Source organism: Salvelinus namaycush, chromosome 25 (assembly GCF_016432855.1).
Source record: "Salvelinus namaycush isolate Seneca chromosome 25, SaNama_1.0, whole genome shotgun sequence".
NCBI lineage: Eukaryota > Metazoa > Chordata > Actinopteri > Salmoniformes > Salmonidae > Salvelinus > Salvelinus namaycush.
Genome location: NC_052331.1, coordinates 2,706,047 through 2,850,225, shown reverse-complemented (window position 1 = coordinate 2,850,225; position 144,179 = coordinate 2,706,047). Strand labels below are relative to the sequence as shown.

The following is a 144,179-nucleotide window of genomic DNA, read 5'->3' as shown; positions in this document are numbered from 1 at the left end:
CGAAGAAATAAATGTGTATTTCCAATACAGGGGCAGGCAAACGACAAGTCAAAGGCAGGCAGTGGTCAATAATCAAGACAGGGTACAAAGGGTCCAGAACGGCAGGCAGCCTCAGGGTCAGGGCAGGCAGGGGTCAATAATCCAGTAAGGTGGGGTAAGGTACAGAACGGCAGGCAGGCTCAGGGTCAGGGCAGGCAGAACGGTCAAAACCGGGAAGGACTAGAAACCAGGAGCAAGAAACAGGCAGGAGCAGGGGAACAAACGCTGGTAGGTTTCACAAACAAAACGAACTGGCAACAGACAAACAGAGAACACAGGTATAAATACACAGGGGATAATGGGGAAGATGGGCTACACCTGGAAGGGGGTGGCGACAAGTACAAAGACAGGTGAAACAGTACAGGGTGTGACAATAAGGTGTATTATTATCAGTTTTTTTATCTGATTATACTGCTTGCATCACTTACCCGATGTGGAATAGAATTCCATGTAGTCATGGCTCTGTGTACAGTAGTACTGTGCGCCTCCCATAGACTGTTCTGGACTTTGGGATTGTGAAGAGACCTCTGGTGGCATGTTTTGTGGGGTACGAATGGGTGTCTGAGCTGTGTGCTAGTTGTTTAAACAGACAGCTCTGTGCATTCAACACGTCAATACATCTCACAAATACGAGTAGTGATGAAGTCAATCTCTCCTCCACTTTGAGCCAGGAGAGATTGACATGCATATTATTCATTTTTTCTCTCTGTGTACATCCAAGGGTCAGCCGTGCTGCCCTGTTCTGAGCAAATTGCAATTTTACTAAGTCCCTCTTTATGGCACTTGACCACACGACTGAACAGTAGTTCAGGTGCGACAAAACTAGAGCCTGTAGGACCTGCCTTGTTGATAGTGCTGTTAAGAAGGTAGAGAAGCCCTTTATTATGGACAGACTTCTCCCCTTAGCTACTGTTGTATCTGTAATGATGTACGTTGAGAGTCGGGAAGCAAGTTCAGGGAGTGAATACATTTAATAAATAAACAAACATGAACAAAACAAGAAACACGAACAGCGCACCGACATGAAACAGAAACAATAACGCCTGGGGGAGGGAACCAAAGGGTGTGACATAAATAGGGCAGGTAATCAAGGAGGTGATGGAGTCCAGGTGAGCATCAATAAGCGCTGGTGACAGTTGTGCGTAATAATCAGCAGTCTGGTGACCTAGAGGCCAGAGGGGGAGTATACGTGACAGTATCATTATGTTTTGACCATGACAGTTTAGAATCCAGGCTTACTCCAAGCACTTTAGTCACCTCAACTTGCTCAATTCCCACATGATTTATTACAAGATTTAGTTGAGGTTTAGGGTTTAGTGAATGATTTGTCCAAAATACAATGCTTTGACTTTTAGAAATATTTAGAACTAACTTATTCCTTGCCACACATTCTGAAACTAATTGCTGCTCTTTGTTAAGTGCAGTCATTGACGTGCATTGTGTTGAGTCAAGAGTATAACATTTCTACACCCTAATTGTATAATTGTAGTCTAACCAATACCCAAATACCTGGAGATTCAGTGAAAATAAAAATCTTATTGATTTATCAAGACCAGTCCCCATGCTTGTCTCAGAGCAGCGTGAAACGGTGCTAAAATAGTTGTAGGCTACTGCTTCAAATCCCATTGCTTCTAACATCAATATGCTCTTTAAATAAATAAGATCTACACCACATTTAACAGCACATTACTCAACACTAGTGAGACTCATGTCGCCTACGGTAGGCCTACAGTATATCGAAAAATATGACGTGACTCTCCGCCAATAATTACATATAGAGGACTGGAGGATTCTAAATTAAAACCAAAAGTGCGCCACTTAGGAGCCATAACCAATATGACCAATATATATTATCCTGCTAATAACAGGGTTAATAATATATCTGTGAGAATGTCCAAGGGGCTTTTATATAATTCCAAATTAATAATAATAATATTTGCTTTGTTTAAAAAATAACAATATTTTGGAGATGATTTTGGTAAAAAGTACAAAAATAAATCAAATGAAATAAAAAATAATGGCAACAGTTGCCTACCTGGCATGCAGGGCAGCTGAATCTGGTGCACATACCAGATTCAATTTTTTTTTTATCGTAACACAAGGCTTTATCGTTGTTGTTTTTTTACAGAAATGTTTGGCGATCGACTAGGAATGCCTTGGAGATCGACCAGTCGATCGCGATCAACCGGTTGGTGACCACTCCTCTAGAAAGTTGAGTTAAGTTCAATGCCGTGCTTCTCTCTGTGGGCTAATATTTACTTTACGTGGCAGTCCTGGGGGAGCTGCGCGGCAGTCTCGGGCTACTGCGCGCCCGCGCAAGCGTGCAGCTTAGAGGGAAAATTGTAGCTAACCCACCAGGTGATTTTTAGTAAGCAAGTTAACATTAGCTCACCATGTCGTGTTGTCAGACTTTTCAAAGTTGTGACATGCTAGCTAACCAACAATCCTTGCCATGGTGCCAGCCTAACGTTAGCTAGTAAGTCTGACTACACATGAACTATCTAATGTCAGCTAAATATTCCTTGCCTGTGGTTTGGTTGTTTTTCTATTACAAAATGTGTGATTTTGAGAGTGAAAACATTTTAAAAAATCGACCAAAAATCTGAAACCTGGAAAAACTAATTTGGGAAAAATTATGTTATATTTTTTACAGAATAAAACTGATTTATATGGGGCCCTAGGGAGAGGTGTGAGGAGGACAACTGTATGAGAGGCAGGAGGGAAAGGGAAGAAAGGGTGGAAGGGAGGAAAAAATAGGGAAGAAGAAGAGAGGGGAAGAAGATGAAGGGAAGGGAGAGAAGAAAAGAAGAGAGGGGTGTAGGGAAAGAAAGAGAGTAAAATAAGAGGCTATAAAGAAGGAGGTAGAAGAGAGGAGGAGAGAAGAGGAGGGAGAGTACAAAGTAGCTAACATGCAGCCACAGTAGCTGTGTCTCGAGGCATTGATGTTGTCGTTTTGGGGGAACTTCATAAAAAGCTTGTAATGACTTTGCTGGAACATGGTTGACGTCGGCAGACTGGTAATAGATGAGGTGATTCAATTAACTGATTGAACGGGTTACACAACCCCGACTGGCCAATCACATGCCAGCGTGACGTCGGCTTCAACTCCAGTGGGTTAGAGAGTCAGAAACTTCAAGGAAAGGGACACGCTGTATTTCCCCACAGGACACAAAGTCCTACGCAGTAATTTAAAATCCTGAAATGGCATTGATCCATTATGCTAACTTGTATTGCAGCCAAGTTGACAAAGTTATTAGTGTTTTATGTAACATGGATGAGGCAGTGTAAGTAATCTAATAGGTATACAGCGAAACCCTGGGATATTCAATACTGTAATCATATGCAATGTGAATCATAGGCCAGTGGTAAACCATAGCAATCTGCATTGGCACCCTTTATGGACAAACACAAGTATTACTCATTCATTGTGTGTGTGTGTGTGTGTGTGTGTTGCTTACTGTATGCTGTCATCCGCCAGCATCATACTGTATGGTTGCATTGTCCATCAGTCAGTGTCAGAGCGTTGCAGTATAGTCAGCCAGGCTGGGACAGGACAGTTAAATAAATGCATCATGGAGCTGTGTTGTCGGGAAGGCGTTTATCACACTGCCTGACTCAAAGAGAACAGCTACTAACAGGCTGCCTGACAGGCAGCAAGCCCCCCTTACCTATCTGTCTATCCTCATCTATCCTATTTCTCCCCCTCCATCATCCCTCTCTCCTCATCTTTCCCCCTCATCTCTCCCCTCATCTCTCTCCTCCATCTCCCTCTCTAAGACCCTTTTCTCCTTCCTCATCCTCTCATCATTTTCTCCCCATTCCTTCACCTGTCCATCATCCCTAACCCTCGCCCCTCCCCTCATCCATCCTGCAGTAGCATGTTGGGAGGCAGTCAGAATGAACAGCTGCTACAATACTGCTGGAGCTCATCTCTAGTCAGGTCACTGAGTAGAGAGAAACACAACACCCTGGTCATGGCTTCTGTGTGTGTTTGGGGAGAGAGAGAGAGAGGGGACGAGAGATAAAGAGAGAGAGAGGGGGGCATTACGTAGGCAGGTGTGTGTGTGTGTGTGTGTGTGTGTGTGTGTGTGTGTGTGTGTGTGTGTGTGTGTGTGTGTGTGTGTGTGTGTGTGTGTGTGTGTGTGTGTGTGTGTGTGTGTGTGTGTGTGTGTGTGTGTGTGGCTGCCAGTTGTAGTGGCCAGCTGTTCGGCCTTAGAATCTCTGCACATCTGCCAGATTGGTTTGCCCCGAAGTGAAGGGCATCCACCATGCTGTTTTGGGGTGGGAAATGAGGAGAAAGGGATGGGGAGAGTGGTGTATACAAGGAGGGAGGGAGGGAGGGAGGGAGGGAGGGAGGGGGAGAGGAGAGCAGAAAAGAGGGAGGGGAGAAAAGGAGAGAGGGAGGGAGGCTTAGTTACTCAGCAAAAACCCAGAGAATGGCTGCAACTTGTACTGAAAAAAACAAAAAAAGAGTAAAGAGAGAAAAAGTTAAAAGAAAAAGTTGATGAGGAGAGGTCAGAAAGAGATGGAGAAGGTCAAACGTATAAATAGGGATGAGAGAAAAAGGATTGACAGTTAAAAAAAGAGGTGGACTTGGCTGCACCTAGGCTTTTAAAGAGGTCAGAGAACATAAAGCAGGTCAACAGGATAAGAGCTTGTAGGGAGAGGTCAGGACAACAAACACTGGGTTCCACAGATAAAGGCTTTAACACGAACGCTTCAAACCATTAACAGCTTTCCCGTCTGACCTACAAAAAAGAAAAGGTGAAAATGTATTGAAGACATTTCTTCTATTCTTTCTGTTGGCTCTTCCTTCTGATCTTCATTTTTGGACTATGGAAAGCTAAATACACCTAACCTCACCTTAAAGGGAGAGTTCACCCCAAAATCGAAGTTTATCAGATGGTTACAGTACATTTATCCAAAGTAGCCATATGAGGACTGATGGTTATGAATGGTTATACGTGCTTATGAATGCTATTAGAGACACATGACAGAATGCCACCCGGTAATCACTATGAATCACAGAATATTGCAGTTGTGGGCAAATACTCACTAACTATAGCCCTCTCTTCATGGGCTCGATGGAAGCCATTTTTAAGCCATTTTCAATTTCCTTCGGAATTAAATTGTGTCTGTCTGCATGTCTGTCTGTCTGTGTGTCTGTCTGTGTGTCTGTCTTTGTTCTTGTCTGTGTTTCTGTCTAACTGGCTGCAGTGATAGATTATTGCCAACAATTTCTGTCTGCCAAACAGCCTCTGCGAAGTGTAAAGTTTCCCAAAATACTTGTAAGTTTAAGATGAAATAACGTGCAACACATTTTGAAGCTGCTTAAACACTTAAACTGTCAGGCCTTGCTACCCCCCTTAATACGCTATGAGCAGCTATTGTGACTGCAACATTCGAACAGCGTAAAAAAAACAACTAATACATATACGCTATGGGAGAAATGACCCTTTAGTTGTTTATGAAGGTATTGGGTAACATTAGAGTACGGTATTTCAAAGAAACACAAGAGCATTTTCATTTTGTTTATGTTACTGTAGGCGATCTGCTGCCACGTGCTCATGTTTGGAGCGCAAACGATGATGTACAGAGCCTCCAGAAAGTATTCACACCCCTTGACTTGTTCCACCTTTTGTTGTGTTACAGCCTGGATTTAAAATGGATTCAATTGAGATTTTGTGTCACTGGCCTACACACAATACCCCATAATGTCAAAGTGTAATTATGATTTTAGAAATGTGTACATATTAATGAAAAAATGAAAAGCTGAAATGTCTTAAGTCAATAAGTATTCAAACCCTTTGTTATGGCGAGCCTAAATAAGTTCAGGAGTAAACATTGGCTTAAAAAGCCACGTAATAAGTTGCATGGGTTCATTCTGTGTGCAGTACTAGTGTTTAACATGATTTTTTTAATGACCACCTCTTCTCTGTGCCCCACAGATACAATTATCTGTAAGGTCCCTCAGTCCAGCAGTGAATTTCAAATGACGATTCAACCACAAAGACCAGGGAGGGGGGGGTGGGGGGGGGGGGGGGAAGAAGCAGACATGAAATATCCCTTTGAGAAAGTTCGTAAGGAAACCTTTCAGGGACTTCACCATGAGGCCAATGGTGACTTTAAAACAGTTAAAGAGTTTAATGGCTGTGATAAGAGAAAACTGAGGATGGATCAACAACGTTATAGCTACTCCACAATACATACCTAAAATGACAGAGTGAAAAGAAGGAAGTCTGTACAGAATAACAAATATTTCAAAACATGCTCTAAAGTAAAACTGCAAAAAAATGTGGCAAAGAAATGAACTGTATGTCCTGAATGCAAAGCGCTCACATCACTGAGTACCACTCTTCATATTTTCAAACATGGTGGTGGCTGCATCATGTTATGGGTATGCTTGTCATCGGCAAGGACTAGCAAGTTTTTTTTGGAATGGAGCTACTGTAAGCACAGGCAAAATTCTAGAGGAAAACCTGGTTCAATCTGCTGTCCAACAGACACTGGGATACAAATGCACTTAACCTCTTGACGCTAGGGGTCAGATTCTTTTTGTTTTTTAAATAACGTTCCCAAGGTAAACGGACTATTTCTCAGGTCCAGATCGTAGAATATGCATATAATTTACAGATTAGGATAGAAAACACTCCAAAGTTTCCAAAACGGTCAAAATATTGTCTGTGAGTATAACAAAACTGATTCTGCAGGCGAAAACCTGAGAAAATATATCCCGGAAGTGATTTAAAAAAAAAAGAAATCTGTGTTTCCTGGCCCGTCTTTCTTCCATTTAAAGGTGTATCAACCAGATTCCTTTTCCAATGGCTTCCTCAGGCTGTGACCAGGCTTTAGACATAGTTTCAGGCTTTTATTTTGAAAAATGAGCAAGATTTTTCAAAAGTAGTCAGGTGTCCTCTGATTAGTTCCTGCGCGCGAGAGGGGTAGCTCTCCATTTTCTTTCTCTCTTTTATTGAATAGGTTACGGTACGGTTGAAATATTATCGATTATGTTTGTTAAAAACAACCTGAGGATTGATTATAAAAAACATTTGACATGTTTCTACGACCATTACGGATACTTTTTGGAATTTTCGTCGAACGGAACGAGGCTTTGGTTTTCTGAACATAACGCGCAACCCAAATGGCATTTTTTTTGTTATAAAGTAATATTTATCGAACAAAAATAACATTTGTTGTGTAACTGGGAGTCTCGTGAGTGCAAACATCTGAAGATTATCAAAGGTAAGCGATTAATTTTATTGCTTTTCTGACTTTCGTGACCATGCTAATTTGGGGCTAGCTGTTGTAGCATTGATTGATACACTCACAAAAGCTTGGATTGCTTTCGCTGCAAAGCATATTTTCAAAATCTGACACGATAGGTGGATTAAAGACTTTTTAGTGCCAAAAATAAGAGGTTTTAAATGCATAAAAAAAATTATAATAACAAATGTTTCCTGATCTTTCTTATCTCTCTCAGATAATACAGACACTTCAGACTAACTGTTGTTTCATGTAGTGAATCTGTCATTCAATCCGTTTGTATGGGTTAATAGCAGTAAGGCCAAATAAAATGTTTAATAAAAATATATTTATATATAAATATATATTTATTGTTTATACTTCAAGGGGTCTTAAAATTCCAAATCAAATAGCAAAATGATCCTTGGTATGACCTTCTTACAACAATACCCATCTACCCTTCTTTGCGAGACACTGGAAAACCTACTTTGTCTTTGTGGCTGAATATGTGTTTCAAATACACTACTCAACTGAGGGACAGATAATTGTATGTGTGGTGTACAGAGATGAAGTAGTCATAAAAAATGAGGTTAAACACTATTATTGCGAGCACATACAACATTTTTACTACTGAACTTATTTAGACTTGCCATAACAAAGGAGTTGAATACTTATTGACTCAAGGCATTTTAGTTTTTCATTTTTGTTTAATTTGTCAAATACATTTTGGAGAAGAAAAAAAATCTATTTCGACATTATGGGGTATTGTGTGTTGGGTAGTGACAAAAACAATCTATTTTAAATTCAGGCTGTACCACAACAGAATGTGTAAAAAGTCAATCGGTGTGAATACTTTCTGAAGGCATATTGCTAAGAATGTGAGAGTAGGGAGACTCCCCTACCAGGTCTCAAACCCTGGCCACCAGCACCAATGAGATTTGAAACAACTTGACAGGTGTAGGCAGTGCAGATCTGAAACAACTTGATAAGTGTAAACAATAGGGTGAATGCACTTTGAAGTAAATCTCAGCTCTGTTAAAACTTCTTATGGCTGGGGGGCAGTATTGAGCAGCTTGGATGAATAAGGTGCCCGGAGTAAACTGCCTGCTACTCAGACTCAGAAGGTAAGATATGCATATTATTAAAACTGTTTGAATGATGTCTGTGAGTATAACAGAACTCATATGGCAGGCAAAAACCTGAGAAAAAATCCAACCAGGAAGTGGGAAATCTGAGGTTTGTAGGTTTTCAAGTCTTTGCCTAAATGATGTACTTAATCGAACAAAACATACATTTATTGTGGAACTGGGATTCCTGGGAGTGCATTCCGATGAAGATCATCAAAGGTAAGTGAATATTTATAATGCTATTTCTGACTTCTGTTGACTCCACAACATGGCGGGTATCTGTATGGCTTGTTTTGGTGCCTGAGCGCTGTACTCAGATTATTACATGGTGTGCTTTTTCCGTAAAGCTTTTTTGAAATCTGACACAGCGGTTGCATTAAGGAGAAGTATATCTTTAATTCCATGTATAACACTTGTATTTTCATTAACATTTATGATGAGTATTTCTGTAAATTGATGTGGCTCTCTGCAAAATCAAACAAAACATTACTGAATATAACGCGCCAATGTAAATTGAGATTTCTGGATATAAATATGAACTTTATCGAACAAAACATACATGTATTGTGTAACATGAAGTCCTATGAGTGCCATCTGATGAAGATCATCAAAGGTTAGTGATTAATTTTATCTCTATTTCTGCTTTTTGTGACTCCTCTCTTTGGCTGGAAAAATGGCTGTGTTTTTCTGTGACTTGGCTCATACCTAACATAATCACATGGTATGCTTTCGTCATAAAGCCTTTTTGAAATCGGACACTGTGGTGGGATTAACAACAAGTTCATCTTTAAAATGGTGTAGAATACTTGTATGTTTGAGGAATTTTAATTATGAGATTTCTGTTGTTTGAATTTGGCGCCCTGCACCTTCACTGGCTGTTGTCAAATCGATCCCGTTAACGGGATTTCATCCATAAGAAGGTTTAAAAGTACATTCAATAATTTTTTGTTGTTGATCATAGTGATTCAGCAGTATCATAAAAACAGCTTAATATGCCCACCAACATTAGACAACTATACCGAAAGCCCTTGCTGAAATACGTACACTACTGTTCAAAAGTTTGGGATCACTTAGAAATGTGTTTTTTATCCATTAAAATAACATCAAATTGATCAGAAATACAGTGTAGACTTAATGTTATAACTGACTATTGTAGCTGGAAATGGCAGATTTTTTACGTATTATCTACATAGGTGTAAAGAGGCCCATTGTCAGTACTCATTTTGCTCTTTTGCACCCCAGTATCTCTACTTGCACATCATCATCTGCACATCTATCACTCCAGTGTTAATGCTAAATTGTAATTATTTTGCCACTATGGCCTATTTATTGCCTTACCTCCCTAATCTTACTACATTTGCACACACTGTATATAGACTGCTTTGCTTTATCTTGGCCAGGTCGTAGTTGTAAATGAGAACTTGTTCTCAACTGGCCTACCTGGTTAAATAAAGGTTTAATAAATGAACAAATCAGCAACCATCACTCCTGTGTTCCAACAGCACGTTGTGTTAGCTAATCCAAGTTTATCATTTTAAAAGGCTAAATGATCATTAGAAAACCCTGTTGCAATTATGTTAGGACAGCTGAAAACTGCACAGCTGAAAACTGTTCCTGATTAAAGAAGCAATAAAACTGGCCTTCTTTAGACTAGTTGTGTATCTGGAGCATCAGCATTTGTGGGTTCAACTACAGGCTCAAAATGGCCAGAAACAAATCACTTTTTCTGAAACTCGTCAGTCTATTCTTGTTCTGAGAAATGAAGGCTATTCCATGCGAGAAATTGCCAAGAAACTGCAGATCTCGTACAACACTGTGTACTACTCCCTTCATAGAACAGCGCAAACTGGCTCTAACCAGAATAGAAAGAGGAGTGTGAGGCCCCGTTGTACAACTGATCAAGAGGACAAGTACATTAGTGTCTAGTTTGAGAAACAGACGCCTCACAAGTCCTTAACTGGCAGCTTCATTAAATAGTACCCGCAAAACACCAATCTCAACATCAACAGTGAAGAGGCGACTGCGGGATGCTGGCCTTCTAGGCAAATATGTCAAATATGTCAAATATGTAAGTTGAAAACACTATGTTAAAAGCACTATGTGTGAGTATCCCTAACCTTTACAAGAGACAGCGAGCTATGAATGGATCAGTGGTTCACCAATCAGGGCTTTGATTGGCTTGGCAGCAGTAACAAGACGTGATGTGTGCTGAATATTTATTTTGGACGCATAAATGTTCTTGCAACGTCCCCATGAAACATGTCTAAAACGTTAATAACTTATGTTCTGAGAACATGGCAACCACGTTCTGGGTAAGTTCTACTTGATAAATTCCTTGAACATCACAGGAACATTCCTATGAAAACTTTAGATAATCACCTAATCAAACTATGAAGGTAACGTTCTCTGAAGTTGTGGGAACGCTTGTTGTTAGCTGGGCATCAACCTCTGAACACACATGCAGACACAATAATTCCAGGTCTTTGACCCTGATCTGCTTCATCAGCCTGAAAACCTTTCCCCGGTCATCGTTATCGTTATCGTTCTCTCTCTCTCTCTCTCTCTCTCTCTCTCTCTCTCTCTCTCTCTCTCTCTCTCTCTCTCTCTCTCTCTCACCTCTTCAGCTTCCCATGCCTTGCCACCATGCAGAATAACAAACATCAACTCATATGAACCCCATTAGACTTGTAAAACCTCCATAAACAACTGCAGAATACCATCCATGTGGGCTCGCAGACATAACTTTACAGTTTACTGAACTCACATGAACGCTGTGCGTACCTGCCTGTCAATACATGCAGATGAACGCAAAATAGAAACACTCACTGACAATGGTGTGCGTTTTGCATTTCATGAGCAGAGTTTCAAGGCATTGCGTAAATAGAGTGGAAGGGAAAATGTAATGGCAATTACCTCCCACACTGCCAACATTGTCAATAGATAGAGGCGTATGTTGTTTTGGGGAAAGAGATAGAGATAGATGGAGAGAAATAGAGCTGGAGAGAGTATTGAGTCCAGGCACAGGACAGACATTTCCCTCCTCCTCTCTCCCCCTTCCCCCAGCTCTGACATTGAAGGGACTTAATGAGAGAAAAGTGTCTTTGTCGATTCGCCTGTATTCTACTGCTCTGAGATCGAAGAACAAAAGAGAAAAAAAAGAGAGGGAGGGAAAGAGAGAGAGAGAGAGAAAAAGAGTTTGGGTGCAGCATTGTGTGTGTGTGTCAGCTGCCCTCTCACTGCTGTCAACATTCTAAACTTCAGAATCCTTTCAAGACACAGCGAACAAGGCAAAAGGCTAAACAAACAAAAACTAACTGACACACCCAGTGTTTCCCCTACACCCAGTGTTTCCCCTAGGAGTTTTTTCAGCAGCGGTGGCAAACTTAGCAAACTTAGCAAGCAAATTTGTGCACAAAATTTGAGAGAAATAAGCTTTTTGTTTTTATGGTACATTTTTGGGATCTTTTATTTCAGCTCAGGAAAAATGGGACCAACACTTTACATGTTGCGTTTATATTTTTGTTCAGTATATATACACACATTAAAATGTAAAAAGACAGTCATGGTATGCACAAATCACCCAGAAAAACTGTTACATTTCTCCACAAATAAATCCCCAATAAACACTTTAAATTGCCTGAACGGCACCAGAACATAATTAAAAATAAAATGTTGTTCCAGCAATATGGTGCATTAAAACTAAAAGCAGACTTGCCTAGCCCTAGGAACCTCAAGAGTTAATTCAGGTGCCCACACTTCGACAGAAAAGTTATACAAGATGGAAATGTATGAAAAAGGGTCTTATAAACAAAAAGAGAGTAATGTAGAGCTCTACGGGTCTTTAGCGAAGTCCAGCCAACCTTTCGATACTAGATGCAGTGATGAGTATTAAAACTGTCGCCTGTAACAAAGCGAGGGGCACTATGGTAGATGGCATCCAAAGAAGTAGCAGCTGCACTTTGATAAATAATATCAACATAATCAAGAACAGATAAAAAGGTTGACTGAATAATCTGCTTCCTACTGCTTAGAGAAAGACACTATATGTTTCTGTAGAGAAAGTCAACTTTAAATCTTAGCTTCTTAACCAGCTCATCTATATGTTTTTTTAAACATCAAATCCATATCAATCCAAATGCCTAAGTATTTATATTGGGTAACATCTTCGATTGGAGAACCATCGAATTAGTGAACATGTAGTTAATCTGAAACCCAACCAGAAGCCATGGATTACAGGCAACATCTGCACTGGGCTAAAGGCAAACAACACTGAAGCATGCATGAGAGCACTAGCTGTTCCAGACGACTGTGTTATCACGCTCTCAGTAGCCGATGTGAGTAGGACCTTTAAACATGTCAACATTCACAAGTCCTTATGGCCATACGGAATAATCCAGACGGATTCTTCAATGAGTCGGACGCGAGGGATATACTACAGACACCCGACCAGGCCCAGATCCCAGTGATTCACTGGAAAAGGAAATGTAGGTTTCACGGAAAGAGATCAGGATGCCTTGTGAGGATCAGGCGACGAGTGGCTAATCAGCCCTTGCCTTCCGTTCTGCTAGCTAACGTTCAATCGCTGGAAAAGAAACGAGACGAACTGAAAGCACGTATATCCTACCAACGGGACGTTAAAAACTATAATATCTTAAGATTCACCGAGTCGTGGCTGAACGACGAAATTAAGAACATACAGCTGGCGGTTATACACTTAATAGGCAGGACAGAACAGCAGCCTCTGGTAAGACACGCGGCAGGGGCCTATGCATATTTGTAAAAAATAGCTGGTGCACGATATCTATGGAAGTCTCAAGGTTTTACTCTAGACCACCCGTACTCCACACACAGAGACGCGTACAAAGCTCTCCCTCACCCTCCATTTGGCAAAGCTGACTATAACTATATCATCCTGATTCCTGCTTACAAGCTAAAATTAAAGTAGGAAGCACCAGTGACTCGGTCTATAAAAAAGTGGTCAGATCAAGTAGATGCTAATCTACAGGACTGTTTTGCTAGCACAGACTGGAATATGTTCCGGAAATCTTCCGAGGGCATTGAGGAGTACACCACATCAGTCCCTGGCTTTATCAATAAGTGCATCGAGGACGTCGTCCCCACAGTGACTGTACGTACATACCTCAACCAGAAGCCATGGATTACAGGCAACATTCGCAATGAGCCAAAGGGTAGAGCTTCCGCTTTCAAGGAGTGAGACTCTAACCCGGAAGCTTATAAGAATCCCGCTATGCCCTCTGATGAACCATCAAACAGGCAAAGCGTCAATACAGGACTAAGATCGAATCGTGCTACACCAGCTCCGACACTCGTTGGATGTGGCAGGGCTTGCAAACTATTACAGACTACAAAAGGAAGCACACCCGAGAGATGCCCAGTGACACGATCCTACCAGACGAGCTAAATAACTTCTATGCTCGTCTTCGAGGCAAGTAACACGGAAACATGCATGAGAGCATCAGCTGTTCCGGACGACTGTGTGATCACGCTTTCCGCAGCCGATGTGAGTAAGACCTTTAAACAGGTCAACATTCACAAGGCCACAGGGCCAGACGGACTACCAGGAAGTGTACTCTGAGCATGCACTGTCCTACTGGCAAGTGTCTTCACTGACATTTTCAACCTCTCCCTGTCTGAGTCTGTAATACCAACATGTTTCAAGCAGACCACCATAGTCCCTGTGCCCGAGAACACTAAGGTAACCTGCCTAAATGACTACCGACCCGTAGCACTCACGTCTGTAGCCATGAAATGCTTTGAAAGGCTGGCCATGGCTCACATCAACACCATTATCCCAGAAACCCTAGACCCACTCCAATTTGCATACCGCACCAACAGATCCACAGATGATGCAATCCCTATTGCACTCCACACTGCCCTTTCCCACCTGGACAAAAGGAACACTTTCGTGACTACAGCTCAGTGTTCAAAACCATAGTGCCCTCAAAGCTCATCACTAAGCTAAGAACCCTGGGACTAAACACTTCCCTCTGCAACTGGATCCTGGACTTCCTGACGGACCGCCCCCAGGTGGTAAGGGTAAGCAACAACACATCTGCCACGCTGATCCTCAACACGGGGGCCCCTCAAGGGTGAATGCTCAGTCCCCTCCTGTACTCCCTGTTCACTCATGACTGCACTGCCAGGCACAACTCCAACACCATCATTAAGTTTGCTGATGACACAACAGTGGTAGGCCTGATCACCGACAACAACGAGACAGCCTATAAGGAGGAGGTCAGAGACCTGACCGTGTGGTGCCAGGACAACAACCTCTCCCTCAACGTGATCAAGAGGAGATTATTGTGGACTACAGGAAAAGGAGGACGGAGCACACCGCCATTCTTATCGACGGGGCTGTAGTGGAGCAGGTTGAGAGTTTCAAGTTCCTTGGGATCCACATCACCAACAAACTAACATGGTCCAAGCACACCAAGACAGTCGTAAAGAGGGCACGGCAAAACCAAGAGGCTTCTAAACAGCTTCTACCCCCAAGCCATAAGTCACCTGAACAGCTAATCAAATGGCTACCCAGACTATTTGCATTGCTCCCCCCCTACGCTGCTGCTACTCTCTGTTATTATCTATGCATAGCCAATTTAATAACTCTACCTACATGTACATAATTACCTCAATTACCTTGACTCCGGTGCCCCCGCACATTGACACATTGACTCTGTACCGGTACCCCCTGTATATAGGCCCGCTATTGTTATTTACTGCTGCTTTTTAATTCTTATTTCTTACTTTTTGGGGGTGATTTTCTTAAAACTGCATTGTTGGTTAAGGGCTTGAAAGTAAGTATTTCACTGTTGTATTCGGAGCATGTGACAAATACAATTTGATTTGATTACCTGGATAGTACTCTGAGCATGTGCTGACCAACTGGCAAGTGTCCTCACTAACATTTTAAACTTGTCCCTGACAGAGTCTGTAATTACTACATGTTTCAAGCAGACCACCATAGTCCCTGTGCCCTAGAACACCAAAGTTGTACATTTACCAAGGATTAGAGAACCTTAGCTAGACAAGGAAGCCTTGAAATGGGGCGATCACTACTATCCCCGCCCTTATGGAGTGGCAGCACAAGAGCTGATTTCCATACTTTTGGAATATTTTCTGGTAACAATGTTAAATAAAACATGTGGGTTATTGAGCTAACAATGATGGGCGCTGGATATCTTGTTGTCTATTGCTAGCAAAGCATCCAGGAATATTTTTTTTTGTAAATAGCCTGAAAGAAAAGCTTTTACTATTATTTATTTGATTATTAAGCAAGTTTCCACTATCAGCGTCCAGCCCAATATCATTGTGTATAGGCTTAGAAGTTATTTAAAAGATATACAATTGTGAGTAAATGCATCAATGGTGGCATTTATTTATGTAATGAGGCCAATGTCTGAATTACTCTGTGGCAGAGAGGATGAAGTAGAACCCTTCAGGGATTTGACAGTTTTCCAGAATTTAGCTGGGTTCCCATTACAATCCAAAAGACCGGTTACATAATATTCAGATTTAGCCTTTCTGATATGTCGTACAAAATGATTCCTCAGTTGCTTAATAAAAGCTTGGATGGGAGGGGGGGTAGGATGTGAAGGGCAGGTAAGATGGGAGGGGAGAGGTGACTTCACTAGGGAGGGGTCTCTGCAGGGCAGTCCTGGCCAGTCAGTCAGAGAGTGAAGACACGGTGGCAAAGCAGTAGCACAACATTGAGGCTGAGGAATAGAAAAGGAAAAGGTTTTGGAATAGGATGTGAAGGATACTCTGCAATGTTTCCATTTGCTTCTGGACGTCCAGCTCAGAAATGTATTCCTCAATAAGCTGACACTTTCCACACTATATAAGTGTGTCAAAACCCACAAATCCTACCACACAAGGCAAACCATTTAATTCTACTTGTAAATAGTATGTTATTTAACATTTCCTAATATATATGTCACAACTGGACTAAACATGTGTGTCATGACAGTGTTATGACCATATTAGGACAAGTTATGACACGTTATCCCAACTGTTATGACATATTATGATATATTTGGATATGACTGTGTCATAATGTGTTATGACGGTAGGTGTCAAAAAAAGTTTTACCAACAGCAGTGCCCACTTTCTAAAATAGACTTTATAATGTACTGTACATACTACTACAATTGTCTAACATACATAAATGCAAAACCTGCATTGTGGATTCTCCATTTTGTCTCAAATCATTGTTCTGCGATAATCTACCCACTACTCTTAGGCTATCTGATAAATGGCATAGATCAGAAATAAATGGTTGTTATTTTCAGATCTCTTAAAATGTCAGCACCATGTGGAACAGACAGCTAAGAAGTAGATTAGGAGGGAGGGTGGGAGTGGGGCAAGTGAGAGGGAGGGAGGGAGCATTTCACGGGAGGCCTGTGATTTTCTCTCCTGCAGTGAGAGTGTGCTTAGTCTGAATATACCAGACTCTACTGCAGGAAAAGGAGGAAAAGCTACAATATTTAAAGTGGGACCTTTTGCTTTCGCAAGTCCAATTAATTAACTCTCTCTTGAGAGAGGTAGGTAGACTACTTTAAATATTGTAAAGAAAATAAAAATAATAATCAGACTTTTTATTATTATTTGGAACGCTACTCGTCTTACACCGTTAAAGCTAGAAAAGCCATGGATTAAGTTGCTATTATACAACTTTTTGATAACATTTATACTTTTTATACAACTTTTTGATAACATTTATACTTTTTCAACATTTATACTTTTTAAACTTTTTTCTTCAACATTCTAAAGATCCCATAGGTAAAAACTCCCAGACTTCCAGCATTCTATTCACAGTAAACAATGTCACTTTCGACACAAGTCAGCTACTTTGACCACTTTCCCAACAAGTTAGACAATAACTTGGAGCGTATGAAATCTTAGTCTACTTATATTTGACATCTTAGTCATTTAGCAGATGCCATGCTGTTCAAATCTGTAATCAGGTCAGAAATATCTTCTACCGATCAAATGATACAGCTGTTTTAGTAACCGCCTCAACTTCATTCTCTGTAAACTTTGATAAACAATGGACATTTTGACCATTTTCCCAGCACTTTAGACAAAAACTCAGAGGATATGACATATTGGTGTACTTACAGTTGAAGTCGGAAGTTTAAATACACTTAGGTTTTTATTTATTTTATTTTATTTAACCTTTATTTAACCAGGTAGGCTAGTTGAGAACAAGTTCTCATTTGCAACTGCGAACTGGCCAAGATAAAGCAAAGCAGTTCAACACATACAACAACACAGAGTTACACATGGAATTAACAAACATACAATCAATAATAGAGTAGAAAAATCTATATACAGCATGTGCAAATGAGGTAGGATAAGAGAGGTAAGGCAGTAAATAGGCCATGGTGGCAAAGTAATTACAATATAGCAATTAAACACTGGAATGGTAGGATGTGCAGAAGATGAATGTGCAAGTTGAGATACTGGGGTACAAAGGAGCAAGATAAATAATTAAATACAGTATGGGGATGAGGTAGATTGGATGGGCTATTTACAGATGAGCTATGTACAGGTGCAGTGATCTGTGAGCTGCTCTGACAGCTGGTGCTTAAAGCTAGTGAGGGAGGTAAGAGTCTCCAGCTTCAGAGACTTTTGCAGTTCGTTCCAGTCATTGGCAGCTGAGAACTGGAAGGAGAGGCGGCCATAGGAAGAATTGGCTTTGGGGGCGAGGGATACCTGCTGGAGTGCGTGCTACGGTTGGGTGCTGCTATGATAACCAGTGAGCTGAGATAAGGTGAGCTGAGTATGAGTATGAAGTGAGGGCCAGCCAACGAGATCATACAGGTCGCAGTGGTGGGTAGTATATGGGGCTTTGGTGACAAAACAGATGGCACTGTGATAGACTGCATCTAATTTGTTGAGTAGAGTGTTATTATTTTGTAAATGACATTGCTGAAGTTTTATGAGGGTATGTTTGGCAGCATGAGTGAAGGATGCTTTGTTGCGAAATAGGAAGCCGATTCTAGATTTAATTTTGGATTGGAGATGTTTAATGTGAGTCTAGAAGGAGAGTTTACAGTCTAATCAGACACCTAGGTATTTGTAGTTGTCCACATATTCTAAGTCAGAACCGCCCAGAGTAGTGATGCTGGACAGGCGGGCAGGTGCGGGCAGCGATCGGTTAAAGAGCATGCATTTAATTTTACTTGCATTTAAGAGCAGTTGGAGGCCACGGAAGGAGAGTTGTATGGCATTGAAGCTCATCTGGAAGTTAGTTAACACAGTGTCCAATGAAGAGCCAGAGGTATACAGAATGGTGTCATCTGCGTAGAGGTGGATCAAAGAATCACCAGCAGCGAGACCGACATCATTGATGTATACAGAGAAGAGAGTTGGCCCGACAATTGAACCTTGTGGCACCCCCATAGAGACTGCCAGAGGTCCGGACAACAGGCCCTCCAATTTGACATACTGAACTCTATCGAAGAAGTAGTTGGTGAACCAAGCGAGGCAATCATTTGAGAAACCAAGGCTGTTGAGTCTGCCAATAAGAATGTTGTGATTGACAGAGTCGAATGCCTTAGCCAGGTCGATGAATACGGCTGCACAGTAATGTCTCTTATCGATGGCGGTTATGATATCGTTTCGGACCTTGAGCATGGCTGAGGTGCACCCATGACCAGCTCTGAAACCAGATTGCATAGCAGAGAAGGTATGGTGAGATTCGAAATGGTCGATAATCTGTTTGTTAACTTTGCTTTCAAAGACCTTAGAAAGGCTGGGTAGAATAGATTTAGGTCTGTATCAGTTTGGGTATAGAGTGTCTCCCCCTTTGAAGAGGGGGATGACCGAAGCAGCTTTCCAATCTATGGGAATCTCAGACGATTCCCATAGGGGTTGAACAGAGGTTGAACAGGTTAGTAATAGGGGTTGCAATCATTTCAGCAGATAATTTTAGAAAGAGAGGGTCCAGATTGTCTAGCCCGGCTGATTTGTGGGGGTCCAGATTTTTCAGCTCTTTCAGAACATCAGCTATCTGGATTTGGGTGAAGGAGAAGTGGGGGAGGTTTGGGCGAGTTGCTGTGGGGGGTGCAGGGCTGTTGTCCGGGGTAGGGGTAGCCAGGTGGAAAGCATGGCCAGCCGTAGAAAAATGCTTATTGAAATTCTCTAATTTATCGGTAGTGACAGTGTTTCCTAGCCTCAGTGCAGTGGGCAGCTGGGAGGAGGTGCTCTTATTCTCCATGGATTTTACAGTGTCCCAGAACTTTTTTGAGTTTGTACTACAGGATGCAAATATCTGTTTGAAAACTAACTGCCTGTGTATATTGGTTCCTAACTTCCCTAAAAAGTTGCATATCACGGGGGCTATTCGATGCTAATGCAGACATTTTTTGAATGGAGCATGCTTATTTAAGGTGGTGAGGAAGGCACTTTTAAAGAATAACCAAGCATCTTCTACTGATGGGATGAGGTCAATGTCATTCCAGGATACCCCGACCAGGTCAATTAGAAAGGCCTGTTAGCAGAAGTGTTTTAGGGAGCGTGTGCAGTGATGAAGGGTGGTTGTTTGACCGCAGACCCATTACAGATGCAGGCAATGAGGCAGTGATCGCTGAGATCTTGGTTGAAAACAGCAGAGGTGTATTTGGAGGGCGAGTTAGTTAGGATGATATCTATGAGGGTGCCCGTGTTTACGGATTTAGGGTTGTACCTGGTAGGTTCATTGATAATTTGTGTGAGATTGAGGGAATCAAGCTTAGATTGTAGGATGGCCGGGGTGTTAAGCATGTCCCAGTTTAGGTCACCTAGCAGCACGAGCTCAGAAGATAGATGGGGGGCAATCAATTCACATATGGTGTCCAGGGCACAGCTGGGGGCAGAGGGTGGTCTGTAGAAAGCAGCAACAGTGAGAGGCTTGTTTCTGGAAAGGTGAATTTTTAGAAGTAGAAGCTCAAATTGTTTTGGTACAGACCTGGATAGTAAGATAGAACTCTGCAGGCTATCTCTGCAGTAGATTGCAACACCGCCCCCTTTGGCAGTTCTATCTTGGCGGAAAATGTTATAGTTAGGGATGGACATTTCAGGGTTTTTGGTGGTTTTCCTAAGCCAGGATTCAGACACGGCTAAGACATCCGGGTTGGCAGAATGTGCTAAAGCAGTGAATAAAGCAAACTTAGGGAGTAGGCTTCTAATGTTAACATGCATGAAACCAAGGCTTTTACGGTTACAGAAGTCAACACATGAGAGCACCTGGGGAGTAGGAGTGGAGCTAGGCACTGCAGGTCCTGGATTAACCTCTGCATCACCAGAGGAACAGAGGAGAAGTAGGATAAGGGTACGGCTAAAGGCTATAAGATCTGGCCGTCTAGCACGTTCGGAACAGAGAGTAAAAGGAGCAGGTTTCTGGGCACGATAGCATAGATTCAAGGCATAATGTATAGACAAAGGTATGGTAGGAAGAGAGTACATTGGAGGTAAACCTAGGAATTAAGTAATGAAGAGAGAGATATAGGTTGTAGTCATTAAAACTCGTTTTTCAACCACTCCAACTAACTGTAGTTTTGGAAAGTCGGTTAGGACATCTACTTTGTGCATGACACAAGACATTTTTCCAACAATTGTTTACACACAGATTATTTCACTTATCACTGTATCACAATTCCAGTGGGTCAGAAGTTTACATACACTAAGTTGACTGTGCCTTTAAACAGCTTGAAAAATTCCAGAAAATTATGTCATGGCTTTAGAAGCTTCTGATAGGCTAATTGACATCATTTGAGTCAACACAAATCAAATCAAATCAAATCAAATTTTATTTGTCACATACACATGGTTAGCAGATGTTAATGCGAGTGTAGTGAAATGCTTGTGCTTCTAGTTCTGACAATGCAGTAATAACCAACAAGTAATCTAACCTAACAATTCCACAACTACTACCTTATACACACAAGTGTAAAGGGATAAAGAATATGTACATAAAGATATATGAATGAGTGATGGTACAGAACGGCATAGGCAAGATGCAGTAGATGGTATAGAGTACAGTATATACATATGAGATGAGTAATGTAGGGTATGTAAACATAAAGTGGCATAGTTTAAAGTGGCTAGTGATACATGTATTACATAAAGATGGCAAGATGCAGTAGATGATATAGAGTACAGTATATACATATACATATGAGATGAGTAATGTAGGGTATGTAAACATTATATTAAGTGGCATTGTTTAAAGTGGCTAGTGGTACATTTTTACATAATTTACATCAATTCCCATTATTAAAGTGGCTGGAGTTGAGTCAGTATGTTGGCAGCGGCCGCTAAATGTTAGTGGTGGCTGTTTAACAGTCTGATGGCCTTGAGATAGAAGCTGTTTTTCAGTCTCTCGGTCCCTGCTTTGATGCACCTGTACTGACCTCGCCTTCTGGATGATAGCGGGGTGAACAGGCAGTGGCTTGGGTGGTTGTTGTCCTTGATGATCTTTATGGCCTTCCTGTGACATTGGGTGGTGTAGGTGTCCTGGAGGGCAGGTAGTTTGCCCCCGGTGATGCGTTGTGCAGACCTCACTACCCTCTGGAGAGCCTTACGGTTGTGGGCGGAGCAGTTGCCGTACCAGGCGGTGATACAGCCCGACAGGATGCTCTCGATTGTGCATCTGTAGAAGTTTGTGAGTGCTTTTGGTGACAAGCCGAATTTCTTCAGCCTCCTGAGGTTGAAGAGGCGCTGCTGCGCCTTCTTCACAACGCTGTCTGTGTGGGTGGACCAATTCAGTTTGTCTGTGATGTGTACACCGAGGAACTTAAAACTTTCCACCTTCTCCACTACTGACCCGTCGATGTGGATAGGGGGGTGCTCCCTCTGCTGTTTCCTGAAGTCCACAATCATCTCCTTTGTTTTGTTGACGTTGAGTGTGAGGTTATTTTCCTGACACCACACTCCGAGGGCCCTCACCTCCTCCCTGTAGGCCGTCTCGTCGTTGTTGGTAATCAAGCCTACCACTGTAGTGTCATCCGCAAACTTGATGATTGAGTTGGAGGCGTGCATGGCCACGCAGTCGTGGGTGAACAGGGAGTACAGGAGAGGGCTCAGAACGCACCCTTGTGGGGCCCCAGTGTTGAGGATCAGCGGGGTGGAGATGTTGTTACCTACCCTCACCACCTGGGGGCGGCCCGTCAGGAAGTCCAGGACCCAGTTGCACAGGGCGGGGTCGAGACCCAGGGTCTCGAGCTTGATGACGAGTTTGGAGGGTACTATGGTGTTAAATGCTGAGCTGTAGTCGATGAACAGCATTCTCACATAGGTATTCCTCTTGTCCAGATGGGTTAGGGCAGTGTGCAGTGTGGTTGCGATTGCGTCGTCTGTGGACCTATTGGGTCGGTAAGCAAATTGGAGTGGGTCTAGGGTGTCCGGTAGGGTGGAGGTGATATGGTCCTTGACTAGTCTCTCAAAGCACTTCATGATGACGGAAGTGAGTGCTACGGGGCGGTAGTCGTTTAGCTCAGTTACTTTAGCTTTCTTGGGAACAGGAACAATGGTGGCCCTCTTGAAGCATGTGGGAACAGCAGACTGGGATAAGGATTGATTGAATATGTCCGTAAACACACCAGCCAGCTGGTCTGCGCATGCTCTGAGGACGCGGCTGGGAATACCGTCTGGGCCTGCAGCCTTGCGAGGGTTAACACGTTTAAATGTTTTACTCACCTCGGCTGCAGTGAAGGAGAGCCCGCAGGTTTTGGTAGCGGGCCGTGTCAGTGGCACTGTATTGTCCTCAAAGCGAGCAAAAAAGTTATTTAGCCTTTCACAGGAGTCATACCGCTCAGGAAGGAGATGCGTTATGTCTCCTATAGATGAACGTACTTTGGTGCGAAAAGTGCAAATCAATCCCAGAACAACAGCAACGGACCTTGTGAAGATGCTGGAGGAAACAGTTACAAAAGTATCTATATCCACAGTAAAACAAGTCCTATATCGACATAACCTGAAAGGCCGCTCAGCAAGGAAGAAGCCACTGCTCCAAAATCGGCATAAAAAATCCAGACTACGGTTTGCAACTGCACATGGGGACAAAGATCGTACTTTTTGGAAAAATGTCCTCTGGTCTGATGAAACATAAATAGAACTGTTTGGCCATAATGACCATTGTTATGTTTGGAGGAAAAAGGGGGAGGCTTGCAAGCAGAAGACCACCATCCCAACCGTGAAGCACGGGGATGGCAGCATCATGTTGTGGGGGTGCTTTGCTGCAGGAGGGACTGGTGGCACTTCACAAAATAGATGGCATAATGAGAAAGGAAAATTATGTAGATTTATTGAAGCAACATCTCAAGACATCAGTCAGGAAGTTAAAGCTTGGTCACAAATGTGTCTTCCAAATGAGCAATGACCCCAAGTATTCTTCCAAAGTTGTGGCAAAATGGCTTAAGGACATGAAAGTCAAGGTATTGGAGTGGCCATCACAAAGTCTTGACCTCAATCCTATAGAACATTTGTGGGCAGAACTGAAAAAGTGTGTGCGTGCCAGGAGGCCTACAAACCTGACTCAGTTACACCACTGAAAAGTGTGTAAGTGCAAGGAGGCCTACAAACCTGACTCAGTTACACCAGAGTCAGGTTTGTAGGCCTCCTTGCACGCACACACTTTTTCAGTGATGTAACTGAGTCAGCATGGCATCAGGTGGAATGGGCCAAAATTCCCCAAACTTAATGTGGGAAGCTTGTGGAAGGCTACTCGAAACGTTTGACCGTTAAACAATTTATAGGCAATACTACCAAATACTAATTGAGTGTATGTAAACTTCTGACCCACTGGGAATGTGATGAAAGAAATAAAAGCTGAAATAAATCATTCTCTCTACTATTATTCTGACATGTCACATTCTTTAAATAAAGTTGTGATCCTAACTGGCCTAAGACAGGGAATTGTTACGAGGATTAAATGTCAGGAATTGTGGAAAACTGAGTTTAAATGTATTTGGCTAAGGTGCATGTAAACTTCTCAACTTCAACTGTATCTGCTAATCAAATCTGAAATCAGAACATAAATATCTTCTGCCATTAAAATGTTTGCATTTGGGGAGCACATAGACTGATTATGCCACACAGCTCACCCCAACCAACTTAACTAACCCACTATAACAACCCCCACAACCCTAAGACAACTACAAGAGCAACCCCACTTATTATAACTAACCCATGTCCTACCTACAATATCTAAAACATTCACTATTACTATGTAATGTACTGCTACTAGTACTTCTGGGCTACGTACTACTAATGCCTAGTCTCCCACTGAAGGTTACTATCATTTTCAGACACTAACAAACTTCTAAACTTCTTCCACAAAACGCATCATCATATTTCTCTCTCCAAATCATTGCCTAAAACACTTATCATTTCTTATGAGTCAAATGTACTAGTCTGAGTGTAGTTATTAGTGATGGTAATAAGGTTGATATAGTAGTCTATCAAAGTAATCAGACCAGATATATATTTAACTTTTACTATTTTTCACTTCTACACATAGGTAAAACGTTTTGAACTTCTTCAACTACCACAAACATACTTTTAAAGAGATGAAGCAAGTCACACAACTTAACGTCATGTAAAATCTCCTTTCTAGTTGCCATCGCAGTTGATATAACGGGCTCAAATATGGATTGTGTTTGTGTGTGTTTGTGTGTGTACATGCACGCACACACGTGTGTAGTCCCATCGAGTCCAGAGGGGTTAGTGTGTTACAGTAACCCATTAAGGAAGGGTACTGGAGGGTACCCTCCATCACTGTGGCCTACATTGGTCTGCCACACAAACTCTGTTAAGATATGGAACTCCCTCCATTACACCAGAGAGCTGAGAAAGCAACCCATCCTGACACAGGGCTTCTTCTGGCTTCACAAGGCTCAGGCAAGGGAGGAAGGTATACAGGTGGCAGATAGACTATGTTGAAGTGCCTGCTTTCCTGTCTTTATGTCTCTCTTTCGGTGTGTGTGTGTGTGTGTGTCCATCTGTATTTCTGCCTCATAAAAACCCGGCAGTAAGTTGTTTCTGACTGTCTGTTCGGTTCTATACACCACGGGCAAGAGCTCACTAAGATAAATAAATCACAACTTTTTTTCTCCCGCTGTCCATCTCTCATTTCTCTCCCTCTGTCTCACTCGTCTCTCTTTTCTCTCCCTCTGTCCATCTCTCATTTCCCTCCCTCTGTCTCACTCGTCTCTCTTTTCTCTCCCTCTGTCCTTCTCTCCATCTCTCTTTTCTCTCCCTCGGTCCATCTCTCCATCTCTCTTTACATCTCTATCTGATGTCTCTCCTTCCTTCACTTTAGTCTGTCCCTCTCTCTCTCTCTCTCGCTCTCTCTTCTCTCTCTTCCCTCCATCTCTCATTCCAATTAATGATTCTCCCCCCTTTAGGCATCCGGTGTTTCCATAGTAACTTCGCTCTGCAGTCGATAAAGGGATGCTGGTCGTCTAGGCAACGGCGAGCCGGGCTGGATGTTCTGTATGTGTTTGATTTGGGATTGCACGTGCACTAGCAGCAATGTTTTGTCTGAGTGAGAGTGAGAGAGAGTGTGTGTGTGTGTGTGTGTGTGTGTGTGTGTGTGTGTGTGTGTGTGTGTGTGTGTGTGTTTGTGTGTGTGAGCTAGTGAGTTTGCTTTGCACCTGCACTGGCACATGTTTTGTGAATAGACTGCGTACTAATTGTACGAGTGTGTGTACAACGTTCTGTCAGTGTTTCGATTGGGCACTGAACGGGATGCTTATCTCTCTGTTTCAGTAAAGTACGTGTTTGTGTGTGTGTTTGTACGTGTGTGTCGGATTTGGACCCTCGGGCTGCATTGAAGCTTAGCCATTCTTAATCAAAGATTGTGAGGCTCGTTAAGAGAGAGAGCGACTGTAACGAACCTAACAGCCTGGACACTGATTAAAGCACAGTTGCCTACAGTCAACCTGACACACACACACGCGCACTTGCACAAATACACACACATCAGAAACCTCCTCGTGTCTCTCTCTTTTCCTTCCCTCTTTTTTTGTCCTCTCTCTCTTTCGCTCTCTCCGTCTCTCTCAGCGACCCTCTCATGTGAACTTTTAATCTCTTTAGTATAAAACTTCATCACATAATCAGGACAGGCAGTTTGATGATAAGGCTCACAAAATGTCCTCTTCCATACCAAATGGAAGGGTACACAGAGGAAGTACATTTTCATTACAAATATTTTAACCTTGACTATTTAAATGTGGGTATTACTATACTACCACCTATAAATCGGACACGAAAATCTAATTCAAAAATGCCAATAATGTTTTCAATTCGACTTTTGCTTTCAAAAGCAGCTCAAACATAGAACATGTAAGAATGAACTTAATAGCCATTGAATTATATCATGCATTATAGGGAAATAATGCACACTTGTAGCCGATCAGAATCTAGTATTCAATGACATGGTATAAATATACAGTCGTGGCCAAAAGTTTTGAAAATGACACAAATATTAATTTTCACAAAGTCTGCTGCCTCAGTTGTATGATGGCAATTTGCATAAACTCCAGAATGTTATGAAGAGTGATCAGATGAATTGCAATTAATTGCAAAGTCCCTATTTGCCATGCAAATGAACTGAATCCCAAGAAAACATTTCCACTGCATTTCAGCCCTGCCACAAAAGGACCAGCTGACATCATGTCAGTGATTCTCTCGTTAACACAGGTGTGAGTGTTGACGAGGACAAGGCTGGAGATCACTCTGTCATGCTGATTGAGTTCGAATAACAGACTGGAAGCTTCAAAAGGAGGTGTCACGTTCCTGACCTTATTTCCTTTATTTTGTCTTTGTTTAGTATGGTCAGGACGTGAGCTGGGTGGGCATTCTATGTTATGTGTTTCTATGTTGGGTTCTCTTCAATTAGCCTGATATGGTTCTCAATCAGGGGCAGGTGTTTTACGTTTCCTCTGATTGAGAACCATATTAAGGTAGGCTGTTCACACCGTTTGTTTGTGGGTGATTGTCTTCCGTGTCAGTGTTGTTACCACACGGGACTGTTTCGTTTGTTTTGTCGGTTCCTGTTCGTGCGTTCTTTGTGTTCTATAAGTTCTCATGTTCAGGTCTCGCTACGTCGTTTTGTTGTTTTGTAGTTATTCAAGTGTGCTTCGTGTTCGTCTTGTTTAATAAATCAACATGTATTCATCACCAGCTGCGTTTTGGTCCGATCCATGCTCCTCCTCAGACGAGGAGGAGAACAATCGTTACAGAATCACCCACCAACCAAGGACCAAGCAGCGGTGGAGAAAGCAGCAGCAGCACACGAAGGAGGAATGGACATGGGAGGACGTTTTGGACGGCAAGGGTTGCTACACATGGGAGGAGATCCTGGCTGGAAAAGATTGCCTCCCATGGGAACAGCTGGAGGCAGTTAGGAGAGCAGAGGCAACCGGAGAGAGGGACCGGCGTTATGAAGGTACGTGGCTATCACGGAAGCCTGTGAGTCAAGCCCAAACATTTCTTGGGGGGGGGGGGGGGGGGGGGGGGCTAAAGGGTAGTGTGGCGAAGTCAGGTAGGAGACCTGCGCCAACTTCCCGATCTTACCGTGGAGAGCGAGAGTACGGGCAGACACCGTGTTATGCGGTAAAGCGCACGGTGTCTCCTGTACGTGTGCATAGCCCGGTGCGGGTTATTCCACCTCCCCGCACTGGTAGGGCTAGATTGGGCATTGAGCCAGGTGCCATGAAGCCGGCTCAACGCGTCTGGTCTCCAGTGCGTCTCCTCGGGCCGGCATACATGGCACCAGCCTTACGCATGGTGTCCCCGGTTCGCCAACACAGCCCAGTGCGGGTTATTCCACCTCCCCGCACTGGTCGGGCTACGGGGAGCATACAACCAGGTAAGGTTGGGCAGGCTCGGTGCTCAAGGGAGCCAGTACGCTTGCACGGTCCGGTATATCCGGCACCACCTCCCCGCCCCAGCCCAGTACCACCAGTGCCAACACCACGCACCAGGCTTCCTGTGCATCTCCAGAGCCCTGTTCCTCCTCCACGCACTAGCCCTATGGTGCGTGTCTCCAGCCCGGTACCACCAGTTCCGGCACCACGCACCAAGCTTCCTGTGCGTCTCCAGAGTCCTGTGCGTCCTGTTCCTGCTCCCCGCACTAGCCTTAAGGTGCGTGTCCTTAGCCCGGTACCTCCAGTTCCGGCACCACGCACCAGGCCTACTGTGCGCCTCAGCCGGCCAGAGTCTGCCGTCTGCCCAGTGCCGCCTGCACTGCCCGTCTGCCCAGAGCCGCCTGCACTGCCCGTCTGCCCAGAGCCGCCTGCACTGCCCGTATGCCCAGAGCCGCCTGAACTGCCCGTCTGTCCTGAGCCTTCAAAGCCGCCCGTCTGTCCTGAGCCTTCAAAGCCGCCCGTCTGTCCTGAGCCTTCAAAGCCGCCCGTCTGTCAGGCGCCACTAGAGCCGTCCGCCAGACAGGAGCCGCTAGAGCCGTCCGCCAGACAGGAGCCGCTAGAGCCGCCCGCCAGACAGGAGCAGCCAGAGCCGCCCGCCAGACAGGAGCAGCCAGAGCCGCCCGCCAGACAGGAGCAGCCAGAGCCGTCAGCCAGCCATGACCAGCCAGAGCCGTCAGCCAGTCATGACCTGCCAGAGCCGTCAGCCAGTCCGGAGCTGCCCCTCAGTCCGGAGCTGCCCCTCAGTCCGGAGCTGCCCCTCAGTCCGGAGCTGCCCCTCAGTCCGGTACTGCCCCTCAGTCCGGTGTTGCCCCTTAGTCCAGTGCTGCCCCTTAATCCAGTGGGGTTAATATGGAGGGTGGTCGTTAGGAGGAGGCCACGGAAGCGGGGATTGACTATGGTGGGGTGGGGACAACGTCCAGAGCCAGAGCCGCCACCGTGGACAGATGCCCACCCAGACCCTCCCCTATAGGTTCAGTTTTGCGGCCGGAGTCCACATCTTGGGGGGGGGGGGGGGGGGGGGGGTACTGTCACGTTCCTGACCTTATTTCCTTTATTTTGTCTTTGTTTAGTATGGTCAGGACGTGAGCTGGGTGGGCATTCTATGTTATGTGTTTCTATGTTGGGTTCTCTTCAATTAGCCTGATATGGTTCTCAATCAGGGGCAGGTGTTTTACGTTTCCTCTGATTGAGAACCATATTAAGGTAGGCAGACGAGGAGGAGAACAATCGTTACAGGAGGGTGGTGCTTGGAATCATTGTTCTTCTTCTGTCAATCATGGTTACCTGCAAGGAAACACGTGCCATCATCATTGCTTTGCACAAAAAGGGCTTCACAGGGAAAGATATTGCTGCCAGTAAGATTGCACCTAAATCAACCATTTATCGGATCATCAAGAACTTCAATTGTTCAATTGTTGTGAAGAAGGCTTCAGGGCGCCCAAGAAAGTCCAGCAAGCGCCAGGACCGTCTCCTAAAGTTGATTCAGCTGCGGGATCGGGGCACCACCAGTACAGAGCGTGCTCAGAAATGGCAGCAGGCAGGTGTGAGTGCATCTGCATGCACAGTGAGGCGAAGACTTTTGGAGGATGGCCTGGTGTCAAGAAGGGCAGCAAAGAAGCCTGGCACCTACTACCATACCCCGTTCAAAGGCACTTCAATATTTTGTCTTGCCCATTCACCCTCTAAATGGTACACATACAAAATCGATGTCTCAATTGTCTCAAGGCTTAAAAATCCTTCTTGAACCTGTCTCCTCCCCGTCATCTACACTGATTGAAGTGGATTTAACAAGTGACATCAATAAGGGATAATAGCTTTCACCTTGATTCACCTGGTCAGAGCAGGTAAATAATTGTGTTCACAATAGTTCCCCTCACAAACAGTAAACTAAACGCCCATGTATCGTTATATACAGGTGTAACCGATGTGAAAATGGCTAGCTAGTTAGCGGTGGTGTGCGCTAATAGCGTTTCAATCGGTGACGTCACTCACTCTGAGACCTTGAAGTAGTTGTTCCACTTGCTCTGCTTTTGTGGCGCGATGGGTAACGATGCTTCGTGGGTGTCAGTTGTTGATGCAGAGGGTCCCTGGGTCGGAGCGAGGGGGACGGACGAAAGTTATACTGTTACACTGGGAATGTCATTTTATATGTTCTCATATTTTAGGTCAGGATTGAAAGAAACAAAAAACATTTAAAAAAGGATCTAACAAAGTAACAGACCTTGCACCATGGCTAAGCATATGGGGCATAAACAGTTTTTCACTAGAGTTGGTCCCTGTAGATTATAATCCCAATCCTGGCCCCAGATTGAAGGGTTATGCCGTGAGACGAGGAGGAAAATCTGGCAGCAGTATAATTTCAGACGCCCCCCCCCCCACACACACACACAGTAATCAGGTACACAGATGAGATGACAGGGAGCTAAGGGATTGACTTGGTGTGTGTCGCAGTACAGTACATGCCCGCATGAAATGTGTGTGTTCCCTTAAATTTGTGCGAGTGCGCATGCGTACATGTCTATGTGTGTCGGTGTGCATGTGACCACGTCAGCCTGTATGTCCATGTACTCATGTCTCTTTGTGTGTGTGCTTGTGTTTGTTTGAGATGGGGAAAATAAGGATTTTGTCTGGAAACAGGGAATATTTATGCACTGTGCTCTCCAACTAGGACAAACACTAATGCTAGATTAAACAATAAGAACAGAGTGAGCGAGTGAGAGAGAGACAGAGAGAGAGGGAGAGAGAGAGAGAGAGAGAGATGGAGAGAGGGGGAGCGAGAGAGAGAGAGAGAGATGGAGAGAGGGGGAGCGAGAGAGAGAGAGAGAGAGAGAGAGGCGGAGAGAGGGGGAGCGAGAGAGAGAGAGAGAGACAGAGAGAGGGGGAGCAAGAGAGAGAGACAGAGAGAGAGAGAGAGAGAGACGGAGAGCTAGGGGGAGTGAGAGAGAGTGTGAGAGAGAGAGAGGGTAGAGGGAGGGGAGAAAGGCAGTGTGTGTGTGTGTGTGTGTGTGTGTGTGTGTGTGTGTGTGTGTGTGTGTGTGTGTGTGTGTGTGTGTGTGTGTGTGTGTGTGTGTGTGTGTGTGTGTGTGTGTGTGTGTATATTAGAGGATGTAGGAAGCTCTGCAAAACTTGATGGCAGGCTGTAGATATTCAGACACACACACACACACACACACACACACACACACACACACACACACACACACACACACACACACACATATGGAGAGATGCATACAGACGCTAGTGAAAATCTACACACCCCTTGCGCTGTCTTGTTTGAAGCACCTTCGGCAGCCATTACAGCTGTGAATCATCTTGTATAAGATTCTACCAACTTTGCACAATTCTTAGGGCAACATGTATCCATTGTTGTTGTCCAAATTGCTCAAGCTCAGTAAAATGGCTTGGGAGTCATTGATACAAACCATTGTTACAACCTTGTCTCTGATTTTCAAGCAGATTTAAGTCAGGACTGAGGCTGGATCACTCAGGAACACTCGACACCTTTTGGAAAAGCCCTTCTATGTCTTTGGCATTGAAAAGTGTGTAAATGTCCAGATGAAAAATCAAACTCTATGCCAGGGTTCGGTGTTCAGAAGACTGAGCAGGGTTTTCCTCTACTTTGTACCTGGGCTTTGCTCTTTTAATTTTTCTTTTGATCCTGACAAACTCCCCAGTCCCTGCCGACAGCAAGCAAACCCATAGCATGATTCTGCCACCACAATACTCAATTAGCCCTTGTCAGCAAACATTTTGATTGGTAAGTTAGTCTAGCAGCCAGCTATCTCAATGTGTAGTAAGCATGGTCGAATTACCGAGCAGGGTTGGACCAGTGGAGGCTGCTGAGGGGAGAACAGCTCATAATAATGGTCGGAACGGAGCAAACGGAATGGCATCAAACGCCTGGAAACCATGTTTGATGTATTTGATACCAATCCACTGATTCCGCTCCAGTCATTACCGTGAGCCCCTTATCCCCAATTAAGGTGTCACCAACCTCCTGTGGGTGGGACCCGTTGATCATCAGTTATCATATTAAAAACTGCAAACATTTGCCTCCACCCACCCTATGGCAAAATGTGTAGAATTGCAGTAAATTAGCTGTAAAACCGAAAACATTTCTCTCTGCCCCATGGCAAAATGAGTAGAATTGCATGAAATGAGTCTTGAATGTGGGCTATGGTTACGGGCGCGCAGTCCCACGAGCCACTGCGGTCCATCATGATGAGTTCTGTTTTTTTTGTGGCCCCCACCCCCATCAAAGTTGCCCATCCCTGATTTAGGGTATGGAGGGATCTATTATCTCCCTCTCCCTCACACACACATTCATTATCCCCAGGCAGCCCACTTGACCTTGGGCTATACGAGTGCCCCTGATCACCTAGCGATGCCTGTTGCCTTGGCAACCCTCAGGCCAGATGAGCTGAGTGCAGACAGTGGCTCTGAGTAGCAACAGGGGGGGGTTGTGTGTGTGTGTGTGTAGTTGCATGTGTGTGTAGTCTTACTGTTGTTTACAAATATCTTCTCTGATCTGTATGAAATGCATACAGCACGCTAGGGACCCGTACAAGAAAAAACAAGGATGGCCTCAAAAACTCCTGGACTCTGTCCCGTGGTAATGTCAAAACGTATTGCAATAGGAGCTTCTTTACTTGTCAGAACATGACATAAAACAGCTAATACACTAATACAGAACATGGTACAACACAGCTATTACACTAATACAGCTATAGTTACCATCCCACAAGCTATGTCAAAATGACATATGCTTGTTATGACTGCTTATAGCATCTATCATGTGATAACATCATAACGGGGGCAGGACTCCAAGATAGAAACTGTATTGCCTCAAAACGATATACAATAATACACAATTATATTTTATTGACTACACAAACTATTGTAGCTTATACAGCATAGTTCAGGTGTTCAGGTGAAGTAATGTACATCCCATTAGTGGTAGAGTCTCCCTCAGAATGGTGAATATTTGATGAAGGTCTGTACTCTCATATGAAGTGTGCGTGTGTGTGTGAGTGTGAGTGTGTGTGTGTGTGTGTGTGTATACAACATACATGTTACGTAATACATAGGGCGAGAGAGGATATATCCTGTTCTTTCTCTAAGTGATTCCTACTGTGAGTCCAGATCTCTATGGTCCATTACCTGGAAGGCAGAGCTCCTACTGTGATGATGGGAGACTCGCCATTCACACAGAAAACACATGCACACAGGCGGAGGAACATACTGTAGAGAGAACAACACAGAGGCAGAGGAACATACTGTAGAGAGAACAACACAGAGGCAGAGGAACATACTGTAGAGAGGACAACACAGAGGCAGAGGAACATACTGTAGAGACACACACACAGAAGCAGAGGAACATACTGTAGAGAGAACAACACAGAGGCAGAGGACATTACTGTAGAGAGAACAACACAGAGGCAGAGGAACATACTGTAGAGAGAACAACACAGAGGCAGAGGAACATACTGTAGAGAGGACAACACAGAGGCAGAGGAACATACTGTAGAGACACACACACAGAAGCAGAGGAACATACTGTAGAGAGAACAACAGAGGCAGAGGAACATACTGTAGAGAGAACAACACAGAGGCAGAGGAACATACTGTAGAGAGAACAACAGAGAGGCAGAGGAACATACTGTAGAGACACACACACAGAAGCAGAGGAACATACTGTAGAGACACACACACGGAGGCAGAGGAACATACTGTAGAGACACACACACAGAAGCAGAGGAACATACTGTAGAGATACACACACAGAAGCAGAGGAACATACTGTAGAGACACACACACGGAGGCAGAGGAACATACTGTAGAGACACACACACAGAAGCAGAGGTACATACTGTAGAGAGAACAACACAGAGGCAGAGGAACATACTGTAGAGAGAACAACACAGAGGCAGAGGAACATACTGTAGAGAGAACAACACAGAGGCAGAGGAACATACTGTAGAGACACACACACAGAAGCAGAGGAACATACTGTAGAGAGAACAACAGAGGCAGAGGAACATACTGTAGAGAGAACAACAGAGAGGCAGAGGAACATACTGTAGAGACACACACACAGAAGCAGAGGAACATACTGTAGAGACACACACACGGAGGCAGAGGAACATACTGTAGAGACACACACACAGAAGCAGAGGAACATACTGTAGAGAGAACAACACAGAGGCAGAGGAACATACTGTAGAGAGAACAACACAGAGGCAGAGGAACATACTGTAGAGAGAACAACACAGAGGCAGAGGAACATACTGTAGAGACACACACACGGAGGCAGAGGAACATACTGTAGAGACACACACACAGAAGCAGAGGAACATACTGTAGAGAGAACAACACAGAGGCAGAGGAACATACTGTAGAGAGAACAACACAGAGGCAGAGGAACATACTGTAGAGAGAACAACACAGAGGCAGAGGAACATACTGTAGAGACACACACACGGAGGCAGAGGAACATACTGTAGAGAGAACAACACAGAGGCAGAGGAACATATTGTAGAGAGAACAACACAGAGGCAGAGGAACATACTGTAGAGAGAACAACACAGAGGCAGAGGAACATACTGTAGAGACACACACACGGAGGCAGAGGAACATACTGTAGAGACACACACACGGAGGCAGAGGAACATACTGTAGAGAGAACGACACAGAGGCAGAGGAACATACTGTAGAGAGAACAACACAGAGGCAGAGGAACATACTGTAGAGACACACACACGGAGGCAGAGGAACATACTGTAGAGACACACACACGGAGGCAGAGGAACATACTGTAGAGAGAACAACACAGAGGCAGAGGAACATATTGTAGAGAGAACAACACAGAGGCAGAGGAACATACTGTAGAGAGAACAACACAGAGGCAGAGGAACATACTGTAGAGACACACACACGGAGGCAGAGGAACATACTGTAGAGACACACACACGGAGGCAGAGGAACATACTGTAGAGAGAACAACACAGAGGCAGAGGAACATACTGTAGAGAGAACAACACAGAGGCAGAGGAACATACTGTAGAGAGAACAACACAGAGGCAGAGGAACATACTGTAGAGACACACACACGGAGGCAGAGGAACATACTGTAGAGAGAACAACACAGAGGCAGAGGAACATACTGTAGAGAGAACAACACAGAGGCAGAGGAACATACTGTAGAGAGAACAACACAGAGGCAGAGGAACATACTGTAGAGACACACACACGGAGGCAGAGGAACATACTGTAGAGACACACACACGGAGGCAGAGGAACATACTGTAGAGAGAACGACACAGAGGCAGAGGAACATACTGTAGAGAGAACAACACAGAGGCAGAGGAACATACTGTAGAGACACACACACGGAGGCAGAGGAACATACTGTAGAGACACACACACGGAGGCAGAGGAACATACTGTAGAGAGAACAACACAGAGGCAGAGGAACATACTGTAGAGACACACACACAGAGGCAGAAGAACATACTGTAGAGAGAACAACACAGAGGCAGAGGAACATACTGTAGAGACACACACACGGAGGCAGAGGAACATACTGTAGAGAGAACAACACAGAGGCAGAGGAACATATTGTAGAGAGAACAACACAGAGGCAGAGGAACATACTGTAGAGAGAACAACACAGAGGCAGAGGAACATACTGTAGAGACACACACACGGAGGCAGAGGAACATACTGTAGAGACACACACACGGAGGCAGAGGAACATACTGTAGAGAGAACAACACAGAGGCAGAGGAACATACTGTAGAGAGAACAACACAGAGGCAGAGGAACATACTGTAGAGAGAACAACACAGAGGCAGAGGAACATACTGTAGAGACACACACACGGAGGCAGAGGAACATACTGTAGAGAGAACAACACAGAAGCAGAGGAACATACTGTAGAGAGAACAACACAGAGGCAGAGGAACATACTGTAGAGAGAACAACACAGAGGCAGAGGAACATACTGTAGAGAGAACAACACAGAAGTAGAGGGACATACTGTAGAGACACACACACGGAGGCAGAGGAACATACTGTAGAGACACACACACGGAGGCAGAGGAACATACTGTAGAGACATACACACAGAGGCAGAGGAACATACTGTAGAGAGAACAACACAGAGGCAGAGGAACATACTGTAGAGAGAACAACACAGAGGCAGAGGAACATACTGTAGAGAGAACAACACAGAGGCAGAGGAACATACTGTAGAGACACACACACAGAGGAAGAGGAACATAGAAACACACACACATGAAAGCAATACAAGCCCACATACCATATGTTTTATTATCATTGTGGGAAAATAACATTTATTTCCATTCAAAATCCGATTTTCCCTAACACTAACCCTAACCCTAAACCTAAACCTAACCTTAACCCTAACCTTAACCCTAACCCTAACCCCTAACCCTAAACCTAACCTTAACCCTAACCCCTAATCCTAAACCTAACCTTAACCCTAACCCCTAATCCTAAACCTAACCTTAACCCTAACCACTAACCCTAAACCTAATCTTAACCCTAACCCCTAACCCTAAACCTAACCTTAACCCTAACCCCTACCCTAACCTTAACCCTAACCCCTAACCCTAAACCTAACCTTAACCCCTAACCCTAAACCTAACCTTAACCCTAACCCCTAACCCTAACATAATTGTAACCCTAACCCTAACCCCTAACCCTAATTGTAACCCTAACCTAATTGTAACCCTAAGCCTAACCCCTAACCCTAATTGTAACCCTAACCTAATTGTAACCCTAAGCCTAACCCCTAACCCTAATTGTAACCCTAACCTAATTGTAACCCTAAGCCTAACCCCTAACCCTAATTGTAACCCTAACCTAATTGTACCCTAAGCCTAACCCCTAACCCTAAACCTAACCTTAACCTTAACCCTAACCCCTAACCCTAATTGTAACCCTAACCTAATTGTAACCCTAACCTAATTGTAACCCTAACCCTAATTGTAACCCTAACCTAATTGTAGCCCTAACCTAATTGTAACCCTACCCTAATTGTAACCCTAACCTAATTGTAACCCTAACCTAATTGTAACCCTAACCCTAATTGTAGCCCTAAGCCTAACCCCTAACCTAATTGTAACCCTAAGCCTAACCCCTAACCTAATTGTAACCCTAACCTAATTGTAACCCTAAGCCTAACCCCTAACCTAATTGTAACCCTAACCTAATTGTAACCCCAACCTAATTGTAACCCTAACCTAATTGTTACCCTAACCCTAATTGTAGTCCTAAGCCTAACCCCTAACCTAATTGTAGCCCTAAGCCTAACCCCTAACCTAATTGTAACCGTAACCTAATTGTAGCCCTAAGCCTAACCCCTAACCTAATTGTAACCCTAAGCCTAACCCCTAAGCTTAAAAAAGTATTTGTCCTTATGGGAAGCGGGAAATGCACAAACGCACACAGCATAGCCAGGTCACACTTGATACAAGTCAGTATTGGACGTCCATCCATGTCTGAGGATATCAGGAGATGATGTAGAAACCGGTCACTAGGGGCAACAGTGAGCGCTGTTTCCTTCAAGTAGGTTTCTGCTAGGCTTTTGTGGACAGGGATGGCGGATGTGCGTAAGCATCTGCCTCTGGTGCCAAAACAACTTTCTATCGCTGGATTCGAACATGCAAGCTTTGGCACTAGAGGCAGATGCTTACGCGCATCCAAGAGATGACATTGAAAACCGGCCGGCCACCAGGGGCAACAGTCAGAGCTGTTACCTTCATAAGCACCTGCCTCCGGTGCCAAAGGTTGCATGTTCAAATCCAGCAATAGAATGTTTTTTTGAGATTTTTTGTTTTAAAACTATCCCAAACCTTAACCCCCGAACATTAACTCAGAATGGTTAAGGTAAGGGTTAAGGTTTGAGATAGGCTTAAAACAAAAATATAAAAAACATCTTTCTATCACTGAATTTGAACAGGCTACCTTTGGCACCGGAACCAGATGCTTACAACTGTCCACCGTCCTCATCCACAACACCCTAGCAAAACGGAAACCTACTCGAAGGTGACAGCGCTGACTTTTTCCATTAGCGGCCGGTTCCCACGGCATCTCCTGACGTCCTTAGACGTGGATGGATGTCGGATACTGACTTGTATCACGGGTGACCTGCCTGGGTACTCTGTAAATCAGTCCCTTGATGGTTCACTGGTTCAGTATGACATCATCACACCAGACACTCCAAGCGGGGTAGGTCATGTAACACTATTGTGTAATAACGTCTATCTATAGAGTCAGTGTTCCTCATCTCCTTCTCTTCCTCCCAGCATCCAATTGCTCTGATTACCTATTCTCTCTTTCATACTGCCTATGACCTCCCTCTCCCCTTTCGTTGATCAACAGCGGCAGAGAGAGAGCCAGAGAGAGAGAGGGGGAGCGGGGAGGGAGGTGACAGTGTTAGTGGTAGTGAAGGTGCAGGTTGTTCTGTCTAGAGGTCGGAGTGTTGCATTAGTGACAGTGTTACGTAAGGGGTCCATCAGGACCCTGTAGCTCTGATCTGTTCATTAACTAGCACAATGCTTGGCTTAGGTACCAACACAAGACGTACACATAAGCCACATTAACACACACATACGTACACACACATACGTACACCCATAAGCCGCAGATACAGAGACATACTGTACATACGCACAGACAACATGAAAGCACATACACTCACACACACACACACACACACACACACACACACACACACACACACACACACACACACACACACACACACACACACACACACACACACACACACACACACACCACAAGCACAGAGCCAATGGCGTATGCAGTCAACCCAGACATACAGTATACAAAAAGACAGTGGATGGCTAGTCTGAATTTCACATCCTTCTTTTTGTCCGTTTTTCCTTCTGCTTGCCGAGGAGGATAAAGGTGATACATGTTTGAAATGGTCTGGTCTGCAGACATCATTCCCAAAAGAACAACTTCAGACTGTATGATACCAAGTTTCAGGTTGCAATACTGAGTTAAAACTAAAGACAGTCTGTCTTCCTTATTTTAGGGCACTTTCACGTGGACTTAAGACAACGTCCCTGCCGTGGAGCACTTCAAAGCGGACTAAAGGTTAGCGATTAAAAGTGTTACTCGGAGCCGATGTCCCATAAATGGTTGCTATAGCAACGGCGGGAGTGATTCATGGAGCGTGTCAGGCTGTGAAATACATTTCACACCTCAGCACGCCGTGGCCTCTCTCTGCTGTGTGTGTGTGTGTGTGTGTCTGTGTGTGTAAGAGAGAATGAGACAGAGAGAGAAAAAGAGTGAGTGAGAAGGATAAGAGAGTAAAATGTTTGAATGATACATCTGTGGGTAAGTGTATGTATACAGTATGTGTGAGTGTGTAACATTGAGTCTGTAGGCATTGTGTACTCAACCAACTTAACCAATGTTCAAGTTTAGATGAATTCCATGTCTTACTACCCCCAACCCTCTCTCTTTCTGTGCATTTAGTTCTGGCAGACGGTAAGCTGACTTACACAAAGACTGTAGAGGACTCAATACCATACCTATACACTGGGGCATGACTTTTGTTTTACAAGTTTGGGGGACATAACTTGGCGGGGGGTATGAAGGTCTTCCCATTTCTGGGGGCATCTTAAACTAATTTCCTGAAGTTCTACACAATCCAATATGACCCATGGCCCTTCTCTCCGCCTCTATTCAGAACAACAACAAGTAAGCAAGAATCCCCACAGTCATCAAGCTAGGCAAGAGACCCTTATTGAACATGTTTAAGTGATTGATAAGACTGAACGACAGTAGATCAATGATAATTCACTAATCAATATTGTGTTGCACCTTTAACCAATAGCCTAACAAATGAACAAATTCCTTTTTGATTGTCATTGAGATCTTCTATGTCCAATTTCACCCAGACCACCCAGCCAGTCCGAGTCTTATGCATGCCCGACCCCCACCAGTTGAGTCAATAACTCAACTCTCTCCCTGAACACAACTTATTTCCCTATGTCTCAAGGGAATAAAAAAACACATTCACCTCCTACACATTAACACGCAAGAACAGTACATCCTCCATATCATTCATATCATAGGCCGAATAGTACTGTAAAGCTCTTTTAACTTGCACAATATACAGTGCGTTCGGAAAGTATTCAGACCCCTTCCCTTTTCCCACATTTTGTTACTTTACAGCCTTATTCTGAAATGGATAAAACAAAAAAGTTTTCCTCATCAATCTACAAACAATACCCCATAATGACGAAGTGAAAAAAGGTTTTTATAATTTTTTGCAAATGTATATATAAAAAATAAAAATAAAACTGAAATACCTTATTTAGATAAGTATTCAGAGTCTTTGCTATGATACTCGAAATTGAGCTCAGGTGCATCCTGTTTCCATTGATCATCCTTGAGGTGTTTCTACAACTTGATCGGAGTCCACCTGTGGTAAAATCAATTGATTGCACATGATTTGGAAATGCGCACACCTGTCTATATAAGGTCCCACAGATAACAGTAGCCTAGTGGTTAGAGTGTTGGGTCAGTAACCGAAAGGTTGCTGGATCGAATCCTCTCGCTGACAAGGTAAAAATGTGTCGTTCTGCACATGAACAAGGCAGTTATCCCACTGTTTCCCGGTAGGACGTCACTGTAAATAAGACTTTGTTCTTAGCTGACTTGCCTAGTTAAATGAAGGTTACATTTTTCTTTTTAAGATATAAAAAAAACAGATCAAAAACCAAGCTATGAGGTTGAAGGAATTGTCCGTAGAGCACCAAGACAGGATTGTGTCAAGGCACAAATCTGTGGAAGGATTCCCAAAAAAATGTCTGCAGCATTGAAGGTCCCCAAGAAAACAGTGGCCTCCATCATTCTTAAATAGAAGAAGTTTGGAACCAGCGAGACTCAAAGCCAAATTGAGGAATCAGAGGAGAAGGTCCTTGGTCAAGGAGGTGACCAAGAACCTGATGGTCACTCTGACAGAGCTCCAGAGTTCCTCTGTGGAGATGGGAGAACCTTCCAGAAGGACAACTCTCTCTGCAGCACTCCACTATTCAGGCCTTTATGGTAGACTGGCCAGACAGAAGCCACTCCTCAGGAGAAAGGACATGACAGCCCCGTTGGAGTTTTCCAAAAGGCTCCTAAAGGACTCTTGGAACATGAGCAACAAGATTCTCTGGTCTGATAAAAACCAAGGTTGAACTCTTTGACCTGAATGCCAAGCGTCACATCTGGAGGAAACCTGGCACCATCCCTACGTTGTAGCATGGAGGTAGCACCATCATGCTGTGGGAATGTTTTTCAGCGGCAGGTACTGGGAGACTAGTCAGGATCAAGGGAAAGATGAACGGAGTAAAGTACGAAGAGGTCCTTGATGTTAACCTGCTCCAGAGCGCTCAGGTCCTCAGACTGGGGCAAAAGTTCACCTTCCAACAGGACAATAACCCTAAGCACACAGCCAAGACAGCGCAGGAGTGACTTTGGGACAAGTCTCTGAATGTCCTTGAGTGGCCCAGCCAGAGCCCGGACTTGAACCTGATCGAACATCTCTGGAGAGACCTAAAAATAGCTGTGCAGCGACGCTTCCCATCCAACATGACAGAGCTTGAGAGGATCTGCAGAGAAGAAACTTCCTAAATATAGGTGCGCCAAGTAATGTCATACACAAGAAGACTTGAGGTTGTAATCGCTGCCAAAGGTGCTTCAACAAAATACTGAGTAAAGGGTCTGAATACTAAAGTAAATGTGATATGTCTTTTCTAGTAACCTATTTCTGTGTTCATGCAAGTGACTGATTGAACCAATCCTTACTATCAGTATCTGCAATTTGGCAGTATGCCCAGAATGTTGTTTTGAGAACAAAGGGACATCTCCGTTTCAAGGTCTCGGCTTGGAGAGAAGTAGCCTTGTGAGGTATTGGTCGTCACATGCATGAATCAAAATGTTAATTATGAATTCATTCTGAATCATTAATAAGCTAAATCATGCAAACATAACTTGTCTGTGTAAGTATATAAGAGAACTAACGGGACTACCCCACGGGAGCTCCTGACAGACGTGCACTATGGTGCATCAAGTTTGTTGGAACCTCTCCATTGAACTGTTAATAAAACATTGATTCATTTAAGATTGACTTTGAGTGTCCCTGTGTAGAATTTCCACAACACTCTCATCGAGGCAAGCGCGTATAGAAGTAATTTAGCTCGTCTGGTAGGCTCGTGTCACTGGGCAGCTTGCGGCATGGCTTCCGTTTGTAGTCCATAGTTTGCGAGCGTCGGAGCCGGTGTAGTAGGATTCAATCTTTGTCCTGTATCAACGCTCTGCCTGTTTGATGGTTCGTTGGAGGGCATAGCGGGATTCATTATAAGAGTCCTTTAAAGTCGCAGCTCTACCCTTTATCTCAGCGCGGATCTTTCCTGTAATCCATGGCTTCTGGTTGGGGTACGGTCACTGTGGGAACGACGTCGTCAATGCACTTATTGATAAAGCCGGTGACTGAGGTGGTATACTCCTCAATGCCATTGGATGAATCCCAGAACATATTCCAGTCTGTGCTAGCAAAACAGTACTGTAGCATAGCATCTGCATCATCTGACCAATTCCGTATTGAGTGAGTCACTGGTACTTCCTGCTTTAGTTTTTGCTTGTAATCAAGAATCAGGAGGATAGAGTTATGGTCAGATTTGCCAAATGGTGGGCGAGGAAGAGCTTTGTACGCATCTCTGTGTGTGGAGTAAAGGTGGTCTGGAGTTGTTTTTCCCTCTGGTTGCACATGTAACATGCTGGAAGAAATGAGGGAAAACAGATTTAAGTTTCCTTGCGTTAAAGTCTCCGGCCACTAGGGCCGCCTCTAGATTTGCATTTTCTTGTTTGCTCATGACCTTATACAGCTCGTTGAATGTGGTCTTAGTACCAGCATCGGTTTGTGGTGGTAAATAGGCAGCTATGATAAATATAGATAAAAACTATTTTGGTAAATAGTGTGGTTTACAGCTTGTCATGAGATACTCTACCTCAGAGATTTCACGCACCCGTTGTTGTTGAGAAATAGACACAGACCGCCACCACTTGTCTTACCGGAGGCAGCTGTTCTGTCTTGCCGATGGACCGATGGACCCAGCCAGCTTTATGCTATCCATGTCGTCGTTTAGCCACGACTCGGTGAAACATAAGATAATACAGTTTTTAATGTCCCGTTAGTAGGATAGTCTTGAACGGAGCTCATCCAGTTTATTCACCAATGATTGCACATTGGCCAATAGGACAGATGGTAGAAGCGTGTTACCCACTCGCCAACGAATTCTCACAAGGCACCTTGACCTGCGTCCCCTGTATTCCTCATGCGAATGATGGGGATTTGGGCCTGGTCCGGTTGCTGCAGTAAATCCTTCGCGTCCTATGACGGTGCCACGTCGAAAGTCACTGAGCTTTTCAGTAAGGCCATTCTATTGCCAATGTTTGTCTATGGAGTTTGCATAGCTGTGTGCTCGATTGTATACACGTCTCAGCAACGGGTGTGGCTGAAATAGCCGAATCCATTCATTCGAAGGGGTGTCCACATACTTTTGTATATATAGTGTATATTTTAACCATGTTGTTCGACCAGTAGTCATGAAGAGAGGGAGATGAGGAGCTGAAGCTTGTTAAGACTATTGGGACAGCATAGCTTTTTCTATATGCCCATCTCTTTCTCCCATTTAATTTCTCTGGATCCCTCCGTCTTTTTTTCCTTTGCTGGTATAGTCTATTCTGTTTTGCCCGCTCTCTTGCTGACGCCATTTTGTGAATTTCCAAGAGAGTTTCCCCTTTTTTTCCTTTTAAGATTATTTTTGCTTTTATGATGAAACATTCTCAAAGCAGACTCTAGATGAAAGTGTGCTGTGCTCCCTCTCTCCCTCCCTCTCTCCCTTGCTACCTTCCTCCCCTCCATATCACACTGGCTCACTGCTCATTAGCTTTCTGTCAGTCTTGGTTTCTATCTCCCCCTCGCTCTCTCTCTCTTTCGTTCTCTCGTTCTCTCGTTCTCTCTCTCTCTCCGTCTCTCTCTTTTTCTCTGTCTGCAGCCTCCTCTTTGTCACACAGTATCACTCTTTGCCCTCCAACTCTCTCTCTCTCTCTCTCTCTCCCCTTCCATCTCTCTGTCTCTCCCTCCATCCATACTGAGTGAGTGTCAGTATGGCATGAGAGTCTTCTTTGAGGGTCTCTCACTGAGTCCCTGTGATGTGCATAATCACGTCTCTTTCAGGAATAAGTATTGCACATATACTCTTCCATCTATCCTTTCCATCTCTTCCCATCTCCATCTTAGGCTTTGCTCTTCTCTCTATCATCCTTTACATGTTCTCCTCAACCGCCCTTGACATCCCCCCTCTCCGTCTCTTGACATCTCTTCTCCCTTTCTCTCTTTACCAATTCTGGTGATTCTCTCCCCTCTTTGACAATGTCCACCTCTCTCCCTCCATCTTTCACTCCCTCGCTTTCTCTCTCACCCCCTCCGCTCTTAATGAGGGGTGTTTGCTTCACCATGATCAAAGCACATTCTATACACCCACACACACTCCCACCCCCATGTATACACACAATAACACACACAGCGTACACACACAGGAGTATACACACTCATTAGCCAGCTTTCACAAGTACACACACACTCACATTTGGGTTGAATTGTGACAGCTGTGGTGCTGCAGAGTGATGGTAGAGCTAGAGGCGAGAGAGAAAACAAAAAGAAAGAGACAGACAGGGAGGCATGATGTGGAGAGGAGCAGAGAAAGTGCATTGCACCTTCACTAACCCTGCTCAAATGACACACCACATACACAAGTACACCGATGAAGAAACACACACAGACACACACACGACTCAGAGGGATGTAAGAAGAGTAGGGGGGGGGGGGGTGAGAGAGGAAATAAGTAAATGTGAAGAAGGAGAGAAGCTGAGAGAGGAGGTGAGGGAAGGAAATGAAAAAGTGGAACGTGGGAATGTGAGCGAGTAGGGAGAGCTGAGGCAGGTCAGAGGGAGCGAGAGAGAGGAGGTGAGTGAGTGAGGAAGCGAGAGAGGAAGCGATCAAATACAGGTTTATTATTCTGACTGGACCATTCTAATCTGGGCAGGTGGAAACAGGCCCTGTGAGTGACTGAGTTCAGAGGAAGGTTGTCCGAAAGAGGAGAGAGTGACAATCCTCCCATCTGTCCTTCCAGTCCTCCGTTTCATACTCCCTTAATTTGCATGCTGTCTGAATAGACAGGCCAATGTGTGTGTGTGTATGTGTGTCTGTGTGTGTACGTATGCATGCATGTTCTAGATTTCTCTGGAAACAGCCCCCTGCTGTCAACTCAGGCAGGACGGACGTCCATCAGCTGATAAGTGATGAACCTGATCCTGTGTTTCATATTCAACTATATAATACAATAGATGTCAGCTTCCTGTACACCATGAGGGTATCATTTACTCAGGACGGCCCAAGACAATGATATGCCAATAAACGTTCCACACGGTCAGGTGGTGGTGGTGGAGTGGTGCGTGTGTGTTTAGGGGGGTGGGGGGAACGGAGAAGGGGGAGGATGTGGTATCACTTGCTGTTAGACTCTGTTGTGAGATGCTGTAATGTGCGTAATCCTACACCCCTCTGGGCTGTGGACTGAGTGTACTGACGTGTGGATACTGGCATGCCCAAATTGTGGAACAAACTTCCCCCTAAAGTCACAACAACAAAAAAGAACACTCGCTCTTGTCTTTTCCTACTAGGAATGTACTGAGTGAGTTTCATCACTCTAGTTTTTTAAATTTTATTAGGGGAGGGGCATCCCTCTTCTTTTACAGCGTTTTCTTTTGTTGTTACATCTATATTCCACAAGCATTTTACAAACTGTACATGTCACTATTATTATATATATTATTTTACAGTAGTTACGTAACAAGGATAAAGTAATTGCATATTTTGATATACATTACATCTAGATAGATAGATGTTACTTATACATTATAAATCGTGTTTTCAGTCATTACTCTTATAGAACCTGAACTTGTATACCCGCCCCTCAGCTACTCTCAGTCCATCCTACCTTGTCTAGCTTTTCCCTGTTTGGAGAAATTCAGGGTTTTAACACTGGATACAATTCCCCCGATCTCCCCTATCTGTATTCAACATGAACAATAATACTTTTTGTTATTGTTGTGACAGTTGTGACATTCAATGTCATGCTACTGTTGTCCACACGCTACGGACCCATGATGTGAATTGTGACCCGGTCCAACGACGGTATCGCGTTAGCGTTATACTTGGCACATTACAGTTTTTTACGATTGCTTACACACTAAAATGTAACTTTTCCCACAATTAGCAAAACCTTACACTCAAGGAGCAAAACACAAGGCTAGATTTGCACAACTGTAAGTACATTGTCAGCTTCACACTATTTGCAAAACATTACACACAGTGATTTGCAAAACACTAAACACACTTGTATACATCAGACACAGAAGTATATCATGATGTCACTTCCTTGCAATTCCAAAGCACTGACTGTCAAATTACCACACCTATGAGCCAATCTGTTAAACACAGCCATCAGGTGCACAAACACATGATTGCTAAATTGTAGACACACCAATCAGGTTTAAGCACTATAAAAATGCAGCAGGTAGGTTCACCTGCCTTCAACCACAATGGAAGGAGTCAGAAGAAGAGTGAGGGTGAGAGGAGGAGTACACAGAGGAGGAGGAGAAGGAGGTAGAGGTAGAGGCAGAGGCCGAGCCAGAGGTCAAGGAAGACCTGAAGCAGGAGGAGAACGTGCACAAAGAAGAAGAGGACCAAACTTATCAAATGACATTCGTGCAACACTAGTGGACCATGTTGTGAACCACGGATTGACGCTGAGGGAGGCTGGACTGAGAGTTCAGCCAAATCTTAGCAGATATACAGTGGCATCTGTCATAAGGACTTTTCGACAGGAAAAGAAGGTAAAAGAAGATCTGTCTACAGTTTCAGTTGTCGGCCGCTTATTGTATGCACCATATCAGCATTTGTGATACCCCTTCCTGTGACATTGTACAGTAAGTTACATGTATTATTCTCTACATAGGATTGAGGGTCGGGAACGACAAGGAGGAAGGGGGCCCATATTCACGCAAGAACAAGAGAGAGAGTAAACATGGTTTTGGCCAATAAATGCTATCAGGCTCAGAACTACAAGCCAACATTATCGGTGACCATGCCATTTTCAATAATGTCCATCAGGTCTCTCAGTCAACACTGGCACGCATCCTGAAAAGACATCAGGTTCAAATGAAACAACTTTATCGAGTGCCTTTTGAGCGGAATTCAGAGAGGGTCAAACGGCTGCGGCATGAGTATGTGGAGGTTTGTATTGTTCACTTTAGCACTGTGATGTTGCATACTGCACACAGGACTTCTTTACATTGACTGCATACTAGACCTATCCTGAACTACACAATCTTGTCTTTCACTGTATTTCAGGGAGTTTTGCAGATGGATGCTGAGGAAATCCTGCATGAATTCATATATATTGATGAGGCAGGGTTCAACCTCACAAAAGCAAGAAGGAGAGGCAGAAATATCATTGGCCACAGGGCTATAATCAATGTCCCAGGGCAACGTGGGGGCAACATCACCCTTTGCGCTGCCATTTCACAGCATGGGGTTGTCCTCCGTCATGCCAAAATGGGCCCTTACAACACACCTCACATTCTCGCATTTTTGGACCGATTGCACCACATCGTCACAGCAGGTAATGAAATGCACCAGATGCAATACACGGTCATCTGGGACAACGTGTCATTCCACCGCTCTGCTTTGGTCCAGAACTGGTTTCAACACCATCCACAGTTGACAGTACTATACCTTCCACCATACTCTCCGTTTCTAAACCCTATCGAAGAGTTTTTCTCTGCATGGCGGTGGTAGGTTTACGATCTCCAGCCCCAGGCTCAGGGACCCCTCATTCAGGCCATGGAGGATGCCTGTGACCAAGTCGACGCCGCAGCTGTGCAAGGATGGATTCGACATTCAAGACGGTTCTTCCCGCGTTGTCTTGCTAATGACGATATTGCTTGTGATGTTGATAAAATTCTCTGGCCAGATCCAGCTAGGCGAAGATAATGTATAGTGTGTTTACTGTAGTATTTTCTGTACAATATTGTCAGTTTATTTCAGATTATTTTTTATGTTTGTTGTTGTTATTTACTGTAATTGTTACCTGTACTGGATACAGTATTTTATGTTTGTCTGTTTGCTGAGCTAACAGTGTTATGCACACTACTGTAGTAGCATGACAACTGGGACATGTTTTGTTGTGATTCTCCATGTTGACTGATTTGTGTATATGGAGAGAAATAAATTATATTTTCCTCAGTCTGCAGCATTGGTCTTGTGTAGTGTTTGTATAGTTGCACTTTCTCTGTGTACTTCATTTACAGTACTCTAATCACTGACAATTAGACTTGCTAAAAGTGTTTTAGGTTAGCAACAGCAGTGTGTAACTGGTTCAAAAAGATTGAAGTCAAATGAAATGTGTGTGTTTCGTTTGGTAACAAAATATTATTTTTATGAAGTCGTGTATAGTTTTGACAAAAGTGTTCCCTTTTGCAAATGATCTGAAGTGTTGTGCTACTTTGGTGTAGGGTTGTGCTAATTGTGTGTAGTGTTTTGACAAACCAGGCCCTGTTTTCAAAAGTGTGCTTAAACAATTGAAAAAAACTGTAAAGAGCTGATCATTCAGTCGTCACGGCGCAAAACATTATTGGACAAGTTTAGGTGCCACCTTCTCCATTTCAAAATGCTTTTCTCACATCCTCTAGTAAGTCAGGATCAAGTGTGTGTGTGAAGGGCTGGGATTGTCATAACGTCCCAGTGTAAAATACCTGCTGAATGGTGCTTCACATTGACTGGTTAGAGTGAAGTGCTTTAGTGACACTATGTGAATACAGGAGCCCACGATCTCTGACATCCTCACCAGCAGAGGAGGAACATGGTCCTCTGTTTTAGTGCAATCACATTCCTAGGGTTGGTTGTCTGATTGCAATGTGTGTGTGTGTGTGCAACCTTGTAGTTGTGTGGTCTTGTGACCGAATGAGCGATGGCTAGCCTTTAGCTCAGTGAGCTAACATTGTCCTTTAAAGCTAGCGTCCTTAATTGAAACAATAACAAAGTGGTCACCCCGCTTCTGTTTCAGTAAAACGCTGAGGGATGGGCCTGGAGAAATGTACACTCTCAAATACATAGACAGGACTATGGATGCAAGGACTAACCATGCATGATATCAACATTAACCATGTATTGAGGCTAAAAAGTGTTTGTTTACATTTACCTTGTCCACAAACATTGAAGTAAAACAAGCTTATATTTCAGGTGCTGATGGTGTGCGACAGTTGAACAAAGCTCATGAGGCATTTAGAAGTTATATTCTTCAAGAATCAACAGGTATATGCAGTATAATTTATTTATTCGTCCAAAAATAGATGTCGCAACTAAGGATTCTAGCCTCAAGGTGTGTACCGATACTATAACGAGATGTCCTGGGTTTGATTCCAGGAATTCTATTCCATATCAAGTAACTCATGCAAGCAGTAAAATTTGATTTAAAAAAAACAGATTAAAAAACACCTTATGGAACAGCGGGGACTGTGAAGCAACACAAACATAGGCACAGACACATGCATACACACGATAGCATACGCACTATACACACACATACACGTGGATTTTGTACTGTAGATATGTGGTAGTGGTGGAGGAGGGGCCTGAGGGCACACAGTCTGTGAATGTATTGTAATGTTTTTAAAATTGTATAAACTGCCTTGGCCGCAGCTAATGGGGATCCATAATAAATACAAATACAAAAACACAGACAGGAGATGAAGATATGAGGCTTTTAAATCTGTTAAACCTGTGTGTGCGTGTGTGCGTGTGTGTGTGTGTGTGTACAGTTCCTCGTAACTCCTTCAGCACCTGGGCAATAAGGACACATCCGAGGACACTATCCAGGGGTCCTTCTGCTCTACCAGCATGGCGTCCAAGGTGCCCTTCTCCAGGACCACGTTGTACGAGGCATCTGGGAAGGAGAGTTGGCGCTTGTCTATCTGGTGTCAGGTCATGCCCGGGCATATGGCATCGTGCCTGGCACACATGGTGTCGACGCACACAGAGGGGTAGTCTGTTGGTTATGAAGTGGTAGCCAGCGCATGTCATTGCTCATAGAGCTGTTACCAGAACCTGGGAGAGGAGAGAGGGGAGGAGAGCAGAGGGGAGAGGCAATTATCCGTTTCCTGATCAGTTAAGCCTAATCAATAAAACACCATGGAAACGTGAGCAGGAAGTCATGAAACACACCATCACATTGGTCTGAAGACCAGAGGAATCAATGGCATACTGTAGGTTGATTAAAAACATGCATTCAGTTAATCCATCACTTGTGATGGTAGGGATATAATCCATCTAACCATCACATGGTTTATGGTAGGAGGAATGGATCGGAGGCAGGGAGGTGTGTGTATGTGCGTGCATGGTTTTGTGCGGCTAGTGGAAAGGGATGGGAGGCAGGAAGGATTGGGAGTAGTCTCCATCACTAGCTCTATGTTCGACAGCACAACACTACTGTATTATAGAAGAGCCTAGAGGCGGCCAATGTAAGGCAGCATATGTAAGGCTATGGGGACACAGAGGAAATTCAAGGGCGTCACAGTTGAGCCAATGTAAGAGAGTGAGAGATCTCTCTAATGGTCTTTCTACTATAGCCTCTGCCAAAAACACATTACCTTAATCGAACACGCACACACACACACACACACACACACACACACACACACACACACACACACACACACACACACACACACACACACACCTAATGTGCTTTAAACAATTACTGGCACACACTTTACCCAAAAGATCACACGCACACACACACTGCCCCAAAACACACACACACGCTTCCTCGAAGTCCCTTGAAGTCCCAAACTTTAAAAGAATCCCTGACGCACTGTTTCTGCACTTTTGCCGTGTACTTAAAGAAGACGTGACATGCATGCATGCGCGCGCGCACACACACACACACACAAACAAACTTTGACTGCACCATGCTGGACACACACACATCCACACACACCCAGGGGCGGTGTGGTGTGTGTGACCCTGACTGTCAGCCTTGCTGACGCAGAATCATCGACGGCTTCAATCATTACAGGCAGGCCAGGCTTCCCCGTGACGGATCATCTAAAGATCTGTTCATTAACTAGGGTTAAGCCCTCCCCTCCTGGAGGTATGGAAGGGAGGGGGGGGGGGGGGTCATCTGATCTGGTAGGTTGGTGGGTCAGACAGGGAGAGAGAGAGAGATAGAGTCTTTAAGAGAGGTAAATAGAGGGTAAAAACTGAATCTGTGTTACAGGAAGGGGAGTGGAGGTGTACTCTAACGTTAGGCCATCCTTGCTGTTCTGTTCGGACTGCAGTGAACTGAACTGCACAAAGTCTACTCTCAGTGATTAATAAACACCAGGGGGTTTGTCTGGTCTGGTGCTTAGCTGGCTCTGTAGTCTGTACAGCTACAGTACATCCTCTCCACTCCTCTCCTCTGACTCTGCTCTGGGGGAACTACCAGGCGTAGCTCAGTTTGGTTTGGTGTGGCGGGAAAGAAAAGGCAAGGGCAAAGCTGAGAGCTGTTAGGAGGGGCAGGGGGTTGGGTGTGTGTGCGTGTGCTGGAGGAAGTATTGTGTGTGTGTGTGTGTGTGTGTGTGTGTGTGTGTGTGTGTGTGTGTGTGTGTGTGTGTGTGTGTGTGTGTGTGTGTGTGTGTGTGTGTGTGTGTGTGTGTGTGTGTGTGTGTGTGTGTGTGTGTGTGTGTGTGTGTGTGTGTGTGTGTGTGTGTGTGTGTGTGCCAGAGAAGGGTTTATTGCACCGCTAGTTCAGGTAGCACATTGGAATCTGCAGCACCTCCATTTTAAACCTGTGGCTGATGATGCTCGTTATCACCTTACTTCTACAACCAATTCAACACTGCCTTCCAGATGGGTGTGTGTGTGTATGTGTTTGGTGTATGTGCAAGGTGCATGTGTCTGTGTATGTGTGCGTGTGTCTGTGTGCCTGTGTGTGCATGTGTGTGCCTGTGTGCACGCGTATGTGTGCGCGTGTGCGTGTAAAAGAGATATGGTGTGCGTATTTAAATTGCTGATCTCGTTATCACCCTCACACTTCAAACAACACCTATAGTATGTCACCTCATCCAGCCTAAGGTATTTATACCAGGCCCTCTTTGACTCAACCTCTGGTGTGTGGTGGTAAACATCAGGAATGCCTTCTCTTCTGAACACAGTTCTATCTCATTTAAGAGCAGCATACAAAGCAGGGATTGGGGTCAATTCCAGTCGATTCAGAAAGTAAACCAAAATCCAATTCTAAATGTCCCTAATTGAAAATCATTGAAGAGATTGGTAATTGAAATTACTGCCTACTTTCTGACTTGAATGGAATGGAAATGGAATTGCCACCAGCCCTTACAACCTTTAAAGTGGACAGGGTCATTAGAGAGGAAGGAAGAGGATGGGACTGGTCATGATTATTATAATGGCATTTAGTAATACTTTTGAGTGACGGGTGGGGAGATGCACTAGAAAATCAAATAATGGGTGAGAGGAAAATCAGACTGAGAGAGTGAGGAAAAGTGTTTGTGTGTGTTTTGGGGCACTCTAGTGTAAGAAAGCTAAATGAACCAGGGGTTAAAGGTTAAGGGGAAAGGGGGATACCTAGTCAGTTGTACAACTGAATGCATTCAACTGAAATGTGTCTTCCTCATTTAACCCATCCCCTCTGAATCAGAGGTTAGGTTTAGGGTTAGGAGTTAGGGTTAGGTTTAGGATTAATGTTAGGTTTTTGGGTTAGGGTTAAGGTTAGTGTTAGCGTTAGGGGTTACCCTTTGAATGGGAATCAATTGTGTGTCCCCACAAGGTTAGTTAAACACGACTGTGTGCTGTGTGTGTGTCTGTGTTCTGGAGATCAGCGTGACAAACACAGTCTAAACCCCTGATGACTCTCTCTGTGACATTTGCAACAGTGAGAGGACCAGCACATATGTTGTTCTGTCACCTTCATCCATAGTTACTGTACAGTTTGTTAATCTCAGCGGAAATGGGGGGAAAAACGACTTTCAGCCATCTGTTTGTTGATGCTTAAAATCAGTGTTATTGGTAACACTTTATTCATAATTTTTCATAGCCACTGTGCTTCTGCCTCGGCATTGCTTGCTCTTTGGGGTTTTGAAGATTTTGCCCTCATGCTTTTTTATTATTCACAATTAACATACCTGCATGCCTCCTTTAGCTTCTTCAAGTAGGCTATCCATTTCCATGTGTCTCTTGTCTGATTATCAAAGACAGCTCCAAACTATTCGATCCTCCGATAATGCCATACCAACGCCATATTTCTTTGAGGATCTGCTTCGCACATACTGTAGACAACGAGACAAGAGCCTAGTATTTTGCATAGACGTGCAAATGTTATGTGTAAAGACATGCAGGCCTGCATGTGCAGTGCACACAGCACCATGGAACGAGAGAGGCGATTTATGAGGTCATGCTTCTGACCCCATCCTATTTAGAAACAAGCAAACACGCCATAGGCTACCCTTACCTTAGGGCCTAGGCTACTATGATGAAGACTGGTTCAACAGTAATGCGTCGTGTCTATTTTTTATCCTGGCCTTGCAAAGTAGCCTATCCATAAAAGGTGTTTAATGGTCTGTTCAGATTGCCTTGACCTGAAAATATACTGCACACATATGTCTATCTGCATACTTCATTTCGCTTGATCAAGTATCTATCCCCATCTCTCAAGAGCGCCTCTCATCCGGGTAAGAAAATATGGGCTCCTTCAATTCTATTGAAATGATTAAGTCCTATAATGCAGTATCAACAGTAAGCCTAGACTACATTTCGCTTATTGTGAACATGCCTCACACATACAATACAATATACGAGGGCCTGTATTTTTTATTTTATGAGTAGTGCGATGCGTAAAGACATGTACGATAGGCTAGGCTCATTGAAGCCAATTACGACAATGTTAACTGCCAATACTCCAAACATAGGCTATTGAGCAAACACTGGATGTTATTTTTTTTTTACTGTTGCTATTACTCGTAACTGTTAAATTTTTAAATTCTATGCTGTCAATAGTCTACAGAACTTGAGAGAAACACATGCAGTACTTAAGCCATGGAACGCATTGATTGGCCTCGTCACACCTACAATTTGTTTATTCAGTAAAACCAGCTTGTTTATTCAGTAAAGCCAGCCCTTTTGTGCCACTGCCAGCTACTGTATTGCACAAAAAAATTCTGACTATGAAAATAGCAACAACAAAAAAATTCTGACAGACCGCCGGACCTATAGCACTACCACCAGTGCATATATATACTTACATATTTTTTTGAAAAAACTGCACCAGTGGAATTTCGCATTTTAGTTATTTAACATTTTAAGAAATTATTCATTATTTGCACATATTTTTTATACTTATATACAGTATATTTTGTGGACATTTAAGTTATACTTTTTGAAAGTATACTTAGGTATATATTCTTAAAATATGAACAGTATAATCTCAGGAAGCATGTTCCTCAGCTGTGCATGTTTCCTTATGTGGAATAAACATTAATTATCATTGTTTCTCTTTCTATGCACTCTTTCTATGCACTCTTTCTATGCACTCTTTCTATGCACTCTTCTGAAAAGGAATTCAGAAAGTACTTGAAACTCATTACTGGTACTGAAACTATACTTATAGCGAACATTTAAAAAAAGCAACGCTTCAACTTAAAAACAACTCCAAATGTATTTCGAATGAATATACTAAATTACAATTAAATTATGCTAAATGACAATTAAAACGTATGAAATTGAAGTACACTTTTATTAAGTGTGTTTAAATGTAATGAACATATAAACTCAGCAAAGAAAGAAACGTCCCTTTTTCAGGACCCTGTCTTTCAAAGATAATTCATAAAAATCCAAATAACTTCACAGATCTTCATTGTAAAGGGTTTAAACACTGTTTCCCATGCTTGTTCAATGAACCATAAACAATTAATGAACATGCACCTGTGGAACAGTCGTTAAGCCACTAACAGCTTACAGACGATAGGCAATTAAAGTCACAATTATGTTTTTTATAAATTTGCAAGCATTAAAAAAACTGTTTTCGCTTTGTCATTATGGGGTATTGTGTGTAGATTGATGAGGAAAAAAATCAATTTAATCAATTTTAGAATAAAAATGTAACGTAACAAAATATAGAAAAAGTCAAGGGGTCTGAATACTTTCCCAATGTATGTATATCTAGTTATATGTATGAATGTATGTACAGTACCAGTCAAAATTTTGGACACACCTACTCATTCAAGGGTTTTTCTTAATTTTTACTATTTTCTACATTGTGTACCCAAAATGCTTGTGTACCCAAAATGCCGCCGCTTTGGGGTATTTTTCAGTAGGGCACTGTGGAATGACTCCAGATAACCTGAGTTTTACAAAGAGAAGAGGGGTAGACTAAATTGATTACATGGTCTGGGAAGTACTCTGTGGTCCTCAGGCTACCTCTAACCACCTGTAACCCCATAACACAAACCATACAAACACTACCCAATTCATGTTTATGCCATGCTTACTGTAAATTGATCTAGCTTAGGTGTCAGCTTGTAAATATTTTTGCCAATTTACCGTCACCTTGTGCAGAGCTAGGGGTTGGAAGCACGTGTTGGTGGAATCAGATTGTGTACCATCTACAACCAAATACACATGTTTACTCTGCTGAAGGTAGCTACCAGTTTAGCACTGACTACCATAGCATAGATACACTTGATTGACAGTGTGTACACCAGCAAAATATAGCTATATGATTTAGCTGATTGCTTTCAGAGTTTAATATAGGACTGTAACTTTAGCTAGCTAACTTACCGAGGTAGTCCAGCTAGGCTAGCAAGCTAGCTAATGTTAGGTTACATCTAATCAAGAATCTTCTCTTTGTTGTGAAGGAAAACAATTGATGGTGTCACATAACTTCTCAGCTGTTTTTTAAATGGATTCCCCATCAGTTCAGTATGATAATCCAACTGGCAGCATCAGGGTACATCTCTGGTATGTAGAATAGTGAAAGATAATTCACTTTTGCACTTGTTGTAAAGTAGCACAGAACACCACACATGCATGATGAAAAACGGTAGTGAAAATATAATATTGTAAAAAGAAAAATCATGCCTACAGAAGTTCTGAGATTGCTGTGTGTTGGTCTTTCGAAGTACACAATGCCATCATCCAAGTTTGTGGGCACGCCGCATCTACCTTAGGGGGAGGTAGCTGCAATCACTATGAATGCCGGACCTTGTGGTTCACTAAGAGCAGAAAATACACAAGTTGAAACTTCACGATTCTACCAGTGAAATTAAAATGTTATAGCTTGTGGTTTGGATAAAGGTGATGTTTATGACAAATATCTTCATTAGTTTTTGTCAGGAAGAATAGGTCGTTGACAAATATTTTTCGTCGTAGCTATTGTTGACCAAATGAACACTGGTACAGTCAGTTGGTAGAGCATTCCGCAAGCAACGACAGAATAGTGGGTTCCCGGGACCACCCGTACATCAAATGTATGCACGCGTGACTGTAAGTCGCTTTGGATAAAAGCATCTGCTAAATGGCAAATTTAAGTTTTGTTAAGTTCAGTTTGATAGGACTGATCTGTTATGGAAATGGCAAGAAGACTAATAAAAAAAGGCATTTTTATACTGTTAAGTTGTTTCGATCTGAAAGGACTGCTAATAGCTACAGTTTGCCCTCTGATTTTGACATATTGCTTTACCCCTTTCTAATTCTGATTGGTCGATGTGATGGATGTGACATGTCTGTCTGTCCTAAGGGCTCTGTGGTCTCTCTTCATGCCCAGGTTTGGTGCTCCTTAGGATGCATCTAGGCCCCCCTCCTCAGGTCCCACATCTCCACGTCACAGACCACGCATTGTTTCCAAAGGGTTCTCCCTGCTGACGCTGCATACGTGTGTGTGTGAGCGTGCACGTGTGCATGTTTCCATGGACGGGAAGAGGAGCGGAGGAAGGGGTATCACATGACAGCTCATTCCTGCGGGTTCACAACTATTATAGTCGCCGGGCTGTCGTCAAGGACGTCGCTCCTGTTCAGTCTCTGACATCAGCTGCACCCGTCGGGACCCCTGACCTTAACACACACACACTGCTGCCATGGCAACAAGTGCACATTTTCTAGCATCCGGGACCGGTAAGTAGAGCGGACACAGCAGGGATGTGTGTGGGTGGTGAGCAAAGGTGTGTGCGTGTGTGTCTGTGTGTGTACGCGCACACACGTGTGTTTGTGTCTGTCTATCCGTCCAGTCTGGACGGAGCCTGTCCAATTGATTTTCCTCCAGCTGGAAGCATCTGTGTGTGAATCTCCTGATCTCCTGCACCTCCTAACGGGATTAACCAGGGAACCAGAGCACAGCACTAAAGATAGACGTGTCACATAGCCTCTGCCTGCGAGCAGTGTGTGTGTGTGTGTACTAGGGGAGGGGGCTGCCACTGTTGAAGGGGTACTGCTCGCTGCTCGCTAGGTTGCCAAAAATGGTGGTGGTTCCCTCTGTGTTGGTTGGCACTACGATGGAATCCCGTCTCGTCTCGTGACCCGCAGTGTGAAACACCGGTCTACCGGAGAACCCTTTCATCTGACTCATGACTACACTTTGTATAAGGGTATTATCTCTGGCAATCTCAGAGTTTATCTACTGTAACTAGCCTACACCAGTGGTGCAGATTGCATATCCCCATGTGACCAGGGTGTGAATACCAGAGAAGGCCCATTCAATTTGGAATCCATTCAATTCAGTGACTTGAAACACCTTGAATGAAAATAAAGGGATCTCTTTCTATTCTTCAAATGTTCATCTCAAGACTTATTGCCATGTACATTGCTAGCGAATGACCAGTTCCACTCTAACAAATCCCATCTAAATAAAGAAGTGGGATACAATGTCACGTGTAAATATCTCTGAACATGGGTCTATTTGAACCACTGGAAAATGTGATGTGACCGTAGAAATAGAATCTAGATGAAGGAATTGATTCTATTTCCATGGACACGACAATGACGCAGGCCATTCACACTTACAGTTCCATAGGATGTATTAGAGCTGGTGTCTTGGGGCAAAGCCCGGGTAAAGGTCGCCGAGACCAAAACAACAAGAAACAAACGTGCACGGGGCGAAACGCCTGAGAAGGGAGTTATTTTCGTCACTGATGATCCTCGTGTTGCTTTTATTTCTTGAGGTGTTTGACAGTTAAACCCAACAGGAATGTTAAGAGCTATTTTCACTACGGGTATTCATGATTGACTCATCAGACATTTTGACACCAATTAGTCTGATTAGAAATAGATCAATCCACTGTGACACCAATGCCTCTCAGTGGAATCGGTAGCACAGGGTGATGGACCACTACAGTATGTCAAATTGGTTCATAGGGTGCTGCACTGCGGCTGCCCTGTGTTCCAACCTCTCCAACCTAATGTGAGTTTGTGTAAATTTGTGTGTGTATCTGAGGGGTTGGGGAAAAAGCACAAGGTATATTTCCATCCTGTATGGACTAATAACGTATATCTGATCTTATCATCAAGATCAAACACAGGTTACAGAACTGTTGGTCCCCATGTAAAGAGCTAGGCTCCATCTCACCTTGTCTTGTATACCGTCCTAACAGCTATGTCCATTCTGATCTCATGTCCACTAACAGAAAGCACAACTCACTATGGGAGTATAGAAAGCGTCACCTTGTCTTGAGTATGTTTCCCCACATTAAAGTATCACTATGAAAAAGTACAACACATTGTGGGAGTAAAGCAGTTGAAACAAATCCAATTCAAGGGGATAGAAATGTACAATAAGTATGATCAGGAATACGGTTAAACATTCTATGGGATAGAAAGGTACAGTAAGTATGATCAGGAATACGGTTAAATATTCTATGGGATAGAAAGGTACAATAAGTATGAGCAGCTATAGGGTTACAATTTGTTTATCGCTTTGGTGCTATTTTCACAAGTATGTGGTGAATTTTCTTAGTACAAAACTCCAAACAAAACTCCAAACTGGTAACACAAGTAACATAGTCAGTCTTACATTCAAAACCTTTCATTGTGCATTCATTTTGTTTGTAGACATCTTTCAGCACACAACCATTCATCCAAATATAAGTTAACTATGAAATATAATGAGTACATTGGTTTAATCACCAAAACACAACATGATCTTATCAATTCAGATATTTTAACAACCCGTGAATCCAACTGCAAAAAATTGAAGATCCATGTTTAAAAATCGCGTTTAGTGTGTAGCATGCTACAATACTGTTTTCAGATTTGGCAATACACTTGAACTACCCATTAAAATTGACAGAACATCCCATTTCCATAATTTCAATCCCATGTGTGATCAAAGGTATGATCATTGAAGACATCTTTCACAATGTCATCAAAATAAATGAATAAAAGAAACAATGTCTAGCAGCCACTAGTTTGCATCAAGTCTGTCTTAAGCATTTGGCAAAAGGTTCTCATTGAAATCATTGTTCATGCACCAGGGGAAAACCCTTTTGGCATACAGTACGAATCAAAAGTTTGGACACACTTACTCGTTCAAGGGTTTTTCTTTTATTTTACTATTTACATTGTGGAATAATAGTGAAGACATCAAAACTATGAAATAACACATATGGAAACATGTGGCAACTTAAAAAGTGTTAAACAAACCAAAATATATTTTATATTTGAAATTCTTCAAAGTAGCCACCCTTTGCCTTGATGACAGCTTTGCACAGTCTTGGCATTCTCTCAACCAGCTTCACCTTGAAGGAGTTCCCACATATGCTGAACACTTGTTGGTTGCTATTCCTTCACTCTGCGGTACTACTCATCCCAAACCATCTCAATTGGGTTGAGGTCAGGTGATTGTTGAGGCCAGGTCATGATGCAGCACTCCATCACTCTCCATCTTGGTCAAATAGCTCTTACACAGCCTGGAGGTGTGTTGGGTCATTGTCCTGTGGAAAAACAAATGATAGTCCCACTAAGCGCAAATCAGGTGGGATGGCATATCGCTGCAGAATGCTGTGGTAGCCATGCTGGTTAAGTGTGCCTTGAATTCTAAATAAATCACTGACAGTGTCACCAGGAAAGCACCCCCACACCATCACACCTCCTCCTCCATTCTTCACAGTGGGAACCACACATGCAGAGATCATCTGTTAACCTACTCTGCGTCTCACAAAGACACGGCGGTTGGAATCAAAAGATTTCTAATCTGGACTCATCAGACCAAAGGACGGATTTCCACCTGTCTAATGTCCATTGCTTGTGTTTCTTGGCCCAAGCAAGTCTACTTCTTATTGGTGTCCTTTAGTAGAGATTTCTTTGCAGCAATTCCACCATGAAGGTCTGATTCACGCAGTCTTCTCAGAACAGTTGATGTTGATATTTTTCTGTTATTTGAACACTGTGAAGGATTTATTTGGGCTGCAATTTCTGAGGCTGGTAACTCGAATGAACTTATCCTCTGCAGCAGAGGTGACTCTGGGTCTTCCTTTCCTGTGGTGGGCCCCATGAATGCCAGTTTCATCATAGCGCTTGATGGTTTTTGCGACCGCACATTTTCCAGATTGACTGACCTTAATGTCTTAAAGTACTGATAGACTGTCGTTTCTCTTTGCTTATTTGAGTTGTTCTTGCCATAATATGGACTTGGTCTTTTACCGAATAGGGCTGTCTTGTGTATACCACCCCTACCTTGTCACAACACAACTGATTGGCTCAAACGCATTAACAAAGAAAGAAATTCCACAAATTAACTTTTAACAAGGCACCTGTTAATTGATATGCATTCCAGGTGACTACCTCATGAAGCTGGATGAGATATTGCCAAAAGTGTGCAAAGCTGTCATCAAGGCGAAGGGTGGCTATTTGAAAAATCTCTAATATAAAATATATTTGATTTGTTTAACACTTTTTTGGTTACTACATAATTCCATGTGTTATTTCATAGTTTTGATGTTTTCACTATTATTCTACAATGTAGAAAATAGTAAAAACAACATATTAAAAAAAAAATATTTTCCTTTATTTCTCCCCAATTGGAGTAAACTAGTGAACAACTGTCACGTTCCTGACCTGTTTTCTGTTAGTTTTTGTATGTGTTAGTTGGTCAGGACGTGAGTTTGGGTGGGCAGTCTATGTTTTCTGTTTCTATGTTGGTTTAAGGGTGACCTGATATGGCTCTCAATTAGAGGCAGGTGGTTTTCATTTCCTCTGATTGAGAGTCATATTAAGGTAGGTGTTTTCACACTGTTTGTTGTGGGTGGTTGTCTCCTGTGTCTGTGTAAGTGTATGTTACGCCACACGGGACTGTTTTCGGTTTTGTTTGTTCGTTCGTTTTATGTAGTCAGTTTTCCTGTTATTGCGTTCTTCACGTTATATGTAAGTTCGTGTCCAGGTCTGTTGACTGCGTTTGTTATTTTGTAAATTCTCAAGTGTTTCGTGTTTGTCGTGTTTTCTGTTTTGTTTAATAAATATTATGTCGAACTACAACGCTGCAGTTTGGTCAAATCACTACTCCTCCTTTTCGGATGAAGAGGAGGAGGAACGCCGTTACAGAACCACCCACCAATCCAGAACCAAGCAGCATAAGTTCGAGCAGTGGAACACGAAACAGGAATGGACATGGGAGGACGTATTAAACGGCAAGGGTTGCTACACATGGGAGGAGATCCTGGCTGGAAGGGATCGCCTCCCATGGGAACAGCTGGAGGCACTGAGGAGAGCAGAGGCAACCGGACAAGGGAACCGGAGATATGAAGGTACACGGCTAGCGAGGAAGCCCGAGAAGAAACCCCAAAAATTTCTTGGGGGGGGGCTAAGAGGTAGTGGGGCAAGGGCAGGTAGGAGACCTGCGCCCACTTCTCAGGCTAACCGTGGAGAGCGGGAGTACGGGCAGACACCGTGTTACGCAGTAGAGCGCACGGTGTCTCCTGTACGTGTGCATAGCCCGGTGCGGGTTATTCCACCTCCCCGCACTGGTAGGGCTAGATTGAGCGTTGAGCCGGATGTCATGAAGCCGGCTCTACATATCTGGCCACCAGTACGTCTCCTTGGGCCGGCTTACATGGCACCAGCCTTACGCATGGTGTCCCCGGTTCGCCTACATAGCCCGGTGCGGGTTATTCCACCTCCCCGCACTGGTCGGGCGACGGGGAGCATTCAACCAGGTAAGGTTGGGCAGGCTCAATGCTCAAGGGAGCCAGTACGCCTGCACGGTCCGGTATTTCCGGCGCCACCTCCCCGCCCCAGCCCAGTACCACCAGTGCCTACTCCACGCACCAGGCTTCCAGTGCGTTTCCAGAGCCCTGTTCCTCCTCCACGCACTCTCCCTATGGTGCGTGTCTCCAGCCCAGTGCCTCCAGTTCCGGCACCACGCACTAAGCCTCCTGTGCGTCTCCAGAGCCCTGTACGCACTGTTCCTTCTCCCCGTACTCGTCCTGATGTGCGTGCACTCAGCCCGGTGCCACCAGTGCCGGTACCACGCACCAGGCCTATAGTGCGCTTCGAGAGGTCAGTGTGCCCTGTCCCTGCTCCCCGCACTAGGCTTGAAGTGCGTGTCTCCAGTCCGGTGCCTCCAGTTCCGGCACCACGCACCAGGCCTACAGTGCGTCTCAGCCGGCCAGAGTCTGCCGTCTGCCCAACGGCGCCTGAACTGTCCGTCTGCCAAGCGCCGCATGAACTGCCCGTCTGTATTGAGCCTGCAAAGCCGCCCGTCTGCCATGAGCCTACAGAGCCTTCCGCCAGACAGGAGCCGCTAGAGCCTTCCGCCAGACAGGAGCCGCTAGAGCCTTCCGCCAGACAGGAGCAGCCAAAGCCTTCCGCCAGACAGGATCAGCCAGAGCCATCCGTCTCCGCAGCGCCATCTGAGCCATCCGTCTCCGCAGCGCCATCTGAGCCATCCGTCTCCGCAGCGCCATCTGAGCCATCCGTCTCCTCAGCGCCGTCTGAGCCATCCGTCTCCCCAGCGCCGTCTGAGCCATCCGTCTCCCCAGCGCCGTCTGAGCCATCCGTCTCCCCAGCGCCGTCTGAGCCATCCGTCTCCCCAGCGCCGTCTGAGCCATCCGTCTCCCCAGCGCCGTCTGAGCCATCCGTCTGTCCTGAGCCATTAGAGCCGCCCGTCTGTCCCGAGCCGTCAGAGCCGTTAGTCAGTCAGGAGCCGCTAGAGCCATTCGTCAGTCAGGATCTGCCAGAGCCGCCAACCAGACAGGATCTGCCAGAGCCGCCAACCAGACAGGATCTGCCAGAGCCGCCAACCAGACAGGATCTGCCAGAGCCGCCAACCAGACAGGATCTGCCAGAGCCGCCAACCAGACAGGATCTGCCAGAGCCGCCAGCGAGCCATGAGCGTCCAGAGCCGTCAGCCAGCCATGAGCGTCCAGAGCCGTCAGCTAGCCATGAGCGTCCAGAGCCGTCAGCTAGCCATGAGCGTCCAGAGCCGTCAGCCAGTCATGAGCTGCCCCTCAGCCCAGAGCTGCCATTGATCCAGAACTGTCCCTCAGTCCAGAGCTGTCTCTCTGTCCGGAGCTGCCCTTCAGTCCGGAGTTGCCCCTCTATCCTGAGCTACCTCTCTATCCTGACCTACCTCTCGGTCTTGAGCTATCTCTCTATCCCGGTGCTGCCCCTTGTCCTGGTGCTGCCCCTTATCTTAAGGTTAACATTTAAATTAAGTGGGTGTAAGATGAGGGTGGTCATTCTAAGGGGGAAACGTAAGCTGGGATTGACTATGGTGGGGTGGGGACCTCGCCCAGAGCCTGAGCCACCACCGTGGTCAGATGCCCACCCAGACCCTCCCCTAAACTTTGTGCTGGTGCGCCCGGAGTTCGCACCTTAAGGGGGGGGGGGGTTATGTCACGTTCCTGACCTGTTTTCTGTTAGTTTTTGTATGTGTTAGTTGGTCAGGACGTGAGTTTGGGTGGGCAGTCTATGTTTTCTGTTTCTATGTTGGTTTAAGGGTGACCTGATATGGCTCTCAATTAGAGGCAGGTGGTTTTCATTTCCTCTGATTGAGAGTCATATTAAGGTAGGTGTTTTCACACTGTTTGTTGTGGGTGGTTGTCTCCTGTGTCTGTGTAAGTGTATGTTACGCCACACAGGACTGTTTTCGGTTTTGTTTGTTCGTTCGTTTTATGTAGTCAGTTTTCCTGTTATTGCGTTCTTCACGTTATATGTAAGTTCGTGTCCAGGTCTGTTGACTGCGTTTGTTATTTTGTAAATTCTCAAGTGTTTCGTGTTCGTCGTGTTTTCTGTTTTGTTTAATAAATATTATGTCGAACTACAACGCTGCAGTTTGGTCAAATCACTACTCCTCCTTTTCGGATGAAGAGGAGGAGGAACGCCGTTACAACAACAAAGCTTAGGCTTCTACTTCCAGCTTATACATACTATATACATTTTACAGACACAGTCTATTTTACAACCTCAACCTCTCCCTTTATTTCAAAAAAGTTCTGAACCTCTATACGTTTTACGGACACAGTATGTTTTACATCTTGTTGTTATTATTGTTATTATTCCGAACATTCAGCTCCATTCAACCCCTTCCATCTATCGCTTTACACCATCCATATTGGATTTCTATTTGCCATATATTTTTCAACTGTGCTGTGATGTTTCGCCCACTTCAATTTGCGTACCGCCACAATTGATCCACAGACAATGCAATCGCCAACGCACTGCACACTGCCCTATCCCATCTGGACAAGAGGAACACCTATGTAAGAATGCTCTTCATTGACTATAGCTCAGCATTCAACACTAAAGTACCCATCCAAGCTCATCATTAAACTTGGGGCCCTGGGTCTGATCCCTGCCCTGTGCAACTGGGTCCTGGACTTCCTGACGGGCCGCCCCCAGGTGCTGAAGGTAGAAAACAACACCTCCACCTCCACTTCGCTGATACTCAACATAGGGGCCCCACAAGGGTGCGTGCTCAGCCCCCTCCTGTACTCCCTGTTCACCCATGACAGTGTGGCCACGCACGCCTACAACTCAATCATCAAGTTTGCAGACGACACACCAGCAGTAGGCCTGATTACCAACAATGACAAGACTGCCTACAGTTGAGGGCCCTGGGAGAGTGGTGCCAGAGAGTGGTGGCAGGAAAATAACCTCTCGCTCAACGTCAACAAAACAAAGGGGCTGATCTTGGACTTCAGGAAACAGCAGAGGGAGCATGCCCCTAAACCACATTGACGGAACCGCAATGGAGAAGGTGGAATGGTCCACCCACACAGACAGTGTGGTGAAGAAAGCGCAACAGCGCCTCTTCAACCTCAGGAGGCTGAAGAAATTTGGCTTGGCCCTTAAAACCCTCACAAACTTTTACACATACACAATTGAGAGCATCCTGTCGGGCTGTATCACCGCAGGGCTCTCCAGAGAGTGGTGTGGTCAGCCCAACGCATCAACGGGGGCAAACTACATGCCCTCCAGGACACCTACAGCACCCGATGTCACAGGAAGGCCAAAAAGTACATCAATGACATCAACCACCCGAGCCATGGCCTGTTCACCCTGCTATCATCCAGAATGCGAGGTCAGTAAAGCTGGGACCGGGAGACTGAAAAACAGCTTCCATCTCAAGGCCATCAGACTGTTAAACAGCAATCACCAGCCGGGTTTCACCCGGTTACTTAACCCTGCACCTTAGAGGCTGCTGCCCAATATACATAGACTTGGAATCACTTGAAAAATGGAACACTACATTTTACAGACGCTCTTATCCAGAGCGACTTACAAATTTTACCTTTATATTTAACTAGGCAAGTCAGTTAAGAACAAATTCTTATTTTTCAATGATAGCCTAGGAACAGTGGGTTAACTGCCTGTTCAGGGGCAGAACAACAGATTTGTACCTTGTCAGCTCGGGGATTTGAACTTGCAACCTTTCGGTTACTAGTCCAACGCTCTAACCACTAGGCTACCCTGCCGCCCCACTAGACACTTGAATAATGTTTACATACTGCTTTACTCATATCATATGTATATACTGTATTATATTCTACTGTATTTTAGTCAATGCCACTCCGACATTGCTCAATCTAATATTTATATATTTCTTAATTCCATTTTTTTACATTTTTAGATAGTACTGCACTGTTGGAGCTAGGAACACAAGCATTTCGCTACACCCGCAATAATATCTGCCAAATATGTGTATGTGACCAATAACAATTGATAACTAACCTTGTGGGGACACACAATTCAGTCCAGTTCAAAATCAGATTTTCCCTAAACCCTAACCTTAACCGTAACCGTAACCGTAAACCTAACTCCTAACCTTAGCTCCTAACCCTATTTCTAACCTTAACCCCCTAGAAATAGCATTTGACCTTGTGAGAACTAACAAAATGTCACCAGTTGGTCAGTTTTTTGTTTGTTTTCTATTCTTTGGGGACTTCTGGTCCCCACAAGTATAGTTAAACACACACACACACACACACACACACACACACACACACACACACACACACACACACACACACACACACACACACACACACACACACACAGTATGAGCTCCCAATGATAGGATAAATGAACCATCAGGGGGATTGACCATTAGTAAGTTGTGTGACTGATTCTGTCTGACTGCACATTATCAATCCAGCTCTGGGGGAGCCCATGGCTGTCCACCCAATGACAGGGGAGGGATGACAGGGGCCGGGGCTGGGGAGGGATGACAGGGGCTGTGGAGGCATGAGATTTTTGTGTGGTGTGGTTGGCTGCTGAGGAAGAGCACAACGCTTTTTCATCGTCTCCTGTGAGTGAATTAACATGTCCCATGTAATGTAAGCGGCAACGATAAGTTGAAATCCACGTAATTATTGTTTTGTGGCACATTCATTTATTTTCAGCCACAGAGATGGGGCGCATAGGCCATTTAGGTTACTGTGCTTTGATTGATGACTGAAAAGCAAGTGTTGACTAGTTTATGAAAAGTATTGAACTGACTGAATAAAGTCAATCTCCTATTTATAAATCATACAACGTAGTTAAATGTTTATGGTATCGCATCAGGACAAGTAAACCAAATACAAGTAAACCAAATATTTGTATTTTGATCTGAAGCCCATGTCGGACTTGCCAGTGACCACTAAAGTGTATCCCAGTGATGAGTTGTTCGAGAACCAACGGCTCTTTTTCAAAGCATCTTTTAGTTGAACGGAATCGAATCAGCGGGAGGGACATTCTTTTGGCTCTCTAATTTGCACACTGCTAGGCTACGGCAGATTTTTGGCAATTACGTGCAGATATATCACGAAAACGTTAGATAAAGATGTTGAATCTTCACTGCAGGAACAAAAGGTAGCGGAGAGAGAGGCTCATGCTGGTTGAAAAATTAGCTAAAAGAAAACAGATTGATATAGGCCTACTGATTTGATTAAAGTGTCAACAATGGAGTAGTCAACTTTTGCTTTCTGTGTAGCAAAGCCCATGTTCAACACCTGCTTCATTCTTCAATCATTGTGTACCTGTAGGCCTATTCATGGCACCGCCTGGGCGTCCTCCCATTTTCCTGCAATTCTATATTGCTTACTTGGGAATCAATGCTTCATTGACAGAACATAACCTTTTTTCTTAGGCTTTTGCCACAATAAACTATAATGAACAAAAAATGTAAATGCAACATGTAAAGTATTCATGAGCTGAAATTAAAGATCCCAGAAATGCCTTCCGAGTGGCGCAGCTGTCTAAGGCACCGCATTGCAGTGCTTGAGGCTTCACTACAGACCCGGGTTCGATCCCAGGCTGTATCGCAGCAGGCCGCGACCGGGAAACCCATGAGGTGGCGCACAATTGGCCCAGTGTCGTCTGGGTTCGGGGAGGGTTTGGCCGGCTGGGATATCCTTGTCCCGTTGTGCTCTACTGACTCCTTGTGGCAGGCCGGACGCATGGACGCTGAGGTTGCCAGCTGTACGGTGTTTTCTCCGTCACATTGGTGCGGCTGTCTTCCGGGTTATACGGAATCCAAACCGGCTGCTATCGTGCATACACTTATTTTGTCCCCCTACACCAAACGCGATCACGACACGCAGGTTAAAATATCAAAACAAATGTACAGCAATTTAGCTAGTTAGCTTGCATTTGCTAGCTAATTTGTTCTATTTAGCTAGCTTGCTGTTGCTAGCTAATTTGTCCTGGAATATAAACATTGAGTTGTTATTTTACCTGAAATGCACAAGGTCTTCTACTCCGATAATTAATCCACACATAAAACGGCCAACCGAATAATTTCTAGTCATCTCTCCTCCTTCCAGGCGTTTTCATCTTTGAAATTATATGGTGATTGGCATCTACACTTTTACCACGACAACCGGCAAAACATTTTGTCTTTCAATCACCCACGTAGGTATAACCAATGAGGAGATGGCACGTGGGTACCTGCTTCTATAAACCAATGAGAAGATGGGAGAGGCAGGACTTTCAGCGCGATCTGGGTCAGAAATAGAAAGGAGTTCTATTTTAGCCCTTGGCATCGCAGACGCTCGTTGGCGTGCGCGAGCAGTGTGGGTGCAATAATTGAATGACGTGGTTTTCTAAATTTAAATTGTGACGCTCGCGCATGTGACGTGTCCGGTCTGGTCAGCATGTTAATCGAGCAGTGTGTCAAGAAGCGGCTTGGCAGGGTCGTGCTTTGGAGGATGCATGGCTCTCGACTTTCACGTCTCCGAGTCTGTACGGGAGTTGCAGAGATGGGACAAGACTACTAATTGACTAAATAACTACCAATTGGGGAGAAAAAGGGGTGAAAAGTACAACAACAAAATATATATATATGTATACAGTAGATCCCAGAAATGTTCCATACACACAAGAAGCTTATTTCTCTCAAATTGTGTGCACAAATTTGTTTACATCCCATTTAGTGAGCATTTTTCCTTCGCTAAGACAACACATCCACCTGACAGGTGTGGCATATCAAGAAGCTGATTAAACAGCATGATCATTACACAGGTGCACCTTGTGCTGGGGACAATAAAAGGCCACTCTAAAATGTGCAGTTTTGTCACACAACACAATGTCACAGATGTCTCAAGTTTTGAGGGAGCATGCAATTGGCATGCTGACTGCAGGAATGTCCATCAGAGCTGTTGCCAGATAATTTAATGTACATTTTTTTACCATAACGTCTCTACCAAAACGTTGTTTTAGAGAATTTGGCCGTACGTCCAACCAGCCTCACAGATGCTGACCACGTGTAACCACACCAGCCCAGGACATGCACATCCGACTTCTTCACCTGCGGGATCGTCTGAGACCAGCCACCCGGACAGCTAAATGAAACTGAGGAGTATTTCTGTCTGTAATAAAGCCCTTTGTGGGGAAAAACGAATTCCGATTGGCTGGGCCTGGATCCCCCATGGCTGCGCCCCTGCCCAGTCATATGAAATCCATAGATTAGGGACTAATTTATTTATGTCAATTTACTGATTTCCTCATACGAACTGTAACTCAGTAAAATCATTGAAATTGTGTTGCGTTTATATTTTAGTTCAGTGTAAATTGAAAGAATAGACTAGATGTAGTTTCTGACACAATAAATTAAATTGAAAGAGTACACACGTACCCTCCTCTGAAAATCCCACCCACCATGATTGACTGACAGGCCACACTGTTAAAGGGATCGTTCATCCCCAATTACAAAATGATATATTGGTTTCCTTACCCTAAGTGTCCACAGCAGCAGAGGCAATTAAATGCATAATTTGAAGAACAAACACCATTGTGGCAATTCATATCTTGGAGTAAAACTAAATATGACTTTAATCTCAAGAGTAGACATGTTTAATGTTAAAAAAGGTAATCTTAGAAAATAGTCCTTATCATATAGGCCTAGACGATATCCAAAACAACTAACACACTGAATTCATACATTTCCGTTCGTTTTAATTGTAAAAGGCATGTCTTTGTACTCAATACCGCAACACATTTTATCTATCTGGGAGGTGAAGTTGTTAATGTATTCAATAATTTAGCTGCGCATTTCGGATGGAATCAAAGCTTTAGAATGTACCAGAGGCCATCAAAATAGCGCTTGTTCCAAAATTCCTTGGCTGGCTACTTCTTCCCCTTTCTTTGTGCTGACGGAAAACATTGCGTAGAGGAGGACGGAGGCTTTCATCTCTTCCCCAGCAGCACGCTCCAATGTGCTGCAATCAATGAGACACAGGGCTAATGAGGGACAACTCAAAATACCGTGATGAGAAGCCGTGCCGTGGTGAGTGGTGCACGTGACTCCCTACATCCATATGCACTATAGATTCATAGTTAGCCTTCCATCTATCCAATCACCTATGTATTTCTCTCTTGAACATACAGGTCACAGAACTAGTACAGGGTAACATTCGGTTGGTTCCGTTCTAGCATCTTGTCAGCACCTCCACTTATACCCCTCTCTCTTTCCACCCACCTCTCTGCTCAACCCCTGCCTGAAAGAAAAGGAGAGAAGGAGAGAATCCTTTGAACAAAGTTTGGAGCTGGAGCTGGTACTGAGGCAGGGTGAGATATTAAGGCCCGTCTCCATGGAGACCCATTCTCTCCAACTCTCTCTCGCTCTCTGTCTCTCTTACACTCTCATTCTTTAACTGTCTTTCTAATTATCCCTGCCACCTTCTCTTCATCTCCCTCAGTTCCTCTCCCACAATTTTTTTCTCTTCATTTCCCTCTCTCACAGTTCTTCATCTCTTCACAGTCTATCAAGCACACTGACCTACCTATACATTTATACACACTCCTAACGTCATAGTCAACATAGCTACTAGAACTAACTAGTTAGTTACAATTATGCAGTACAGTGTACAGTCAGCAAGCAGTTTAGCATATACACTGGCGGGCCCCGGTGGCAATAAATTCATAAAATCAATGTTGGATAGCCGTAGCCAGCTAGGTAACATAGCATTCCTCTCTGTTTTAGCCGGGTGTTTAATAAGCAGGCTCAACTAGCTAGCTGCATTCACTAGCTAAGTGAAAGTGAAACAAAAATGCAACAAAATATAGCTCTCTCTCGCTCTCTCTCTTGCTTCTCCTTAATTTAAAAAATGAATATGTTCAAAACTGTTCAACTATTGTCTCTCTTTGAGTTAACTACTCACCAATTGTTTTGAAATTAAATGTATTTATTTAACTAGGCAATTCAGTTAAGAACAAATTCTTATATACAATGACGGCCTAGGAACAGTGGGTTAACTGCCTTGTTCAACGGCAGAACAACAGATTTTTACCTTGTCAGCTCGGGGATTCGATCCAGCAACATTTCAGTTACTGGCACAATGCTCTAACCACTAGGCTACCTGCCACCCCTGCCACAATGCTAGCTAGCTGTTGCTTATGCTTTTAGTAGTAGTTTCATTCTCTGATCCTTTGATTGAGTGGACAACATGTCAGTTCATGACATAAGAGCTCTGATAGGTTGGAGGACATCCTCCGGAAGTTGTCATAATTACTGTGTAAGTCTATGGAAGGGGGTGAGAACCATGAGCCTCCTAGGTTTTGTATTGAAGTTAATGTACCCTGAGGACAGAAGCTAGCTGTCCTCCGGCTACACCATGGTGCTACCCTACAGAGGGCTGTTGAGGCTACTGTAGATCTTCATTGCAAAACAGTGTGTTTTAACCAATTATTTGGTGACGTGAATATATGTAGTTAGTTTTATCTAAAAAGGATAACTTTAATGTTTCACTATTTTTATTTTCATGAAACTCGTTGAGGAGGATGACCCTCTGAGGAGCCTCCGCTGAAAGTCACATCAGCCTTACACACAGAATCAAAGATACGTTCACAATACAAACAACAAACTACACATTTTTTTCTCCTGAAGTAGCTCTGTAAACACAGAGCATATGACCAAATGACGAAATACAGCAAAACAGACAGGCGGAGAGTCAGAGAAAGCAACAACAGGGTGAACGTGTGTCTGTTTATGTCTGAGAGGGTGAGTGATACTGCAGTGTGAAACGACAGTGTGATACTACAGTGCCACTGCTGCCACACCATCTAAACACACTTCCACTTTTTATTTTATTTTTTTAAACATTCCCTTCATCTTAGCCTAGTTTTTGTTTTCAAACCAGTTTCAGGTGTTCTACAGAAGTTGCGTCAGTGTCGAAGAGAAAACAATAGACTCTCTACTCAAATTCTGCACTCTTCTGGCAAGTTCTTTTGGCGAGCTTTTTAAAAAATTTATTCCACACAAAGAGCGGCCTCTTATGTAATCGGGCATGCTAATTAGCGGTGGCACATAATTAAGGATGTGCCAGTGAAAGTGCACTGTGGTGGAATGTGTTCTGGATGTGTGTGTGCGTGCGGTGGAGGAGTTTGGAAGGACTCCATCTTGTGAAGTCAGTTCCGTTGATCTGGCGCTGAGCTGAGCTTCTCTCTGATCCAGTTAAACAACAGGAACAAGGGATGGAGGGATGGGGCTCGGTGAACGACAAGGACAGGCTAAAAGAGATACGGGTGATTTCATGCCAGCATAGCCCAAAAATACTTTTGGTACGGTACAGTATCTCAGATTGTTCTGACAATTCTCACATAGAAACTTAATTGGAAAGAAGAATGTTTGACATGCTTTTTACGTTTGTATCACAATCAAAATCATGATGAAAGTGTCCATTTTAGGCCCTTTTTAGACCTATACATGCCTTCTGTAAGACCTTATGATCCGTGAAGTACATAATACAGACAACATCTACTCCTTATAGCAGGGGTTGCCAAAAGCCCCTCCCCAACCATTCATTCCAACAAAAAACAGCCTGTGGCTGAATCTAGTTGGCCCCCCCTGCCTTATAGTGTGCTCTAACATATGAAGTATGTCTAGATTCTGAAATACGCATTTTTTGTTGAACAAAATAATATGAAAAATATTATTTTGTTCAACATAAAAAATATTTATATGAATATCTCAAAAGTATCCTTTTTTATTTTGTTAATTTTAAGACATTGTTTGGAACAATATACTCTCTTACAAAAAATAGCTGTCTAGAACCTCAAAGGGTTCTTTGGCTGTCTCCATAGGAGAACCCTTTTTGGTTCCATGTAGAACTGTTTTCACAGAGGGTAAACCCAAAGACGGTCAGGAGGCGAGAAGAGGAGAGAGCTCCGTCTCTCTCCCTGAGACTGCATGATTACGGACATGCTGAGAGCCTCACTGCTGTGTGTGTGTGTGTTCCCCCTCCATTGTCACAGTGGAACAATGAGAATGTGTGAGAGAAAGACAGACAGCTAGGGTGTATAAGATTGACGAGAGGGAGAAGAGAGAGGGAGAGAGCAAGATCTAGACTGCATCTGTCAGCGAAGGTAACAAAGGCTGGTCTTCCTGTATTCTGACAGAAGTGCTAGTTAGGGATGTGAAGGAAACTTCACATCTTAACTGCAATTATTTATCGGTTTTCCGTTAAAACAGTAAGAAAAATTCATAAAATTGCACGTGCACAATGCCGAATATAGTCCTATTGCATATAGTTGTCCTATTGCGTATGATCGCTAGGGAACAATGATGTTCTATCTACCGCAGTCATTGGCTGAATCTCAAACCAATTTCCAAGCATTGCCTCCCGCGATCTGTCTTGTGCATGACTCACTCGCTATGAAACACGAGCCTTGGGGCAGACACGGACGCATACTCTGATAGACACTGAGAAAGTTGTAAAAACAAAACATTTCTTTACTCCTGCACAAAATATGTACAAGTCTAACAGTCGCCAGTGATTTCATCAGCTGATGTAGCTTGTTGTATCCTGCTTGCTGTTAGCTAGCTTCACTACAAAACACAGGGATTGAATTTTAGCTAGCTAGCTAAGGATGTTGGGCACTGCACTGATAAACAGCATCTAGATTGTCACTTATTTATGAAATATTGACAGCTTGCTGATGAAGTTTTAGACATGTTTGCAGCAGTCAATCCCTACTTTACCATGTTTCCAAAGAACCAATAGCTACATTGTAACGTTGGGTCAGCTAAAATCAGTTATTTTCCTGTCTAGCCTACAAGAGTGAAATTTTGTTTCGGTGCACAGAATCATCGTAACACTCATAAGCTAGAAACTCTGTTTTGGTTCATTCTGTGAATGCTTTGCTTTGTTCATACTTCCCATGTTGTGTCGGAGCTCCGTGTGACCTGACATCATTCAAACAGTTTTAGAAACTTCAGTGTTTTCTATCCAAATGTACTAATAATATGCATATATTAGCAACTGGGACTGAGGAGCAGGCAGTTTACTCTGGGCACCTCTGGGCACCTTATTCATCCAAGCTACTCAATACTGCCCCCAGCCATAAGAAGTTATTAACTTCTCTGGGTTAGGGGGCAGCATTGGGAATTTTGGATGAAAATCGTGCCCAAATTAAACTGCCTGCTACTCAGCCATAAAATGTCACGTTCGTCGTAGTGAGGAGACCAAAGCGCAGCATGATGTGAATACATCTTCTTTAATGAAACAAAGAACACTTAACAAACTAATACAAAACAACAAAACGAACGTGACGCTAAGTATAACGATGGCAGACATGCAACATCACATAGACAATCACCCACAAACCAAACTGGAAAATGGCAACCTAAATAGGATCCCCAATCAGAGACAACGATAAACAGCTGCTTCTGATTGGGAACCAATCCAGGCTACCATAGACCTACATAATGCCTAGACTACACACACACACCTAGACATACCCAAAACCCTAGACAAGACAAAAACACACATACCACCCTCGTCACACCCTGACCTAACCAAAATAATAAAGAAAACAAAGATAACTGAGGTCAGGGGGTGACATAAAAGCTAGGACATTTCTATGTGACCCCAAACTTTTGAAAGGTAGTGTATATATATTGTTTTAATTGTCCCCAGAGATACAAGTTTCAGTCAATACCAGAATTCCCGGATTCATCTGCATAGCCCTGATCTTGATATTATCTTTTTAAAACTTTTTTTAAAGTCACATGGACACTCCAACTCAAACAAGCTATGTTCAATAGGTGGTTGCAGGCCCTGTCTGATGGTTGATATTGATATCATTGGTATGTCTATAAGATTGAATAAAACTGCACCATTTGGTCTATCCCTATTAGTAATAATGATAGGGCCTGCGACCACAGCCAATGTCAATATGATGAAATCTCAGAGTAACCAATGACGGAATGTTATAAACTGACTTACATGGCCTTGGTTGCTATCGTGCAACAGCCCAAGCCCTCTACGTGATTTGAAAACTAAGGGGGTATTCAAGTTTATGGAATTCACATTTGAACTAAATGCACTTGGTGAGCAGACAACAGTGGGTTCCTCTTTTGACCTAACAATAGCAGATCTAAGAGTGGAATTCAAATGAATGGGTAGAAGATTACAACTCACAACACCCCTGGCAGTATAGACAACAGAACGACGATAACTCTTAGAGATGAGTGGAGGTATTACCTGAGTGGGGCTTGGTCTGTCTCTGAGTCAATATCTTAACGTGGCCTTGAAATGTGAAGAGAGGGCCCAGGCTTCTAGATAGTTTGGATGGAGTCCATCATCCCTGTAGAGCATCTTTTCTTTCCAAAAACGTTTGGAATTGTCATAAAAAATGATGCCAACAGAGTGGCAGTAGTCTTTAAGCCAGATATGAAGTGATAAGGCCTGTTGAACTTTTCGCAGCCGCAACCCAGTGACGGCACGGGACCAGAGATAATAGTCTGCTTTTCAGAGCCTTTTAGGGTGTTGATCAGCTCAATAAAAATATGTTCATTAGCTCTGACTTACCCTTTTTGATATAATTTGATCCCACATGCACTGTGAGAGCAGCAGCCCTTGGCAGATGGAAGAAATCCTGTTATGTCCTTCACTGTAGCTCCCGGGTAGCACAGGGTTTTTGCTCCAGGAACCGAGATGTGCCTCACCATGGAACTACCAATGGCTGGAGGAAGGTGAATGGCCATGGACGTCCAGCCTTTTCTGAGGACCGACGGGAGATGGGGGACAGGGGCCTCACATCATCAATAGAAGCCCTCCAAGCAGGGAAGGGGGGGGGGCTGGAGCCTCAGACACCCTCAAGGCCTGATGTGAGAGGGAGACCAGGAGGTACGGACCTGTGGTAGACATCGCCTGAGCTGGACCTTCGGGAGACAGGGTAGAGGATGAAGGAGCAGAAATATCTGGAAACAGGTGGGTGAACCTGTTGGTAAGCAGGATGGGATCCCCCAGAGCCATTTCAGCCCCATTCACCAAAGAACGCTGCCTTGCACTGGGTTTATGGTGTGTGACGTGCCTCCACTGAGAAGCAGGATCAATAACCGTGGCATCTGCCAGTTCCTCATAAAGCCTCCTTGCTCCGTTATTCTCCAAGGAGGGTGGGGTGTGGGGGCCAGGATGGGAGGGGGGGGAAGGGCGGGTGAGATGGGAGAGGAGTGGTCTCTGCCCTGGCCAGTCAGTCAGAGAGTGGCAACACAGTGGCGAGGCAGTAGCACAATGACTAGGCTGAGGAGTGACCTATCCAGGATATGCTGCAATGTCTCCATTTGCTTCTGGACGTCCAGTTCAGACATATATTCCTCAACAAGCAATATTATCCCGGAACTGTGAAAGGTAGGTGCAGCTCCTACATGGAATGAAACGTTCACCGTAGTCTCTGAAGGTGGTAGCTGCCAATCAGTAAAAAGTCAGTTTCCCCGAATGGCAGAAAATGGTAGACGCCTTTTTAAAGATTCTGTGAAAATCGATGCAAAGAAAATAGGTTGGCGAGGAATCAGCTAAAAGTAAATCAATCCACACAGTGTGATAGTTAGATTTAATCACACAGTTTGTAGGATCATATAAGAAGCAATCCAAAAACCCAACCACAGACTAAAAACCAGCCAGCACTAGGACCCACAAACACATTCAAGGCACAAAACTCGCCAGCATAACAACAGCAAATAGAGAGCGGTGACTTATTCAATGCGATTAAATGCTGAGGCCCTTCAAAACTACAACACAACGGAGGCCTTGTTACCAGTATGATAGCCAGGAGAGAAGCACCTTGGAGGGGATGTAGTTTCTGGTACAGGCCAGTTGAAAGCCAGAAGTGTGGCAAGCGCTACACCTGACCACCCGAAGAGTAAAACATAATAAATCCAAGTGAAGTTCAAGTATGGCAGTAGTCCATAAACATCTAAGGCACAATGTCAAGTGGAAGGATGAAAGCAACAGTAGGCAGGTGTCTGCTCAGATAATGCCCCAGTGCAGAGTAGGGTGCCCAAATACAGTATATCCAAGTAGGCCTCAAGTGTTTCATCAGACCTGTTTTGTATGTCTCCTTAAAAACTCTGTATGCAATATTGCACTATTGTCCAATGTGTTCAAAGCCAGATGAAACAAATGTAAATGGAGACACAAAAAATGCACGAAATGCTTGCCACCATCTTGAAAAGTGGAGCTGGTTGACAAACAAACATGGCAAGAATCATCATAGACACCCTTGTAAAGTATTGTGTGATATGTTTCTTATTGAATATGTAATATAATGAAACAAAATGTTTCATATACACTGAGTATACAAAACATTAAGAGAAAGACTGACCAGCTGAATCCAGGCGAAAGCTCCCTCATTGATGTCACCTGTTCAATCAAATCAGTGTAGATGAAATAGAGGAGACAGGTTGAAAAATGATTTATACGCCTTGAGACATGGATTGTGTATGTGTGCCATTCAGAAGGTGAATGGGCAAGACAAACGATTTAAGTGCCGTTGAACAGGCAATGGTAGTAGGTGCCAGGCGCATCGCTATGTGTCAAGAACTGCAACGCTGCTGGGTTTTTCAAGCTCAACAGTTTCCTGTGTGTATCAAGAATGGACCACTACCCAAAGGACATCAAGCCAACTTGACACACCTGTGGGAAGCATTGGAGTCAACATGGGCCAGCATCCCTAAGGGATGCTTTCTACACCTTGTAGAGTCCATTCCCCGAAGAATTGAGGCTGTTCTGAGAACAAAAAGGGGGAGTGGTGCGGGGGTTCCTAATGTTTGTATACTCTGTGTATGTCACAAGTGACAGAGACTCTTACTAAACTAGAGACGGACAGTGTTTCTATATTAGCAGGTGTTATTTTCTATCATGCATATTTGAGTGCCTTTTAATCACGTGTGCTGTGTTTACGATTGCTTTTTTACTTAATATCTGACATTCTCATGAGTGAAATTGAGTTGCATGAAATACGGTATTTCTTTGCTTGGTGTGCTGTGATCCCCAGATTGGAATGGACTACATTGTTTTGAGACAGCTGTTGCCAATTCCCCATCACCTCCTCCCTCCCCAAACAAATTGCTAAACACTTCCCAGAACTAAGTTAAAAGGAACTGGAACTTACCTTCAGGGCGATTGGGACCAGGGACTTCTCAACCGATGGGTGTCCACCGCGTGCTGCTGCTTCTCTTCACCTGCTGACACGCTTGACACAATTGAGAGGTTACACCCAACACTACAACCCAGGAGGCCTTGCACAGAGAGAGAGACCACCCAGCAAGCAGCCACCGACAACCTAGCCCGGCTACCAAGAGCTCAACTCATACAACGCTCTCTATAGTACTATTAAAGGAAAGTACCTATTTCCAGTGTGTGTGTGACTCCAATTGTTGGCCAGTACATGCTTTAATTGTTTGTTTTCTGTATTCCGTGACTACAGACACGGGGGACACGCCCGACGCAACCGTGAAAGGATACACCCAATGCCACCACATAGCGGGTGTGGAGCAAGGGACAGCCAGCGCCCTGCCATTGACAACCAAACCAGCCATATACTAATGACCCCTGTTCGGGTAGAGCCGAATGAACGAACCATGCTCAGGTAGAGCCGAACAAACATTGCTCGGAAAGAGCCGAGCGAATGAACATTGGCCACCACTCGGTGAGTGAATCAACTGCTGTCTTAGTTTGTCCCAGTGCTCATAGTTAGCCTATAGCCCTAAATCCTAGCCCTTTTGCGTTTCTTATCAGGCCGTAGTGATACTGTATTGTCATTGCTATAAAAGCTGAATTTATATTAAACAACTTTTGATTGTACTTTGGCCTGTCTCTGTGGTTGTTTGCCGTGGGATATGAGAACTCTGCTTTTGGCGTACACCCACTGGCCAGTTTATTAGGTACACCAAAGCAAGCAGACAGGCATCGAGGCATTCAGTTACTGTTCAATTGAATGTTAGACTGTGCAAAACTAGTGACCACTCTGAGTGTGGTATGATTGTCAGTGCCAGACCATCCAGTATCTCAAAAACGTCCACCATCCTGGGCTTTTCACGCAAGACAATGTCTGGAGTTTACCGAGAATGGTGCAACAAACAAAACATCCAGTCAGCTGCAGTCATGTGGGTGAAAACGGTTTGTTGATAAGAGATGTCGACGGAGAATGGCAAGAATCGTGCAAACGGACTAAATGGCACAGTACAACAGTGGCGTGTAGAACGAGATTTTGGAAATGCACAACTTGTCGCAGATAGGCTATTGCAGCAGATGACCACACCGGGTTCCACGCCAATCAGCTAAAAATAACAGGAGGCTCCAGCGGGCACTCGATCACCAACACTGGACTTTGAGGAGTGTAAAAACATTGCCTGTTGCAATCCCACTTGCTGATGCGTGACTCGCTATTAGAGCACCACCAATTTCAATTTATTAAAGACGAATACAATGCCTATATTGAATGGTGGAAACAGATGAGTCTGCCAAAAACTCCAGAACTGTGTATGTAAAAATCAGGAGAACCTCTATTTGTTTGAGCTCCTCTTGAAAAACATTTTACAGAGTCTCGCTTTGCATAGTGTGGCACTGTTGACTCCCTTGTAGAGTGGAAGAATATGAGCATATGATGATGGCCGCACAGCTATGCAGCTTGGAGAAGTAGCAAATGTCAAACAGGTAGACTGCCATGAAGAGACTGGTCAGTGAAGAGTGCCACCAGCAGTGCGTGAGTCCTATACACAACACACTCTTTAGGTTTGGCTCAATAAAAAAAATGGCCCACTGTAGTGAGGTCTAAGTGCTTGGATCGATGAGCAGTGATAAATTGAGTGAGATTTTAGTTTATTTTTTGGTACTTTTTACTCTTATTCGCCCCAATTTTGTGATATCCAATTAGTAACCTTGTCCCATCGCTGCAACTCTCGTACGGACTCGGGAGAGCCGAAAGATCAAGAGCCATGTGTCCTCCGAAACACGACCCCCGCCAAGCCACACTGCTTCTTGACACACAGCTCGCTTAACCCGGAAGCCAGCCGCACCAATGTGTCCGGAGACCGTATTCAGTGTTCATGCCCCCAGCTCACTGTTTGTTACCTATGCATATGAAACTTCGCCCCCACCTACATTTACAGATTACCTCAACTAGCCGGTACCCCTGCACACTGACTCGGTACCGGTGCCCCCTGTATATAGCCTCGTTATTCTTATTGTGTTAGTTTTTATTACTTATTTTAGCCTACTTGGTAAATATTTTCTTATTCTAACTGCACTGTTGGTTACAGGCTTGTAAGGTACAACACTTGTTGTATTTGGCGCATTTGGCAAATAACGTTTGATTTGATTTAATCCGGACGACGCTGGGCCAATTGTGCACCGCCTCATGGGTCTCACGGTTGTGGCCTGGGATCGAACCAGGGTCTGCAGTGATGCCTCTAGAACTGCAATGCAGTGGCTTAGACCGCTGCGTCACTCGGGAGGCTCAAAACTAGATTTGTTGACAGACTTCACACTCGATAGTTAAACATACCGACACAGATAATCTGGTAAGCTGGAAACGGTGAAAAAATATTACACAATGAATTTAGGAAAGGTGATGGCTAGTCAGTTGAGCAACAACACATTCAACTGAAATGTGTCTTCTGCATTTAACCCAATCCCATCTGGATCAGAGAGGTGTGGGGGGCCTGCCTTAATCAACATCCACATCATTGACGCCCGGGGAGCAGTTGTTGGGGGTTAACTGCCTTGCTCAAGGGTAGAACGGCAGATTTTCCCCCCATGCTGGGTTGGGGATTCGAACCAGCGACATTTCAGTTACTGGCCCAACACGCTTAACTGCTAGGATACCTACATACAAAGAGAGAGAGCACAGTATGCCATTACTGTGATAACCAGATCCACGTATGTATGGCTACACCCACCTCTGCACACAAGTGGAAGTAGAAAAGCAGTAGAACAGGTGGCCTTGGAGCAGGTGATGAGGAAAATGATGAACTCCAGGAGCAGGAACCCAAACATCTAGTACATCTGGTGAGAGAAAATGTTGAGAAAATGCTCAATAATGAATCCAATTCAATCTCCTTGCTTAGAGGCTGAGTTGACCTTGGTTCAAATAAATCATTAGGTGTTTACGTATTAGTTAGATTGTGAATGTTAATTACACGATCATTGACTTTGACATTTATTAGGAATCATTATACAAGCACCACTAGAGTAATTCAGGCTCATGGTTGAGAGGCAGACCTGACCCTTGTTCTTACCAGATGCTTTTGAGGATGAAGAAGAGCTGGATGAAGATGCAGCCGAAGGGCAGGACGCCCACCAATACGATGCTGGGCATGGGTTTGACGATTAATGAATTTTCATGGATCTGCCGAACTTGGTTCGCTGCTCAATCGTATGGCGCACAGAGAGTAGCATAGAAACTCATCAAGACGCTGTTAGATTCTTGTTAGTGTGCAATGTTTTCTCTGATTGTTATGCCAGCGTGAAAGAGATTGTAAACACAGGGGGGAAATGCACATGATGTAAAAGGACCGGAAAGAGTTATTCATACAGACAGTGTGATCGATAAATGGAACTCACAGGCCTCTTGAAGCCGAAGTCGGCTAGGCGCCCACGCAAGGAGATGGGCACGGAGATGCCAAACCACAAAGCCAAGATGGCCATCAGCATGCTGAAGATTCTGAGAGGGAGGAAGAGAAAATTAGTGGGGGAGGGGCAGGACAGTGAATATCTCACCGTGAAAACGTTGTTGTCCCATATACAATAAGGGGGTTAGTGGGCACAATACACCAGGGCCCATATTCACAAAGCATCCAATCCTACTTTTGTATCCACCTAGTGTATACACCCTGGTCAGGGCCAGCGCGGAAGAAGCTTACCCAACCACTCTGAGGCATTGGTTGTGTGGCTAGCAGAGGCAGAAAGGTGCTTAGCAGATCTGAAAGCATAACATGGTGGCGGAGGGGATGGCTACCGTTTTACGGGCTCCTAACCAACCGTGCTATTTTGTGTGTTTTTTCGCATTGTTTGTAACTTATGACCGAAAAGAGCTTCTGGGCATCAGAACAGCGATTACTCACCTCGAACTGGATGAAGATTTTTTCTTTAATGAATCTGAAGTGAAGGCTATAATGCGGCTCCCAGACAAGGCCCAAATCAACATCATTCGTATTCGCATGATTAAAAATTGAATAAAAACTGAAATATCTTATGTGTCACCGAGTCGTGGCTGAACGACGACACAGATATTATAAAGTTGGCTGGGTTTTCCGTGCATCAGCAGGACAGAACAGCTACGTCCGGTAAGACGTGGGGTGGGGGCATGGATTTATTTGTCAATAACAGCTGATACGCAATGTCGAAAATTAAGGTAGTCTCGAGGTATTTACGCCTGAGGTAGAGTACCTCATGATAAGCTGTAAACAATACTATCTACCAAGAGAGTTTTTATCTATATTTTTCGTAGCCATCTATTTACCACCACAAACCGACACTGGCACTAAGACCGCACTCAACAAGCTGCATAAGGCCATGAGCAAACAAGAAAATGCTCATCCAGAAGCGGTGCTACTAGTGGACGGGGACTTTAATGCAGGAAAACTTAAATCCGTTTTACCTCATTTCTACCAGCATGTCACAATGTGCAACCAGAGGGGAAAAAAACTCTAGACCACCTTTACTCCACACACAGAAACACGTACAAAGCTCTCCCTTGCCCTCCATTTGGAAAATCTGACCACAATTGTATCCTCCTGATTCCTGTTTACAAGCAAAAATTAAAGCAGGAAGCACCATTGACTCGCTCAATACGGAAGTAGTCAGATGATGCGGATGCTATGCTACAGGACTGTTATCCTAGCACAGACTGGAATATGTTCCAGGATTCATCCAATGGCATTCATCCAATGGCACCCGGCCTCCCGGGTGGCGCAGTGGTCTAGGGCACTGCATCGCAGTGCTAGCTGCGCCACCAGAGTCTCTGGGTTCACGCCCAGGCTCTGTCGCAGCCGGCCGCAACCGGGAGGTCCGTGGGGCGACGCACAATTGGCATAGCGTCGTCCGGGTTAGGGAGGGTTTGGCCGGTAGGGATATCCTTGTCTCAGTATGTAAAATGTAATAAAATGTATGCACTCTACTGTAAGTCGCTCTGGATAAGAGCGTCTGCTAAATGACAAAAAAAATAAAATAATAATAATAATAATTAAGGAGTATACCACCTCAGTCACCGGCTTCATCAATAAGTGCATTGACAATGTCGTCCCCACAGTGACCGTATGTACATATCCCAACCAGAAGCCATGGATTACAGGCAACATCCGCACCGAGCTAAAGGCTAGAGCTGCTGGCTTTCAAGGAAAGGGACACTAACCAGGACTTTTATAACAAATCCCGCTATGCCCTCACAGGCAAAACGTCAATACAGGACAAAGATTGAATCCTACTACACCTGCTCTGACGTTCGTCAGATGTGGCAGGGCTTGCAAACTATTACGGACTACAAAGTGAAACCCAGTCGCGAGCTAGACAGGCTAAATGCATTTTATGCTCACTTTGAGGCAAGCAACACTGAAGCATGCATGAGAGCACTAGCTGTTCCGGATGACTGTGTGATCATGCTCTCCATACCAGATGTGAGCAAGACTTTTAAACAGGTGGGGTCAGATGGATTACAGGGAAGTGTACTCATGACATGCGTGGACCGACTGGAAAGTGTCTTCGCTGACATTTTTTAAAATCTCCCTGACCAAGTCTGTCATACCTATGTTTCAAGCAGACCACCATGGTCCCTGTGTCCATGAAAGTGAATGTAACCTGCATAAATGACTACCGCCCCGTAGTACTCACGTCAATGAAGTGCTTTGAAAGGCTGGTCATGGCTCACATCAACACCATCATCCCGGAAACCCTAGACCCACTCCAATTCGCATATCGCCCCAACAGATCCACAGATGACATAATCTCAAGCACACTCCACACTGCCCTTTCCCACATGAGAATGCTGTTTTACAAATTCTTATTTACAATGACGGCCTACCGGGGAACAGTGGGTTAACTGCCTTGTTCAGGGGCAGAACAACATATTTGTACCTTGTCAGCGCGGGGATTCGATCCAGCAACCTTTCGGTTACTGACCCAACGCTCTAACCACTAGGCTACCTTCCGTCCTGTTCATTGACTACAGCTTAGTGTTCAATACAATAGTGCCCACAAAGCTCATTAATAAGCTAAAAACCATGGGACCAAACACCTCCCTCTTCAACTGGATCCTGGACTACCCAGGTGGTAAGGGTAGGCGACAACACATCTGCCACGCTGATCCTCAACATCTCAGGGGTGCATGCATAGTCCCCTTCTGTACTCCCTGTTCACCCACGACTGTGTGGTCAAGCACGACTCCAACACCATCTTTAAGCTTGTTGATGACACAACGGTGGTAGGCCTGATCACCGACAACAATGAAACAGCCTATAGTGAGGAAGTCAGATACCTGGCAGTGTGGTGCCAACCTTTCCCTCAACGTGAACAAGACAAAGGAGAAGATCGTGGACTACAGGAAAAGGACGGCCGAATACGCCCCCATTCACATCGATGGGGCTGTAGTGGAGCGGGTCGAGAGTTTGAAGTTCCTTGATGTCCATATCACCAAAAAGCTATCATGGACCAAACACACCAAGAAAGTTGTGAAGAGGGCATGACAACGTCTTTTCCCCCTCAGGAGACTGAAAAGATTTGGCAATGGTCCCCAGATCCTCCCAAAAAATTCTACAGCTGTACCATTGAGAGTATCCTGACTGGTTGCATCACCTCCTAGTATGGCAACTGCTCGGCATCCAACCGTAAGAAGCTACAGAGGGTAGTGCGTACAGCCCAGTACATCACTGGGGCCACGCTTCCTGCCATCCTGGACCTAATATACTAGTCGGTGTCAGAGGAAGGCCCAAAAAAATATCAAAGACTGCAGTCACCCAAGTCATAGACTGTTCTCTCTGCTACCGCACGGCAAGCGCTACCGGAGCGCCAAGTCTAGGTCCAAAAGGCTCCTTGACAGCTTCTACCCCCAAGCCATAGGACTGCTGAACAATGAATCAAATGGCCACCCGGACAATTAGCATTGACCCCCCCCCCCCCCCCCTTTGTTTTTTACATTGCTGCTACTCGCTGATTATTATCTATGCATAGTCACTTTACCCCTACCTACATGTACAAATTACCTCGACTAACCTGTACCCCCGCACATTTACCCCCTGCATATTTTATTTTATTTTATTTTATTTCACCTTTATTTAACCAGGTAGGCAAGTTGAGAACAAGTTCTCATTTACAATTGCGACCTGGCAAAGATAAAGCAAAGCAGTTCGACACATACAACAACACAGAGTTACACATGGAGTACAACAAACATACAGTCAATAATACAGTAGAAAAATAAGTCTATATACAATGTGAGCAAGTGAGGTGAGATAAGGGAGGTGAAGGCAAAAAAAAAAGGCCATGGTGGCGAAGTAAATACAATTTAGCAAGTAAAACACTGGAATGGTAGATTTGCAGTGGAAGAATGTAGAGATAGAAATAATGGGATGCAAAGGAGCAAAATAAATAAATAAATAAATACAGTAGGGAAAGAGGTAGTTGTTTGGGCTAAATTATAGATGGGCTATGTACAGGTGCAGTAATCTGTGAGCTGCTCTGACAGCTGGTGCTTAAAGCTAGTGAGGGAGATAAGTGTTTCCAGTTTCAGAGATTTTTGTAGTTCGTTCCAGTCATTGGCAGCAGAGAACTGGAAGGAGAGGCGGCCAAAGGAAGAATTGGTTTTGGGGGTGACCAGAGAGATATACCTGCTGGAGCACGTGCTACAGGTGGGTGCTGCTATGGTCACCAGCGAGCTGAGATAAGGGGGGACTTTACCTAGCAGGGTCTTGTAGATGACCTGGAGCCAGTGGGTTTGGCGACGAGTATGAAGCGAGGGCCAGCCAACGAGAGCGTACAGGTCGCAGTGGTGGGTAGTATATGGGGCTTTGGTGACAAAACGGATGGCACTGTGATAGACTGCATCCAATTTATTGAGTAAAGTATTGGAGGCTATTTTGTAAATTACATCACCGAAGTCGAGGATTGGTAGGATGGTCAGTTTTACAAGGGTATGTTTGGCAGCATGAGTGAAGGAAGCTTTGTTGCGATATAGGAAGCCAATTCTAGATTTAACTTTGGATTGGAGATGTTTGATGTGAGTCTGGAAGGAGAGTTTACAGTCTAACCAGACACCTAGGTATTTGTAGTTGTCCACATATTCTAAGTCAGAGCCGTCCAGAGCAGTGATGTTGGACAGGCGGGCAGGTCCAGGCAGCGATCGGTTGAAGAGCATGCATTTAGTTTTACTTGTATTTAAGAGCAATTGGAGGCCACGGAAGGAGAGTTGTATGGCATTGAAGCTCGCCTGGAGGGTTGTTAACACAGTGTCCAAAGAAGGGCCAGAAGTATACAGAATGGTGTCGTCTGCGTAGAGGTGGATCAGAGACTCACCAGCAGCAAGAACGACATCATTGATGTATACAGAGAAGAGAGTCGGACCAAGAAATGAACCCTGTGGCACCCCCACAGAGACTGCCAGAGGCCCGGACAATATAGCCTCATTACTGTTGCTTTAGTTTATATTTTTTAGTATATATATTTTTAAAATATTTTCTTAATTCTATTTTCTTGAAACTGCATTGTTGGTTAATAAGGGCTTGAAAAGCAAGCATTTCACAGTAAGGTGAAATGTTGTATTCGGCTCATGTGCCAAATACGATTTGATTATTTCAATGAGAACTCAGTTCACTTGGAAATTCACCATAATTCAGTATTCTTCATTCTGATGATTTGGACATCCTGAGACAAATAGCAATCCAGTACAAATATTTTAAAACATAATATGGAATGTACTCCAAATCAAATTATATTGGTCACGTACACATGTTTAGCAGATGTTATTGTGGGTGTAGCGAAATGCTTGTGTTTCTAGCTCCAACCGTGCAGCAATATCTAAAGATATCTAAATATCTAAATATCTAAAGTAATATCTAAAGATTTAAAACAATACACACAGATTTAAAGTAAAAGAATGGAATTAAGAAAATATAAATATTTGGACGAGCAATGTCGGAGCGGCATAGACTAAAATACAGTAGAATAGAATAGAATACAGTATATACATATGAGGTGAGTCGTGCAAAATAAGTGGCCAGTGATTTCAAGTCTATGTATATAGGCCATCAGCCTCTAAGGTGTTAGTGATGGCTAACAGTCTGATGGCCTTGAGATAGAAGTTGTTTTTCAGACTCTCGGTCCAAGCTTTGATAAACCTGTACTTACATTGCCTTCTGGATGATAGCGTGGTGAACAGGCAGTGGCTCGGGTGGTTGTTGTCCTTGACGATCTTTTTGGCCTTCCTGTGACATCGGGTGCTGTTGGTGTCCTGGAGGGCAGGTAGTTTGTTCCCTGGTGATGCGTTGGGCAGACTGCACCACCCTATGGAGAGCACTGTGGTTGTGGGCGGTGCAGTTGCCGTACCAGGCGGTGATACATCCCGACAGGATGCTCTCAATTGTGCATCTGTAAAAGAGGCTTTTAGTTGCCAAGCCACATTTCTTCAGCCTCCTGAGGTTGAAGAGGCGCTGTTGTGCCTTCTTCACCACACTGTCTGTATGGGTGGACCATTTCAGTTTGTCAGTGATGTTTACACCGAGGAACTTAAAGCTTTCCACCTTCTCCACTGCGGTCCCGTCGATGTGGATAGGGTGATGCTCCCTCTGCTGTTTCCTGAAGTCCACGATCAGCTCTTTTGTTTTGTTGACGTTGGGTGAGAGATTATTTTCCTGGCACCACTCTCGCAGGGCCCTCACCTCCTCCATGTAGGCTGTCTTGTCATTGTTGGAAATCAGGCCTACTACTGTTGTGTCATCTGAAAACTTGATGATTGAGTTGGTGTGCGTGGCCACACAGTCATGGGTGAACAGGGAGTACAGGAGGGGGCTGAGCACGCACCCTTGTGGGGCCCCTGTGTTGAGGATCAGCGAAGTGGAGGTGTTGTTTCCTACCTTCACCACCTGTGGGGCGGCCCGTCAGGAAGTCGAGGACCCTGTTGCACAGGGCAGGGTTCAGACCCAGGGCCCCAAGTTTAATGATGAGCTTGGAGGGTACTTTATTGTTGAATGCTGAGCTATAGTCAATGAAGAGCATTCTTACATAGGTATTCCTCTTGTCCGGATGGGATAGGGCAGTGCGATGGTGATTGCATCATCTGTGGATGTATTGGGGCAGGAAGCAAATTGAAATGGGTCTAGTGTGTCAGGTAAGGTAGAGCTGATATGATCCTTGACTAGTTTCTCAAAGCACTTCATGATGACAGGAGTGCAACAGGGCGATAGTCATTTAGTTTAGTTACCTTTGCTTTCTTGGGTACATGAAGAGTGGTGGACATTTTGAAGCATGTGGGGGCAGCAGACTGGGAAAGGGAGAGATAGAATATGTCTGTAAACAGACGGAAGCCACTCCTCAGTAAAAGGCACAAGGCTTGGAGTTTGCCAAAAGGCACCTAAAGACTCCAGACCATGAGAAACAAGATTCTCTGGTCTGATGAAACCAAGATTGAACTCTTTGGCCTGAATGCCAGTTGTCACATCCGGAGAAAACCTGGCACCATCCTTACAGTGAAGCATAGTGGTGGCAGCATGAAACTGATGAACAGCTGATGAAACTGAGTTTGCACAACCTAAGAATTTCTACACAAACTGTCAGAAACCGTCTAAGGGAAGCTCATCTGCGTGCTCGTCATCCTCACCAGGGTCTTGACCTGACTGCATTTCAGTGTCGCAACCAACTTCAGTGGGCAAATGCTCACCTTCGATGGCCACTGGCATGCTGGAGATAGGGATGGCGGTGGGGTTATGGTATGGGCAGACATAAGCTAGCGACAATGAACACAATTGCATTTTATCAATGGCAATTTCTATGCAGAGATACCATGACGAGATCCTGAGGCCCATTGTCATGCAATTCATCCACCGCCATCTCCTCATCTCTTCACCATGATAATGCACAGCCCCATGTCGCAAGGATCTGTACTCAATTCCTGAAAGCTGAAAATGTCCCAGTTCTTCCAGGGCCTACATACTCACCAGACATATCACCCATTTTATGTTTGAGATGCTCTGGATCGACGTGTGCGACAGCCAGTTCCAGTTCCTGCCAATATCCAGCAACTTCACACAGCCATTGAAGAGGACAAAAATCCACAGACCACAATAAACAACCTGGTCAACTCTATGCGAAGGAGATGTGTGAGGCAAATTATGGTCACACAAGGTACTGACTGGTTTTCTGATCCACGCCCTACCTTTTTTTTAAGGTATCTGTGACCAACAGATGCTTTTCTGTATTTCTAGTCATGTGAAATCCATAGGTTAAGGAATTTATTTCAATCGGCTGATTTCCTTATATGAGCCAAAATTGTTGCAAATTGGGTTTATATTTTTGCTCATTATATATTTCTGCCAAGACACGCTTTTTAAAAGGATAGAGCAAGATGAACAAACACATGGATACCATTTTTATGTCTCAGTTTGAAGGAAGTTGCTAACTAGCATGAGCACAATAACTGGAAGTCTATGGGAACAGTCATAGCGCTAACGCTAGTTAAAAATGGCTCGCGGAACTACCTTTCAATTCCTTCAAACTGCACGCAGAGCCATACAAGTTGTATCCATGAGTTCACCTGACTCTGGGTAAATTGAAAAAGTGCATCACTGACAAAATCTCACACTAATATCCCTTTAAGATTAGTTAGAACAAAGCGAGCAGTGCAGCGAATGAGAGACACGCTTGCTCATCGTTATCTCTGAACAGTACAGTGGTGCACGTCAGTAATATTTCAGATGCTGTCAACACAATACCATTTCCAGTAGAATGAGTAGCATAGAAGTAGAATGAGTAGCATAGAAGTAGAATGAGTAGAATGTCTTTTTAAAAAGTCACTAAAAAAGTGACCCTCTGACAGTCGTTCTACAAAAACACCTCCCAGGAGGCATGCCGCCGGATCCCCGCAGCAAAGAGAAGTGTGTTCCCCCCCGCTACCTTTGCCACCGCTGCTGAAAGAAAATCCTAGGGGGAAACACCGTCTATATACTGTACATGTAATATAATCTCTGATTAATCTGGCTCACCTTCCAGGACATACATGTGAGCACGACACAGACAGTCAAACATGCACGCACACAGTGCAATAGGCCTTACAGTATTTCCCATTGTGCTGCAGTAATCCCCAGGCAGTCAGCCAGACGTAGAGCCGGATGATCTAGAGTTACCCTCCTCATTATGTTCCAACTTTTGGCCTGTCATTATTGTTGCATGCTGGGAAAATTAAGTGACAATACATTGCCTCAGCGGGAAGGGGGTACACAGTCTAACGAAGACACACACACACACTGTCTGGCCCAAAAAACAACACAAACAGTTACATCACAACAATACTGCAACACTGAAGGGACATTTCAAGTTGATACTGAACATATAGGCCAGGAGGATCTGTCTGCTATGTCAGTGTGTGGTTTGATACATACACACACACACACTCTAGGTAGGGAAAAGGACAGACGCATTGAGTAAATTTCAATTAGCCTCCCACAAGGAGCACGTCTGTGACAAAGCACAGGCATGCTGAAGACACGCGCGCACGCACGCACGCAACCCCTACACCGTCACAAACTCAAGCCTAACTGCTGAGTGTTCTGCATCAATAGCATCAAAGTCGATCCTCAAGGGCCTCTATTGTCTGTATGGCACACACATACACACACGCACACCACCTGCTTAAACACTATGGATCCCTGAAGTGAGTAGTGAGGCTTGGTGCAGGATGATCTGTATTGGATATCAAACCTATTGATCACGACAGGGAGGAAGGCATGGCTGAACACTGTGACATGGCGTCACGGTAATGGTCACAACACATTTCATTTACATTTTTTTGTCATTTAGCGGACGTTCTTATCCAGTGCCTCTGACAGTCGGTGCATTCATCTTAAGGTAGCTAGATGGGTCAACCACATATCACAGTCATAGTAATTACATTTTTTACTCAAAAGTCAGCGCTAGTAAGACGAGACAAGTGTGAGTGTCATTGCAAGAAAGGCAAGGGTCAATGTCATTCACCCATGGGCTTTTAACATAGTGAGAATTCAAACCTTCATACATACAACTATTGTATAGCGTTTTAGGCCTATTTTTTCCGGCTTATACTAAATCTAAGAAATCTAGGCCCTTTGTACAGCACCATAGTTTGGCAGAGTTTCGACCATAGTGAACCTCACAATATCTATTCAGACCCTATCGTCTTCTTTAGGAAGCTCTGAGGATGAGTCAGTGGTAGTTAGCCAGTCACAGACAGTGTGAAGAATTAGACTGTGATTCATGTCTCACCCTGTTGTCTGCTGCTGCATTTTTTAATTGATTTTATTTAACCTTTTATTTAACTAGGCAAGTCAGTTAAAAACAAATTATTATTTATAATGACTACCTACACCGGCCAAACCAGGACGACGCTGGGCCAATTGTGCGCCGTCCTATGGGACTCGGCCGGTTGTGATACAGCCTGGATAGTAAAACACACTTCCTCCATACGCATTTAGGTTTCTCTCTCCCTCTCCGACTCCCTCCGTCTCTCTCTCTTTCTCAAATAGATGTTTTATCTCAACAATACTAACCTGTTTAAAGAAAGGTTAAATAAATGAATTGGTGAGTCGCGTCAGCCTCTGAATTCAAGGATGGGGTTGAGAAGGGAAAAGAGGCAGATGGGGTTGAGAAGGGAAAAGAGGCAGATGGTGTTGAGAAGGGAAAAGAAGCAGATCGTGTTGAGAAGGGAAAAGAGGCAGATGGTGTTGAAAAGGGAAAAGAGGCAGATGGTGTTGAGAAGGGAAAAGAGGCAGATGGTGTTGAGAAGGGAAAAGAGGCAGATGGTGTTGAGAAGGGAAAAGAGGCAGATGGTGCTGAGAAGGGAAAAGAGGCAGATGGGGTTGAGAAGGGAAAAGAGGCAGATGGGGTTGAGAAGGGAAAAGAGGCAGATGGGGTTGAGAAGGGAAAAGAGGCAGATGGGGTTGAGAAGGGAAAAGAGGCAGATGGGGTTGAGAAGGGAAAAGAGACAGATGGGGTTGAGAAGGGAAAAGAGGCAGATGGCGTTGAGAAGGGAAAAGAGGCAGATGGGGTTGAGAAGGGAAAAGAGGCAGATGGGGTTGAGATTGGAGGAGAGGAATGAGGAGAAGTGGAAGGATGAATGTAGTGATGAAGGGTGATATTTGTAGGAGTGAAGGAGAGGTGTGGTGTGGGATGTTATGAAAAGGATAGGCTGGATAGGGTGATGAAAAAGGAAAAAGAGGAGACCTGGCATTGATAGCATGATGTAGTTTTGGGACTCTCTCCTTTCCTCCTCACTCTCTCCCTCTTCCTCCTCGCCCTCTCTGTCTTTTAAAATCTCTCTCTCTCTTCCTCCTTGCTCTCTCTCTCTTACCTCACCCCCTCTCCTCTCTCTATTGGGCATCTTTGCTGGAGCGCTGACTCTGGCTCTATACCTGATAAGAGAGAGCCAGCAGAGTGCTGAGTCTCTTTCTAACACACACACACATGTTTGTTTTACTATCCTTGTGGGTACAAAACAATTGAGTCTCATTCTAAATCCAATTTTCCTTAACCCGTAACCTTAACCCTAACATTAACCCCAAACCCTAACCCTAATTCCTAACCCTAACTGCTATCCCCTAACCCTAAAACGAATCCCTATGCAAAATGTCCCCACCTCAGAATCTTCCTTGTCTTACTATCGTTGTGAGGATTTCTGGTTCCCAGAAGGATGGACACACCGGATAAGTAAGACAAAGCCAGTCAGAGTGCCGAGTCTGGCACAGCTCACTCATCTAGTGGCACAGAGCTGAATCACACTGAGTCATCAACACATACACACAAAAATACACACACACACACACAGAGAGGGACACTCACACTTACACAAACACACACCATACACACACATATGATGCACATGCAGTGTACATTGTGAAGGTAGAGTTGCTGTTGACCTCCGTCAGTTATAACCTTGTGAGAGTAGATATAAAGGCTGAATTTAATAACCTCCCCCCAACAAACAAACAGACAGACAGACAGACAGACAGACAGACAGACAGACAGACAGACAGACAGACAGACAGACAGACAGACAGACAGACAGACAGACAGACAGACAGACAGACAGACAGACAGACACAGTACTGGTTGTCCTGCCAGAGGGGAGGCTGTGATATCAGAGGGAATCTTTGGGTGTTCTCTTCCCAAGATACAGTAGCAGGGAATAAAGACAGAGCCTGAAGATTAAAGAGCTTATTTATAACAATCTGTACACAGAGACACACAAAGGACCAGCTGGAGAGAGGAGCGTGTAGAGAGCCTGCTGTATTGTGACCTTTAAAAATCTGCTTTTTCAATGTTAGTCTTAAAAGCTGGGAGGGAACTGTAGACACACACACACAAACAAAACCAGACGCACACTCACATACAGCTAATTTTCATAGAGCCAGTATGTTAATCAAATCAAATCAAATGTATTTATATAGCCCTTCGTACATCAGCTGATATCTCAAAGTGCTGTACAGAAACCCAGCCTAAAACCCCAAACAGCAAGCAATGCAGGTGTAGAAGCACGGTGGCTAGGAAACACTCCCTAGAAAGGCCAAAACCTAGGAAGAAACCTAGAGAGGAACTAGGCTATGAGGGGTGGCCAGTCCTCTTCTGGCTGTGTCGGGTGTACATTATAACAGAACATGGCCAAGATGTTCAAATGTTCATAAATGACCAGCATGGTCAAATAATAATAATCACAGTAGTTATCGAGGGTGCAGCAAGTCAGCACCTCAGGAGTAAATGTCAGTTGGCTCTTTTAGCACGTCCGGTGAACAGGTCAGGGTTCCATAGCCGCAGGCAGAACAGTTGAAACTGGAGCAGCAGCAAGGCCAGGTGGACTGGGGACAGCAAGGAGTCATCATGCCAGGTAGTCCTGACGCATGGTCCTAGGGCTCAGGTCCTCCAAGAGAGAGAAAGAAAGAGAGAGAGAAGGAGAGAATTAGAGAGAGAATACTTAAATTCACACAGGACACCGGATAAGACAGGAGAAGTCCTCCAGATATAACAAACTGACACTAGCCCCCCGACACATTAACTACTGCAGCATAAATACTGGAGGCTGAGACAGGAGGGGTCAGGAGACACTGTGGCCCCATCCGATGATACCCCCGGACAGGGCCAAACAGGAAGGATATAACCCCACCCACTTTGCCAAAGCACAGCCCCCACACCACTAGAGGGATATCTCCAACCACCAACTTAACATCCTGAGACAAGGCCGAGTATAGCCCACAAAGATCTCCGCCACGGCACAAACCAAGGGGGGGCGCCAACCCAGACAGGAAGATCACGTCAGTGACTCAACCCACTCAAGTGACGCACCCCTCCTAGGGACGGCATGAAAGAGCACCAGTAAGCCAGTGACTCAGCCCCTGTAATAGGGTTAGAGGCAGAGAATCCCAGTGGAGAGAGGGGAACCGGCCAGGCAGAGACATCAAGGGCGGTTCGTTGATCCAGAGCCTTTCCGTTCTCCTTCACACTCCTGGGCCAGACTACACTCAATCATATGACCTACTGAAGAGATGAGTCTTAAGTAAAGACTTAAAGGTTGAGACCGAGTCTGCGTCTCTCACATGGGTAGGCAGACCATTCCATAAAAATGGAGATCTATAGGAGAAAGCCCTGCCTCCAGCTGTTTGCTTAGAAATTCTAGGGACAATTAGGAGGCCTGCGTCTTGTGACCGTAGCGTACGTGTAGGTATGTACGGCAGGACCAACTCGGAAAGATAGGTAGGAGCAAGCCCATGTAACGCTTTGTAGGTTAACAGTAAAACCTTGAAATCAGCCCTTGCCTTAACAGGAAGCCAGTGTAGGGAAGCTAGCACTGGAGTAATATGATCAAATTTTTTGGTTCTAGTCAGGATTCTAGCAGCCGTATTTAGCACTAACTGAAGTTTATTTAGTGCTTTATCCGGGTAGCCGGAAAGTAGAGCATTGCAGTAGTCTAACCTAGAAGTAACAAAAGCATGTATTAATTTTTCTGCATAATTTTTGGACAGAACATTTCGGATTTTTGCAATGTTACGTAGATGGAAAAAAGCTGTCCTTGAAACAGTCTTGATATGTTCGTCAAAAGAGAGATCAGGGTCCAGAGTAACGCCGAGGTCCTTCACAGTTTTATTTGAGACAACTTTACAACCATCAAGATTAATTGTCAGATTCAACAGAAGATCTCTTTGTTTCTTGGGACCTAGAACAAGCATCTCTGTTTTGTCCGGGTTTAAAAGTAGAAAGTTTTCAGCCATCCACTTCCTTATGTCTGAAACACAGGCTTCTAGCGAGGGCAATTTTGGGGCTTCACCATGTTTCATTGAAATGTATAGCTGTGTGTCATCCGCATAGCAGTGAAAGTTAACATTATGTTTTCGAATGACATCCCCAAGAGGTAAAATATATAGTGAAAACAATAGTGGTCCTAAAACGGAACCTTGAGGAACAACCGAAATGTACAGTTAACTTCTTGTCAATATGGGGGCGCTGTTTCCCCATTGGAAAAAATAGTGCCCAAATTAAACTGCCTCGTACTCAATTCTTGCTCGTACAATATGCATATTATTATTACTATTGGATAGAAAACACTCTCTAGTTTCTAAAACCGTTTGAATTATGTCTGTGAGTGAAACAGAACTGGACTTAGAGCAATTTTCCTATGAGGATTTGAAAATGCTGAAATCTGCTCGCTGTTCCCAGAACAGTTTATTAATTTGCCTGTCCTCTATTGGTTGAGATGCACTGCATACGCCTTCCCCTGGGTGTCAGCGAATAGAGGGACTTGAAATGGAGTCTCTAGGCAGATCTGAAAGTTTATAAATTGCTTGGAAACGAGGTGTCCGCTCTTTTGACTCTTCGCTCTGACGCAGGGAGGACCTTGGCATGTCGTGCTAGAAGCTCCTGTTTTAGCTCTTAGATATATCCGGCTCTGTTTTTATTCGATATAGGTGTTAAAGACATCATAATGTTGTTATTTTAAACCGAGTTATATCAGTTTATGTCAGTATATTGCGATTTTCGGGTATTTCATTTCCTGGCGTTCTAGAGGGTTGGGTATCTCTCTCTCGCATGCTAAAGTTTACTGCTAATTGCAACGTGGAAGAGGACGTTCTCCAACCTAGCAACGATTCTTTTGGACAAAGGACACCTTTCCCAAGATTCTGATGAGAGTTCATCAAAAAGTAAGAACTATTTATGCTGATAATTCGTTGTTCTGTTGAAAAATGTCAAATAATAATTCCGCCATGAATTTCGGTGCGTCTCGCTTTAGCGCACGCTGTATGCTTGAAGTAACGTTCATTTTAAAAATGTAACCCAGCGATTGCATTAAGAACTAATTTGTCTTTCAATTGCTGTCCAACTTGTATTTTTTTGTCAAGTTTTGGAATAGTTACTGATTAGAATAGGTGCCTCTTCAAAGATTTCTCCTGCCATTTTCTGGGCAGCTTTGCTACTTTTCTCATTGTATAACCACGATTTGTGGCGCTAAATATGCACATTTTCGAACAAACTCTATATGCATTGTGTAATATGATGTTATAGGACTGTCATCTGAAGAATTCTGAGAAGGTTAGTGAAAAAAATAATATATTTTGGTGGTTTATACGTTATCGCTATTTTTGCCTTGAATCAATGCTGTTGTGATGTTTGCTATTGTGGTAAGCTAATATAACGCTATATTGTGTTTTCGCTGTAAAACACTTAGAAAATCTGAAATATTGGCTGGATTCACAAGATCTGTGTCTTTCATCTGCTGTACGCTGTGTATTTTTAAGAAATGTTTTATGATGAGTAATTAGCTAATACACGATGGTCTCTGTAGTTATTCTAGTCGCTTTGGTGAGAGTTGTGATGGTGGCTGCAATGGTAAACTATGATTTATACCTGAAATATGCACATTTTTCTAACAAAACATATGCTATACAATAAATATGTTATCAGACTGTCATCTGATGAAGTTGTTTCTTGGTTAGTGGCTATTTATATCTTTATTTGGTCGAATTTGTGATAGCTACTGATGGAGTAAAAAAATGGTGGAGTAATAAAGTGGTGTCTTTTGCTAACGTGGTTAGCTTAATAGATTTACATATTGTGTCTTCCCTGTAAAACATTTTAAAACTCAGAAATGATGGCTGGATTCACAAGATGTGTATCTTTCATTTGGTGTCTTGGACTTGTGATTTCATGAACATTTTATTATATGATATCCCTGTGGCTTTAGGCTAGGCTATGCTAGTCAGCTTTTTTGATGGGGGGGATCCCGGATCCGGGTTTGGGAGGTGTTAGAGGTTAATTTGTCAGAGGACAAACCATTCACAGAGACAAACTGATATCTTTCCAACAGGTAAGATCTAAACCAGGCCAGAACTTGTCCGTGTAGACCAATTTGGGTTTCCAATCTCTCCAAAAGAATGTGGTGATCGATGGTATCAAAGGCAGCACTAAGGTCTAGTAGCACGAGGACAGATGCAGAGCCTCGGTCTGACGCCATTAAAAGGTCATTTACCACCTTCACAAGTGAAGTCTCAGTGCTATGATGGGGTCTAAAACCAGACTGAAGCATTTCGTATACATTGTTTGTCTTCAGGAAGGCAGTGAGTTTTTTCAGCTTTTTCAATTTTTTTTGAGAGGAATGGAAGATTCGATATAGGCCGATAGTTTTTTTTATATTTTCTGGGTCAAGGTTTGGCTTTTTCAAGAGAGGCTTTATTACTGCCACTTTTAGTGAGTTTGGTACACATCCGGTGGATAGAGAGCCGTTTATTATGTTCAACATAGGAGGGCCGAGCACAGGAAGCAGCTCTTTCAGTAGTTTAGTTGGAATAGGGTCCAGTATGCAGCTTGAAGGTTTAGAGCCCATGATTATTTTCATCATTGTGTCAAGAGATATAGTACTAAAACACTTAAGTGTCTCTCTTGATCCTAGGTCCTGGCAGAGTTGTGCAGACTCAGGACAGCTGATCTTTGGAGGAATATGCAGATTTAAAGAGGAGTCCGTAATTTGCTTTCCAATGATCATGATCTTTTCCTCAAAGAAGTTCATGAATTTATTACTGCTGAAGTGAAAGCCATCCTCACTTGGGGAATGCTGCTTTTTAGTTAGCTTTGCGACAGTATCAAAAGTACATTTTGGATTGTTCTTATTTTCCTCAATTAAGTTGGAAAAATAGGATGATCGAGCAGCAGTGAGGGCTCTTCGATACTGCATGGTACTGTCTTTCCAAGCTAGTCGGAAGACTTCCAGTTTGGTGTGGCGCCATTTCCGTTCCAATTTTCTGGAAGCTTGCTTCAGAGCTCGGGTATTTTCTGTATACCAGGGAGCTAGTTTCTTATGACAAATATTTTTAGTTTTTATGGGTGCGACTGCATCTAGGGTATCGCGCAAGGTTAAATTGAGTTCCTCAGTTAGGTGGTTAACTGATTTTTGTCCTCTGACGTCCTTGGGTAGGCAGAAGGAGTCTGGAAGGGCATCAAGGAATCTTTGTGTTGTCTGAGAATTTATAGCACGACTTTTGATGCTCCTTGGTTGGGGTCTGAGCAGATTATTTGTTGCGATTGCAAACGTAATAAAATGGTGGTCCGATAGTCCAGGATTATGAGGAAAAACATTAAGATCTACAACATTTATTCCATGGGAGAAAACTAGGTCCAGAGTATGACTGTGGCAGTGAGTAGGTCCAGAGACATGTTGGACAAAACCCACTGAGTCGATGATGGCTCCGAAAGCCTTTTGGAGTGGGTCTGTGGACTTTTCCATGTGCATATTAAAATCACCAAAAATTTGAATATTATCTGCTATGACTAAAAGGTCCGATAAGAATTCAGGGAACTCAGTGAGGAACGCTGTATATGGCCCAGGAGGCCTGTAAACAGTAGCTATAAAAAGTGATTGAGTAGGCTGCATAGATTTCATGACTAGAAGCTCAAAAGACGAAAACGCCATTTTCTTTTTGTAAATTGAAATTTGCTATCGGAAATGTCAGCAACACCTCCGCCTTTGCGGGATGCGCGGGGGATATGGTCACTAGTGTAACCAGGAGGTGAGGCCTCATTTAACACAGTAAATTCATCAGGCTTAAGCCAGGTTTCAGTCAGGCCAATCACATCAAGATTATGATCAGTGATTAGTTCATTGACTATAACTGCCTTTGAAGTGAGGGATCTAACATTAAGTAGCCCTATTTTGAGATGTTACGATATCACGAACTCTTTCAATAATGGCAGGAATGGAGGAGGTCTTTATCCTAGTGAGATTGCTAAGGCGAACACCGCCATGTTTAGTTTTGCCCAACCTAGGTCGAGGCACAGACACAGTCTCAATGGGGATAGCTGAGCTGACTACACTGACTATGCTAGTGGCAGACTCCACAAAGCTGGCAGGCTGGCTAACAGCCCTGTCTATGTTGGTAGATAAGATGAGAGCACCCCTCCAGCTAGGATGGAGTCCGAAATCCAGTATTTCTGTGACTGGGCAGTAGCTTATGGGCAATTCCATGGTGACAGAATTACGCTAGGACTAAAATGTTTCACTTTAAATGTATACCAAACAAAAAACACTGATTTCAAAGTTTCACAAAACATACACAACTCTTTTAACAATTCCCACAGAACATTTTACAAAATCACATTTACAGGAAGAGAGGTGCAGATACAACATTTGGTAACAGAATAAAACTAAGGGAGATTTTACCGTAATTCTGTGTGCGTGTGTATGATCCAGCCTCCCAAGGGGCGGATGTGAGAGGGACAATGATGTCATGATCTGTGGTCAGTATTTCTTTGTTTACTCCAGATGGTTCAGACTAGGATCTGGGGAGAGTAAACTGACCCTAGGTCTGTGGTTAGGGAAAACCTTCACCCGGAATGCACTGCATAGTCAAAGAGCAGGCAGGGACAATATGGCATCATCTGGCTGTCTCAAATACTACTGTTGAACACTACCCTGGTTTGTAGTATGTTCCTTTACCACTGACTCTTTTTGTGTGTATTTTTACTGTAATGTGGGATACACACTATTTTGTTAATGAGTAATGGAAGTCAAATTATCATTTTACCTTTAATGGACAATACAGTTTCTAATCTAGAAAATCTTTTAATTTCTAACTCCGGTCCTACTCTACTCTCTACTCATCAGTAAGGCCCAGCATGGTGCTCTCATGTGCTCCCATGTGACAGTCGCAGTCAGATAAACACCCCCCCCCCCCCCCCCCCCATCCTCATGACTTAATGTGGCGACGCTCCAGAGGGCTCCTCCAACTGCAAGTCATTAAAGTCGGGAAAGCCGTAACACCAAACTCTCCCGCCACATTTCCCGCCTGCATTAGGGACGAGATTAAAACCTTCAAAAAAGAGAGGGAGTCAGGGATGGAGGGAAGTTCTCAGAAAGATGAGAAGGGGGGGGGACTAAAATGCTTGGCGAGGGAGATTTCGCGGCCCAAAACTGGTTACATCATAAGTCAGAGGATGAATTTGTAATCATGGAAGAGAGGAGGGGGGGTGGAAGGAAGGAAGAAGGGAAGAGATGAGATAAGGGAAGAGGAGGATACACCTCTTAAAAATAAGAGAAATTAGAAAAATCTTACAAATACACCGATAATACACAAATACCCACCCGAGATGGAGAAAAACAACAACACAAAAGATGCACATACTGTAGGCCTCCTCACTATACACACCTACACACACACACACACCCACACACATGCATAGCCCCGAGGTGGCATGGTAAGTGAAAAGAACATAGAGCAGATTCTGTCATTTTGAACATCGGAATGAGAACATCAGTCTTTCTCAGTAGAGCACTGGAACAGTCCCCTAGTCTCTCTAACTCCCTCTATATCCCTCGCTCTTGTTTCCTCTCCCCCTCTCACTCACTGTCTCACTGTCTCCATATCGCTCTCTACCTCTCTCCCTCATGTATTATATTATGTAACTTGATTCTGAGCTAGTGACTCCGAGAGAGAGGGGGAAGCGAGGGACAGAGAGACAATTTGAGAAATGGAGAGAGAGAGCGAGACTGTGACAGGGGGAGAACAGGAGCCAAGAGTCGTGAGGAGCCCCTAGGGCAGAGAAAATGTACAGGAAGAGAGGGAGGGAAAGCACAAGAGAGGAAGGCAGGGGAGGTAAGTCAGACAAAAAATGAGTGACTGAGAACGGGAGAAAGCAAAGAGAGAACGCGAGACATAGACCTTGTTAATGCTAGGAGCTGCCCCGAGGCAGAGAGAGGAGATGTAGAGAGAGAGAGAGATTGATGAAGAGAATGAGTGACGGGGATAGGGAAAGAGACAGAGAGAGAGAGAGAGAGAGAGAGAGAGAGAGAGAGACGGAGGGAGGGAAAGCAGGGAGAAAGATCTAAGCCGAACTTAAACTGACATCATAGTTCAGAAATGCCAGCCATATCCGCTAGCTCATTACATAGGGGGTCATCTTGACTTAGAAGTAAAGTCTTGTGTAATTGGTAAGATGCTTGATTAAGTTCTGGGTTCATATGTGTTGAGAGAACAGACCAGAACCGGAATAAAGAGCTCCACCCCCTCTCTTTGCAAGTTAAGGGCAAGTGTCCCCTCCCTTACGAAATTTGAAAGAGCTGCCAGAATGATCGGAACCGGAATGAAGAGCTCCACCCCCTCTCTTTGCAAGTGTTCCCTTCCGAAATTTGAAAGACCACTCGAAATCGTGATTTGTCCAAAGGACCGGAACTAATGCTGCTAGTTCTCACACATCCCGCTGGATCATGACATCATGACAGATACCATTATGTTTACATAGTCTGTCCACGAGATATTACACGGGGGGTAAAAACGTTCAACCTAACATAGAAACTCTGCGCCCTAACCACCTGTCATCAAATAGTCATCAACCTAGCTAGCACATCACAATAGCACAAACTCCAATTGAAGGTAGACTCAGATAAGTGACGTTGCCACGAGCAGCACCGCAGATATTGAAATGAGCAAGTACAGACTTCGCTCTCATAGAGTCACACACAGTGTCTGCGCAAGTACACGGTTTGCTTCATGATTTTCACAGTGTGGTAGCCAGGGCAACAAAACAGAGGAGAAGTGTAGCCTCGTGTTTCAAAGCTCTTTGTTGTTGCGGAAATTGACCCACTATGCAGTTTACTTTCTGCATGTACGTCATAGTCATTTTCCCCTCTGACATCATTGCACGTGCGATAGAACTGCAGTATATGTAGTGGATTGTTTTTTACCATGATGCGTGACGTGCTGCTTGTCAACATTGGCCCTGGAGCGGACAGACAGTGGCACTGTTTCCCCCTACTGCGGAGTCCATCTTTAAGCTAAACGTTCTCTCTCCTCTCAAGGACTCTTATTTCAGGGGATGCTGAGAGAGAGAGAGAGAGAGAGAGAGAGAGATTCTGTTTGATCTAAATGCTGTACTGTTATGAAATTATTACATGTTTATGTATTCAGGGCAAGGATGTGTATGTTTGTGTGTGGGTGTCTTGCATGTTTTTTGTGTTGCGTAACATGTGTGAGTTGCATACTGTGAGCGTGTGCACATGTTGTATCCTGTGTGTGTTGCATGTACTGAATGTTGCTTGGTGTGTGAGTTGCATGGTGTGAATGTGTGCATATGTGCTTTATGTGTGTTTGTGTGTGCATGCTATGTTTGGGTGTACAGTGTGTGTTTGCACGTGTGTGTGTGGGGGGGGGGCTCAGATACTGTATGTGATGTGTTTAGTCTGCACTGGGGGGACACAGGCTCTGGCAACTCTACCAGCGGCACTCTCTTTCCCTCTCATTCTCTATTAATCCTCCCACTCTCTCCCTCCCTCTCTCCCCTTATCATTCTCTCTCGCTTCCCGAATGTATTCTTCTCTCTATTTCTCTCCCCCCTTTCTTTCCCTCTCTCTCTGATCTCTCTGTTCCGAGGTCAGAGGTGAGGTCAGAGGTGACAGAGTGTGAGTTGGGGTGCCGGGTGAGGAAGGGTTTAGAAGAAGACACATTGCACAGAGACAGACACACACAGACACACACAATCATATTAATGTGCTGACAGACATCAGTTCACACAGAGCTTCTCTGTCTTCCATGGTACTGTATGTTAATTATGATGTATCACTGCTACACTGCAAAATGAATAGATAAAAATGTGTATGAAACAAATATCACAGTGGGAAAACAAAACCCAAAATGGAAACTGTTGCCAAGGCAACAACAGCCTAAGGACATTTATGCCAGTGTTTGAGTTTTTTGGTCGGTCCTCTCACACTCAATGTGAATGTCTCCAATACCCAATACAAACTTGAAGTGCGATGTACTGAGAAGTGCATATCCGATAAGTGTAATCTCGTGCCCCTGAGGTCCTAGTCATGGTCCTGGGGCAAGTACAGCAACACCCAGTGCAACTGTTTCCTCCTTTTGTCTGTAGGTGTTTTGTATCAAATTGTTAAATGGAGCGCAATATATTTCCTCCAGTATGATTCAGGTCGTGTATTGTGAGCTTAGCCTACTCTGTTTCTCACATGTTATTTGTGATTCAAGATGGAAAGACTGTCGCCCATTCTTCTAGCTCCTACCCAACTTTGCAGTATTATATATATATTTTTTGCGTTATTTCTTACGTTATTTGCTTAGAACGTTTTTTTTGTACCTACAGCCGAAAATTCTTTTTGGCTATTAGATCGGCGGTCACTCACCAGAAATTACAGCAGAAATGTCACTTCCTTGGCATGGATCCTTTGTTTGAACTTCCCGAGGCACCTCTGTTCATCCCAGGGGCTGCACCAAAATGCAGACGCCGGAGAAGGGGAAGAAGAAGTTGGGCCCTAGTCAGACTCAGGCGGCGTGCTTACCATCCATCGCTTCCCGAGTACATTACTCGCTAACGTTCAGTCCCTCCTTCCAGAGAGACATCAGGAACTGTGACAAACTCTGTTTTATGGAAATATGGCTCTCTCCGGATATATTCTCCCTGTCCATTCAGTCAGTGGGGTTCTTCGTCAATCACACGGAGAGGAAGAAAGAACTCCCCGGGAAAAGGCGGAGGGGTTTGTGTCATGATTAACAACTCATGGTGTGATTGTGGTAATGTACAGGAATTCAAGTCCTTTTGTTTTCCCGGTCTGGAATACCAAACCATCAAATGCCAACCGCATTACCTCCCAAGATAATTTAAATCAGTCATCACTGCCGTGATCACTGCCGTATACCTCCCCCCCAAGCCGACACCGAGACGGATTTCAAGGAACTACACTGGACTATGTGCAAATTGGAAACCACATATCCTTAGGCGACATTTTTTGCAGCTGGGGACTTTAGAAATGGAAATCTGAGGAAAACGCTACGCTATCAACACATCTCCTGTGCAACACACGCACCACAGACTCTGGATCATTGCTACTCTCCCTCCACCTATGACCTCTATGACGCAATCAAAGAGGCAAAACGGCAATACAGGGACAAAGTGGAGTCGCAATTCAACGGCTCAGACACGAGACGTATATGGCAGGGACTCCAGAGAATCATAGATTATAAAGTGAAAGCCAGCCACGTCGCGGACACTGACGCCTCGCTCCCGAGGACTGTCTGCTCTCGTTCTCCGTAGCCGACGTAAGTCATTGAAATGTGTTAACCCTCGCAAGCATGCCGGCCCAGACAAAATCCCAAGCCGCGTGTTTACGGAAATATTACATTTCTCCATATCCCAGTCTGTAGTCCCTACTTTCATCAAATGTTCCTCTACCCAAGAAAGCGAAGATAACTAAACGAAATGACTATCGCCCCGTAACACTCACTTCTGTCATCATAAGTGCTTTGAGAGTCTAGTTACGGACCATATCACCTTCACCTTACCCGACACCCTAGACCCACTACAATTATCGTACTACCCCAACAGATCCACGGATGACACAATCGCCATTGCACTGCACACTGCCATATACCACCTGTGCAAGACAAATACCTATGTAAGAATGCTGTTCAATGAGTACAGCCCAGCTTCAACACCATTATACCCTCCAAGATCATCACTAAGCTCAGGGCCCTGGGTCTGAACCCCTCCCTTTGCAACTGGGTCCTGGATTCCTGTGGTGAAGGTAGGCAACAACACCTCCGCCATGCTGATCCTCAACACGAGGGGTGTGTGCACAGCCCCCTCCTGTACTTCCTGTTTAGGCACATCTCCAACTCATTCATCAAGTTTGCTGACAACACAACAGTGTTAGACCTGATTGCCAACAGTGACGAGATGGCCTACAGGGAGGCTGTGAGAGCCCTGGCGGAGTGGTGCCAGGTAAATAACCTCTCCCTCAATGTCAACAAAATGAAGGAGCCGATCGTGGGCTACAGGAGACAGCACACCCCATCCACATCGACGGGGCTGCAGTGGAGTGGGTGAATCTTCAAGTTCCTCTGCGTGCACATCACTGATTGACCTGAAATGGTCTCTTCACACAGACAGTGTGGTGAAGAAGGTGCAACGTCACCTCTTCATCTTCAGGAGACAAAATACATTTAGATTGGCCCCTAAGACCTTCACAAATTTGTACAGATGCACCATTGAGAGCATCCTGTCGGGCTGTATCACCGCCTGCTATGGCAATTTCACCATCCGCATCCACAGGGCTCTACAGAGGGTGGTACTGGGGCAAGTACAGCAACACTCAGCCCAACGCATCCCCGGGGGCACACTGCCTACCCATCAGATCGTCTACAGCACACGTTGTCACAGGACCATACCCTGCCCTGAACCTTAGCCGGTTAGTAACAGTGACTACCACCCAGTACTCTACCCTGTACCTTAGAGACTGCTGCCCTATAGAGCCATTGAACACTGGTCACTTTAGTAATAATATGTATATGCTGTAATTGTAGTCATGGCTCATCCTACATAAGTACTTCTGTATACACCTTCTCTAGTCATTTACTGACCAAACTGTCTATACACACACCATTATTATACACACCATTTATATATAGGGATTACTGCACTGTTTGAGCTTGAAACACAAGGATTTTACTGCACCTGCAATAACATCTGCAAATCTCTGTACACGACCAATACAATTTGATTTGATTCAGTGCTAATGATGTCATTGTTTTTCTCTCGCTCTGTTATTCCCATGTGTGTGTGTGTGTTGTTTGTGTCTGTCTTCCTGGGGCATACATCAATAAATATTTTAATAGGGTTGGCTACACTTCCAGGATTCCAAGCTAGCTAGCTAGTTACGTTGATACAAAAACAATCAAAGAAATTCAATCAAAGAGAACCCCCCCGTTGTTTGCTCTATAACCTGTTAGTTCATATGCCTTGCCACTGTGATATACAGTGCATTCGGAAAGTATTCAGACCCCTTGGCTTTTATCACATTTTGATACCTTACAGCCTTATTCTAAAAATGATTAAATTAAATGTTCTCCTTATCAATCTACACACAATACGCCATAATGACAAAGAAAAAACTGGTTTTTAGAAATGTTTGCAAATTTACATAAGTATTCAGACCCTTTGCTTTGAGAGTCATGTGCATCCTGTTTCCAGTGATCATCCTTGAAATGTTTCTGCAACTTGATTGGAGTACACCTGTGGTAAATTCAATTGATTGGACAAGATTTGGAGAGGCACACACCTGTCTATATAAGGTCCCACCGTTGACAGTGCATGTCAGAGCAAAAACCAAGCCATCAAGTTGACGGAATTGTCGGTAGAGCCCAGGATTGTATCGAGGCACAGATCTGGGGAAGGGTACCAAAACATTTCTGCAGCATTGAAGGTCCCCAAGAACACAGTGGCCTCCATCATTCTTAAATGGAAGATGTTTGGAACCACCAAGACCTCCCAGCCAAATTCAGCAATCGGGGGGAAAGGGCCTTGGTCAGATCTCCAGAGTTCTTCTGTGGCGATGGGAGAACCTTCCAGAAGGACAACCATCTCTGCAGCATTCTACCAATCAGGCTGTTATGGTGAAGTGGCCAGACAAAGCCACTCATTAGTAAAAGGCACATGACAGCCCACTTGGAGTTTGCCAAAAGGCACCTAAAGGACTCTCAGAGAAACAAGAAACAACATTCTCTGGTTTGATGAAACCAAGATTGAACTCTTTGGTCTGAATGCCAAGCATCATATCTGGAGGATACCTTGCACCATCCCTACAGTGAAGCATGGTGGTGGCAGCATCATGTTATGGGGATGTTTTTCAGCGGCAGGGACTGGGGGAGTAATCAGGATCGAGGGAAAGATGAAAGGAGCAAAGTACAGAGATTCTTGATGAAATCCTGCTCCAGAGTACTCAGGACTTCAGACTGGGGCAAAGTTTCACCTTCCAACAGAACAGGCTTCGGGACAAGTCTCTGAATGTCTTTGAGTTGCCCAGCCGGAGCCCGGACTTGAACCCGATCGAACATCTCTGGAGAGAACTGAAAATAGTTGTGCAGCGACGCTCCCCATCCAACCTGAGAGAGCTTGAGAGGATCTACAGAAAAGAATGGGAAAAACTCCCCACATACAGGTGTGCCAAGCTTGTAGCGTCATACCCAAGAAGACTCAAGGCTGTAATCGCTGCAAAAGGTGCTTCAACAAAGTACTGAGTAAAGGATCTGAATACTTATGTAAATGTGATATTTCATTTTTATTTTTTGTTTTGTTTTTAACAGTTTTTCCTTAGTCATTATGGAGTATTGTGTGTAGATTGATGAGGGGAATTTCAAAAAAATCCAGTCCAGTCCAATCCAGTCCAGTCCAAGACAATAAGAAGACACAGTGGCAGAATACATTCAACCACATCTGTGTTTTGTCACAAAACTGAAGAGCAACATCTGTCCTGTGAAGTCCACAAAACATATTGCATGTAATAGTCAGTTACATGAGCTTCAGCATGGTCAAGAAAATTAATGTTTCTGACATTTTCGGACTACTAGACAAATGAGCTGCCTCCACTATTCTAGCGCTATTTCAGCTTTAACATTTCAACATCGTCAAATCACCTATGCTTAGACTAATACAATGACAACTAAAATATACCAAAAACGATTTAGTCCAATCAACGTAAGCTAAATATAATGCAGCCATCCATGGCACTGATGTGTGTATGTGTGTGTGCGTGTAAGTAGAAAAAACATGTTGACACCAATGCCATCCTCCTCTCTTTCATGTTGTCGAAACGGTCTATGACTCTGTCATACAGTACACACTTTTTGTTTTTGTTATCCTAGGCTACCTGGCTAAAATGCTTCCTCGCTAGCCTAAATTTCTTTCATGGGCAACGATGAGCCAGCTAGTTAATATTAGCCTATTACATATTGAACATCCATCCTCTCAGGCAAGGAGCACAATGTATTAATTTATGGTTGGATCAGAATTGCCATTATAATCATGGATCAGTATGGAGAATAAAGTAAAACCACAAATCCAAATCCCTATCTCCATCCATGGCTAATTTAGGAAAGGGATGATTTTAGCTGGCTAGCTAACCACCGTAGGACAACAAGATGCAAAAATGTAAGTTTTTTCTGTCAATGACGTTTGGTTTTCGATGTGATGTGATTGGTGTGAAGACAAATCCAAACTGGCTTCACTTGACACTTTTTTTTGGTGCGCCAGGACCATTCACAGCTCAATGCTGATTGGCTTTTATTTTATACTTTTTTCGCCTCCAGCGACGGTCCCCGCACTAAAGTCGCCACCGAAGATGGCGGATCCGCGAGCAGAGCGGGGTCTACGTCCCGCACCGGAGCCGCCACCGAGGCTAGATGCCCACCCGGACCCTCCCCATAGAGTCAGGTTTTGCGGCCGGAGTCCGCACCTTTGGGGGGGGTACTGTCCTGAGAGAGCCTTTCTTTTTCTCTATTTGGTTAGGTCGGGGTGTGATTTGGGTGGGTATTCTAGTTTGTCTATTTCTATGTTGGCCTAGTATGGTTCCCAATCAGAGGCAGCTGTTTATCGTTGTCTCTGATTGGGGATCATACTTAGGCTTTTTCCCACCTTTGATTGTGGGATCTTGTCTTTGTATAGTTGCTGTTTAGCGCTACAGAGCTTTACGTTCGTTTCGTGTTTTTGTTGTTTTTTGGTGTCATTTAAAATCAAATAAAATGTACGCCTCCCACGCTGCACCTTGGTCTCCTTCCAGCAACGGACGTAACACAATGGTTTTATCCAAAGAAGGAAATATATCTACTCCCAAATGTTTAAAATGAGAAACGATTGGGATTCCATAAGTAGAGATGGAGTCATCCATTGGGGTCTTGAGAGAGGCAGTAGGGCTGATTTGATTAGATTCATTTTATCTATGATTTTCAATGCGTTTTGGAGCGATTGAAATACATTGTCTAGATATAGTAAAATATCATCTATGTATAATGACATGAAGATATCAGTAGATTTGAGGGAAATTGGTATTTTCTTCGATTGACGAATTGCCTGGGTCAGGCGTTCCATGGATAATAAGAATAGCAAAGGCGAAACTGGATCGCATTGTCAGTGTAATGAATACTCAGGGAGAAAAAGGTGTAGAGTCACGCGCAGAGCGCGGCAGGTGTTTATTTCGCCTTCGCAGGCAGGCAATGGTCATACACAGGTAGGCAAACAGGCTGGTGGTGGCTGGCCCGCTCCAGGAGTCTGAGGTGCGGGAGGTTCCGCCGCCATCTCTGGACATCGAGGGGGCCCCGGCGTATTCCGTTCGCTCCATACTGGATTCGAGGCGTCGGGTGAGGGGCCTTCAGTACCTCGTTGAGTGGGAGGGGTACGGTCCGTTGGAGAGATGCTGGGTTCCGGTGGAGGACGTGTTGGACCCCTCAATGCTGCGGGAGTTCCACAGTGTCAGTCCGGATCGTCCTGAAACTCGCCCTCCGGGTCGTCTCCGAGGCCGGTGTTGGCGCGCTGCTGGAGCCGCACGTGAAGGGGGGGGGGTACTGTCACGACTTCCGCCGAAGTCGGTTCCTCTCCTTGTTCGGGCGGTGTTCGGCGGTCGACGTCACCGGTCTTCTAGCCATCGCCAATCCACCTTTCATTTTCCATTTGTTTTGTCTTGTTTTCCCACACACCTGGTTTACATTTCCCTCATTACCTGTCGTGTATTTAACCCTCTGTTCCCCCCATGTCTGTGTGTGAAATTGTTTATTGTCAAGGTTGGCACGCTTCTGGCTGGTTTGCACCGGGTTTTGTTTTATTACCCGTGCTTTGTGGCAGCCGATACTTTGTACTTGGGTTTTTGTACTTTGTGCTGCCTCACTTGTTCGTTGGACATTTGTTTTGTGACGCGGTTGCGTTCTGTGCAAATGACTGCCTTAGTAAAGTGCTTTGTCATCTCTGCTCTCCTGCGCCTGACTTCTATGCACCAGCTACACTCACCCCTTGACCTTGACATATAGAAATGTAATCATATTAATGAAATTGGAGCTAATTCCCATATGTTCCAAGACAGACCAGAGATATGACCATTCCGGTCTATAAAAAGCTTGTTCTGCATTGAGAGATAATACAGCCTAATTAGCTGTTGTTTTTGATGAAGCATCTAAAATATGTAATATTCGACGGAGGTTATCCAAGGATAAACGTGAACCACCCACCAGAAAAGGACCAAGCAGCGTGGTAACCAGGAGCAGAGGGTTCTGGACTCCTGGACATGAGAGGATATTTTGGATGGCAAAGGACCCTGGGCACAGCTGGGGGAGTATCGCCGTCCGAAAGAGGAGCTGGAGGCAGCTAGAGCGGAGCGGCGCCACTACGAGGAATTGGCGCGAGGTAACGGGCACGAGAGGCAGCCCCAGAATTTTTTGGGGGGAGCACACGGGTAGATTGGTGGACTCAGGTAGGAGACCTGAGCCAACTCCCCGTGCTTACCGTGGCGAGAGAGTGACTGGGCAGGCACCGTGTTATGCGGGGGAGCGCACGATGTCCCCAGTGCGCACGCATAGCCCGGTGCGTTACATCGCAGCTCCTCGAATCGGCCGGACTAGAGTGGGCATCGAGGGAGGGATGATGCATCTGGCATCTGGTCTCCAGTGTGTCTCCTCGGCCCGGGGTATATTGCACCAGCCCTACGCACGGTGTCTCCAGTTTGCCAGCACAGCCCAGTCCAATCCAGTGATAATCCATGGCAAGAAGCCTCCAGTGATAATCCATGGCAAGAAGCCTCCAGTGATAATCCATGGCACAAACCCTCCAGTGATAATCCATGGCACGAAGCCTCCAGTGATGATCCATGGCAAGAAGCCTCCAGTGGTGATCCATGGCACGAAGCCTCCAGTGATGATCCATGGCAAGAAGCCTCCAGTGATAATCCATGGCACGAAGCCTCCAGTGATGATCCATGGCAAGAAGCCTCCAGTGATGATCCATGGCAAGAAGCCTCCAGTGATGATCCATGGCACGAAGCCTCCAGTGATGATCCATGGCAAGAAGCCTCCAGTGGTGATCCATGGCACGAAGTCTCCAGTGATGATCCATGGCAAGAAGCCTCCAGTGATGATCCATGGCAAGAAGCCTCCAGTGATAATCCAGCCAGAGTCTCCCTCCTGTCCGGAGCAGCCAGAGTCTCCCTCCTGTCCGGAGCAGCCAGAGTCTCCCTCCTGTCCGGAGCAGCCAGAGTCTCCCTCCTGTCCGGAGCAGCCAGAGTCTCCCTCCTGTCCGGAGCAGACAGAGTCTCCCTCCTGTCCGGAGCAGACAGAGTCTCCCTCCTGTCCGGAGCAGCCGGAGTCTCCCTCCTGTCCGGAGCAGCCGGAGTCTCCCTCCTGTCCGGAGCAGCCGGAGTCTCCCTCCTGTCCGGAGCAGCCGGAGTCTCCCTCCTGTCCGGAGCAGCCGGAGTCTCCCTCCTGTCCGGAGCAGCCGGAGTCTCCCTCCTGTCCGGAGCAGCCGGAGTCTCCCTCCTGTCCGGAGCAGCCAGTCTCCCTCCTGTCCGGAGCAGCCGGAGTCTCCCTCCTGTCCTGAGCTGCCGGAGCTGCCCGTCAGTCAGGAGCCGCCGGAGCCGCCCGTCAGTCAGGAGCCGCCGGAGCCGCCCGTCAGTCAGGAGCCGCCGGAGCCACCCGTCACTCCGGCACCGCCGGAACCGCCCTTCACTCCGGCTGCCGGAGTCGCCCGTCTATTCGGGGCCCGCTGCAAGGGTCCCCAGTCTGGGGTCGGCGGTAAGGGTCCCCGCTCCAGAGGCGCCACCTAAGTGGGCCAAGACTAAGGTGGGGCGGGGTCCACGTCCCGCACCAGAGCCGCCACCGCGGTGAAATGCCCACCCAGACCCTCCCCTATAGGTTCAGGTTTTGCGGCCGGAGTCCGCACCTTTGGGGGGGGGGGGGGGGTACTGTCACGTCCTGACCTTAGAGATTCTATTTATGTCTCTGTTTTGGTTGGTCAGGGCGTGAGTTTGGGTGGGCATTCTATGTCTGGTGTTCTATGTTGTCCTTGTGTTGTATTTCTGTGTGTTTGGCCTGATATGGTTCTCAATCAGAGGCAGCTGTCTATCATTGTCTCTGATTGAGAATCATATTTAGGTAGCCTGTTCCCACCTGTGTTTGTGGGTGGTTGTTTCCGGTTTAGTGTTTGTGTCACCTTTCAGGACTGTGCGTTTGTCGTGTTTGTTGTTTTGTTTAGTGTTGCATATTTTATTAAATGATATGAACACTTCCCACGCTGCACCTTGGTCCTCTTCTTCTCCTCCAGACGACAAGCGTTACAATGTGTTTTAACAAACCCGCTTTGGTCAGTGTGGACCAATTTGGGTAAGTAAGTCTTGAGACGGGACGACAACATTTTGGAAAATAGTTTAATATCTGTGTTCATCCAAGATAGGGGGTGATAGTAAAAACACTGGGTGGTATCCTTCCCTTTTTTTAATAAAAGCAAAATGACTGCTGTATTAATCATTTCGAGCATTAGCGGACCTAATTGATTCCAACATTTTTAATAGACCTTTGCGTCGCTGCTAAATGAATATAGGGGAAACACTGTGTGTCTGCTGTATGTGTGTGTGTGGCATGCTGTGCATAGGACATCCAGAAAGAGATGGATGACCCTCAGGTTATAGACAGGAGAGCACTAACCATCTGCTCTCTCATCCCCTGACCTGGCTAATATAGGCTCTGTGAATCTCTCAGACACACACACGCACGCACACAAGCGCAAACACAGGCTCACAGGCAGGCACACAGGCAGGCGCAAACACACACACACACGTGTACACACTCGCACACACACAAACGCACAAACTGATTGCTTTTTATAAGAATTTGAAGCTTTGCCGGGGTGCTGTCCTGTACTAAACCATGCTCCTGCAGCACTATTTAATCCTGAGAGGACAGAACAAAAGCTACAGTAGCATGAAGAGATAATCCCCAAACGTGAGTCTCTTCTAATCAAAGTAACCCTCTCTTCACTCCCTCCCTCCATCCTCTCGTACCCTCCCCACCTCTAACTTTCCCCAGCTTCCATCCTTCCCTCCCCTTCTACCTCACTTTTTAACTCCCTCCCCTCACTTCCTATCCACCCCACCTCTACCTTTTCCCTTCCATCCTTCTCTCTATCCCTCTCACCGACACCTCTAGCAATTAATTTATTCCTTCACATCCATCCACTGTATCCCTCCCTATCATCTCTCGCCCCATTCCATCTGTATGTCTGTCTGAGCATGTCTGAATGACATCACAGTCATTCAAATCTAGCAGCCAGAGATGAAAGATTACATCACAAACAAGAGCATACTTCTCTCATTGTCACCTTTTGGGACACATTTTGGGGGGATACTGGCCATTAAAGCCCCAAAGAGAAGAGGCAGGGACAGATGCAGGGGCAGCAGTGGGGTACAACTGGAGTTCTAGCTATAGGCTAGGCTATAACTCAGTGATCTGTAGTGATGCTATCAGAGAGAGGGCTGAGGCTGGACTGTAGGCAGGCCAGGGACGCCGAGTGGTTTTCACTGTTAATCACCGCTATCTCTGCTCCAAATCACTGCCTCACTCACATCACATCTGATCCCAATACACACAGGACACACTCATGCACACACAGGACGCACTCGTGCACATACACACACAAGACACACGCATGCACATACACACGCATGCACATACACGCACAGGACGCACATACACACACAGGACACACTCATGCACACACAGGACGCACTCATGCACATACACACACAGGACACACTCATGCACACACACACACAAGACACACTCATGCACACACACACACAAGACACACTCATGCACATACACTCACAAGACACACTCATGCACATACACACACGCATGCACATACACACACAAGACACACTCATGCATATGCACATACACACACACGAAACACTCATGCACATACACACACAGGACGCACAGGGGAGCACAGCAGCAGCACACACACACACTCACACACAGCCCTGGTTAGACTGTACTGCTGCCCTTCTCTCATCACAGTTGTTTAGCGCTAAAGAGACAATCAATTGTTAACATAATTTTGTTTCCATTAAGACAACCTCCGGAAGAAAGAATGCTGGTTAGCTCAGCTATCATCTCAATGTCAACGCAGAGCATCTGTCAGACTTAAGGGAACACACACACACACACACACCGTGGACTCTTGGTTCTCACAGCCCTGTCGTTATGGAAATGGAGTTGACGTGCGTCTGGCCCGGGGTCCACAGTGTCGACACCACAGGAACTGGGTCTGTCTGTGTTGCTATGGTGACCGCAGAACGAGTGTACAAGGTATGTGTGTATGTACAAATGTGTGTGTAGGCGAAATGTACACTTATGTAACAGCATCATGACCAAACAAACTCAATCATGCATGAATTATAACAGAAGAGAGAGATAGAGGGAGAGAGAAGACTGAGAAGAGGAATATCGTGTATAGGAAGGTAGAGGCAGGAATAACGAAACAGAAATAGGTAGAGAAACAAATACAGGGGGGAGAGAGAGAGAGATGTGTAGAGTAGATGCAGCGTATCAGTCAGTGTTAAAGAACACAGGGGATAGCCTCTAAGAGAGCCTGCTGTCTCTCTCTGTCTGTCTCTTTCTCTCTCTCTCTCTCTCTCCCTCCTCCCTATCCAATTGGTCACACCCAAACAACCACTGCATTGGGACAAGGTAGAAAGAGGTATTGGAAGAGAATGAGGGTGAAAGAGCTGCTACAGTAGATTCCACCTGGTGGAAGATACGAAAGTGCGGAGAGCGGAGAGAGAGAGAGAGAGAGAGATAGACAGAGAGAAGAGGGCAGATTAAGGTCAAAACTAAAGATAGAGGGAAGAGGTCAATGATTACTACACGTGTGTGCGCTATCATCACGCTGGGATAGAATAGAAGAGACGTGGAACGCCTGTTTCCATCAACGCTCTGTAGCGAGTTCAGAGTGAACTGTGCATTAGAGACTGGGATTCTCTTTCATCCCAAAACAAGCAAGAACTCAGGTGACCCCTGTCATCCCTGATTTACAGTTATACAGCTTTACTGGGTTGCCTCATTCCTTCCTTCCTTCAATCCTTCCTTCCATGAGATAATCACTGATCTAACATGATTAGAGATTCATTTTAAAAAAAGGTCGACAATCCATCCTATTCATTTCATCCAATCATCTCATGTCAGGCCAGTGATCAAGGAGGATGAAACAAAGTACATTGACATCTTTCTAATAGTGCTTTTAAAGGCATGTGGTATGTATGTCCTCAGAAGGCCTCGGGTTTAAAAGCAGTCTGACAGCGTGAGTGTGCTGTGTGTTTGTGTGAATGTGCGTGTGTCTGTCTGTGTCTGAGAGAACGTAAAACAAGGACCACGTAACCTGGCTCTACTCAGATGTGAGTTGCCCTTGTTTATAACTGAACCATACACCAGCGGCTCCTAACTTTCTCAATTCCGGGGACCACCAAATCACAGTCAAAAGTTCTTCAGGACCCCCGTTCGTGGAATCAAAGAGTTAAGTTGTGTACATTTAAGCAGTGACTGTAACACAGTAAAGGCCTATGATTATAAACAATTTGCATTTTGAAAAGTAATGTAACATTGCTCATAATATCATTAATACTCCAAGCTGTTATTGTTTTTGGAAGAAAATTGCGGACCACCTGCAGCACCCCCGGACCACAGGTTGAAAACCACTGCCCTAGACACACACACACACACACAAAAGTGTACACACGCACAGACACACACAAAAGTGGACAAGGGTTGTCAGTGGCAGTGATGCAGTAGTTAGAGTATGTCACTGCAGGGAAGCTACAAAGAGAGGGAACAATACTGACACACACACACACACACACACAAACCTGGAGTACATGAACCAGGAATACAGGGACAACCTTTTAAGAGATCTGTCATAACTGGTAAATGATCGCTTCCATACACGGAATACAATGAGCACATGAACAGTAGAGTGCACAGTACAAACACACACACTTACTATCTCTCTCACACACATACACAAAATTACATAATACTACAGTAGCGTACCGTCCTAACTAGCTAGATTAGTCTACATTATTATTGGATAAGAGGTTGTTAGAGGTGAGAGGTGAATTACAGCTTCTGTAGTAAAAGCATTGTGATGACGCATCATTGATGCAACACAACCACACAAAACACATTAGATGACTGGTGGGAATAGTGGTGTGTGAATTGTACTGTCCTGTCCGGATTACAGATGATATTATGAGGCTTTAAATTCCTGGACAAAGAGCAATTCTGAAAGTGCACTCAAGGTAGAAAACAGGGAAAGCACACACACACCAGACCCAGACACATACAAAGACACTAACACACTATAAGCATTACAAATGTGAGAGAAGACACCATAGGCACTCAACACAACAAAAGAAAAGGTTGGCCTAAATGTTACAATGAACTGAAATTCAGCTGCATAGACGTATGAGCTAAAGAGATCAATCGAACTCGACCAAAACAATAAAATGGCATGGCAACGCCACACCCACATGTCATGATCACCAATCAACTGCATTACGCTTAAAAACGGCTTCAAGTGCCACCACCAATTTCTAGATGCTAGCTGTGCTACCAGCTTATACTAACGGGAATTAGCATGTCGCTGACATTTTTTCTAACCCTGAAAATAACTATTTCCAAATTATTTGCTGCGAAAACAACCAAAAATATCCAAATCCGATTGTATTTATAATAATAGTAATAACTAATTTGCTAAGCGCATTTCCTATCAGGTAGGAAACAAAACAAAAATCATCAGCCATACTTCAAAAGAAGTAAAAACTATCACAATACATCAAACCATTAACTACTAATGCAAAATATAGACTTAAAGCAGATTAAGCAATACAACATTAAAAGCTAGCTTGAATAGGTAGGTCTTTAGTTGTGTTTTAAACAAGGAAACTGAAGCTGCCTCCTTGACATGTGTAGGTAGAGCATTCCAGAGCTGAGGGGCCACATGTGACAAGGCCCTGTCGCCCATGCTGCAGAAGTTTGTGGCTGGTGTGACCAGGCTGTTTGAGCCTGATGATCGTAGTGTGCATGCTGGGGAATAGTTCTCTAGAAGTTGGCATATGTATTGACGTGCATCACCCTTGAGGGCCTTAAAGGTGAGCAGCAGAATCTTCTTTATCCTGTATTGAACAGCAAGCCAATGGAGGTTGAATGAAACAGGGGTGATGTGAGTGTTTTGTGTAGTTTGTGACAGCATCCAGGCAGCTGCGTTCTGGATCATCTGGAGTTGAGACAGTAGCCTTACTGGGATACACACACACACACACACACGTGGGCAATGGTTGGCAGTGGCAATGATGCAGTAATTATAATACGTCACTGCAAGGAAGATACGCAGAGAGGGAACAACACTGACATGTGCAGGCGAACACACATTTTAACTACTTTATTTAAATCCACCACAAAAAAATTATCCAAACATTTCAAAGGTCCCGGTATGCATGGCACTAAAGGTTACAGAAAGCACCTCCTTCTCTAAACAGCTTGGCTGCCCACGACAGCTGAAACAGCAGTACCTAGACATTTGTTTTGCCCTAGCTTTAGTCAGGCCGGCAATCTGGAGGCCACGCACTGCAAGCCCGTGTACGTGACCGAGACTGCCAAATATCAGCATCACCAGCTTGCACCTACATCCGAGGCTGTCCAAGCATACCACGAGGGGCTGGTACTTAAACAGCTTCTTGGCAAAGTTCTGCTGCATGTCGCCGTCAAATGAGCAGCCCACTTCTAAAAGGAGCACCTCCCCCTGGTCTCCCCCCACAACAACAATACTTGGCGTAGTTGGCACACAGGAAACACATCAACATCAAACCAGCTTCCCCTTACACAACAATGTTTATGACTGTGTGCTGTTGGTGAGACCACGCTGGCTATCAGGTCAACAAGGCGGTCATGTCTAGCAATGTACAAATCATTATATGAACACACACACACACCATCATGAACCTGGAATACCGAGGAAACCTTTCAAGATCTCTGACATGACTACATAATGATGTGATAAACAAAATACAACGAGTACATGAACAGTAGAGCGCACAGTTCAAACACACACACTCACTAATTCTCTCTCACACACACACAAATTACATAATACCACAGTAGCGTACTGTCCTAACTAGCTAGATTAGTCTACATTATTATTGGATAAGAGGTTGTTAGAGGTGAGAGGTGAACTACAGCTTCTGTTGTAAAAGCATTGTGATGACGCATCATTGATGCAACACAACCACACAAAACACAGTAGATGACAGGTGGGAATAGTGGTGTGTGAATTGTACTGTCCTGTCATGCCCAGATTACAGATAACGATATGAAGATTTAAATGTCTGGACAGAGAGCATTCTTAAAGTGCACTCAAGGAAGGTGTGAGGGAAAAATGACGTATTTATCTGATGTATTTGATATTAATGCTTAACAATTCATATTTAACTAATAGTAAGGTGTTTCTATCCTACTAGTGTCTGTGTTATCATGGTCTCCACTCTAATTCCCTGCAGCTATTCTGGGCGTATGGTCACCAGAGATGGCTTGAGCTGACAAAATGTGGAAAGATTCCGAATCTTTAGTGTTATTAATGTAATTTTAGTTGTTCTACAAACGTTAGGCTATATGTTTTGATGTTTAATACATTGTAAGGCAGCCTGATGAGACTCTAATGAAGTCGCTTGAAAGGCATGAGCTCTGCTTTGTTTTTTTTGCGCAGGCTGCGCACACTTCAATAGTCTCTCATGAACAATTTGATATGCACTTGATAATTCCTCGAATTCCACAGCGGCATCCCCTTTGTGGCCGTAATGCACACACAAAATATCCATGCCTTTTGAGGCCCGGAGTGCTGTGTTGTGCCCTTCTTCCTGAGTGCTGCGCAATCTGAAGCGCCTCTCACTCACATGGCTACAAGTGAAGACAGACACATCGGGACACAACTTATCCAATTCCGAGGTGTATATTGAAGATATTGGAAGAACTGTCCACATTTACTTTTCATCAGCCAACAAGATGAGTAGGCTTAACGAACAGCAAAAGCACTAGCTTTTGTAAGGGATGTTTATGTTGTTTGGAATATCTAGCCTATGTTTGGAATATCTACTATCACCATAGTACAAAAGTCAACCTATTCTGTTCTGTGCAACAAATAGATATTCCAAGCATACTCTGGGACAATTCTGGGGTGCAATAGATCTCAATTAATACAACCACTAGCATCAAAAAAACATTTGTTATGCAATGTGACTGACGCAACAGTATGGAAAGCACTTAGAGACATACAGAGAAAGACTCACAGCTGTAATCTCTGCGTCTACAAAGTATTGCCTCAGGGGTGTGAATACTTATGTAAATTAGATATTTCTGTATTTCATTTTCCATAAATTGTTACTCGTTTCAGGAAACTAGGCATATGTAGTGCATCACTACTTCACAGGAGAGTCATTTGAATGTAAACATTTATTATGTTATCAAAATTCGTTTTTTGGCAGAAACGCCTTCTGGAACATGTTCAAATGTATGTGCCTTAATAACAAACATTATGCCATCTGTAAATACAATTAAAATTGTTAAATTACAAGCCTAGTTGGTTTAATAAAAAGTTTACGTTCAAATGTCACTCCTTTGAAGCCTTGTTTCCTGAAACGAGTCACATATTAATTTAAGATGGAAATGAATGAGTTTCAAACTAAAACATTTTGTTCCTTTATTGTATCAGAGAACCATGTATCTAGATGCGTATCAAATCGTTCATGAAAGGAGAGATGCACATTGCTAATGACCAGCCTTTCAAAAGCATTTCATGGCTACAGATGTGAGTGCTACGGGGCAAGAGTCATTTAGACCTTGGCATTCTTGAGCACAGGGACTATGGTGGTCTGCTTCAAACATGTACAGTGGTTGTGCTGCGGAACGGTATGGCACTGTTGGAATGCATGATGTCATAGTATTTTACTGTCAGCCATAGTTGCCATTTGTAACGAATCTCGTTGGTGGAAGGAGCGGAGGACCAAAATGCAGCGTGGTAAGTGTTCGTCATATTTAATTAAAACTGAACACTACACAACACAACAACGAGGAAAAACGAAAATGAAACAGTTCTGCCAGGTGAACATACACTAAACAGAAAACAAACACCCACAACCAAAATGGGGAAAACAGGCTACCTAAATATGATTCTCAATCAGAGACAACGATCGACAGCTGCCTCTGATTGAGAACCATATCAGGCCAGACATAGAATACAACAACATAGAAAACAGAACATAGACTACCCACCCCAACTCACGCCCTGACCAACTTAACACAAAGACATAAAAATAAACTAAGGTCAGAACGTGACACCATTAATGCTAGTTTGACCACCAGAGGGCATCTTTAAGAAGCTAAGTTATTAGAAGTTCTGACGAAGCCTTTGAGGCCGATACGTAAAAGCATATTAAAAAGCAGTGATACTATCAAGAGCAGTGTGTGGGTTTCTTATTTTTTCTCATCTTATTCAACTGTTACCAAAGATAGCCCAGATGTGCGAGTGCCTTTTGAATTTAGAAGCTAAGTTATTGAAATAACATGGAGCTGTAGGCCTAACAGTTCTGTTTACTCGTGATGTTTTAGCTTAACTTGCTTATTGGCATAAAGGCCTACTTCAATATACAGTATATCAATCAATCATTCATTTGTGCATGTCATCACACAACATACAAGTCATCCATATCTTTAAATACAGTCAAGCATTTTAGTTAAAAAAAACAAAATAATTAAACAATGGATAAACCGCAACATGTCGGCTAAAGAGATTGAATTCACGAATGCAATTGACTCTTTTAAATATTGGCTGTATTAGAGACTTTAAAACCTTTTTTTTGTTTGTACAGACTATTGAAGAAAAATGAAAATACATTTTACAGTAGCCTATGTAGGCGTCAAGGTTTCCGTTAGGAAAATATGCCTCTGTTCAACGTGACCGGGCTATCCAAAGTGGGCTTTCCAAAGAGTTGGGTGAAGTGACATGCCTCGCAAAAATCCATTCATATATTTAAAGTCCCTAACCTCTGCAAGATTCTATTGTCTTGCTGGCAGCTCATCAAGTGTGGATGGCTTTTTTGGTATTCCAATTTATTGGAAAGGCTGCTGAACCCTTTCCACCTGGCCCACAGCGTCGTTGTGTCCTCACAGTACAGTGCACTTTCACTCCATTCTCCGCCCGACTCTCTACCAATGCCACCAGATTATTATTTCTGTTGATGTTATCTATTTGGTAACATTACACAAGTAAATGTAATAAATAAAACACCTACATTAAATAGTTCAGTTCTTGAAAATAATGTTAAACTTTTTTCTTTTTAAATGTTTATCTGTGCTTATTTTTACTTATCCGTTATTTTACCAGGTAAGTTGACCGAGAACACATTCTCATTTACAGCAACAACCTGGGGAATAGTTACAGGGGAGAGGAGGGGGATGAATGAGCCAATTGTAAACATGGGATTCTTAGGTGACCGGGATGGTTTGAGGGCCAGATTGCCAGTACACCGGGGTTAACACCCCTACTCTTACGATAAGTGCCATGGGATCTTTAATGACCTCAGAGAGTCAGGACACCCGTTTAACGTCCCATCCAAAAGACGGCACCCTACACAGGGCAGTGTCCCCAATCACTGCCCTGGGGCATTGGGATATTTTTTAGACCAGAGGAAAGAGTGTCTCCTACTGGCCCTTAAATACAATGCTGCAATTACACTTGACATGTGGACTGACGATTTTTGAAAAATAGGATACTTGCACCTTACAGCCCATTACATAAACGAAGAGTGGATGTTATCCACCACGGAGTGGGACAGTGCAGCTCAAAACTGCAGATAACATAAGGCCATACTTGAATACTTGTGGACCTTGATTTCCTCTATCGCTTCAAGAGGCCTACTGTCCACATGGTAATTCTGTGGTTCCAAAGGATAAAGCGTCCCCTTCAGATGGATGTGTGGTTTCAGAGAGAACCCAGCTGCAAGCCTGCGACCCAGCATGGTGGATGGCATCCTTTTCCCGCACAGCAATTTGAAGAAGTCCAGTGTTAATGGACTGTTTTTGAAGATATTGTTTTAGTATATTTATTTGTTGTCTAATATTAGAAGGCTCTTTAAAGTGATTTGAGCCGCATTGCATTGTGAAAAAAAAATTCTGTTCTTAATTCATGGCATGGTTGAATAGACATGCAGACAAATTAATTAATGCAGGAAAATAGAAATAATAGCCAACTGTCTGTAGCCATAAAAACAATTAGGCTAAATAAATGTATATTATTTTGTATATAATCATAATCATTCATTCAGAAGGTTAAACTCATAGGTCTTAGGCCTGCAGTAAGTTAAATTAGATTACCAGGTTCATTTTTTCATTAGGTTATAATAATCCATGCCTTCTGAGAATGTTAGTTATGGGTGGAGTTATACATTTGACTATCAGAAGCATTACAATGAAAATGTACTTTTAATCCGTCTGTCTGCATATTTCAAGACATGCCATATAAGGGTGCAGTGAGACGGGTCGGAGGATACTTTTCTCGTAGGTCATCTTGAAAAAACGTTTACTTAAAAACGGAAAATTAACCAATGTCAGCCTTTAAATGCTTTACTTTCCAAATGTTGAAAGTGCGTGTGGGGGACGGAGAGAAACAAAATGGTGCAGTTTCAGGCCATGTGGAGGAGAGTGATGCGGACGCTGGAGATAGGTGTGTGAGCAGTTGGGTCTGGTTGGCGTGCATCACTGAGCAGTTCGCGGCTGCGTTTCCCTTTATAATCTGTGATAGTTTGCAAGCTATCAGAGCCGGCGTAGTACGATTCGATCTTTGTCCTGTATTAATGCTTTGCCTGTTTGATGGCTCGTCGGAGGTCGTAGCGGGAGCTCTAGCCTTTAGCTCAGTGCGGATGTTGACTGTAATCCATGGCTTCTGGTTGGGATATGTACGTACGGTCACTGTGGGGACTACGTTGTCGATTCAATTATTAATGAAGCCAGTGACTGATGTGGTAAACTCCTCAATGTTATTGGATGAGTCCCGTAACATATTCCAGCCTGTGCTAGCGAAACAGCCCTGTAGCTTAGCATCCGCTTCATCGGACCACTTCCATATTGGGCGTGTCACTGGTACTTATTGTTTGAGTTTTTGCTTGTAAGCAGGAATCAGGAGGATAGACTTATGTTCAGCTTTACCAAAAGGAGGGCGAGGCAGAGCCTTGTGTGGAGCAAAGGTGATCTAGAGTTTTGGCGCCTATAGTTGCAGTGGTGACATGCTGGTAAAAATAAGGTAAAACGGATTTCAGTTTCCCTGCATTAAAATCACCAGCCACGAGAAGTATCACCTCTGGATGTGCATTATCTTGTTTGCTTATGGCCCTACACAGATCCTTGAGTGCAGCCTTAGTGCCAGCATTGGATTGTGGTGGTAAATAGACCGCTACACTTCGAAAAATATAGATGAAAACTATCTTGGTAAATCGTATTGTCTGCAGCTTATCATGAGGTATTTTAACTCAGGCGAGAAAAAACTTGAGACTTTCTTAACATTAGAGATCTCGCACCAGCTTTTGTTAACAAAGTGACACACCCCTCCCCCTTCGTCTTACCCAATGCTTCCGTCCGATCTAGAAGATGCATGGAAAAACCAGCTAGATGTATATTATCCATGTCCTTGTTCAACCACGACTAAGAGAAAGATAGAATACTACAGTTCTTCAGGTCCCGTTGTTAGGATAGTCTCAAACAGAGCTTGTACAGTTTGTTCTCCAGTGATTGTACATTCACCAATATAACGAAGGGTAGAGGAGGTTTATCTACTGGCCAATGTTGTTTCGTCAGGGTGCCTGCATGTCGGCCTGTCTTGCGCCTTCTCTTTCCCCTCCGAGTCTTAGGGATTAGGGCCTGGTCCAGGGTGAGCAGTATGTCCTGCGCCGACTCGTTGAAGTGGAAATCTCCATCCAAATTGTGGTTAGTGATTATCGTTCTGATGTGCAGAAAGAAGCTCTTTTTGTTCATAGAAAACGATGGCGGGAACATTATGTACAAAAAAAGTTTACATCAGTGCAAAAAAAAACATATAAAATAACAGAATTGCAGAATATCTGAAATCCTTTTGAATAACTGTTTGGAGTTGTTTGATTACCTGCAAATTGATAGTGAGAAGTTCGTGCTAAATGTCTAGGCTGTATTGAGTACACGTGTGATGTTTCTGTTTATTTATTCTCTTTATCCTTCTTTCTGTCAGATTTCTCCCTCTTTTACCCTCACATGGGTAAAATAAGAAGGTTGCCAAGGCCCATCCAGACCAGTGTATAAAGTGACATTGCAAATCAACAAAGGTAAGAACAAGAGAAGGTAACACTGAACCTGACCCCTCTGCAATAGGCCTATAATACCCTGTCATAGCAAGGATTTAGCATATGGGTAAATCCATTTGAATTCAATACATTTTTGACCCCATCCCTTTTCATAGAAATATTATTCCTAGAATGGACCTATACTTTCAGACCACTGCAATGTAGCTTGTACACCATTGAAATTGAAATTGAATTGAAATGTTATCTTCTAATTACAACCACAAAGATGTCCGCCCGTCCACCCACCATCGAATTTCAACTTGTGTCTATTCTATTATCTATTTTTCTATTATCTCTATATATAATTTAAAACAACAGATTCAAGTCAACATTCTCTTATGTGTGAACCTACCACCATCTTTGTGATACCATTTGAAAGTAAACATGTCAATTTGATTCCCATTTATAAGCAAAACACCTACCCTATATTCAAGAGCATGTTGTGTTTAACTTCTAGTTCCTCCCAAACCCGGATCCGGGAGCACCCCCATCAGTAAAAAAGCTGACTAGCATAGCCTAGCATAGCGTCACAAGTAAATACTAGCATCTAAATATCATTAAATCACAAGTCCAAGACACCAGATGAAAGATACACATCTTGTGAATCCAGCCATCATTTCTGATTTTTAAAATGTTTTACAGGGAAGACACAATATGTAAATCTATTAGCTAACCACGTTAGCAAGAGACACCACTTTTTTTACTCCACCATTTTTTTACTGCATCAGGTGCTATCACAAATTCGACCAAATAAAGATATAAATAGCCACTAACCAAGAAACAACTTCATCAGATGACAGTCTGATAACATATTTATTGTATAGCATATGTTTTGTTAGAAAAATGTGCATATTTCAGGTATAAATCATAGTTTACCATTGCAGCCACCATCACAACTCTCACCAAAGCAACTAGAATAACTACAGAGACCATTGTGTATTACCTAATTACTCATCATAAAACATTTCTTAAAAATACACAGCGTACAGCAAATGAAAGACACAGATCTTGTGAATCCAGCCAATATTTCAGATTTTCTAAGTGTTTTACAGCGAAAACACAATATAGCATTATATTAGCTTACCACAATAGCCAGAAACACAACACCATTTACCAGCAGCAAAGGTTAGCGATCGTAACAAACAGGCAAAAGATATATAATTTTTGACTAACCTTGATATTCTTCATCAGATGACAGTCCTGTAACATCATATTACACAATGCATATAGGGTTTGTTCGAAAATGTGCATATTTAGCGGCACAAATCGTGGTTATACAATGTGATTAGTGGCCAAAACTTCAAGCAATCTGTCCGGCGCCATCTTGGAGAGGCACCTATTCTAATCAATAAGTAATCATAAACTTGACTAAAAAAATACAGGTTGGACAGCAAATGAAAGATACATTAGTTCTTAATGCAACCGCTGTGTTAGATTTTTAAAATTAACGTTACTGCGCAATACAGCGTGCGCTAAAGCGAGACCGCACCGAAATTCATGGCGGAATTATTATTTGACATTTGTCAACATAAATACGAATTAACAGCATAAAGACTGCTTACTATTTGCTGAGCTTCCATCAGAATCTTGGGCAAGGTGTCCTTTCTCCAGAACAATCGTCTTTTGGTTGAAAGATGTCCTCTTCTCCTGTAGAAATAGCAGCTAACGATAGCCACCCACTGGAGAGGTGTCCAACTCGTGAAAGCGCGTCACAAAGAAATCCCAGAAAATCGCAATAAACTGCTATAAGTCGGTTTAAATTAACTACCTTATGATGTCTTTAACACCTATAACGAATAAAAACATGACCGGAGATATAGAACTGCTAAAACGAAAGCTTTTGCAGGACGCCATTGTGATGTCCCTCTTGCGCCAGGCGCCCCGTTGAAAAGAACGGTACTTCCGTTCCATGAGCTTTTATAGTGGCCCAGATGGTGCAATCCACTCCATTCAAATTCTCACCGCTTACTGACATCTAGAGGAAGGCGTATGCAGTGCATGGGGACTTATAAACTGACCTTAGAACAGGGACCTCGATTTCAGAAATCTCACTTCCTGACAGGAAATGTGCTGCAGAATGAGTTCTGTTTCACTCAGAGAAATAATTCAAACGGTTTTAGAAACTAGAGAGTGTTTTCTATCCAATAGTACTAATAATATGCATATTGTACGAGCAAGAATTGAGTAAGAGGCAGTTTAATTTGGGAACTAATTTTTACAAAGTCGAAATGGCGCCCCCCTATTGACAAAAGGTTAAACTAAATCGAAACTACAACAAAATAATCTGAGCTCATGCATTTTTTGATTATTTACATTTAAGATTTGAAAATGGCATTTAATTTTTTATTTTTTTAAAAGAAATTATAGAACAGTTTGACAACCCTATTTGTATGCTTTTAAATGATATTCACCTCAAACGTGTATCTTTTCAAGTGATGAAGACATGGATGTCTCATAGTATGGTAGGGTATGCAAAATAAGTCAACTTTGAGCACCTTCATCTCTTGAATGTTTTGCTATTCAGGTCCAAAAAGTAACTTCCTGTGTATTTCTACAATGGGAAAATATGTATTGAAGGTGCTGTCTAAAAGTGATTGAATTCAAATAGATTGACCCATATGGCATAAATGGTAATACGAGTCGTTTAAGACAGTGATCTCTTTCTCCTCTCCTTCCAGGTATGCTCATTCTTGCCACTGAGGACAAAAAACAGATTCCTCATGCAACGGATAGCAGCTACAGTAGCTTGTTGAAACCTCCAGGGACTAGTGGGAGAACAGTCCAAATGCCGACAGGAGAATGAAGAGAACTGCAGACACACAGTGTAACCTGTTGAGAACTGACGGTCTTTGAGTGATGCTTGACTAATGGTCCTCTGTAGCTCAGTTGGAAGAGCATGGGGCTTGCAACGCCACGACAGTGGGTTTGATTCCCGGACCACCTGTATGTAAAATGTATGCACGCACGACTGTAAGTCACTTTGGATAAAAGTGTCTGCTAAATGGCATATATTTGACACATCCTTTCCATCATACATCACTAACAACCTTTATACTTGTCTTTTTCAGATTCTTCTGTTTTCCAGGCCAGTGGTGACCGGCGATAATTATATTTTGTACATTTATTTTCAATTTTCGCATTTCATTTCTTGATTTTATCACTTTTCTTTCTAAATTTCTTAATGCATGCATATAAATAAAAATACATTTCTTAGAAGCAAACATTTGTGTGCCAAGTTGTTTTAGGCACTGTAACTTGACAGGAGAGAAAACACTTGAGCTCTATCATCAGAGTTGTACAGCAACCATGCTTTTCATGATCAGCAAGGGACAGTTCAGCATTTACTGGGGAGGGGGGACATGGTCCAAAATAGGCTCAGTTGGCAGATGGCGTATCGCTGCAGAATGCTGTGGTAGCCATGCTGGTTAAGTGTTCCTTGAAGTCACCAGCAGAGCACCCCCACACCATCACACCTCTTCCTCCATGCTTCACGGTGGGAACCATACATGCAGAGCTCATCCATTCAGCTACTCTGCATCTCACAAAGACACAGTGGTTGGAACCAAAAATCTCAAATTTGGACTCATCAAACCAAAGGACAGATTTCCACTGGTCTAATGTCTATTGCTCATGTTTCATGGCACAAGCAAGATACTTTTCTTTTTATTGGTGTCCTTTAGTAATGGTTTCTTTGCAGCAATTCGAGCATTAAGGCCTGATCCATGCAGTCTCCTCTGAACAGTTGATGTTGAGATGTGTCTGTTACTTGAACTCTGTGAAGCATTTATTAGGGCTGCAATCTAAGGTGCAGTTAACTCTAATGAACGTATCCTCTGCTGTAGAGGTAGCTCTGGGTCTTCCTTTTCTGTGGTGGTCCTCATGAGAGCCAGTTTCATCATAGCGCTTGATGGTTTTTGCGACTGCACTTGAAGAAACTTTCAAAGGTCTGGAAATTATGCGGATTGACTGACCTTCATGTCTTAAATTAATGATTGACTGTCTTTTTGCTTATTTGAGCTGTTTTTGAGCTATCTTCTGTACCAAATAGGGCTATCTTCTGTACACCATCCCTACCTTGTCATAACACAACTTATTGGCTCAAACGCATTAACAAGGAAAGAAATTAAACAAATTAAAGAAGGCACACCTGTTAGTTGAAATGCATTCCAGGTGACTACGTCATTAAGCTGGTTGAGAGAATGCCAAGAGTGTGCAAAGCTGTCATTCAAGGCAAAGGGTGGCTTCTTTGAAGAATCTCAAATATGTTTTTTTGTTTAACACTTTTCTGCTTACTACATTCCATATGTTATTTCATAGTTTTGATGTCTTCACTATTATTCTACAATGTAGAAAATAGTAAAAATAAAGAATGAATAAGTAGGTGTGTCCAAACTTTTGACTGGTACTGTACATACAACAACAACACACCCACACAGGCACGCATACAGGGGGTTGCAAAAGTATTCACCCCTTGGCATTTTCCCTATTTTGTTGCCTTACAACCTGGAATTATAATGGATTTTGGGGGGGTTTGTGTCATTTGATTTACACAACATTCCTACCACTATGAAGATGCAAAATATTTTTGGGGTGTAACAAACAAGAAATATTACAAAAAAACTGAAAACTTGAGCATGCATAACTATTCACCCCCCCAAAGTCAATACTTTGTAGAGCTACCTTTTGCAGCAATTACAGCTGCAAGTCTATTGGGGTATGTCTCTATAAGCTTGGCACATCTAGCCACTGGGATATTTGTGCCCAATCTTCAAGGCAAAACTGCTCCAGCTCCTTCAAGTTGGTTGGGTTCTGCTGGTGTGCAGCAATCTTTAAGTCATACTACAGATTCTCAATTGGATTGAGGTCTGGGCTTTGACTAGGCCATTCCAAGACTTTAAAATGTGTCCCCTTATTAAACCACTTGAGTGTTGCTTTAGCAGTATGCTTAGGGTCACTGTCCAGCTGGAAGGTGAACCTCCGTCCCAGTCTCAAATCTCTTGAAGAATGAAACAGGTTTCCTTCAAGAATTTCCCTGTATTTAGCGCCATCCATCAATCCTTCAATTCTGACCAGTTTCCCAGTCCCTGCCGATGAAAAACATCCCCACATGCTTCACTGTGGGGATGGGGTTCTCGGGGTGATGAGAGGTGTTGGGTTTGCGCCAGACATACTATTTTCCTTGATGGCCAAAAATCCACATTTTATTCTCATCTAACCAGAGTACCTTCTTCCATATGTTTGAGGAATATCCCACATGCCTTTTGGCGAACACCAAATGTGTTTCCTTATTTTTTTCATTTAGCAATGGCTTTCTTCTGGCCACTCTTCCGTAAAGCCCAACTCTGTGGAGTGTACGACTTAAAGTGGTCCTGTGGACAGATACTCCAATCTCCGCTGTGGAGCTTTGCAGCTCCTTCAGGGTGATCTTTGGTCTCTTTGTTGCCTCTCTGATTAATGCCCTCCTTGCCTGGTCCGTGAGTTTTGGTGGGTGGCCCTCTCTTGGAAGGTTTGTTGTGGTGCCATATTCTTTCAATTTTTTAATAATGGATTTAATGGTTCTCCGTGGGATGTTCAAAGTTTTGGATATTTTTTATAACTCAACCTTTGTCTGTACTTCTCCACAACTTTGTCCCTGACCTGTTTGGAGAGCTCCTTGGTCTTCATGGTGCCGCTTGCTTGGTGGTGCCCCTTGCTTAGGGGTGTTGCAGACTCTGGGGCCTTTCAGAACATATACTAAGATCATGTGACTATATTCAACTAATTATGTGACTTCTGAAGGTAGTTGGTTGCACAATATCTTATTTAGGGGCTTCATAGCAAAGGGAGGGAATACATATGCAAGCACCACTTTTCCGTTTATAATTGTTTATAATTTTTTGAAACAAGTTATTTTTTTCATTTCACTTCACCAATTTGAACTTTTTTGCGTACGTCCATTACATGAAATCCAAATAAAAATACATTTAAATTACAGGTTGTAATGCAACAAAATAGGAAACTTTTCAAAGGGGGTGAATACTTTTGCAAGGCACTGTACACTACATGGACACTGATGCAGATTTATGAATCAACCCACTCACGTCACGATCCAACCACTTTTCCCATAGGGGGCACTAGGGCGTCCTGCATCGTCTCCACGCACTGGCCCTGAAGAGGAGGCGTTTGAGTTTGTGTGTGTGTGTGACAACAATTACATCATTCAACCAGTAGCGTCATCTGCAATCTTTTCTGCAGCTAAACACAAAACAAAGACAAGCTCCATCCATCTCATTCATTCACTAACCAGCTCTCTCTCTCTCTCTCTCTCTCTCTCTCTCTCTCTCTCTCTCTCTCTCTCTCTCTCTCTCTCTCTGCGGTAAACTGTGGGTGGGTGTCTGGGGGCATTGGGCTGGCCCAACTCTACTACAGTTAATGATACCGCAGCCTCAATGTAAAGAGGTGACTACAAGTGACTTAAAGGGATTCTCATGTACTTTTGTATACTATTTAGCCAGTAGTTCTGAAAGTATTGCTCACGAGTCAAAACTGTTACCCGAAAATGGTGTACTATGTGCAGACATGTGCATCACGTAATTGCTCTGTCTCTTGCTCTGCTGTGTGCACGATGTGCTTCTTGCTAGCTGTCACTCAAATAACGAGGGTCTGAAGCTCATTGGTTGAACTCGAATTACTAAGGTGCAGGCCCACTTGGGAGAAAATGTAGGTAAAATGACATAGCACAGCTTCTAGAAAAAGTGTTGCTTTCAAACTAGGGACTTTGTGGCTAATTGAGGTAAGACAGTAATTCTGCTCATAGATTATCCATATATGAAGTACACATTGACACATCCAGCCCAAAGCTGTAGGTTTGAAAAATAGTAGTAGTAGTCGCCAATATAAAGCATAATTTCCTACGTGAAAAGATTACCATCATACCAATGTAATAGTGTGAAGTCAATCTGCTCTGTTCACTCTATTCTGTGAATGAACAATATACTACCTGGTAGCAGTGACTGTTTAGATTGAGTTATCGCCTACCTCTTGCCCTTCAATTACCATAGTATTATCAACATAGTATTAGTGTGGGTGGCTTGTTATATTTGCCTGCTCTGCTCCAGTCTTCTCAGAGCCAAGGGCTTTCAGAGTCACTGCCACTTACACAGAGGAGAGTCCTTCACTGGAACTCCATGCAAGCACACACACACACACACACACACACACACACACACACACACACACACACACACACACACACACACACACACACACACACACACACACACACACACAGTCTTGTTTAACTAACCTTGTGGGGACACACAACTTATAACCATTCAAAATCCTATTTTTCCTAACCCCTAAACCGAACCCTAACCCTAACCCCAAAACCTAACCCTAGAACTAACCATAACTCCTAACCCTAAAGCTAATTCTAACCTAGTCCCCACAATTCTGGTCCCCACAAGTATACGTCCACAAATACAGAAACATAGACACTCCCCCTCTTTCTGCGCTCTGTTTATCAGTGCCAAGCCCATCGATCATCCGAACCCGTTGTTAGGGCTTCACGATATAGGCAAAAATATATATATAAAATAAATGAATAATAATATTGCCATTATGAATTTACTTGCGATTATAGATCATAATACTTGTGTAAACTGTTGGAATCATAGAAATATAATCACCATTCTAATTTTATATTTGGAATACACTGGGTACTTGGAATGCAGTTTTGTTTAGCATGACAACGAATGTAAAAGTAAGATAGAAGATGGTTGTGACGGAGTAGGAACCAAAGTGTTGGTCAGTGTTTCCCATGGGACCATAATTAGATTTAAGTTGATAGGTACATTGAGTCAACGGTTTTAGAATACTCTTCGCCTTTTCCTCTCTGATTAAGAACAAATTGTTGCGAAACAATCCTGATATAATGCCTTTATTAGAGCAAAGGTTTAGTAGTGAGATCTGCTTTCTTTCAGTCAATTTAGTTAGCCAGCTAGCTAGATAGCAATTAGCATTAGGGGCTAACACACATTTTTTAAGGCACATTTGTAGCATGCTAAGATCAACTAACTAGCATTTTGCAGAGAGTAAGTTACACAAACGAATAGTATAATACAGAAAACATGTGGATTTATATTAAGAAGCAAATTAGAAAGCTGTGTCGTTCTTGTTTGGAAAAGTCTGTTGACTGTATGCGGTTGTTTGGTCAATCGCTCATTGCATACAGAGTGAATCAGAGATGTAAGAGGAAGTGATTCATCCCACTCACTCATTTCTTCTGTTTCAATGGAAGTCAATGAACTAAGTAGACCAGACCCAGCTGCTATCGCATTGGTGTCTATGGGAGATAAATCCCCTTAAGTAGACAGGAACTGGCCATTTTGTTCAATGGTAAACAGTCTGAGTGAACTGTTTTCATTTATCCACCATCTTTGAGTGAATCTAGAGCAGGAGGAACTGCATGCTTGAGTGACAGGGAGCGGGGCTTGGTGTGTTTGGGATTGGGAAGCGGCTAAAAGAGGAGAGGCAGAAAGAGATCTCTGTCAACTCGAGCAATAAATCAAAATAATACAAAAAATGCATGTTAAAGACGGCTAAGTGGCGTTTCAAAACATTGCAGCCTCTTGAGATATGAATATTGCGAATGTAAATACTGAAACTTTGATAAAAAATTATATTAATTGTGCATCCCTAGCTCACATCAAGGGTGCATCAGAGGGTACCCTATTCAACTCCTGGTACTTTGTGGTTGACCTGAACCTCAGCGAATCAAGACCCAAACTAGCCGACTGGTCAGAACAAAACAGGATGAAGCTCAACCCACCAATGAGCAAAGCCATGTAAAAACCTCCTATGACTCTGCACGTAATGACCTGGGTCGTAGTCCTTTGAGTCCTGTCGCACCCACCTCTGCAGATCCTTTGTCCCCAGAAGCTTGCAAATTCACAGGACTACAACAAATGTGTGTCTCAGACAAGAGGCCATGTCAGGGGCAGATCTACCCGATCCAGTCACAAACGGAACCTTCTCCCTACTCGGAAAGGGTGCCTCAAACGAGAGGCCCTGTCAGTGGCAGATCTACCCGATCCAGTCACAAACTGAACCTTCCCCCTACTCGGACTGACAGATACAGTCCTATGCCTTACTGTGTGAGACTGCTTAATGCTGCTTAACTGTAATATTGTATATTACATCTCATATACAATGAGTACACAAAACATTAAGGACACCTTCCTAATATTGGAGTTGCGCGCGCGCGCGCACCCCCCGCCCTCAGAACAGCCTGTCGAAGGCATTCCAGAGGGATGTTGGCCCATGTTGACTCTAATGCTTCCCTTGAAAGTAAAGGAGAGCCGCACACTCTAAGGAGCTCAGATGCAAAAATGTAATATCCAACGTTTCGACAGCCAAGCTGTCTTCATCAGACTCTAATGCTTCCCACAGCTGTGTCAAGTGGCTCGATGTCCTTTGGTTGGTGGGCCATTCTTGATACACACAGGAAACTGTTGCAACATTGCAGTTCTTGACTCAAACCTGGTGTCAAGAACTGCAATGTTGCAACAGTTTCTCTTGGCACCTACTACCATAACCCGTTCAAAGGCACTTCAATATTTTGTCTTTTCCATTCACCCTCTGACCAGCACACAATACACAATCTGTCATTTTTAACTTACTTACTTAGCCTATGCATGCTGCAATTCAGCTTTTATTTGCAAATGTGGACAATTCAAAATTAAATATACCTCCATAATCCCGCTCTCCTCTTCCTCTCCTCCTCCTCTTCCCCCTTCGCCTCCTCTGTAGTTATCATTCCTCCCCTCCACCCTTCACTCGCTCCCTCTCTCTCTGATTTCCATTCACCCTCCACTCCCCCCCCCCTCGCTTTTTCAGATGTTCATTCACATTCTGCGGCCCTGAGCTCATTCATAAGCAGCACCAGTCCTTACAGCGGCAAAGGAACGAGGGAGGGAGGCAGGCAGGGAGGGTAACCCCACTGACTGACTGCTGCATCCTTAAGGCTTCCTGTAACAAACCAATCAAAAGGCAGCATTGAGGGGGGCGAGTTTCCATGAAAGTGCTGGTGTTCGGATGCCCATCCACACCACCTCTCCTCAACCTCATTCCTTTTCATTCATTCCTTAATTTATCCATCCATTCATTTATTCATAATTTCCTTCCTTCAGATGATGCACCTAATCGATTGTTCTTATTCCCTCCTTTGCAGGTGTTTCTGGTGCTAGAGCAGCAGCATTACATAACATACTCCGCACACGATACATAACTGGATGCTGTTTTTTTGCTGGTGTGTGTGTCTCCTGTTCAAAGCAAAGGACACTGCAGATAAAACAATCTCCAGCCTCCCGTATCACTGCATGTGCACACTAAAGACACTGTCTATAGCTGGACTACTGCACTACTGTTCAGTCGTGTGGTCAGGTGCCACAAAGAGGGACTTAGGAATATTACGATTGGCTCAGAACAGGGCAGCACAGTTGGCCCTTAAATGTATGCGAAGAGATAACATTAATAATATGCACGTCAATCTCTCATGGCTCAAAGTGGAGGAGAGAATGACTTCATCACTACTTGTTTTTGCAAGAAGTGTTTGACAAGCTGAATGCACCAAGCTTTCTGTTTAAACTACTAGCACAATGCTCAGACACCCATGCATACCCCACAAGACATGCCATCAGAGGTCTCTTCACAATCCCCAAGGCGCACAGTAGTACATAGAGCCATGAATACATGGAACATAAAAAACAGATACAAATACACCTCATGGAACAGCGGGTACTGTGAAGAGACACACACAGGTACAGACACACGCACACGAACACAAACGCTAGCACACACACTCTACACACACATACATTGTAATATTGTTATATGGTGGTGTTATACATTTTGTTTTGTAGATATGTAGTGGTGTAATAATGTTATATGATGAACTGCTTTATCTTTTGTTTTATGTGCCTTTTATGTGCCTTAATGTGTTTAGACCCCAGGAACAGTGGCAGCAGCTAATGGGGATCCCTAATAAATACCAATACAAAATACAAATATAGCATATACTGCAGGGTTCCTCAATTGGAGGCCCGCATGCCAAATTCGGCCTGCGGGTGATTTATTTGGCCCCTCAAGTTTTCAAATCACTTTGAGCTCATAATTTTTTATATATATAATTTTCATTGTTGGACATAAAAGACTTAAAATCACAAAAACAATTCCTCAAAGTGATTTTAATTTTGGAAATCTGTTCCCAGGTATTTCCTTGCATAAATAGATATGTGATCGTATTCCAATGTAATCAAGGTTATAAATTATTCTGTTTTTGTCAAATACCATATCTGTTTGGGATTCTTGCGGTAAATTTGCCATGTACAAATTATTTATAACTATATTCCGGTCCCCCGACCATCCGCTCAAGGAAAAATGGGCCTATGGCTGAATGTAATTGGAGACCCCTGATATACAGTATACACTATATACCACATATCAGAATAGCTCTCTTGTCTTAGCTCATCCCTAACCTACAAACTACAGACAGGCCTAGACCATCTATCGGACTCATTATAGACTATATCAATCCTTAGTGGTCAATGGTATGTAAATGTATTTTTTTTATATGGTCATTAATTAAATTTATTGTCATTGTCATGCCTGCTTTCTGAGGTGTGGTCATGAAACTAAAGCAGTGATAGTTCCTGATCCTCCATCTTGGATCAGTTTGAACTTCTGGATCAATCAATCAGATTTTATTAATCAAGTGCTTCGTAAACAACAGGTGTGGACTGTTAGTGAAATGTGTACTTAATGGATCATAATGAACAAGATCACATGGACAGGGGGACCTGATCCTAGATTAACACTCCTACTCTGAGAAGCTTTGTGGATACGGGCTCAGATCGTAGGTGATCTACTGGAGCACCATCTATCCTACCCAGGAGAAAAGGACTGAACGTGTCAAAATGGCTGCCATCGCTACTATCCCTCCTCATTTTATTATTCTCCTGAAAGGTTCCCATCCTCCCTCAGTTTTATCAGCCTGAACTCTGCTCCCTGTTTCCACAAGGGAGAGTGGGAGAGAGGGAAGAAAGCTAGAGAGGGGGAGGGGGGGGGGGGGGGCAGCTAGAGCAACAAGACACACAGGGGTCTGAATGACAGGGGGTTAACACACACACACACAAACACACACTGGCCCAAAGCTCTTAACCGCTAGGCTACCTGCCGCTAGGCTACACACACCTGCGTCCTTTTAATCAATGCTGTACATTGATAAATTAAGAGATGGTGAAGAAAAGAGGACATGGATGAGAAATAGAGAGAGGGAGGAGGAAGGGAGGGAAAACGAAGAAATAACAAAAAAAAGTGTGTGGGTGTGGACAAGTGGAGGCTGGAGAGGGAAAAAGCAGGAAAAGGGAAAAGGAAGAGGAGGAGGGGGAGGAGGAGGTGGGAAGTAGAAGGGAGAGAGAGTGAGGAAAATCACGAGAAAGGGGAAAGTAGGAGGAAGAGAGAAAGAGGGTGAGGAGGAGGACACAAGGGGGACATGCATGTGTTAGGAAAGGGAGGAGGAATGAGGACTAGGAGGAAGAAGAGCAAAGCTTTCTAGTTGCCGTGGGGTGGGTGACAGTGGCTCTGATACCAGCTCGGCAGCTCTTGACAGTTGTTCAGACATGACTTCTGACTTCTCCATCCCTCTCTCTCTTCTTACCCCCTAACATGTACTCTCCCCCTATAACCCACTACCTTTCCATCCTGTCAGTATTTAGCAGAGTGTGTGAGTGTGTGAGTGAGTGAGTGAATTGAACTTCTGACACGAGTCGTTCCATGTCATTTCAACCCACCATCTCAGATTGTTCTGAAATTGTTTCTGTAGTTAGAAACAGATAACATTAGCATTCCTGCAGCATTATTTTGTTGACATGTATGTTGATCTCTGACAAATGAAGCTAAATGACTGCACCCAAATTGGCCCTTTTAATTTTTAGGATTCACACAATATTCTATAAATATATTAACCAGCATCGACATACAGTATGAGTTCTCCATGTAGTATGGGGTTGCAGCTTGGAGTACTGATTGAGAGATTTCACAAAACAATTGTGAACCATTCTATATTCTGGTTTTGTTTTGATCTCACATGGGAGCTTTAAAGAATTGAATAACTGTTAAACTATAGTTTAGCATTCATACATTTAAAAAGAAAATCTGTTTCTCTTCATGAAATCATCTTTCAGTGATATAACTCATTTGCTTCTTGACAGACAACAGTGCAGTTAATTTTAGTGAGCAAGTCAAACAGGCCTAAATCAACACCAGTCTGTGGAAACTGCTGCCCTAGAATCTTGATGGAGTCATAAACACTTCCACTACTTCTATATATAGGCTAACAACCATCTAGCGATGGAGGTCTTTGATATCCAATACTGATGGACGTTGTGGAGAATCAATGGCGGTGAGTGGGGTGACTGGCGTGAGAACAGTGATGTAATGTGAGTGGCTAGATGACTGATCAGCGGGTTGGACTACAGGGCCATAAACAGTTACAAAACGAACCATTGAAACCTTAGTCACTAACTGCTAATGCGAATGGTGCAACAGTCAATAATTGCTGTGTACATCACCACTGGGAAGAATGTCCCCTGGGAGTATGGGGTCATTATACAGTTTGTTACTGTTACTAGGAGGGGGTGGGAGAGATGAAGAGAGAGAGAGGTATTGGAGTGGGACTATTAATCCATTAATTAGTTAGTTAGTTAAGTTAGACACACATACAGTACGTACACCATACAGTACAAGTCAAAAGTTTGGACATACCTACTCATTCCAGGGTTTTTCTTTATTTTTACTATTTTCTACATTGTAGAATAATAGTGAAGACATCAAAACAATGAAAAAGCGTGTGCGAGCAAGGAGGCCTACAAACCTGACTCAGTTACACCAGCTCTGTCAGGAGGAATGGGCCAAAATGTACCCAACTTATTGTGGGAAGCTTGTGGAAGGCTACCCAAAAATGTTTGACCCAAGCTAAACAATGTAAAGGCAATGCTACCAAATACTAATTGAGTGTATGTAAACTTCTGTCCCACTGGGAATGTGACAAAAGAAATAAAAGCTATAAAAGCTATAAAAGCCTTCTCTCAACTATTATGCTGACATTTCACATTCTTAAAATAAAGTGGTGATCCTAACTAACCTAAAACAGGGATATTTTTGCCAGGACAACAACTTCTCCCTCAATGTGATCAAGACAAAGGAGATGATTGTGGACTAATGGAAAAAGAGGACCGATCACGCCCCCATTCTCATCGACGGGGCTGCAGTGGAGCAGGTTGAGCTTCAAGTTCCTTGGTGTCCATATCACCAACAAACTAACATGGTCCAAGCACACCAAGACAGTTGTGAAGAGGGCACGACAAAACCTATTCACCCTCAGGAGACTGAAAAGATTTGGCATGGGTCCTCAGATCCTCAAAAGGTTTTACAGCTGCACCATCGAGAGCATCCTGACTGGTTGCATCACTGCCTGGCAGGGCAACTGCTCGGCCTCCGACCGCAAGTCACTACAGAAGGTTGTGTGAACAGCCCAGTACATCACTGGGGTTAAGCTTCCTACCATCCAGGACCTCTATACCAGGCAGTGTCAGAGGAAGACCCTAAAAATTGTGAAAGACTCCAGCCACCCTAGTCATAGACTGTTCTCTCTGCTACCGCACGGCAAGCGGTACCGGAGCTCCAAGTCTAGGTCCAAGAGGCTTCTCAACAGCTTCTACCCCCAAGTATAAGACTCCTGAACACCTATTCAAATGGCTACCCAGACTATTTGCAATGCCCCCCCCCCCCCCCCCCCTCTTTTACACCGCTGCTGCTCTGTTGATATCATCTATGCATAGTCACTTTAATAACTTTACCTACATGTACATATTACCTCAACTAACCGGTGTCCCCCGCACGTTGACTCTGTACCGGTACCCCCCTGTATACAGTCTCGCTATTGTTATTTTACTGCTGCTCTTTAATTACTTGTTACTTTTATTTCTTATTCTTATTCAGGTTTTTTTTATTGCATTTTTGGTTAGGAACTCGTAAGTAAGCATTTCACTGTAAGGTATTCGGCTATTTGGTAAATTTATACATTTTCAAGTACAGTACATAACTGTGCACTCTCCTCAAACAATAGCATGGTATGTTTTCACTGTAATAGATACTGTAAATTGAATTTAAGCGTTCTGCCTATAAAAGACATGTCTATGTCCTGGGAATTGTTCTTGTTACTTTCAACCTCACGCTAATCACATTAGTTCAACCGTCCCGCGGGGGGACAACGATCCTGTAGAGGTTTTAAAAAATAACACAAACACAGTTGTATTTTTTCCATTTCTTTATTGAGAAAGTTATCCAATATTACATTTCTTTGTCGGAAAAAGTATGTGGACCTCTAGATTAATCAGCTCAATTAAGTGTATTAAAGTAGTCAAAAGTTTAGTATTTGGTCCCATAATGCTTGCACGAAATGACTTCATCAAGCCTGTGACTCTACAAACTCATTGGATGCAGTTGCAGTTTTTTTTGGTTGTGTTTTGGGTTATGTTTTGACCAATAGTAACTTAATGGTGAAAGATGACTGGAGTAATTACATTTTTTAAGTAAGTAGATGAGATGTTTTTGAACACTTCTAAATGAATCCTGATAATGGCATGATTAAGAAAAAATATGAATGAATCGTGAATAATGATGAGTGAGAGTTAGTGGCTACAACAAAACTTGCTAACTTCTCACCATTACTAATAACAGGGGTGGTTGGCATTTTTTTTGGGGGGGGGTATGATCTTTTTGCCTCTGTAACCTTCTAACTGATCATTATTCAAGATGTATTCATGATTATCCTTGATCATGGTAGCACCCACATGAAGTGTTCAGAAACATAGTCTATTCTTACTCACAATAAAAGTGACTCCAAAATGGGCACAAGTCATTATTCACCATTCGGTTATTGTTGTGCAAAACATGACCATAAACATGACGAAAACAATCTACAAATGCATCCAACAAGTTTGTAGAGCCACAAGCTTGGTGGAGTCATTGCATGCAAGGAATATGGAATCAAATACTACATGTTTTACTGCTCTTAATACATAGACTCCCTAGTCATAGACCGTTCTCTCTGCTACCGCATGGCAAGCGATACCTGAGCACCAAGTCTAGGTCCAAGAGGCTTCTAAACAGCTTCTACCCCCAAGCCATAAGACTCCTGAACATCTAATCAAATGGCTACCCAGACTATTTGCATTGCCTACGCTGCTGCTACTCTCTGTTATAATATATTTATAGCCACTTTAATAACTCTACCTACATGTACATAATTACTTCAATTACCTCGACACCGGTGCCCCCGCACATTGACACATTGACTCTGTATCGGTATCCACTGTATATAGCCCCGCTATTGTTATTTACTGCTGCTCTTTAATCATTTGTTATTCTTATCACTTACTTTTTTAGGGATTTTCTTAAAACTGCATTGTTGGCTAAGAGCTTGTAAGTAAGCATTTCACTGTAAGGTGTTGTATTCGGCGCATGTGACAAATAACATTTTACATTTAACAATTTCTACCTACATGTACATCATTTTATATAAATTGATCAAGCTATAGGTTTGCATACTTTTTCTGACAAAGAAATTGAATGTTGGATCAATTTGCTCAATAAATAACTTGTTTTTGTCTTAATTGTTCAATCAGGTTCACTTGATTTATTATAAGGACTTAGATGAAAATCTGATCGCATTTTAGGTCAAATTTATGCAGGAATACAGAAATTCCTAAAGGGTTCACAAACGTTTTCTCGGCACTGTAGTCAACACCATACCACTGTATGAACAGAGAGGCGATTTGATATCAGATCTAAGTGAACTTGTTTGATCTGAGGGAAATTTCTCTCCCAGTGTTGCGTGAAAGACGACAGTTTTCCATGGAGGACTGCGTGCCAGGTGCCTAGCTGTTGACGACACTGGTCTTACCCTACCCTAGTCCCTTGACGACACTGGTCTTACCCTATCATAGTCCCTTGACGACACTGGTCTTACCCCCATCATAGTCCAGAAAGCCCCTGTCGTTTCCTGATGCTCATTTTCAACATCACACCCTCCCAACCAAGAGTGCTGCTGCGCATACAAGGAACCTACAATAGCGCAGTGACAACAGACCACTGAAGCAACAGTGCCCCCTAGGCCCATGCATGGTCACTGTAACTACAGTGCAACACTTGAAGCCAGAGAAAAACAAATATCAGCAAGGTTGACATTGGAATCCTCTGCACTGGGATAGTATTATTCAGGGCTCTATAAAACCGTTTTCTGAGTGATATTCCATCAAAATAATGCAACCATGTTGAACACCTTTGTCAGCATAAACGTTCTGTAATATTCCACAAGGAAATGTTTTCACTACTGGGATAGATAGCCACATGGGCTTGGGTCGGGTGTCTGTAGGATAGCAAAGAATAATATTACTTTATTTTTAAAAATCAATCCATGATGTTAACACTTGCATTCAAATAATAGGCAGCGTAGGCTACCACAGCTATCAGTCTGCTCCCAGTATCAGTGAAAGATGTGTGCTGAACTGAAAATGTTTGTAGCTCAAATTGATGCATAGCACTAAAAAGCTACAAAACCTGCTCATACATCTCCACAACTTACTTTCAACCACTTGTGTAGAATTCCCTAATCAGGCACAGAACTTGCATGGTTGGGATAATTATATTATGAGCAACCTGAACATGGACATTTTCAAAAGTTGTCTTACAGTGACATCTTGTGCTCTGTCATGTTAGCTATAGAGCCAAAACTCAAACAGTCCCTAGCCACTCTTTTCATCAACATTACCAAATGATGACACAAATATTCAATTTGTGCAATATGTCTAAGGCCCAATATTTCTTCAGAAATTATGTCAAGTAGCTATAGCTGAGCAAGTAAGAACAAAACACATACCAAGCACAAGGATGGCATTCTCATACTTGACGTGTTGCTCCAGCAGATTCTGGACCTTGGAGACTGAAACAAAAGCTCTGTCTTGTATCTCTCATCCCAGTAGTCCACGTCTTTATGCCTGGAGTTATGGTCGGGTGGATACTCCATTACAACACTGTCACTCACTACAAGGGAAGATATACGCAATGTATAGTAATTAAAACATCTTTCCTGTATAAAAAGGAACATGACATGTACTGCCAGTCACTAGTATGTTGTGACTGGGTGACATTGCTGAGTTGATGACAGATAGGCTAGTGGCAAGGCCCCCACCTTTTTGAGATACTCCTACTCGAGGTAGAGCAAAACACAACCATGTTTCTTCACATCATTAATGTCTCCCATTTATGCAATGTGTGTGCAATGGTTGTGTAAAATATTTTACTGCAAAAGTGGTTCAATTGATAGATTTTGTCACACACCCCCTAAACTCAAAAAGCTAATGTAACCCAATAAGCTCATTTAAC

The 144,179-nt window shown here is 43.9% G+C and overlaps 1 pseudogene; it reads right to left on the bottom strand.

Annotated features, from left to right (window-relative positions):
• Positions 1 to 50,350: 50,350 nt before the first annotated feature.
• LOC120020523 lies at positions 50,351 to 143,820 on the bottom strand (annotated as a pseudogene).
• Positions 143,821 to 144,179: the final 359 nt, after the last annotated feature.